The sequence below is a fragment of the Neoarius graeffei genome, chromosome 19 (assembly GCF_027579695.1).
Source record: "Neoarius graeffei isolate fNeoGra1 chromosome 19, fNeoGra1.pri, whole genome shotgun sequence".
In the NCBI taxonomy this organism is placed as follows: Eukaryota; Metazoa; Chordata; class Actinopteri; order Siluriformes; family Ariidae; genus Neoarius; species Neoarius graeffei.
In genome coordinates this window covers 53,794,023-53,916,323 of record NC_083587.1, presented here as the reverse complement: position 1 = coordinate 53,916,323, position 122,301 = coordinate 53,794,023, and the positions used below count along the sequence as shown (strand labels likewise).

At 42.6% G+C, this 122,301-nt stretch overlaps 2 protein-coding genes across 4 annotated transcripts; both read left to right on the top strand.

Annotated features, from left to right (window-relative positions):
- The first annotated feature begins 17,343 nt into the window (after positions 1 to 17,343).
- LOC132867409 (V-type proton ATPase subunit H-like) lies at positions 17,344 to 90,887 on the top strand. 2 transcript variants are annotated; one of them, XM_060900304.1, is made up of 12 exons: positions 17,344 to 17,447; positions 30,458 to 30,557; positions 30,785 to 30,874; positions 42,821 to 42,934; positions 53,472 to 53,576; positions 64,217 to 64,264; positions 67,083 to 67,180; positions 67,726 to 67,918; positions 73,809 to 73,987; positions 83,023 to 83,148; positions 86,824 to 86,925; positions 90,770 to 90,887. In XM_060900304.1, the coding sequence occupies exons 1-12, from the start codon at positions 17,344 to 17,346 to the stop codon at positions 90,885 to 90,887; spliced, it is 1,377 nt and encodes a 458-aa protein (XP_060756287.1). The 2 variants fall into 2 exon arrangements, with proteins under 2 accessions (XP_060756287.1, XP_060756288.1); XM_060900305.1 differs by lacking the exon at positions 64,217 to 64,264.
- Positions 90,888 to 108,155: 17,268 nt separating this feature from the next.
- Positions 108,156 to 115,366, top strand: LOC132867974 (BAG family molecular chaperone regulator 1-like). 2 transcript variants are annotated; one of them, XM_060900946.1, is made up of 7 exons: positions 108,156 to 108,220; positions 108,471 to 108,596; positions 109,766 to 109,848; positions 112,784 to 112,897; positions 112,992 to 113,099; positions 114,865 to 114,927; positions 115,030 to 115,366. In XM_060900946.1, the coding sequence occupies exons 1-7, from the start codon at positions 108,178 to 108,180 to the stop codon at positions 115,117 to 115,119; spliced, it is 627 nt and encodes a 208-aa protein (XP_060756929.1). In that variant the 5' UTR covers positions 108,156 to 108,177; the 3' UTR covers positions 115,120 to 115,366. The 2 variants fall into 2 exon arrangements, with proteins under 2 accessions (XP_060756929.1, XP_060756930.1); XM_060900947.1 differs by lacking the exon at positions 112,784 to 112,897.
- The last annotated feature ends 6,935 nt before the right edge of the window (positions 115,367 to 122,301 follow it).

Sequence of the window (122,301 nt, the reverse complement as noted above, 5' to 3'; positions counted from 1 at the left end):
GAGTAGTGGATCCAAAAACGTGTCGGAATAAGGCAGAATAAGTAAACTTAAGAACAATAGCGTGCTTGCTTTTGGCAAGCACACTAATAAGAGGAGAAGTGACAGCAGAAAAGCAAGCATCTTGGTCTGGACTGCCTGAAAACATTCAAACCGTAGCCCACACTGAGAAGAATCCAGCAAGAAGGATGGTGAGGATGATGTTTTAATATTTTTGATATAACTAGACTGCATTTCCGCATAGAAAATGCAAAGTGTGCTTGCTGAGCTGTAGCAGAACAGCTATCATGCCAACATGCGACAAGCTATCATGCCAACATGCTAACAGCTAGCATACTAGAGTGGAGGAGCTCCTTATGACATCACTCCAAAGTTCTACCCATTCATTTCAATGGCACGGAATTTTGCCGAAAAACGAGAATATCGAACAAACGACAAGGGGTAGTGCAACCATTTTAACATGCACGCCACTCCAGATCGGGCCCTACGTTTCAGCGTTGGAACGGTGTCTCTATCTCGAAAGCCCTAGGAGGCGTAGTGGATCCAAAAAAAATGGGTGAAACGGAATAATAAAAATAAAACTTAAGAAGAACAATTCTCAGTGTGCTTTTTGCAAGCACACTAATAACAGCCCATGTCAGCCCTGTGATGACCTGGCGACTTGTCCAGGGTGTACCCCGCCTCTCGCCCATAGTCAACTGGGATAGGCTCCAGCTTGCCTGCGACCCTGTAGAACAGGATAAGCACCTACAGATAATGGATGGATGGATGGATGGATGGATAACAGCCCATGCTTGGTGTGGGTGTGAGGGAGTATTAAAAGGTATATGGGGAAGCCTGAAGGCTGATTTTTCTTCGAAAGTCTCTGTTGGTCAGAGAGGAAAATGGTCATCTGTGTGTTTATATCCAGTTTGGGTAACTCCAGGAAAATACAGGCAATCTGCAATATTCCTTAATGCTGTGATAATGTATGCATCCACAGGTATTCAGGAGTTTCTTAATGTAGTTGTACTTGTATGCTTTAGCATGCATTGCAGAAGACAATGGAGACTACCAGCAGAGCACCTACACAGCAAGCACATTACAGTGCCATTAACATTAAATCTATGCACACAGCTGTATTGCACTATGGCGGTAATAGTCCACCAATACTTGTTACAAAAGAGCCTCACACTTGCTTTGGAAGCCTGCAGCAAAATAGGACTCTGATGGAGGGGCTCCATTCTTCAAATATCTGCACAGCATTCCATCTGGAGACCTCAGTAATGAGCAGGGAAAAAAAGCGGAGCTTAAAAGCTGGCTTTTTCTATTGGAAACCAGAAGAAGAGTGCATTATAAAATGAATAACACCATCTGTATACTAAGAATGTAAACTCCATCTGTTTGACTTTGTACAATGGAACTTTGACAGTTGTTGACAGCTTAAAAAACAACAGTGGAAGATAATAGAAAGAACAGCTTCCCAGCAGGGATGGAATTGGCCAGGTGATGAGTGGTACCTTGACGTAATGCTTGGCCTTTAGGGAAAAATCTTGGTTTCATCCAATTACAGAATCATGTTTCTTGTGACCTGAGAATCCTTTAATTGTCTTTTAGACAATGCATAGTAAGCCATTATGTGCCTTTTACCGAAGAGTGCCCCGGCCCAGCTTGCTAGGTAAGGTGGGTGTGTGGAGCACCCAGAAGGATTAAAACAAGACCTATCAAAGGGCGGATGAGCTCCTAGTGAGCCAAGGGCCACCCCTGCAGTCCTAGGCATGACAATAAATTGCCTTGCAGCAGCAGTGTGCCTCCACCGGGCTCCCGAACCTCATTCTTGCCCTGGAGTGTGGGACATGTTGCCAAGAGGATGACAGATAGTGCAACTGGCATCATCACCAAGCACACGCTTCCATGATGATAAACACCCATGAACTGAGACGCTTTCGCAGTGGACCGTAAGAAATGGCAAAGAGGGGTGCATGATGGAATTCTCCACTTTGAGACTCAGCGAGTGGCCCAAGAAACCGCTGCAAGAGAAAAAGGAAGGCGGCAACAAATAAGACAGCTGACATCACAGGAGACCATGTTTGTCCAAAGTGTGGCCATGTTTGCCGAGCTCGCATTGGCCTCCTTTCCCATCTGTGGACACATAAGAAGTAAAATCATCATGGTGCTTTACTCGAATCGAGTGGCAGCAACAGTGATGACCAAAGAATGGCTTGTGCCTGGCCACTTGACCATAGATGCCAGATTGGTAGAGAGCTGCAGAGATAGTTGTCCCTTGGGCAGGTTTTCGTCTGATAGAAGGTCTGGATGTCTTTTAAAGTGACCTCCCTGACTAAATTCCTTCCTCAGATTAGTAGAGTACTGCAGATATAGCTGTCCTTCTGGCAGGTTCTCCTCTGGCAGAACCTCTGGAGTTCATTCATAGTAACCTTTGGGTTCTTGGTCACCTCTCTGACTAAAGTCCTTGAAGCCAGATCTGGGAAGCAGGATCATTGGAAAAGGATCATCCTGAATGCACTGTGTATCAAGGTCACATGAGCCACAAATCTAAGATCTTTATAGAAATATGCAAGCTAGTAAACACTCATCCTTGTACTCATCCTGCAAGAGAGACCTTTGCCAGAATCATTGAATGAATGAATGTCATTATTCTAGATGCTAGTGCAAACTGAGAAAGAGGAGTCTTTGAATATCACTGACAAGCTTAGGTGTGTACACTTCTTCTTGAAAATAGCTTTCACAAAAGCTTTACACACTATTAGGTTTCACACCACCAAATTTATGAGGATCTGTGTGGGATGGTTTACTGCTGAGAATGGTTGCTTAAAAAAAAAAGTGCTCAATTAAATCATCCTGTTGTTGTTAAGAGAAATCTAATTGTGTGTTGGTATACAGTGTCTTGCAAAAGTATTCATCCCCCTTCATGTTTGTCCTGTTTTGTCGCATTACAAGCTAGAATTAAAATGGATTTTTTGGGGGGTTAGCACCATTTGATTTACACAACATGCCTATCACTTTAAAGGTGCAAATTGTTGTTTTATTGTGACACAAACAATAATTAAGATGTTTAGTGTCATTATCCTGGTGGAATGTGAACCTTCGTCCCAGTCTCAAACCTCTGGTTGACTCAAGCAGGTTTTCCTCCAGAATTACCCTGTATTTAGTGCTATCCATCTTTCCTTAAGTCCTGACCAGCTTTCCTATCCCTGCAGATGAAAAACATCCCCACAGCATGATGCTGCCACCACCATGCTTCACTGTAGGAATGGTGTTCACAGGGTGTTGGGTTTGCGCCACACATGGCATTTCCCAAGTAGTACTGGTCTTTTAAAATATACATTTAAAAGGAGACTTTACATCCCCTGTTATATTCCATGTGTTGGTTATTTGGACATGCACCTGCCATCAGGAGAATCCCAAATCAACCAGAAGCTGTGTGTGTATGTATGGAGAAATTGGTTATATTACTAGAAATGTACATGAATGTAAGATATATTAGTTATCTTAAAGTAAATGGAACAACTTTATTATCATGAAACTACTACTTGATCGTAACAATATAGTAATGAAAGAAAGAAAGCACAACTTTATTCATCACACACTTGTGAAATTTCCTCTCTGCATTTAACCCATCTGAAGCAGTGAACACACACATGAGCAATGAGCACACACACATACATACCCAGAGCAGTGGGCAGCCATGCTAACAGCGCCCGGGGAGCAGTTGGGAGTTAGGTGCCTCACTCAAGGGCACCTCAGCCCAAGGCCGTTCCATATTAACCTAACCGCATGCCTTTGGACTGTGGGGGAAACCAGAGCACCCAGAGGAAACCCACGCAGACACGAGGAGAACATGCAAACTCCACACAGAAAGGCCCTTGACGGCCGCTGGGTTCGAACCCAGAACCTTCTTGCTGTGAGGCGACCGTGCTAACCACTACACCACTGTGCCACCCAATGATATAAAGTGAAAGCACTGTTTCACTGCTGTCCACCAGGCTCCCAGCAGAGTCACACCATAATAAATGTCATGGTGTTGTCTCTGGTGCATGGCATGCAGTGTCAAAGAAAGAACTAAATATGTATTGTAACTGCAATGCGCATCTCATTATTGGTATCACTGTCACAAGACAATGCAGGAATTAACTGATGCAAAATACACTACACTACACAATTTGATGGTTCATATGCTATAATATTATTATTCTATTCAGGTTGATTTTGTGCCCTTGCAAATATTTTGCTCGTGTATATATATACACTGTATATATATAAACTAATTAAGCACTTAGGGTGGCACGGTGGTGTAGTGGTTAGCCCTGTCGCCTCACAGCAAGAAGGTTCTGGGTTGGAGCCCAGTGGCCGACAGGGCCCTTTCTGTGTGGAGTTTACATGTTCTCCCTGTGTCTGTTTGGGTTTCCTTCAGGTGCTCCGGTTTCCCCAACAGTCCAAAGACATGCAGTTAGGTGAATCGATGGCTCTAAATTGACCATAGGTGTGAATGTGAGTGTGAATGGTTGTTTGTCTCTATTGCCGCTTTTCCACTACAAACGCGGCTGAGTTGGGCTGAGCCGTGCCGTGCTGAGTCGAGCTGAGTGGGGCTGTTGGAGTTGCATTTCGACTACAACCGCGCTGAACCGTGCTGGCTGGAAGTGGGTGGACACACTGGGTGGAGTTAGCGAAAGTGGGTGGACGTCACGTGATGTCGTTAAGCAGTGCAAACAGTGACATCAGTGATCTTTTAAGCGGTAGTCTCACGACCCGAATAGTAAACAATAAACATGGAGGACATGGAGTCGTTAGTGTTGCTGGTCTTGGTGCTGTGGCTTGTTGTCACCGACAACGCCAACAGATACTGGCAAGAGCGTATAGATGAGGCGAGGCGCATAAGGCTTCAGAAATTCTCGTAATTCGTAATTCTTCTCCTTCCGGGTTTGCGGTGTTTACAGATCCCAGCGCGCTCGCGGGGCGTGTGTGGGCATGTGAGGACACTCCTCCTCACCAATCAGTGCACAGGGGAGTGTCTGCTCACGCCCCCAGACTCAGTCGGCTCGCTTTGGCTCGCTTCAGCCCCACTCCAAAACGGTGCGAGTTTTAGGGGCTAAGCAGGGCTGAAGCGAGCTGAGTTGTGCTGGTTTTTGGTAGTCGAAATGCGAGCCGTGTCGGGCTGAAGTGAGCTGAAAAAGGGTAGTGGAAAAGGGCCATATGTGTTAGCCCTGCGATGACCTGGTGACTTGTCCAGAGTGTACCCCACCTCTCGCCCATAGTCAGCTGGGATAGAATCCAGCTTGCCTGCAACCCTGCACAGGATAAATGGTTACGGATAATGGAAGAAATGATTAAGCATTTCCAAAGGATTATCTGCCTGTTAAGTAAAGTAATCTTTTCAACAATGTGGAAAAAATTTGTCATACCACAAAAAAAACCCCAACAACTAATTTCTCATAAATTGTTGATTTCCTTAGGGCTATTGTGTAATCTTCTGAAGTCCCTAACGAACAATCAAATTCTGGTCACTGAGTGCCTGAGCCCACTCAGTTAAACAAACAAGAGTTCAGACATCCACAAGTTACAGTAAGCTACCTCTTGCCTGTAAACAGCCAAGATATTCTGAACATATCCTAAAAGCTTACAAAATGCTAAATTTCAGTATACTTATAACTTTCATAATTCTTATAGTATAACTAAGTGACTTTCCATGACTTCTTAAGATAGCGAAATGCTGTTAAAAACAACGTTTAAGATGTCACTTAAAGTTACTAAATTTAACATTTAAATGTACTTAAGGTCACGACTACTTTTAAGAATACCAATAAAGGGTTTTAAATTTACTAGTATATTTAATTAATTTAAAAAGTTCAGTAAAGGTTCTTAAATTTACTTCTAAATGTAAGGGGTGGTCTTAAAGGTAACTTAAATACACTTCTAGATTAAATGCAATTAAATTCACATTTTCACCTATTAAATTACTTTGAAGCTAATCAAAGATACACCACAAGCACTTTCCTAGGGAAAAGATACATACTAAAGGTACAAAGTATGCATCCTGGATGGTGCAGCCCCAAAGGGAAGACAGACAGTCTGATACCTTTCACTTTAACAAAAAAAAAAAAAAATCAGCCAAAGAAGATTTGGTGAAGATATTAGGGGGGAGGATTTGTTTCCCTTCCTGAAATCTTTCAATGAGTTTCGACTTCCACTTGGGGGTGCCAGACCACCAATTTGCAAATATTGTTCTTGGATCTTGGGACTTTTTTACCCCCAACAAATATACTGAATGAAATTCATAAAAGTCTATCAACCTGGATTAGGATTTATATATTCAGTTCCTATAAACAAAAACACTCCATCTTTACAGTCACCTTCAACAGGAATAACAGCCACAGGCTGAGTGACATGTCAGGACTTTATTTTTTTTAAACTTACCTTATAATGACATACATCACCAGGCAGTTCCCACCAAGCTAACGACAAACACCACAGAGTAGACAGCTGTGATGACAGGCACGATGGGGGACAGGGTCTCGACCTCGCTCGGCCAACTTTCATTCCCTGAGGAATTCAGAGGCGCTTCCAAGTTTACTGAGCACTCCTCAGCACCATCACCAACAGACGGACACTGAACCCCTTTAAAAATCTGCATCACGCTGATATCCATCTCCTCTACACACACAATGGCAAAAAAGCTGCGTATGTCACACTGGGTTCATCCCCACAGAAAAATTGAACACATGTAATGTTGGAAATAGTCTTCTTTTGTCTCTGTAGTGAGAGTGTGTGTGTGTGTGTGTGTGTGTGTGTGTGTGTATATATATATATATATATATATATATATATATATATATATATATATAAATTGAGGTATTTCACCTGACGTCACAGGGTCACGTGACGCCCCGGTGTCCACCATTTTGGACGGCAAGCTAGCTAATGTCAACAACAGTAGCTGGTATGTTACTGTAGCAATATTTACGTTCAGTCATTTGGATGACTGTTAAAACCTTTCAGTCTCAAGTTTTTCCTTTACTGGATTTACTAGTTTACTGAGCTAGCGCGCGCTGGCTCCCGGCTTGGCCGGCGAGCGCGCGCTGGCTCCCGGCTTGGCCGGCGAGCGCGCGCTGGCTCCCGGCTTGGCCGGCGAGCGCGCGCTGGCTCCCGGCTTGGCCGGCGAGCGCGCGCTGGCTCCCGGCTTGGCCGGCGAGCGCGCGCTGGCTCCCGGCTTGGCCGGCGAGCGCGCGCTGGCTCCCGGCTTGGCCGGCGAGCGCGCGCTGGCTCCCGGCTTGGCCGGCGAGCGCGCGCTGGCTCCCGGCTTGGCCGGCGAGCGCGCGCTGGCTCCCGGCTTGGCCGGCGAGCGCGCGCTGGCTCCCGGCTTGGCCGGCGAGCGCGCGCTGGCTCCCGGCTTGGCCGGCGAGCGCGCGCTGGCTCCCGGCTTGGCCGGCGAGCGCGCGCTGGCTCCCGGCTTGGCCGGCGAGCGCGCGATGGCTCCCGGCTTGGCCGGCGAGCGCGCGATGGCTCCCGGCTTGGCCGGCGAGCGTGCTAGCTCAGTAAACTAGTAAATCCAGTAAAGGAAAAACTTGAGACTGAAAGGTTTTTAACAGTCATCCAAATGACTGAACGTAAACATTGCTACAGTAACATACCAGCTACGATGTTGTTGACATTAGCTAGTGCTAACAGCTAGTTGCTAATACACTGCTACAACTACACCGACCCTAATAATACAGTTCTTAGTCATTGCCTGGTAACAGAAAATTTATAACGGGCCATGTCTCAACAGACTAAGAAGTTATTTCAATGACATTTAATAACATTTTGTTTATCCTGAGGACCGAAAGTAAATGAAAATGTGAACAAACCTTAGCTGTAATCAGATGGCGACCACCGGCTCCAGGGACGACCCGCTGATGTAGGCATGTTACCCAGCCTGACACAAAATATTTGTAGGCATCCAAACTCTTATACGCTTTCAGATCAATACCTGTGTATGGCGGTGGGTTTTTAACGACATAGGTATACAGATCATGTGGGCCGAAGTCAGGTAAAGACGAGGGCTTCGTGTACTTCCGTACGTCAGTGAACAATCCTGGTGGAAGCAGGTAAACGTCGTTCTCTAAGCCTCATCTCATCTCATTATCTCTAGCCGCTTTATCCTTCTACAGGGTCGCAGGCAAGCTGGAGCCTATCCCAGCTGACTACGGGCGAAAGGCGGGGTACACCCTGGACAAGTCGCCAGGTCATCACAGGGCTGACACATAGACACAGACAACCATTCACACTCACATTCACACCTACAGTCAATTTAGAGTCACCAGTTAACCTAACCTGCATGTCTTTGGACTGTGGGGGAAACCGGAGCACCCGGAGGAAACCCACGCGGACACGGGGAGAACATGCAAACTCCACACAGAAAGGCCCTCGCCGGCCCCGGGGCTCGAACCCAGGACCTTCTTGCTGTGAGGCGACAGCGCTAACCACTACACCACCGTGCCACCCGTTCTCTAAGCCTGCTAACCTCAATTTTTGCAAATACCTCTCCCTCTGCTCGCCCTGTAAATGCCCTACGTCGCTGGATAGTGAAGGTGTTTTCTGCATCTCGCTCCTTTTTCTTTTATGTTTTTCGTTTGTCGCCTTCCTCGCATTCAAACTGATTCGAGCCGTGCCGTCCAAAATGGCAGCATCACATGACTTGGTCACGTGAGTGAAATACCTCAATAGTGTGGAGTTTGTATGTTCTCCCCATGTCCATGTGGGTTTGCTCCGGTTTCCCCCATAGTCCAAAGACATGCAGGTTAGGTTAACTGGTGACTCTAAATTGACCGTAGGTGTGAGTGTGAATGGTTGTCTGTGTATGTGGAAATGCTCTTAATTTCACTATTAAACATAGCAGTGAGTTCTGTTGTTAAATTTTTTATGACTCAACTTCACTAAGCATTTAAGTGATCTCTGATCATAGTCAGTCAAGATTTTTACCGACCATGCTTCTTCCAGGAAGTTGACAGTTCACCACTATCCTTCCAGGTTTTAACAATGTGCTGGACAGTTTTTAACCCAGTGCTAGTAATTTCAGCAATCTTTTGAGTTGTTTGCTCGATCCAGGCCAATAATTCGACCCTTCGGAAACACAGTAACATCTGTTCCCCAACCATGCAAACTCCACACAGAAAGGCCCCCGTCAGCCACTGGGCTCGAACCCAGAACCTTCTTGCTGTGAGGTAACAGTGCTAACTACTATACCACTGTGCTGCCTACATTACCTCGCCTGGGACGGAGTCCACCAGGGCCCTGTACTACGAAGCGGGTTTTCTGGCTTACCAGGGTAACTTCGAGAGTAACTTGATCACGTGCAGCGTAACTTCCCGATTAACCCATACTACGAAAGTTGGCTATGTTCAAACTGAGGTATGCTGCCATGGCAACTTGCGCTGCATCTCAAACCTGCTCATCTCAGGTTATGTTCTTGGTTAACCCGAGGTTTCCGATTAACCACACCCTTTTTAAACACCACCTCTCCACCGACATTTCCTCTAGAGACAATGCCAGCGTACCTGGATGACCCGTGCGATATCGGAGCGCAGATTAGAGATGGGATTTATGGCTCTTTGATGGGATCCGCATCTTTGTGATCCGTTCTTTGAAAAGAGCCGTTCAAAAGACTGGCTCATTTGGCTCTTTTTAAATATTTATTCAGTTTTAAGAAGACAGCGTCTAAAGAAGCCAGATCCCTCTGCTTAGACAGTGACAATATTTCTGGACATACCTTTTATATAAAGCAACCTAGACTTACATTATTGTAACCCCTAAACGCTCATAAATAACCATTAAAAAACAACGAGGGCTTCAATGAATGTCCATGCAGAACGGCTTTTCTGTAAAAAAAAAAAAGAACCCACTCAAGAACATAGTTATCAAGAACGCAAGAATATTTTATAGAAAAACACTTGTTTTACAAAAATATTTAAGTCTGAGATATAAAATAGATACAACTACAATAAATATAACACAAGAACATTTTAATAGAAAAAAACTTGTATTAAAAATATTGAAATTGTAACAAAAATAGATACAACTAAACAGTCAGATAGATAAAATAGATAAAGTTATAACAAGAACACAAGATTATTTTAATAGGAAAAAACAATTAATGCAAAAAAATTAGAAAAATAGATACAACTAGACAAACAGATAAATAAATAAAATACACAAAAATAGAACAAACAAAATGACGATAGAATAAATTAAATGAACGTCCGTGCAAAGTAGTTTTCCCACAATATTATAATTAATATCACACAACTACATTATAAACTATATACAAAACAATTTGAACTATTAGGTAAACAGATAAAACTTGAATAAATAAAAGGCAAATGCTGTTTAGCCTACTTCTTGTCCTTGGGCAAAAGCTTTTTCATCTGAAACACAGTACAGAAAAAGAACGACACACACACATGAATGATGTTTTTATATTTCATTTTCACCTGTTGCCAGGTGCGTTTGGCACTGCTGTTGCCTCTGAAATGTTCACAGGACATACACCAACTTAGTCAAAGGGACTGAACAGTCAGTCATCCTAATTCATGTGACTCTGTGCACATATCGGCTTAAGTAGGCTACTCCATGAATTTACCATACCAAATTTTATTCAGGATTTTTCGGACATTAAACAAGCTATATATGACTGGGGCCACGTCGAAGGACCATTTTCTGTGACTTGTGATTGATCATGAAGCTTTCTCTCATCCTATACTTCTGTTCTGGAACATGTAGAAGGGAGAATGTACTTACGCATTTACCCGATTGGCAATTCGTTGCCAACATGCTTGCCGCTCCTTATTGGCAGCCGCTGTGTTAGATTTTGCTCTTAATGTTGTTTTGAACTCCTCGTAGCTTTGCATTATGACAGCGCATTCTTCCTCCGTGAAGTACGGCGACCGTGCCATTGTGAACAGTGGGGATTTGCGCTGATAACCTCCCCTTTAACGTGAACGCGCATTAACCCTGATTAGGTTAAACCAGGTTCAACAAATCAACTTCATAACTGGCGTCGTAGTACCGTTTAACCCCAAACAAGATAACCAGGTTTTGTCAACCCCGGTTTAGCCTCCGTTCGTAGTACAGGGCCCAGGGCGAGGTATTGTGTTCGGTCTGGCCAATAGACCCCTTCGCATGTTTGTAAACAAACCGACCGTTGCCAGGATGCGTGCGCAGCCTGGACCCAGAAACAATGGCGCTGCCCACAGACCGGCATTATGAGCTGTCTCATCTCATCTCATTATCTCTAGCTGCTTTATCCTTCTACAGGGTCGCAGGCAAGCTGGAGCCTATCCCAGCTGACTACGGGCGAAAGGCGGGGTACACCCTGGACAAGTCGCCAGGTCATCACAGGGCCGACACTAAGGCCCAATCCCAATTCTAATTTCTACCCCTCCCCCTCGGCCCTTCCCCTTGAAACTGAGCTACAAGGGATAGGGCTTGAAATTCAACCCCTACGTATTGGGATAGCCCTTCAACGATCGCATACGTCATCGCGTACCTCCGTCAGCATTTACGTTAGCAAAACGCGACCAAATGCATCATTGGCTGCGACCAGCCGCTACAGTCAGAGCCAGAGGCAGAACCAGAAATCTCTGCTGAAATGCCGTCTGCTGCTGTTGTGATCACTGTGTCCTGGGCTATAGGCCTCTTTTTACGGTTGTCTGCAGCTAAACAGAGAAATGCCAGTAGACGAAGTAAACACTATGAAGAGCAAGCTAATGTAGGGTGTGATTTGTTAACTAACACCACTGAATGGGATATCTTTGGCGCTTCGTGCACCACATCCGACAGAATGTGGTGTCAGAACACTCATGTAAACAATAAAAGCGAGAATAACAGAACAAAACGTACGCAGTCAAGCAACCGAAAACAATACTCACTCCCAAAGCTTTTTAGCAGCAGCTTTGGATTTCAGAAATCGCTGCTCATTCTCAGCTCGAAAGCGAATCAAGCGGCGTGTTTCCTCTGGATTCCCTAGTTCAAGTACACAGGGATGGGAAGCTGGTTAACGTAACGACACAACAGAAAAGCAGATCCTCTGTTGTTTGTAATTACTTGAGCTAACTGCTAAATAACAACTTTGTTCACAATTTTCATTGCATCAACCGATCACACAACGTTAATGTTATAGTACGTTAACGTTAATAGGCTAGTTAACACTATTGACGTAATAGAACGGTTATAACAACTTACGTAAATAATGGAGAAAATACTTACATTTATGACAATCTTTCGCCGCGGGAACCGCCATCTTTCTGAAATCCGCATGAAATCTCGCTGAAATCCGCATGGCATTGTGGGAAATCACTCAAACCCCTTCATTCGGAGTCAGCTCCAGGAAAATCAACGTTTGGAGGGGTACAGAAGCCCTACCCCTCCGCGTTAACTGGGATTGGGATACCCCTACCCCTTCACGTGAACGCGCAAAATGGAGGGGAAGGGCCAAGGGGTAGGTCCAAGGGGTGAAATGGGATTCGGCCATAGACACAGACAACCATTCACACTCACATTCACACTTACGGTCAATTTAGGCTACGTTTACATTACGTCGAATCAGCGGATCATCAGATTAACGTTCTTAAAACGATTCGCGTTTACACTAAAACCGTTAGCCGTGCACACAGCAACGCCAATACGCGGATACGCTCGGCTCCGCAGGCATCCTGCGCTCCAAATCACTCCGCCCTGAACAGCGAGTGCCCTCTGGAGGGTGCGCACTCCGGCCCTGCGCAGCTCACACAGCGCGCGAGTGAAGTGCACAAGCCACGATTCGGGACTGAGCCGCTGTGTGCGAGATCCCAGCGCATATCACTTACTACTTGCAAGTGGAAGGATGGCAAGCCTAAAGACAATCATAACTACACAATGGGCAGTATTTGCATCAGTATTTGCAGTATTTTCATACTTTTATACTCTTTAATGAAAGGTGATACAAGGCAGAAGTCCGCGCCGTTTTTCAGCAGTCGCGTCACATGACCAACGCCAGCGAATCAGGAAGGTGGATGTCACAGTGACGTTGTCCAATGAGACGCCAGCTAGAGCTCAGCACAGCGTATCCGCGTATTTTGAATGTTTACACAGCACCGGAGCTGACACGATCTGGATTGAATACGTGGACGCTGGCGGATTCCCGTTTCCAGGCGATTTAATGTAAACGGACAGTGCATCCGCGAAGAAAACGATTTGCTATCATTCACACCTACGTACGGTCAATTTAGAGTCACCAGTTAACCTAACCTGCATGTCTTTGGACTGTGGGGGAAACCGGAGCACCCGGAGGAAACCCACGCGGACACGGGGAGAACATGCAAACTCCACACAGAAAGGCCCTCGCCGGCCCCGGGGCTCGAACCCAGGACCTTCTTGCTGTGAAGCGACAGCGCTAACCACTACACCACCGTGCCGCCATTATGAGCTGTCAGATTATGCAAAACAATTGTCGTTACAAGATCGGGAATGCTACATAAATAAGTTAACTCTAACAAGTGGACATCGCCTACCGGATCCGTATTTAATTAAAGAGTGGACGGACGATGTTAGTAAGTTCCCTGATATACAATGGCCAGATATATACTCGTACCTTATTGACAAGACTTCAGTGTACACCCACGAAAAACTTCGTGCCTACAAGTCTTTAGACGCATATGATTATGCTATGTGCGGGCATGTACAACTTGATTAACAATGGGACATTCATATTCATTTTGTTTTAATCAAATTATGCCAGTGATGTGATGGCAATGTGGCTTTAGCTACAACAGCAAATACCAACACTAAACAGCAATTTGCAGGAGGGAATGGCATGAAAGGAATGATAGTGTAAAGAGTGCAGCTAAGAGAAATCAGAGCTGCGTAAAAAGCGAGAGGCAGAGAGCAGAAATGAAACTGAACGGGGCGGGAGCTAGGTTAGAGCAGTCAACGCAAGTTGGCATTTAGAGTGAGGGCACACAATTTTACCTTTCCATCCTTGCTTTAAAATTGTGATTTTCGGCATACACAAATAATGATGGCACAAAATCTGGACTGCTTGAGTCAAGCGAGACCTCTCCTACAAACAAAATTGCATGCAAAGCTAAGTTAACATGCTAACAATATTCATTACATTGTGTAACTATGACCCAGCTAATCAGACAAACGTTACCAAATTATTTTGCTACATCAATAAACGAAGACTAGAAAGAATAAAAAAGAAAGATTTAATAAATAGCCTGATCTTACCTGTGATGAAGTGGGCGCTGCAAACCCGCGCGTTTTTGATGGTGCTTTCATCCCAGTCTACACGTTTGATGGCTTGTAGTCATAGACGTCGGCGATTTTTTTTGGAATGGGTGAAATCCTGCTGGAATTCTGAACATTTTAACCCCATCACTGCTACGATTCTGACACCCGACAACACAACAACTAGGCATTTCTGAGTCTTTTTTGGGTCCAGGCTGCGCGCGCAATTTCCGCTTACGTATGAATGACGTTTACTGCGAAGGGAAACATGGTTCTGATTCTGATTCTCATTCGCACACTGTACTGCTCTCAGCCAATCAGAACACACTGTACTGATTGGCTGAGAGCAGTACGGTGTGTTCTGATTGGCTAAGAGCAGTATGGTGTGCTAATGAGAATCAGAATCATGTTTACGGTGTGTTCTGATGTTCACACACAAAGTCGAAAGCAAGGTCAAGGTCATCAAAAAGGTTAAAATCGTTTTTTTTGCAATATCTTCTTTCATATTCATCATAAGTGCTACTGGGCGAGGTTTGTTTTGCTTGCCAACACTTATTATTATTATTATTATTAATGTAACTTTGTTACGATTTGAATACTAATCTGTTTTGATTAATTTGTTTTCATAATTTTTAATACATGTAAACACTAATATACATATGCTTTTATTGTTATAATTGATTATTTGCTCATATTATTTTTATTATTAGAGCATTGAAACTGTGAAATGCTTTGAAATTAATAATAATAATAATAATAATAATAATCTCATGAATTATTTATGACTTCTTCAGTTTGTCCATTCCAGGAGTTAATTTTGATTTCCTTGCACGTTACATAGAATTGTTGCTTTTTGACAACCAAGGCAGCAGGTAATTTAGGTTAGATTAAATTGAATAAAAATGGAACTGTTTATTTTTAAATTTTTTGTAAATCTTTTTTAATGATGTTGTATTATGGTGGTAATGCAGGTTGAGAGCACAGTAAAGGTTTACCCCGGTGACAGAGCCCGCTAACCGGGTGCTAACCAGCCGGCTAATTTAACTTGGTTAGCTGACTGACTTTGGGATAAAACTGACAGTGAGACTTTTCCATTCAGTAAATGTTAATGTTTTATGTTGACTTTATATTACAGTCAGCTAGCAAGATAGGAATTACTCCATAAACTGCGCCTTTATGTGTTTGCATATATAATAACAACTAACTGAGCTAGCATACACCTGGTAATGACATGTATTTGTACAGAGCTAGTCAGCATTAAAGCTAGACGCCCTTTCGATTTCATAAAATTGGCACACCGTACTGCTCTCAGTCAATCAGAACGCACCCAACTGATTAGCTGAGAGCAGTACGGTGTGTTCTGATTGGCTGAGAGCAGTATGGTGTACAAATGAGAATCAGAATCAGAACCATGTTTATTGGCACTGACCCAGTTACGTCATTTTGCCGTGAGACGAGGAGCTAATCATAACATTGGCATTGCAAGTTCAGTACTCAAATTGTGACAGAAAGTATAACCGATCCAATGGATCCTACACACCAAATGCTGGTTAGTAGGTTTCTCCCTATTGTAAATATTGTAATTAGTGAATAACATGCTGCAATTAACCCAAATATGCATCTTTTTGAGATGAACTTGTGCCTGGTCACTCATCTTGTTGAAGTCCGTTTTTCATTGAGCGTATTCTAGCCAATATTCATTAGTCATAATGAAAATTAAGTATTGATTTCACAATGTAAATATTATTCCTGTGCATTAGATAGTTTACATAGAAGGTCCTTTTTTATCATTGCGACAGTGAAGACTGCTGAGCGGAAATGTGTGTAATTAGACTATACACTTATATTGCACAACTTCTGGTGAACAACCTCTTGATTCACTATTATACTGTGCAGTTTATTTCGTTGAGCAAGACAGTATACGGTTCTTTTTCCACTGTGGCAGCGGGAGTGGTTTGTGAATGGAGAGGGAGGCGGAGGAAGGTGGTGTGTGGGTGTGAGAGAGAAGGAGCAGGGATTGAGCATCTCTTCCCCTGGCTGAAATCACATCAGTACAGTGGCACACAGTTTATTCTGAAACTGCTGAAAAGCGTGTTTTGTGTTAAGTGACAGTTACAAAATAAAAACGAAAGTGGCATTGATCCCATCTGCCTGTTACATTCATCTTTTTGATTTTTGTGTTTGCTCATGTTTTTGCCAAACGTAGTGATCAGAACTAATAGTTTTGGGAATACGAACCCTCCTCTGTCTTTGTAATGCCACTAATAGACTTTCCTAAACTTGACTTTAGTATAACCTCGTGAAGTTCCTGTATAACCCACCCATTTCAGACATGAGCCCACGGAGAGAAAAAAAAATCTTTAGAGTTTGATTGAAGGAGTGATAGGATATATACAGGGTGTCCTGGAAGTTAGGGGCAACTGTGTATGGTCTATTGATTTACAGATGCCCCCTAACTTCTGGGACACCCTGTGTATGCTGTATATCCGATCGCCAATATGTATTAGTTTGGTCCTGCATTTCCTTTCCTTTGCAATACAGGGCCTTTTCTTCTCACTTTCCGTTACTGTAGTCGGTCTTCCGCGTTTCAAGTGCACATTCACGTACACCATTGTTCGCTCATGTGGCAAATTTGTATCCCACAATGCGTTGCAAACTGGGAAAGACCACGTCATTCATGACGTAGTATCTTGGTTTAGGTCACGACGAGGCAAGAAAAAATGGCAGAGAATTTAGGGCCATGGGGCTCTAAATTAATTGATTGTTCTTTTAGGAAAAAAAGTAATAAAATCGGAAGTCGGTGATTCGGATTCAGTAGCTTTCGTCCTACTAAAAAAAATAATTGGGTGTTGGGGAAAATTCTTTTTATGGTCTAAATTTGAGAAATCTGAAAGGGAGTCTACCTTTAAACTAGAAGAGTGAGTTGAAGACTGTGGCCTGAGACTTTTCAGCTCTTAGTGGTTGTTGGTTACAGAGGTTTACTTATTTCCTAGATAAGGTGTTGTGCTGTCTCAATTTAGCTGAAGAAGTCACCCTGACTGTCTAGTCGTTCTTCTGTTTCTCTTCTTCAGATTTCAAGGTGAATATTAAGTACAGTATTTGGACATGGACATCCGAGGAGCAATGGACGCTACTGTCCCAACCAACTTCATTGCCGCCAAGGCGGCTGAGGTCCGAGCCAACAAGGTCAACTGGCAGTCCTACTTACAGTAAGTAACCTTCAGCCAAAAACACAACAAAGGTCTGAAAAGACAAGGCGCCGTCTTATCATTTCTCTGCATGTCTGTTGTTTTTCTGTTTATTTTTCTGCCTCTTACCGTATATTAGAGCACACCTTTGCCCAGGCTTGTGATACTTGAGTCCAGGACTCGGACTCGAGTCCAACTTGTGCCTTAATTTTAATGACTCATGACTTGACTTGGACTTGAGCACTGATCACTCGGACTTGGATTCAGACTCATGCGTTAACTGCATTCAGACTCGTAAATTGGAGACGAGGACTCTGATTTTTTTTTTGTAACATGCCATAATAATTTGGCATAAGATTTTTATATCTACATTGATTTTTATACTAATTTCATGTGACAGAATGCACATTCACCTGTTCATACGTCATGTTCAGGAACAAACTAACGTTAATGGCGCTAAAATGCCTGGAGAGAACGTCCCTAGGATTATCCGATTTGCTTATACAGATTTCTCATGCAGTGGGAAAAAATGCACTGCTATGTGTTCCATATGTAGAAGAACTATCGAGGAGATGACGGGGACAACCTCAAACTTCAATCGTCATTTGGTAAGACTCCACCCAGAGAAGGAAGTGACACACTGTGTTCATTGCCCTGCTGATAGCTGGGCTTGCTTGCTGACCGATGAACTAGCTAGTGTTAACCCTCTCTCATGTTATTTGCCCTGTTGATAGTGGGTGGGGCTTGCTGAGCGATGAACAAGCTTTTTATCTGTAGCCTATTCACTAAAATGGGGCAGTCAAGCAGTAACATTAGCCCAGCACAGTAGCAGAGATGCTTTCACATAAAGGCAGCAACAGCCACCATCAAATGGTGCTGTTGGAGTCTTGTTCTTGGATTTGACTTGAAATTTTCTTTAATGACTTGGACTTGAACACTGGGGACTTGAGACTGGACTCGAACTCGAGCTTTAGTGACTTGACCACAACACTGTCTTTGCCTCATGTGTTGTCTCAACCATGTTCAATTTATTAACATAGGAATATTTGTATTCACACTATAATAATTTTTTTTATGCGTTTAACATTTATAATCCTACTGTTTCTGCTTTATTAATATAGCTCTGACACTTCTACCGAATGTATTTCTTCATACTTCCCTTGGATTTTCCTCAAAAACAGGAACTAAATGGGTTTTTCTTAACTTATAAAGATGCTGTCATTGTCTTGTGACTCTTTCTGTGTGTGTGCATCACCATCACACGAGAGTTGAGACCATCACATCAGGCGAGAGTTGAGACCGTCAACTCTCGCCTGCTGTGCTTCTGTGCTCCACCCACATCAGGAACTGCTACAGTGGTGCCGAAACCTGAGAGCACAGAAGGGAACCATCCCATGGAGTCCTCCCCATTCGAAGAGCTCATCCTTGCCCTCGCTACCGCCCAGCAGAACCAGCATCAAGCGCTGATCGCCCTCCGAAAGGAACAAGAGCAACGCTTCGAAGCCTTGGTGCTGGCCCAGCAGGAAGATTGCCAGGCGTTCCGGCACCTGCTCGCGTCAGCAGGGGCATCGGTCATCACTGCAGCCAGCACCCTTACGAAGATGGGCCCGCAGGATGATCCAGAAGCGTTCCTCACCCTCTTCGAGCAAGCAGCTGAGGCGTAGGGGTGGCTGCTGGAGCAGCGTGCGGCGCGCCTCCTCCCGCTCCTGACTGGTGAGGCGCAGCTTGCAGTGCAGCAGCTCCCTGCTGACAGCCGACTGCTGTATGCTGACCTGAGGAAAGCCATCCTGCAGCGGGTTGGCCGCTCTCTGGAACAATATCGCCAGCGCTTCTGGATGCTGGCATTGGAGGAGGTCGGCCGGCCGTTTGCATTCAGCCAGCAACTCCAGGACGCCTGCCGGTGGTGGCTGAGGGTGGAAGACCGCGACGCCAACAAGATCATCGATCTGGTGGCACTGGAACAGTTTATCTCTCGACTTCCGGAGGAACGGCGGAATGGGTCCAGTGTCATCGCCCGGCGTCTGGAATGAGCCATCGAGCTGGCGGAGGACCATCTGGAGGCGGCTCCGATGGCAGGCAGATGAGGCATCTCCCCTCGCTTCTCTTCTCTCTCTTTCCCCCCCGTCTCTCGTTCCCCTCCCCACCCGTTCCCCTGCCGCGGAGGCAGTGGCCAGCTCCTCCCCAGCCGGCCCTTCGCACCCGTGTTGTCCTCCCATCTTCCTCTTCTGTTTCGGTGTTGTCTCCTCCTCAGGTGAGTGACACCCATAACGCCAGTGCAGAGGGAAAGCCTGGCCCGGTGTGCTGGTGCGGCGGGGAGTCGGAGCATCTCCAGAGTCGGAGCTCCACAAGAGAGGTGGGAGCTGTGATCTGGATCCCCGATGCACCAGAAACCGCCCCCGATCAGGCCGGAATGTATCGCATACCAGTAAGTGTTCAAGGGGATACATATCACGCTTTGATGGATTCTGGTTGTAATCAGACCTCAATTCATCAACACCTGGTGCAAGGTGAGGCATTGGGGAGAGCACAAGCAGTGAAGGTGTTGTGTGTGCATGGGGATGTTTACAATTATCCCTTAGTGTCTGTCCCTATTCTATTCCGGGGCCAAATGCATAGAGTAAAGGCAGCGGTTAGTCCTCATCTCACCCACTCGTTGATTTTGGGTACTGATTGGCCCGAGTTTAAAAAGCTGATGGAATATTTAACACGTAGTGGGTCCTGCACTAGTAGGTCATAGGAAGATCCCGGTTTGGCGTTGACTGCAGAAGCTGTCACAGAGCTGTCTACGTGAACACCACATCAAAGTGAGGTGCAGCCTGCTCCTCCTTCCTCTCTCGGGGATTCCCTTGGGGATTTCTCGTTAAAGCAATCGCGAGACGAGACTCTGCGGCATGCATTTGACCAAGTGAGAGTAATCGATGGTCAAACTCTTCAGCCAAGCGCGGCACCGACCTTCCCTTATTTTGCTATTATTAAAGATAGATTTTACCAAGTGACACAGGACACTCAAACTAGCAAACAAATAACCCAATTGTTAATCCTAAAGAGCTGTAGGGAACTCGTATTCCATGCGGCTCACTTTAATCCCATGGCTGGACACTTAAGGCAAGATAAAACACTAGCCCGAATAATGGCCCGGTTCTATTGGCCAGGGATTCGCAGGGATGTCCGTCGGTGGTGTGCGGCGTGCCGTGAACACCAATTAGTAAATCCTGCGGCCACTCCAAAAGCGCTGTTGCACCCTCTTCCTCTAATTGAGACCCCATTTGAGCGAACTGGGATGGATCTCATCGGCCCATTAGATCAGTCAGCATGGGGATTTCGCTTTATTTTAGTTCTGGTGGACTATGCAATGCGATTTCCGGAAGCAGTGCCGCTCCACAATATCTCAGCACGCAGTATTGCGGAAGCGCTCTTCTGCTTTATCTTCCAGGTCGGGATTCTGAAAGAAATCCTGACAAACCAAGGCACTTTGTTTATGTCACGCACACTGCGTGAACTGTATGAGTTATTGGGAATTAAGTCTATCTGCACCAGTGTCTATCACCCACAAACGGATGGCTGAGTAGAGCAATTTAACCAAACACTCAAGAATATAATCCGGAAATTTGTAAGTGAAGATGTACGTAATTGGGATAAGTGGCTCGAGCCCCTATTATTTGCAGTATGAGAGGTCCCACAAGCATCCATGGGGTTTTCTCCATTTGAATTATTATATGGGCATAAGCTGCATGGCATTCTGGACATGCTATGGGAAAATTGGGAGGAGGGACCTTCACCTAGCAAAAATGAAATCCAGTACGTTCTTGACCTGTGCACAAAACTCCACACCCTCACGCACCTAACCCAGAAGAATTTGCGGCAAGCACAAGAACGTCAAATCCGGCTGTATGACAGGGGCACGTGCCTTAGAGAGTTTATGTCAGGAGACAAAGTGCTCGTGTTATTTTTTTTTTTTTGGGCTTTTTTCACCTTTATTGGATAGGACAGTGTAGAGACAGGAAATGAGTGGGAGAGAGATGGGGAGAGATCGGGAAATGACCTCGGGTCGGAATCGAACCTGGGTCCCCGGATTTATGGTATGGCGCCTTATCCACCTGAGCCACGACGTCCCCAAGTGCTTGTATTATTGCCCACATCTAGTTCCAAATTAGTCGCCAAGTGGCAAGGGCCCTTCGAGGTCACACGGCAAGTCGGGGACGTCGACTATGAGGTGAGCTGAGTGGATAGGGGCAGGGCACTGCAAATCTACCACCTCAACTTTTTAAAACACTGGAATGAGGGGGTCCCCGTGGCATTGGTGTCCTTTACGACTACTCTGATAGTCCAGACTGGTCTCTCAAATCCATTTTCCTCTGCAAAGCCGAAAGCTTCTCCAAGATGTTGTCCATATTGCGGTTCAAGTTCTGAATAGCCACAGTCTGAGTGCCGACAGCTCTGCCCACTGCTTCAATCATGTCGGGCAGCTTTATGGGGCTTTGAACAGCTGTCACCGTTTTCTGATTTCCTCGATAAACCAGGGCAATGCCTAATCCAATCAGCAAAAGTCCTGTAATCATGGTTCCGAATAGGTAGATGTCTTCAATGTCCTCCACAGAAAGAACCGCCAGGCACACGACCCGCCACTTCTCCCACACGTCCATCATGTAGCCAGCTGCGAACGTTCTGGCAGGACAGGTTGGTTCCCCCAAACCCAGGCTTCTCATCGAGAAGATTGTGTCAATTGCATGAAGAGACCAGTTTATCAATTCCATGGTTTTTAGTTTGGAGAGCAGTACGGAGAGAGTCTCTCAAAAATATAGACACGACAGACGAGACAGCAGAAGCAGGAAAGATAAGGGAAGGGAGAGACAGAGGATGCGACCGCCTTCTGCGAGAGCAGGGAGAAGAAGCCCACCTGTGGAGACCACCTCTCACTGGCTCAACTCACAGAGGTGGCCAAGTTGCAAAAGGAATTTTCAGACGTGTTCTTGCCCCTTCCTGGTTGTACCCACCTCATAGAACACCACATCAAAATGCCTCCGGGGGTGGTACTGCGTAGCTGCCCTTACCACTTGCCCGAACACAAGAAAAAGGTTGTTCAGGACGAACTCAAGGCCATGCTCGAAATGGGCATGATCAAGGAGTCCCACAGTGACTGGAGCAGCCCAGTGGTCCTGGTTCCCAAGACCGACAGGTCGGTCCGGTTCTGTGTGGACTATAGAAAGGTCAACATGGTGTCTAAATTTGACTCATACCCAGTGCCTCGCATTGATGAGTTGCTTGATCGGTTAGGGGTCATCCATAATTTTCATCATTATCACGAGCGTACAAACCATACGCGGGGGGGAGGGGGTTAATGACCAGGCATACACTTTTTAAAAATGAAAAAATGATGATCCTTCAATGTGCGAATCGGCGGCCGCCATGTTAAAAATTTTGCGCCACATCGGTGTTGCCAGCTAGCTCTACACGCTTTCTTTCTTCAATACAACAACAATGGCTGACCCAGACTTTGACCGCATTTACAAATTTGTGAATAGCAGAAATACCGCCATTCACAAGACTCCTTCAAACGAGTATGAGCAGTTTTTAAACATTTATTGTTTCCTGCATTCATCTGAGAAGCGGCAGGAGGCAGTTAGGGCAGGACAGGCTGCTTGGAAAGAATCAAAAATGAACGTTTCAAAGCCAAAAGGCAACAGCTCCCCTTAAAAAGACAGTCCTTAATTTTCAAAAATCAGACCCTCCAGGATTTCGCGATGTTGCGATTTGCAACTTCAACGCAAATTCAGCCAATCCCCTCGAATTCTTCTTCTTCTTCTTCTGTCGATTTATTGGCGGTTAATAATCGATGTGTATTACTGCCATCTACCGGGCTGAGGTGTGATCTCAAGGGATATTAATCGTTGCAAATGCCTGCACGAGGATAAATCAAAACTGAGCCTGTAGTCAGACCTTGAGCAGGTCATGTCTTAATTATATCACTGTTCTAATGAATGTTCAGATGTATGTGTGTGAGTGAAACCTTGGCGATGGTATACAATAAGATGTTCTTATGATATGATAATGTGCAGACAGATATCAAAGGCCATTCCTTAGGTCAGAGATAGCAAAGGGCAAGATGTTCCTGATAGAATGCTCAAAAAGGTATCAATATTATGTCTCGAGCAATGTGTCATCACAACAGTACAGTACACAGTGAGACACAAGGTCACAGAAGAATTCTAGCCTTCTAGCTGAAATAGTAAAATAGAATGGAGTAGAATATTAACAATATTAAGAGATGTATGCTTGAGTTAATCCTTGCTCTTCTTGACGTGTATTGGTGCTCAGAGGGCGGGCATGCCCTATCAGCCCTCATCCCACCTCACCGGAGCTTAGATAAACTCTGGCCAAATTGTCTAGAATTTGTGTAGAATGCTAAACCACAGCGATTCATCCAATCCCGTGGGTTTTTCTCGGGGTCTGGGTACCTTAACACAATTTCCCCTCCCATTGGTGACACGAAAGGACAGTCTCAAGATTAATTATTCTGTGTTAACTCATACAGACGTGCACGCACTAATTCTTCCCGTGATGACCAGTCACGAGGATAAACAAATCGTCCTGTGAAACCCTTCACGAGGATAAACAAATCTTCCCATGAGGATAAACAAATCTTCCCATGAAACCATTCATGAGGATAAACAAATCTTCCCATGAAACCATTCATGAGGATAAACAAATCTTCCCATGAGGATAACCCCACGAATTCAGAGCGGTGTTGCAATTATATCCAATCACTGCAACTTTCCCGCAAATTTGACCAATCGTTGGCGTTGTCTTGAGGTGACGTCAACAAACTACCTTCTGCCTTACTTCCAGTGTTGCCAGATTGGGCGGTTTCCTGCCCAGTTGGGGGGTTTCAAGTGCATTTTGGCGGGTTTTGAACATATTTTGGGCTGGAAAACATCACCAGTATCTGGCAACACTGTTTACTTCTGTGTATACGTTCAAGAGAAGCAGCACGTGCGAGTCAGTGTTTATATAGGCTTAAATTCTGTTCCTGAAAGTGTGTTATGTTTACAGTGAAGGACTGTGTGCACTTTATTTTTTACTTAATACAAGAAATTAATAGATGCCAACATTTTTGCCAAAATGGTATTTTATTTTCCATTGTTTAGGCAGCTTCAGCATCATACTGTGAGATTCTGTTCAAATTTGTTTTTTTTTCTATGAAGCCTGAGCCATTTATTTTATTAGTTTATAATTATTGTTTAATTTAGTCTTCAGGAGAGACTGCCTGCACACAGTACTAGTATTAATAGTTTTTTTTTCTTACATGAAAGCTGAGGCATTTATATTATATTTTAAGGTAACTTCATGTTCATGCTGTGAGGTTCTATGCACTTTAACTTTTGAACCAACAGGTGCATTTGGATAAGTAAAGCCTATTTTTCTGCATTTTTGTAGTCCTGGTAATCTTTTATATTGGTAAAGTTGTTTATAGGACCATTTCTCAGTGTCTGTTTTTTTTTAATCAATAGTTTTTCAGTAATAACTTAATATTTAACATATCACTCAATTTTAGTCACAAAAAGAGAAAATCGCAACAATTTCTTGCAACTTTCACTTCCTCCCGCAATGTAATCGCAACTAAAACCTAAAAAACACCGCAACTTTCATCGCAATTTTTTGGAAAAACCCCGCAACATCAGACAATTTAGCCCGCAACAATCACAAAAAAAGCCCGTGGAATCCTGGGGGGACTGAAAAATGAATCGCCTGCTTTCTATGAAAACTTCTGGACCCGTCTTGTGTCTTCTTTTCTTCTCTTGTGAATCTTTGTATTGTCCTGTCATCCAATTTTGATAAAAAGTAATACAAGACATGGTTTTATTTTGAATTCCACGTAGATCCATCATTTTTTTGTCCGCTAATGTACACTTTTGGGGGGGGGTTGCTCAGAAGTCTACTCTTTGTAGACTCATGATAATGATGAAAATTATGGATGACCCCTTAGGCACTGCTTGCTTTTATTCGACACTGGATCTAACAAAGGGATATTGGCAGATCCCCTTGACTCCTCTATCCCGAGAGAAAACGGCCTTTTCCACACCGTTTGAATTATACCAATTTGTCACACTCCTTTTTGGGTTGTTTGGGGCGCCCGCTACGTTCTAGTGGCTTATGGACAGGGTCCTCCGCCCTCATGCTGCCTACATGGCCGCCTATCTGGACGATATAATAATCTACAGCCATGACCTGAGGGCCGTTCCAAAGTTGCTGAGGCGGGCAGGCCTCACAGCTAACCCAAAAAAGTGTGCAATTGGGCGGGTGGAAGTACGGTATCTGGGGTTCCACTTGGGTCATGGGCAGGTGCGTCCCCAAATTAACAAGACTGCAGCGATTGCGGCCCGCCCAAGACCAAAAAGGAGGTGAGACGGTTCCTGGGGCTGGCTGGCTATTATCATAGGTTTATACCTAATTATTTGGACTTCACCAGCCCGCTAACTGATCTCACTTAAAAGGGGGCTCCAGATCCGGTCCAGTGGATGGAGCAGGGCCAACAGGCCTTCTCTGAGGTAAAAGCTGCACTGTGTGGGGGGCCACTTTTACACTCCCCTGACTTCTCTCTCTCCCCTTTATTTTGCAGACTGATGCATCGGACAGAGGGCTGGGGGCCATTTTGTCCCAGGAGGTGGAGGGCGAGGAACGCCCCGTGCCGTACATCAGCCAGAAACTGTCAATGCATGAAAGCAAGTACAGCACAATTGAGAAGGAGTGTCTTGCCATCAAGTGGGCGGTCCTCACCCTCCGATACTACCTGCTGGGGCGCCCTTTCACTCTCTGTTCGGACCACAAACCCCTCCAGTGGCTCCACCGCATGAATAGAATAGAATCTTTATTGTCATTGCACATCAGGTATACAATGAAATTGCAGTGCTTCTCTGGCCGGTGCATAATATATAACAGTACAATATTAAACGAAAACAGTAAAACAGTAAAATAAGAATAAGAAAGGAGTAAAATAGAAATAAGAAAGGAATGCATATTTACATCATTTACACATTACACTAGCATACACTCTCTTATGAGTTCAGGGACCTGATGGCCCAGGGAAAGAAACTGTTTTTAAGTCTGTTTGTCCTGCTTTTGAGGCACCTGTATCTCCTGCCAGAGGGCATGAGGGTAAACAGGTGCTGTCCCGGGTGTGAGGGGTCAGCAGTGATTGCCCTCGCTCTCCTGAGACACTGTGTGCTAGCGATGTCTTCTAGCGAGGGTAGGGGACTGCCAGTGATGTGTTGTGCAGTTTTAATGACCCTCTGCAGGTTCTTTCTTTCTGCCACAGAGCAGTTGGCATACCAAGCTGTAATGCAGTATGTCAGGATGCTCTCGATGGTGCTGTGGTAAAAGGCCACTAACAGTTTCTCCTCCAGATGGTTCCTTCTGAGTATCCTTACGAAGTGGAGTTGCTGCCAGGCCATTTTTACCACCGTGGATGTGTTGGCAGTCCAGGAGAGGTCCTCGGCTATATGTGTCCCAAGGAACCTGAAGAAGGACACCCACTGGACACAGTCCCCGTTGATGCTCAGTGGGTCTGGATCCCCCCTGTGTTTCCTGAAGTCAATCACCATCTCCTTAGTTTTGCTGCTAATGCACGGATCACCCATTGGTATCTCGCCCTCCAGCCATTTAAGTTCGAGGCGATCCACAGGCCGGGGGCACAGATGGTGGTGGCAGACTTCCTGTCCCGTCGGGGGGGAGTCAGCTTCAGGCCGGATGGCTCCCCGGCCTGAGTCGGGCGGTGGGGGTATGTGGCAGCAGGGGCGTGGCCAAGCAGCAGTCTGTGAATGGAGAATGGTCGGGGAAGATAAGTGGCTAAGTCATTCCACCTGCTGTCAGTTAATGTGTGTGTGTTTGTTACAGGGACGGAGCATAAAATGAGGGAGAGAGCAGAGAAAAGGGGCTCTCTCCCAACCACAACGCATGTGTGTAGAGTGAGTGAGTGAAAGCTGAAAAGCTAAAATAAGTGAAATAAAGCATTTGTGTGTGACCATCAACTCTCGCCTGCTGTGCTTCTGTGCTCCACCCACATCAGGAACTGCTACAATCAGATATATTCCATTCAGCTGGCATGATACTGAACGACTCGAAGACGAGTAGCTGAATGGAATATGTCTGACATACCACGAAAAAAAACAGCCAAATAGTATTATTTTACATACACATTCCTTTTGGGTGTTCAACACATCTTTCTCTTTCAAAATTCTCTCAATCTTCCGGATTTAATCAAACAAATCTAGCGGCCATGTTTGTTTACAAATTGTCACAGTCACTGGCTATCGCAGAAGTTTTACGTCTCCAATGTGTGACGTCATGTTGTCTTGACAACCATACAATATCGTAAACCATATTCAACGCTCATTCTCCACTGGACAGAGTGGCGTACTATGCATAGGATAAATGGAATGCTAACAATATTGCATGCTATCGAACCAAATGAATGAAACCCGCTAGAAGGGAATAGAACATGTTTTTATTCCATCGAAAGTGTCCTGTATGTATAATAATTTTGTATATATGATATACTTAGGTTTGACAGTGTGCCAGCATTACAGTTAAAATGCCTTTTGATCATGTTTTATGAAAAAAAAACAACCTGGAAGCAGGAAGAGGAAATAAAATTACTGGGACATATCACTGTCAACATATAATCATTTATAAGTTACTGTGAATAACTTTCCTTATCTATCTGCTTGTTAAGTCTGATGTCAACCATTTCCATGTCCAAATGCTGTTTCAGTTTACGCTACGTTCACACTGCAAGGCTTAATGCTCAATTCCGATTTTTTTGTGAAATCCGATTTTTTTTGTGAGGTCGTTCACATTAACAAATATATGCGACTTGTATGTGATCCTCAGTATGAACGAAAAGCGACCTAAAAGTGTTCCGCATGCGCATTGCAGGATACGACGACGTCACATGCAGTGAGCATGGCCAGTGTTTACGGAAGTAAAACCGCCCGGTTGCGGTATGATCCATCTAATCTAGCTTGAATAGCTGTATCCCCCCAAATGGAAATCAGCTCCCTAACCTCTGCGTCCTTCCATTGAGAAGATTCAGAACCTTCACAGCCCGAAGCATCCCTCGCATTGATGTCATGCGCAGGGGCGCAGATACGTTTTTTGAACCGTGGGGGACAAAAAACGGGGGGGGGACAAAGCTGCCAGCAAACCAACCCCAACCCCGATATGCCTGTCAAACTTGTTGTTAGTAACCATAGCAACCAAGCTCGAGCTCGCAACCTGTGCAGTCTGCGCAGCTCAACCAACCGAATATCAGTCTTTGTTTTGTTTTATGTGAGTTGTTGCAACTATGTATACACTGCCGTGCACCTCAATAAACCGAATGGTAATTAGTCTTTTGATTTTTCCGTGAGGTTTGCCTTATGCAAAGAAAGACAGCATAGACGTTTTTTCCTCCCTATAAGTGGGGGGGACCGAACGAGGTGAATTTAAATCTGGGTGGGACGAGTCCCACCCTCTATCTGCGCCCGTGATTATGCGCCATGTTGTTGTAACTTTTTTTGAGAGACCCGCCGCCTACTTCAGCGCAGAATAGTGACGTTTGTGGCTTGTTGATGACGTGCAAGTTGGATGAATGCGACCTGGCGGTTCAGACTGAAGTCGCATATGAAAAGAGCGGATAGGAATCGGAATTAGGACCACATATCCAAACGGCCTGGGTCGGATTTGAAAAAAATCGGATCTGTGTCGTTCATATTGTCAATAAAAGATCGGATACAGGTCACATATGGGCGAAAAGATCGGATTTGAGTCACTTCAGCCTGCAGTGTGAACGTAGCCTTAGAGACTTTTGTCAGAAGACTTTTTGAGGACTTTTTAGACCCTTTTAGCAACTTCATAAAAGATCCTGCTGACAAATCTAGCAACATTTTCAGCACATGGGAGCGACTTTCTTGAACTCAGTATGGCTCTCCAGCTCATATCACAATCGCTGTTGTACGTGTTTAGAAATCAGGATCTCTCAACTCCCCATCAGTATGTAACACCTGACTTGTGCTTGTGACAATAACTGATCACCACCATTTCTTCCACTCTCTCGCCTCGTTGTTCTTCATTTTAAACTTTCCTTTTGGAGGTATGACATTTTATAAGTATTACAAGCGAGTAAATATTTTCCTTCATCGCTACTCACGGTCATTGCCTCTTTTTGTCTGTATTCTTGATAGAAAATTTAGTATCCTGCAAATAGGAGTTTTGTTCATAGTGTCATGACCAAAGATGACTTCTTTTCTCTAAGAAATAATTGATAATACATTTATTTACATATATTTTGACAAAACTCTATTCTGTTATCTTCTAAGTGAACCTCTTCCTTAGTCATGTATTCTTATTTGCAGTTTTATATGCCACTGATCATGATGGATTACTAGTATACAAGTCACATAGTGACTTTTTGAGCTTGTTTTAGCTGCTTTTCTCCTAGGTTATACTACCGTTCAAAAGTTTGGGGTCACCCAGACAATTTTGTGTTTGCCATGAAAAGTCACACTTTTATTTACCACCATAAGTTGTAAAACGAATAGAAAATATAGTCAAGACATTTTTCTGGCCATTTTGAGCATTTAATCGACCCCACAAATGTGATGCTCCAGAAACTCAATCTGCTCAAAGGAAGGTCAGTTTTATAGCTTCTCTAAAGAGCTCAACTGTTTTCAGCTGTGCTAACATGATTGTACAAGGGTTTTCTAATCATCCATTAGCCTTCTGAGGCAATGAGCAAACACATTATACCATTAGAACACTGGAGTGATAGTTGCTGGAAATGGGCCTCTATACACCTATGTAGATATTGCACCAAAAACCAGACATTTAGTAGAATTTAGCTAGAATAGTCATTTACCACATTAGAGTGTATTTCTGATTAGTTTAAAGTGATCTTCATTGAAAAGAACAGTGCTTTTCTTTCAAAAATAAGGAAATTTCAAAGTGACCCCAAACTTTTGAACGGTAGTGTATATAATCGGTCTCGTTATGTTTAGGGGCCAGATGATCTCAGGAGAAGACTGTGAGTTCATCAAGAAGTTTGAGGTCGCTCATTCTGAGCAGAAGCAGGCAATTCTGACAAATGAAGGACAGCAGGTAGGTTATGATTATATGCTCACTGCCTTTGTTTCCCATATTCTGATGTAATGATTCAATCTTTAGTAAGTAAAAATGTTGACGGTTAATACGTTTCTAACGCATGTTAATGATTTTTAGCAGGTCAAAGATGAATGCTTTGTTTAATTGTTTACAAAAAAGTCATTTATGTCTTCTGGAAATGAATGTTCACGTTTACTGTTTTTAAAAGTAGTGTTTGATTGCAGTGTGCAAAGACCTTTCTCAACCTAATGGCTCACATATCAAAGGAGCAGACGGTTCAGTACATCTTAACAATGATCGATGACACTTTGGAGGTATAATACACCTACACACATTTGTATGTGTAGTAAATTTGAACGTTATGATAGGTGTTGACCTTTACTTCCTTTAGGATAAGTTTAACGTTGTAATTCTAAGTGCTCGTTCTTTTAGAGGTCACCATGTTGTTTTTAGCTGCTCAGATACACTTACTGAGCATATGTTAAAGCAGATACGCAGAACCTTTATTTTTAAATACATTTCTGAGTGGATAGTATCTCCGTCCTTGACTCTTGTATGCTGCATAAATGGGAATTTAAAAAATATATTTTTGAGAGTTAAAATTGAGCCAGCCAGCCCTGAGTGCGTGACATCACAGCAGTAACCGGTTTTAAGGCCGAGGCCTTTTACAGCTCTAGACCAAAGTCATATAAATAAAAATTTCTGGTGAAAGTAAGAAATCCCGTTACCGACTTGCTCAACTAAGACTAATTTGACTTCACTGATTGTGGGTTGACTCTCATTAAAACAGGATGGGTGTTATAACTTATGCAACATACATGTACATGCATGCATTTTCACTGATAAAATGTAAAAGACTAATTAAATAATCAGATGAACTGAGACAATCACATTCTGAAGCAAATTAAATAATCTTATACCGTTAACTTAAACACACAATACAAGTTACATGTATTAATCTAAATGCAGGTAAACAACGTGTTTTTGTTGTTTTGTATCCAAATGAGAGTCGGAGCTTACCTGTCTGTTCTCGCTTCTTGAAGGCCGACCTTGTGGCCGATTGTTTTAAAACAATCTGACTTTCAGTTGTTCGTTCAGTTCTCCGTTAATTCACTTCTTCCACGTAAGGGCGAGCTGGCAGCAATATCCAGTTTAGAAATAAGACGGCTGCTCCACTCATTCTCTATTTTGTCCATACTGAGTGCTCAGGCAATTACTAAAACCCGGGATGAAACGGAACTTCGACGGTTTTAGCAACAACCGTGGGGAGGTCACTGCCTGAGCGATATGTCCCGTCCCGGGTTTTACCAACAACCCTCGGCTCACACTCCGGAAGATCTGGTGCAACTGAACTTACTTTCCTTTTAAAAAAAATAAATACTTTCCTTTTCTTGTAGTTTTATTTAATTGTTGATACTGCACCCTCTTTCAATACGGGCTTATAGCCAACACTCCTCAACAGATCAGAGGTTTCGTACGAGTCTTCAGTAAAATGTGCAGAGCAGAGGAGAGACCACTTCATAGATGCCCAATGTGCCCGTGAACTTCTCACAAAATGCGTCTAAATCTTTGCAGTTTGAACATTCTTGAGCCATGAATGCAACATAAATCCACCTTCTGTCGTGTTGCTGCACCTGCCAGCAACACATCTACGTGGCATGGCGATAAATTGGCTCAAAATGGAGGATCGGAGTTGCAGTCATCTCTGTGTTTTAGTATAGCGGAAATGGCGATGAGACCGATAGACTTCCTGCTGTGACGTTACGCTCAGACCGCTACCTTATATGAATCACTTTAATTGTAAAAATGACTATATTAGATTCATTGTTAACGCTTAAAACTATTCCTGTGCCATTCTTGAGGTCTCAAGGCATTTATAAACGAAAGTGAGGCCATGGTTCTGCATATATGCTTTAATAAGAATGTCTGTATACCCCATTCATGCAGTTACCCAATCAGCCAGTGATGTGGCAGCAGCACAATGCATAAAATCATGCAGATACAGGCCAAGAACTCCCGTTAATATTCACATCAAACACCAGAATGGGGAAAAGTGATGATCTCTGTGATCCTGGTATCATGGTTGGTAGCAAGTGAACTGGTTTGAGCAGTAGTGAACTGTTACTATTAAAGCTGGGACTTCAGCTCAGCCAAAACTTAGCCAGACACACCAAAAAAGCAACAGCGCAAAGGATTTTGCAAGGGATTAGCGGCAGGCTGCCAGGTAGCTTTGTTGTGTGTAGTTGTCGATGCTGATTTTAAAAGTAACTCAGTAAACTCAGTAACTCCGTTAGGTTAATATGGGACGGCCTTGGGCTGAGGTGCCCTTGAGCGAGGCACCTAACTCCCAACTGCTCCCCGGGCGCTGTTAGCATGGCTGCCCACTGCTCTGGGTACGTGTGTGTGCATGCATGTTTTCACTGCTTCAGATGGGTTAAATGCAGAGACGAAATTTCACAAGTGTGTGGTGAATAAAGTTGTGCTGTGCTTTCTTAAATTCCATAGGAAAATGCATACTTAAGTCCGAGTGAAAAATACTGGGGCGAGTGCGTCAGTTATTCTAATAATAACTAAAAGTCTGTGTGGCTAATCGATGATGCAGAGGAGGTGAAGAGTTGATCTGTCAGCATTTATTCTGGAAAACAATGAATGACGGTGTTAACTATGTATTTCCGGTTTTGGTACTTTGATTTTGGTTCGTACCGGATGTGGTAATTGGGGGAACTACTGTTGTTGTTGTACGAGTGAACATGGCGGTGACGGTACATTAAACGGAGTTAAGGAAACACGGTGTTTTCATGGAGTTAACATTGGTAGCAGAGGATGGTTGCCAAAAGTTATAAAGTTCTGCCAAACTTCAAGGAAGGGAAGTCATACGAAAGTTGGAAGAATGAAGTGGAAATGTGGACAAGAGTTACGGATCTTTGCAAGAAGAAGCAAGCCCTCGCGGTTGCTCTGGGGCTCACTGGTCGAGCGCGAGAAACGGCTTAGGAGTTACCCATCGATGATCTAAACAAAGATATTGGTATGACCACTCTTTTAAATGCTCTGGACAAACTTTTTTTGAAAGAAGAAAAAGACATTACTTATGAAGCATACTCGAATTTCAACCAGATAAAGAGAGATAGTAACGTGACAATGACTACATCATTGAATTTGAGCAGTGTTACTCAAGGATGCAAAAGTACAAGATGGAATTGCCCGATGCTGTGTTAGCTTTTAAGTTGCTTGACACTGCATGCATAGACGTGAAAGACAGACAGTTGGCGCTGACGGCATGTACGGATTTAACATTTGCTTCAATGAAGTTGGCGCTAAAACGGATATTTGGAGAGAAGACGTCTACCCAAGTGATGGGAATAAACCAAGACGTTGCATATGTCACAGCTGAACAAAAATGCCAGAGGGGCAAGTCGTGGTCAAAAGGTGAACAGTCAAAAACACCCCTGCCAGGCACTAAACCTTTGGACAAGTACGGGCGTAGATCAAAATGTGCCATTTGCCAAAGTACATTCCACTGGGCTAAGGACTGTCCACACAAGGGTGAGCAAGTGAAATTAACCCAAGACCTTGAAGCTAATGACATTGATGAGTGTAACATCACTCTCTTTACTAAAGAGACACCCACTGATGCAGAAATATTTCTGACAGAATGTTTGGTTCTGCAATAATAGACACTGCATGCACACGCACTATGTGTGGAGAAGAATGGCTTGATAGCTATATCACAGGACTAAGTAAAAGTGAATCGGAAAATATGAGAAAAACAGAGCAATACAGTAGGAGACCATTCAAGTTTAGGGATGGAAAAGTGGTCCACTCAATCAGAAAACTGAAAATTCCTGCTAAGATTGGCCAAACAAAGTGCAACATAGAGACTGAAGTTGTCCCAGCAAAGATCCCACTGCTTTTAAGCAAGTCATCCATGAAAAAAGCAAGGACTGTTCTCAACATGGAAAATGACAGTGCAGTGATGTGATGTTCAATCAGCCAGTCAAACTGGTCTTTACAAGCTCTAGGCATTATTGTGTGAACATTATGGACACTGAAGGCAAACCTACTCAAAGTGATGACTCTGTCCTTGTGGCCACTGGAGGTGGCTCTTTGAATGAAAGCAGCGACGAGGAAATACTGGCTGTCACAGAAAACATGAACAAAGCTAAAAAACAAAAAATGCTACTGAAACTTCACAGACAGTTTGGTCATTCCTCTGCCGAGCGACTGCTGAGACTTCTGTCTAGTTCAGGCACAAAAGATGCAGAATGTGCCATCATACTGGAGAAAATCGTAAGTGAATGTGAGACATGTCAAAAATATAGTAAGATGAAACCTAGGCCTGCTGTTGGTCTTCCGCTGGCATCTCAGCACAATGAAACCATGGCAATGGACCTTCATGAACTGAAACCAGGTCTGTGGTATCTTCACATTATTGATCAATTTACACGATTTAGTACAGGAAGTATTCTAACCACAAAGTCAGGACCTGAAATTGTTAAACACTTCATTCATGACTGGATAAGCGTGCATGGCCCACCGCAGAAGCTGTTCAGCGACAATGGAGGAGAGTTTCACAATGATGAGGTTAGAGATATGGCAGAAAGCTTTAACATAGAAGTAAAAACAACAGCTGCATACAGCCCTTGGAGTAATGGACTTTGTGAGCGTCACAATCACACATTGACAGAGATCATAAAGAAACTGAGAAATAGCAACAACTGGGACTGGGACATTGCATTGGACTGGGCGCTTATGGCAAAGAATACCATGCAAAATGTTCATGGCTACAGTCCTCATCAGTTGGTGTATGGACAGAACCCTAACTTGCCTTCGGTATTGACTGACAGGCCACCAGCCTTGGAGGGCAGCACAAAAAGTGAGTGGGTAGCAAAACACATCTCTGCCTTGCATGCAGCAAGAAGGGCATTTACTGAGGCAGAGTGTTCCGAGAGAATCAGAAGAGCACTGCGTAAACAGCTACGCAGTACTAATGAGAGATATAACATGGGTGACAAGGTGTACTACAAGAGAGCAGAAAGGACCGGGCCAAGATGGAGCAGTGGTATTTGTCAGGCATGGTGGTACCTGTATTAGGGTACACTACCTGAGACTTATGAAAGAAAGAGATATAGCTGATGAACAACAAGCTGTGAATGACAGTTCAGAAAGTACCACAAACTTTGAACAGACACAAAACTTGACAGATGCTGCTGATAATGTGGATCATGATGCTGCTGCTGCAGAGAAAAACACTTCTGACAGTGACATGGATGACACAGGAAGAGGAGTATCAACAGGGGTGGAGACTGAAACACATCAAGTAGATGATCACACAGGGATGCAAAATGACATGAGAGCTGACGCTTGTCTGAAAACAGGACAAATTCTGAATTACAGAGACAACCATAGTGGGACTGTACACAGAGCAGAAGTTCTTGGTCGAGCAGGTAAAGCTACAGAATACAAAAGCTGGTACAATTTACGATATATTGAACCACGCTGGAGGGAGTATGTCTCTCGGCTGGCCTGGGAACGCCTCGGTGTTCTTCCCGAGGAGCTGGCCGAGGTGTCTGGGGAAAGGGAAGTTTGGGCTTCCATGCTCAGACTGCTGCCTCTGCGACCCAGCCCCGGATAAAGCGGATGAAGACGAGACGAGATGAACCAAGCAATGTTGTGGGCAAGGCTGATTCAGTTGATATATCAAAGTTGAACGACCTTCAGATAGAGCCCCCTGTTATATCCACGGATAACAATGAGGATGTGCTAATAACAAAAGATGTGTCATTTGACATAGCTAAACAAGAAGAAATAAAAAATTGGAGTGATAATGTGTTTGAAGTTGTTCAGGATAAAGGACAAAGGAGCATTACCACTCGATGGGTATGCACTCTGAGCCCATGTTTACATTAGACCGTATCAGTGGATCATCAGATTAACGTTTTTAAAACGATTAGTGTGCACACAGCAACACCAATACATGATTTGCGTGCACACAGCAACACCAATACACGGATACGCTCGGCTCCGCAGGCATCCTGCGCTCCAAATCACTCCGCCCTGAGCAGCGAGTGCCCTCTGGAGGGTGCGCACTCCGGCCTTGCGCAGCTCACAGAGCACACGAGTGAAGTGCACAAGCTGTGATTCGGGACTGAGCTGCTGTGTGTGTGACCCCAGTGCATATCACTTACCACTTGCAAGTGGAAGGATGGCAAGCCTAAAGACAATCATAACTACACAATGGGCAGTATTTGCATCAGTATTTGCAGTATTTTCATACTTTTATACTCTTTAATGAAAGGTGATACAAGGCGGAAGTCCGCGCCGTTTTTCAGTAGTCGCGTCACATGACCAACGCCAGCGAATCAGGAAGGTGGATGTCACAGTGACGTTGTCCAATGAGACGCCAGCTAGAGCTCAGCACAGCGTATCCGCGTATCTCAATGTTTACACAGCACCGGAGTTGACACGATCTGGATTGAATACGTGGACGCTGGCGGATTCCCGTTTCCCGGCGTTTCCAGGCGGTTTAATGTAAACGGACAGTGCATCCGCGAAGAAAATGAGACAGATACGGTCTAATGTAAACGTAGCCTGAAAGAGACATCTGCTGGGATAGTACCAAAAGCAAGGTTAGTGGCAAGAGGTTTTGAAGAGCTGAAAGTGTCAGAGCTACAGAAAGATTTGCCGACATGTGCCACAGAATCCCTTCGACTACTTTTGGCTGTTATCTGTCAAAGACAATGGACACTACATTCCATGGACATAAAAGCTGCATTCCTACAGCATGTTCTCCCCGTGTCTGCGTGGGTTTCTTCTGGGCGCTCCAGTTTCCCCCACAGTTCAAAGACATGCAGGTTAGGTTAACATGGGGCGGCTTTGGGCTGATGTGCCCTTGAGCAAGGCACTTAACCCCTAACTGCTCCCCGGGTGCTGTAGTATAACATGCCTATAGGTCTAGGTACAGTGTGTGTGTGTGTGTGTGTGTGTGTGTGTGTGTGCTCATTGCTCACTTGTGTGTGCATGCGTGTGTTCTCTGCTTCAGATGGGTTAACCCTCTGGGGTCGAGAGCTTCGCTGTTGAAGCTCGGCAAGTTTAGAATGAGTAGATCATGTATTTGGATAAATATCTTTTGAGCTTTTTATCATGCAAGAATGCTGAACATATTGACAGAAACTTTATAATTTACACTTTCCAATGTGCCCACTGCCAAATAATGTTATAGCTTTTAAATTACCTAAATTAAATGAAACCTAAAACTTGTCGCCTTACTCAGTCACACCGGAGTCGGAGCACTGAGCGTGCACTTACACATTCATAAAAGATTATTCACATGGTAACAGCATAATAATCATTTTCACTCTTTTGGTTTCGATTGGTTTCTCTTTCGCGGCGGGAATGCCCACTGTAAATAGAATAAAATCTGTCAGCCATAGTTTAGGCTATTTGGAGGTAAAACTTGTTGCAAGAGGGCACATGGATTTTATGCACTTCGGGTGATTAAGGACAGCGATTCAATTCAATCTTGAGAACTGCGACACTGATGATGAGCGGTGCCTTTTTTTTTAAAACTTAGACTCAATCCAGCTGAAGATCAACTTGAGTAAGTGTAAATATTTCTTCTGTTTATTATGAGCAGATCGGTTGCTGTGTGTGCTCTGAAGTGCACGCACAGGAAAAATGACTGAGCAGGTTTTCCAGAGTTAAAAGTATTTACCTCAAAAATAGTTAATTTTGCTCTACTTTGAGTTTAGAGAGTAAAATTTGGAGTTGGAGTCAGAGCAAAATGACAGGGTAATTGTGTAACAGAGTAGGTTGTGGCTCTGAACTGAGTAAAATGGTACAAGAGCTAATTTCAAGACACACTGAATAGAGTCAAATACCAAAATAAAGTCAAATACCAGATAAATGAAGATGTTGTAAAAAGCAGTTTTAGAATGGTTTTGGAATGTGTGAAAAAACATGACCTTACCCATTGTGACTTGACCTGATGGTATTAAGAGTTGGCAGTGGGAGGGGTTTTCACTCTTCTCATTGAATGAATGGAATTTTTTACTCTTCTCATTGAATACCCCTCCCACTGCCAACCCTTTATCCCAAAACAATAGGACATACATTCTTTGATGGCCAGTTAATTGTCCAAATCATTGGAGCAGATTTTAGTTTTTGTGCTTGATCCATTCCTTACAAGGGCGGCATGGTGGTGTAGTGGTTAGCGCTGTTGCCTCACAGCAAGAAGGTCCGGGTCGAGCCCCGTGGCCAGCGAGGGCCTTTCTGTGCGGAGTTTGCATATTCTCCCTGTGTCCATATGGGTTTGCTCCGGTTTCCCCCACAGTCCAAAGACATGCAGGTTAGGTTAACTGGTGACTCTAAATTGACCGTAGGTGTGAATGTGAGTGTGAATGGTTGTCTGTGTCTATGTGTCAGCCCTGTGATGGCCTGGCGACTTGTCCAGGGTGTACCCCACCTTTCGCCCGTAGTCAGCTGGGATAGGCTCCAGCTTGCCTGCGACCCTGTAGAACAGGATAAAGCGGCTAGAGATAATGAGATGAGATCCATTCCTAACACTGAACAGAATTACCTCAAGTGACCAAAATGGTTCGACACAATGAGTAAGGTCATGTTTTTTTTTGCACATTCCAAAACTGTTCTAAAACTGCTTTTTACAACATCTTCATTTATGTTTTTTTAAAAAGTACAATCATGACATACATACTACAGAGAGATTATTGTAGCTGAACTTGTGCTGAATACAAAAAAGTCATATGACTTTGAAAATACTGCTTAGATTTGTTGAAATTGACAGCAAAAATCATTAGAGTGCCAGAAAATACCCTCAGACCCCAGAGGGTTAAATACAAAGCACGACTTTCACTGTGCTTGAGTGTGCATGTGACAAACACTTCTTCTTCACTTCTACTAGCCAAGAACTGAGCTACAGTGAACATGGAATCAGAGGCGATTCTAGAGTCTGTTGTGGCCCCAAGCAAAAATTTCCAGGGGGCCCTTCTGACCAGTGTTCATCACCAATATGTTATAAATAATCTGACACCAACGAAAAATGTATGAAACCAAAGTTTTTCAAATTCCAAATATGAAAATACAATGGTAAAGAACAATAAAAAACAAAATAAATAAGCCCTCGGGCCCTGACTCTCAGGGGCCCCTGGGCCAGGGGGCCCCAAGCAGTTGCCTGCCTTGCCTGTTCACAAGCTGCACGTCTGCATGGAATCTGGCATGATCTTCTACTGTTGTAACCCATCTGCCTCAAAGCTTGACACGCCATGCATTCTGAAAAGCTTTTCTGCTCTTCGCGGTCGTAAAGAGTGGTTATTCGAGTTACTGTAGCCTGTGACCATGAACTTAAGCTTTTGACCTGTATGTGTGTGATTTTATGCATTGTGTTTCCCACATGATTGGCTGATTGCTTGAATAAGTGTACAAGTGTTCGGGTTAAAATTACACTCATAGGGCACTTTATCATTTAAATCCTAACAAGATCTAGTTATTACCTTATTTCATGTAAAGTTTGTGCGAGAGTACATTTTTGCATATACATAAATATAATACTTTTTGATAATGAGACATTCATACACCTAGTGGTTAAAAATCTAGCACAACACTTAACCGTTGAGGTCTTTTTCTATGTCAGCCGTAAAACTGGAAATTAATGTTTTGATCTAACCGGCTATGTATTTGCCACTGTGGGTTACAAGTTGAGTATTTCAACAGTGTCATTTAGTGCTTTAGAAATTGTTCTACTTTGCATCAGCATTCAGATTGTGTTGTTTTCTCCATCATTAAACATTTGCTGTCTTCAACTATGGGTCATTATGGCTGCTAATTGCTGTTATAATGGGGTATGTCCTTTGGCTTTTGTATATTTATTATTATTATTTATACCCCCGCTCCGAAGGAGGGGTGGTATATTGGTTTACCTCTGTCCGTCCGTCCATATCTCCGTCCATCTGAAACACTTTTTTTTTTCTCAGCAGCCACAAATCATAGCCTCTTGGTACCATACTTCAGCTTGGGGTTCTACAACCCCGATTCCAAAAAAGTTGGGACAAAGTACAAATTGTAAATAAAAACGGAATGCAATAATTTACAAATCTCAAAAACTGATATTGTATTCACAATAGAACAGAGAAAACATATCAAATGTCGAAAGTGAGACATTTTGAAATTTCATGCCAAATATTGGCTCATTTGAAATTTCATGACAGCAACACATCTCAAAAAAGTTGGGACAGGGGCAATAAGAGGCTGGAAAAGTTAAAGGTACAAAAAAGGAACAGCTGGAGGACCAAATTGCAACTCATTAGGTCAATTGGCAATAGGTCATTAACATGACTGGGTATAAAAAGAGCATCTTGGAGTGGCAGCAGCTCTCAGAAGTAAAGATGGGAAGAGGATCACCAATCCCCCTAATTCTGCGCCGACAAATAGTGGAGCAATATCACAAAGGAGTTCGACAGTGTAAAATTGCAAAGAGTTTGAACATATCATTATCTACAGTGCATAATATCAAAAGATTCAGAGAATCTGGAAGAATCTCTGTGCGTAAGGGTCAAGGCCGGAAAACCATACTGGGTGCCTGTTACGTTCCCCGCGGCAAATAGGGGATGGGGGGGAAGCAACAGAGATAAATCAAAAAAGACCTGGGAGGAAGAAGAGGACAAGGAGGCGGACTCGGGGCCGAAATGGAAGCCGTTTTTATTCACAAAATAGTAGAAAAAACAACTAAAAGCACTGGTCTCCAAACAAAGGAAAAAAACAAACACAAGAGCCAGGTTCTCACCAAAACTACAATAAACAAACCACAACCAAACAGTTCCGGGATTACGCACGCTCCTTTTCCCTTAATGGAGCAGCACACACTCGCTAGCCGCAGCTCACAACTCTCTCTCTCTCTCTCTCCTAACTGTCACCGCCACAGCCCACCGGCTCACACACCTCTCGAAAGGTGTCTCCCTCTCACTTTTAAACATCTCACCTCATATACATGGTATATGGTACCAACATCTATACCTTATATACATGGTATAGAATTCCAAGTTGAAGCTCGGTACCAAATATCAAGCAGTTGTGATTTGTAGTTGCTGAGAAAAGTGTTATGAAAATTTTGTAAATCCACGCTATACGTTTTGTAAATACATTCAGTCGGTAAACAGGAAGTTGATGTTTGACAGACCTGAAAGCGGTATACATGGTATAGAACCCCAAGCTGAAGCTCGGTACCAAATATCAAGCAGTTGTGATTTGTAGTTGCTGAGAAAAGTGTTATGAAAATTTTGTAAATCCACGCTATACGTTTTGTAAATACATTCAGTTGGTAAACAGGAAGTTGATGTTTGACAGACCTGAAAGCGGTATACATGGTATAGAACTCCCTACCATGTATACCGCTTTCAGGTCTGTCAAACATCAACTTCCTGTTTACCAACTGAATGTATTTACAAAACGTATAGCGTGGATTTACAAAATTTTCATAACACTTTTCTCAGCAACTACAAATCACAACTGCTTGATATTTGGTACCGAGCTTCAACTTGGAATTCTATACCATGTATACCGTTTTCAGGTCTGTCGCACATCGACTTCCTGTTTACTGACAATGTATTTACAAAACATATTTAGTGTGGATTTACAAAATTTTTCTAACACTTAGCAACTACAAATCACAACTACTTGATATTTAGTACCGAGCTTCAACTTGGGGTTCTATACCATGGATACCGTTTTCAGGTTTGTTGCACATAAACTTCCTGTTTACTGACTGAATGTATTTACAAAACATACTATATAGTGTGGATTTACAAAATTTTCCTAACACACTTTTCTCAGCAACTACAAATCACAACTGCTTGATATTTGGTACCAAGCTTCAACTTGGGGTTCTATACCATGTGTACTGCGTTCGGGTCTGTCGCACATCAACTTCCTGTTTACTGACTGAATGAATTTACAAAACATATAGGGTGGATTTTGACACTATTTCAAGAAGTAAAATGCTATTTCAAAATGACAGTTTACTAGAATGCTATTTGAAATCCCTGGGGAGAGACACTGCTCTTTACTTACTTGTTTCAGGGTTAATTATTTGTTGAAGTCAACATTCAAGTGTCCTATTCTTTCGATTGCTTGCATCCTGATATAAGCGAGAGCGAGGGGATACGTAAGTGAGCAGTAGCTCACAGTTGATCTTGTTAAATCAGTTATCTATGTGTGTCCTAAAGAAACATATTTATTTCCCTCAAACCTAGGAAAATCATCTGGGAGTCAACATTTTCTCTGATTATGCCAAGAAGACAAAAAACACAGCATGGTCATATTTCCTACCGATGCTAAACCGCCAGGACCTTTTCACCGTTCACATGGTAAGTTGTTATTAAAACAAACACCACTGCAATTACATGCTCAAAATACCTTTTATTTAACTGCTGCCAGAAACTCTGGTGTCACTCAATTGTGTCTACTTTAATTACTCACTGAGATTGTCTTCTGTTATTGAGTCGATGCTAAAGACCTGTGTTGTAATTATGATTACCAAGACATGAAATTTTATAATGTGCTATCTGATGAGATTAGACAAACCTGCATTTATTTTTAATGCAAATGACTGTTGCTGTCACTCATGATCCTGCCTGTGAGAGAGTACTGAGATTTCAAGAGTGTGTGTGTGTGTGTGCGCGCGCTATTGGTGGCCTAAAGTTCTTGCATGATATGTTCATGAATAGGAAAATAGATATGCCTCCATCAGGAGAAAGGATCCAGGTGTGATCACTGACTCATTTTTTTAGGCCATGGGGCATTAAAGTGCATATTCTGGACCAATTTCTTTTTTTTTTTAAATGAAAGTATGTCCCTTTACACACTCATCCAGAAGGGTAATTTTCCACAAGGCCATCTGTCTACAGCAGAAAAAAATAAAATAACAAAATGCGTCTGGAAAAATCCCAAGGGAGTCTGGAGCCAGATTCGTGACGTTACCTGCGGAAGCGCCAGCAGGCTGCGAGAGCTTTGCACGGTTTCAGTGCACAGCCTGTGTAGACCAAGCCCTCCCATTTCTCTCTCATTGTCCGGTCTTTTGGAAAACGATGAGTGCTAATCCCATCAAGATTGGTGTTGCTACACCCTCCTACGATACATCTGTTAATCATTTTAATCATTACGTGATAACGTTGAAGAAATTTGCAGAAAACCACCAGGTCGTTTTCTCATAAACAAACCAGCGCTGACGTAGGATTCAGAAGGAGGCGTCCTGCACGCGACGTCACGAAAATCAATGTTTCTCGGGAAATCCAAATGCCAAGTTTTTTCAGAGGCGGACCAATTCGCCTCAAATGGCTTGATTTCAACTGAATTTTTCTGGTATTGCGCAAGGTAAAAAAATTGCACAAAATGCAAAATATGACAGATATTTGACCAAAGTTTAATATAAAATAGGAGAATTACATTGATCTTGCTCCTGAATTTACCCGTGATATGCATTTTAATGAGGCTAATGATATTTGATGACGGAAATATGAAAAAACAAAATAAACTGGAGGGGCAAATTATTTTTGAAAATAACAGTGTCAAATGGAAATGGAAAAAGGCCTCTCAACACAGAAAGGATGTTTTGGACCAAGGTCCCCCCCCCACAGGGTTAAATTTCCAAATTAAACGAAGGGTTGTGTCAGTGATCTGCTTACCATGCTGCAGTATGACGATTGTTTCTCATCCCTGAGGGGGGGAAAAGAAACCCTGACTTTATTTGACTTATCTTTAAAGGTCAAGAGTAAATAAGATTAGAATCCTGGGAAATGGCTTGGGTTCGTTTCTTCACCCTTGAGTCTATAGAATCAGATTCTGTATTTTGATTTATTCTTTATAACTCTCTCTCTGGGCGGCACGGTGGTGTAGTGGTTAGCGCTGTCGCCTCACAGCAAGAAGGTCCGGGTTCGAGCCCCGTGGCTGGCGAGGGCCTTTCTGTGCGGAGTTTGCATGTTCTCCCCATGTCCGCATGGGTTTCCTCCGGGTGCTCCGGTTTCCCCCACAGTCCAAAGACATGCAGGTTAGGTTAACTGGTGGCTTTAAATTGACCGTAGGTGTGAATGTGAGTGTGAATGGTTGTCTGTGTCTATGTGTCAGCCCTGTGATGACCTGGCGACTTGTCCAGGGTGTACCCCGCCTTTCGCCCGTAGTCAGCTGGGATAGGCTCCAGCTTGCCTGCGACCCTGTAGAACAGGATAAAGCGGTTAGAGATAATGAGATGAGATGAGATGAGAACTCTCTCTCTCTCTAAGTTGGGGATTCTCAGTATATTTTGAACAAAATTTGAATAAAGGAAAAAAAAAGGACAAATATTCCGGTTTTTGGTTTCTGAATCATAAATATATACATGTGTATTTTGTTCTTATAAAACTAAATAAGTCATCAGTAAAGAAATTGCTCCAAACAGAGGGTTAAGATTGTAAACAAAATGTGCTACAGGTTCACAATATGTTAATTTTTTGATTGGAGCTCAAACACTGTTTATTCAGTCGGATTAAAAAAGCCAATAAAAATTGGAGGTATGGTTATTTTATTTTATTTTTTACCTTGCTGTTTTGTTCCATGCATGCTACATGCAAATTCTCCATCCTGATATTTCACGGCCATGAAATAGTCACTGGGGAGTCATGACGACAAAAAGATTGTGGCATGGTGAGCCGTAAGAACCTGACTCCCAGTACAAAAAAAAAGGACAACCTTTTATAGTCATAAGTGTGGATTTCAATTACAGTATATTGGTTTTATTTTGTTACCAAGCAACAGATGTTATTTTAATTTTTTTAATGCAGTTCAGTCACGGCTTGCTTTTTAACTTGACAAGACTAGCAGCAGTTTGGGGAAATGCCTGTTCTCTCTGCTAGAGAAATTTTTTTTCTCCACCTTTACAGTTGTGTATATAGGGGTTCGTGCATTCCACAGAATGATACTGCTGTAAATAACTTCTTGTGCATAATTTGTGGAAGGACAGTTATTAGATATGACAGTCAGCGCTGAGGTGAACTGTATCCAGCACACCTTTTTCACTGGTCCACAAGTCAAGTTCTCACCATTTGACTCCCCACTGTAAATGACTGACTGAGCGTGAAGTATTGCACTGAAGTACTGTACATTACTGTACAGTAATGTACAGAGGAATGTAGAGAGGAATTTCACAAGCGTGTGATGAATAAAGTTGTTCTTCTTCTGGGCGGCACGGTGGTGTAAGTCGCGTCACGGTCGCCTCACAGCAAGAAGGTTCTGGGTTCAAGCCCAGTGCCCGGCAGGGGCCTTTCTGTGTGGAGTTTGCATGTTGTCTGCGTGGGGGTGCTCTGGTTTCCCCCACAGGTTAATCGGTTAATAAAACCTAACTCCCAACTGCTCCTCAGGCGCTCTTAGCATGGCTGCCTACTGCTCTGAGTGTGTATGCTCATTGCTCACGTATGTGTTTTCACTGTTTCAGACAGTTGTTGTTCTTCTACTGTTTCGTCCGGAAAAAATTAGCCTGCTAGCTATTATTATCCTTACATTCACATGGATCACATGCTGTAAGGATAGTCTGATCATCTAACTATGAATCATTGGTGGGGAAAATGACATTGCTGCGGCTTCAACATTTCAGTGCAACACAACATGCTACAAGAAAAGATGAATATGAGCAGGAGAAATGGATTTTTCTTAATTGTATGCAAAAAAAGGGGTGGAATATGGTTGTTGTTTTGTTTCTATAGAACAACAACTATTTGGCTTTTTTTGCATAATAAAACTACAGGGTGTGTGTGTGTGTGTATATATATATATATATATATATATATATATATATATATATATATATATATATATATATTAATGTTTTCTAATAATTGAAGCATCACATTGTGCTACTTTTGTCTTCCCAAAAAGATGAATGAACAAAATGAATGAACAGCACACTCTGTAAATACAACTTAAATTAGCTTCCATCCACATTACTCATTATTTACATAATTTCACTCATTACTTACTTACTACAGTTACGCTGCAAGCTGTAGCTCAGTGATATGTTTTGTAGCTTAACGTTACTGAGGATACGTCTGAATGTAATTTAGGGATGCGTTAAGTCCAGTGGGCTGAACCATTGAACACTGATTGACGATAAAGCCATTATGGATGGTCATCAGAGTGCTCTGTGTTTTACCATTTTCATATTCTTCAACACTTAAAAATAATATTGAAATACTTTAGTGAGCTTCAGAACATGATTTATTCAGAACGTGCCACCTAATTTATTATTTCCTTGTATACCAGTTTTCTTGCACTTCAGTTGTACTCAATTCCCGCTTTCAGTCCTCCTGGAAGGGCGAGTGGTAATACGCATTTCCTCTGAGGCATCCAAAGCCAGCCGCTTCTTCTTATTTAATTGCTACAGTGGTGCTTGAAAGTTTGTGAACCCTTTAGAATTTTCTATATTTCTGCATAAATATGACCTAAAACATCATCAGATTTTCACACAAGTCCTAAAAGTAGATAAAGAGAACCCAGTTAAACAAATGAGACAGAAATATTATACTTGGTCATTTATTTATTGAGGAAAATGATCCAATATTACATATCTGTGAGTGGCAAAAGTATGTGAACCTCTAGGATTAGCAGTTAATTTGAAGGTAAAATTAGTCAGGTGTTTTCCATCAATGGGATGACAATCAGGTGTGAGTGGGCACCCTGTTTTATTTAAAGAACAGGGATCTATCAAAGTCTGATCTTCACAACACATGTTTGTGGAAGTGTATCATGGCACGAACAAAGGAGATTTCTGAGGACCGCAGAAAAAGCATTGTTGATTCTCATCAGGCTGGAAAAGGTTACAAAACCTATGCAGAAATATAGAAAATTCTAAAGGGTTCACAAACTTTCAAGCATCACTGTATAAGGCAGCAGAACACATTTGGTGGAGAGTGCTACCTGGCCTCGACTAGACTCCTGTGCTACATAGACACGAGAGCAGTGATCTTTTTTAATATGGGGCAGGGGCCTAGCCTCAACACCAGGCACACCTATGGTCAGCTTTTTTAAGCACACAAAATGATTTCTGAGCGAGTACATTACCCAAAAACAAGACTTATTAACCAGCATTCTTGCCTCCCCTGTGATCATCATTTTGTTTATTTCCATAAACGTAGAATAAGTAGGGGGTGGCACGGTAGTGTAGTGATTAGCACTGTCACCTCACAGCAAGAAGGTCCTGGGTCACGTCCATAGACTGTATAAAATCAAGTTCAGTGATTTCTCCGCAGCATTATTTAACACGATCAGTTGATGGCAAAATGGAAGGAGGCGGTTCTTCTGGAGAATGCACGCACTCATGGCTTTACCTAGAACCCACGTTTCAGTTTTCTGAAAGGATTAAAGATTCGTTTCGTTTTAAATGTTTGCTTTGTTTGCCGAAAACTAACTACATCACGGCCTACAAAAACTCGCGATCCAACCTGTGGAAGCATATTGAGGTATATAAATGTTTTATTCCAAGAGAACGCTTGCAACGAAGTTGTCTGTGCTTTTAGAGCTAGCGATAACATTGCAATAGCTATGCAGTCTGGTTAGTCAAATTACTTTCTATGGATTTGCCCACCAAGTTACCATCGCCTTGTCCGCAGCTAACGTTAACACATAGCTAGTTAACTTGGACACTGTTAATTAGCATGTAAAAACAGAGTTATGCTAACATGAATAACGTTAACTTATCTGAAGTCCTTTCAGAAATATGTTTTCGCATAATCTTGCCAAATAAACAGAATGTAGAAATGTTTATTTTCTAGTAGCATTAGCTACCCAATATGATTTTGAGTTTGAAAAGAATTTGCTAGCATGTCAGGTGGAGTTTCACTGACTAGCTAGCTTAACATTAAATCACCATGACGGCACAGGATGCGTTCATTTTGTGAATTCACATTTCTGTCTTTGGTAACGGCATTAGGTTTTGTAAGCGTTGTGGCAATAATACAACAATGCGTTGACAGAAAATGTACTTTTAATACTTAAGCGTTTTTAAAAGCAAGGACTTCAGTACTTTAACTTAAGTTAAAATGTGACTGGTTGACTTTCACTTGTATCAGAGTAACATTTGACCAGTGGGATCTGTACTTTGACTTAAGTAATGTAGTTGGGTACTTTGTCCACCTCTGGTTGGGAGTAAACACAGACGTGACTATTTGTAACCCCCTTTTTTTTTTTTTTTACATCGGATAACTATCGTAGCGGAGTCGGACATACTTGGGTCAATAAATCGATTTCCCTCCAGTGCATGTATACTGGGACAAGGAGAGTAGTTCAATTAAATGGCTTAGTCAAGCTATAACCGTAGCTTGACTTAACTGCATGTAAACATACTTAATGTGTGTGTGTGTGTGAAATGTTATTAAAATGAAATGTTATTGTGTGCAATAAAATAATTGTCTATAATTTTCTGTCATGGAATATTTTTTTTTTTTTAGCGTTTCACTGTTAAAAGAAAAAGCAGGCTCCACTAGTTGCAGTCTCTTAGGTGGTGTTTACATTAGACCGTATCAGCGGATCATCAGATTAACGTTTTTAAAACGATTCGCGTGCACACAGCAACACCAATACACGATTCGCTTGCACACAGCAACGCCAATACACGGATACGCTCGGCTCCGCAGGCATCCTGCGCTCCAAATCACTCCGCCCTGAACAGCGAGTGCCCTCTGGAGGGTGCGCACTCCGGCCCTGCGCAGCTCACAGAGCGCGCGAGTGAAGCGCACGAGCAGTGATTCGGGACAAATAGCAGGAAGTGAAGTTTGCGCCGTTTTTCAGCAGTCGCGTCACATGACCAACGTGGCATGACCAACGCCAGCGAGTCAGGAAGGTGGATGTCACAGTGACGTTGTCCAATGACGACGTCAGCTAGAGCTCAGCACTGCGTATCCTCGTTCCTCAATGTTTACACAGCACCGGATCAGATACGTACTGGGTTGAATACGTGGGCCCTGGCGGATTCAAACTGTTCCGCCTGTGGAGTTGTTTCCCGGCGTTTTAATGTGCACGGACAGTGCATCCGCGACGAAAACGATACGGATACGGTCTAATGTAAACACCACCTTAGTATTTTGATTTGCAGACATGGTTCAGTTTTTGTCTCAATGATTGCCATTATTAGTACTAAAATGAATATAAATCATTGAATATAAAAAGGATTAATTGGGGGCGTCGTGGCTCAGGTGGTTAAGGCGCCATACCATGAATGCGGGCGACCCGGGTTCGATTCCGACCCGAGGTCATTTCCCGATCCCTTCCCGTCTCTCTCTCTCCCGCTCATTTCCTGTCTCTACACTGTCCTATCCAATAAAGGTGCAAAAAGCCCAAAAAAATATCTTTAAAAAAAAAAAAAAAAAAAAAAAAAAAAAAAAGGATTAATTAAAATTGGTGGAAAGTAAACGTTAGTGCTTTTTCATTCACAGTTTCCATGTCTACTTGTATTTGTTTACAGGGTGGACTTACCACTCTCAATATGGCGGACACGCTGACGTATCGTGTCAATAGACCAACATCGCCAATGCGGTGTCTACGTATGTCTATGTTTTTTTTTTTTTTTCTGATTTGTAACGGCGATTCTGATTGGCTTGCTTCAGGCGCGCGTGTGTGTGTGTGTTCTCAAAATGGTGCATATAGTGTTTACCATCCCCCTATCAAGTAGCATTTGTGAGTGGGGATTCTCAGCAGTCAAAATAATCAAAAGTGACTGGACATCACAGAGAGAGAGAGAGAGGTACGTTTGTGGGTAATTATATGGATCTGTGATGCCTGCTGGAAGACGGAAGGATTGGGAATCGAGCGGCAGTCGTTTGTTTACACCATATACCGTACCAAAACTTGTACCGTCCTAGCAACCTTCACAATGACGCGGACAAAAAGCCCAGAAATTCCTATTTACCCAGGCAAAAACGATACAGGATTTATCTTGTAGTGTCCTGATCCCCAGATCTTTAACCCAGCCACATATAAAAAGTTGTTCTCCTCCATGCTCTTCCAGGTTTTCATCTGTGTCCCCATGTAGAACGATGTCTGTAGCACCAGGTAGTTTGAGATGTCGAGGAACTCAATGGATGGATAATTTCTCATCTCATCTCATCTCATTATCTGTAGCCGCTTTATCCTGTTCTACAGGGTCGCAGGCAAGCTGGAGCCTATCCCAGCTGACTACGGGCGAAAGGCGGGGTACACCCTGGACAAGTCGCCAGGTCATCACAGGGCTGACACATAGACACAGACAACCATTCACACTCACATTCACACCTACGCTCAATTTAGAGCCACCAGTTAACCTAACCTGCATGTCTTTGGACTGTGGGGGAAACCGGAGCACCCGGAGGAAACCCATGCGGACACAGGGAGAACATGCAAACTCCGCACAGAAAGGCCCTCGCCGGCCACGGGGCTCGAACCCGGACCCTCTTGCTGTGAGGCGACAGCGCTAACCACTACACCATCGTGCCACTCTGGATAATTTTCCAACTCATAATAAATGAATGACTTCATTTAAACACAATAAGTTGATCAGCAGGGGCGGCACGGTGGTGTAGTGGTTAGCGCTGTCGCCTCACAGCAAGAAGGTCCTGGGTTCGAGCCCCGGGGCCGGCGAGGGCCTTTCTGTGTGGTTTGCATGTTCTCCCCGTGTCCGCGTGGGTTTCCTCCGGGTGCTCCGGTTTCCCCCACAGTCCAAAGACATGCAGGTTAGGTTAACTGGTGGCTCTAAATTGACCGTAGGTGTGAATGTGAGTGTGAATGGTTGTCTGTGTCTATGTGTCAGCCCTGTGATGACCTGGCGACTTGTCCAGGGTGTACCCCGCCTTTCGCCCGTAGTCAGCTGGGATAGGCTCCAGCTTGCCTGCGACCCTGTAGAAGGATAAAGCGGCTTGAGGAGATGAGATGAGAAGTTGATCAGCAGAGCTGGTGGGGTCGTGCATGTACAGATACAAATAATTAGAAATACAAAAGACTAAACATATGCCCAATCTTTTTTGAAAAAAAAAACAACTAAAAATATGTTAATTATCTTCACATTAAGTTAGTAATTATGCATGCTATTAATTGTCTTTTTGTATTTAGTTACGGCTACAATATGATCAAATTTTATTCTACTAATGTCAAATTTAGGTGGTAAATTTTTTCTTTCATAGGAAAAATCCTTTGTTAGTGTGTAAGAATCTAATCCCATTGAGTGGTTTCTATATCCACTTCTTTTGAGTGTACTTCTTGGTTTTAATAACACTGCAAAAAATATCTTAGCAAGTGAAAATATCTTGAAAATGGTTGAAACGATCTAGCATTTTCTATTAGAAGGATACAAGACACCAATTCTGAGATTATTAAACCTAGTTCTAGATTGCAACCAATTTATTCTAAGATGTCTTATCAAGTAAAAAATATCTGTCCGTGCAGCAAGATCATTTTACTAGTATTAAGTAATTTTCTCCTTAGATTCAGTTTTCAATTTTTTGCAGTGAACCTGCTTGTTTGCTGAAAACAAACATGGCAAGAAGTTCCTGTGTTAATCGACCAGACTCCCCTTTTGGATCATTAATTTCATTAGGATTAAATTTTCTTGTGTTTTCCATGTTTGTAACCTACTTTCATTGTAATCTGTCACATACAGAACGCTAAAAGTGAAAAGCATTGAACACTGCTTACCCAATAAAGTCCACCCATCCATCCATTATCTGTAGCTGCTTATCCTGTCCTACAGGGTCGCAGGCAAGCTGGAGCCTATCCCAGCTGACTATGGGCGAGAGGCGGGGTACACCCTGGACAAGTCGCCAGGCTGACACAGAGACAAACAACCATTCACGCTCCCATTCACACCTACGGTCAATTTAGAGTCACCAGTTAACCTAACCTGCATGTCTTTGGACTGTGGGGGAAACCGGAGCACCCGGAGGAAACCCACGCGGACACGGGGAGAACATGCAAACTCCACACAGAAAGGTCCTCGCCGGCCACTGGGCTCGAACCCAGAACCTTCTTGCTGTGAGGCGACGGTGCTAACCACTACACCACCATCCCAATAAAGTCAAAACCTTCATTAGTTAGCTAAATGCATGTATTTCTGTTCACTTTATTTCCTGATTTGGGGGTATCTAATGAGGTAAATTCACCATGCCAGATGCCAAGAAAATGCATCTTTCAGCCCTTGAAAATGCAAAATTTTATCAGCTCGATCCCCCTCTTGAACTCTCCCCCCACCGGTCCCTTTGGGCCTGATAGTAACCTTTCCTCTTTTTTTGGTCAGCTGCTGTTCTCACCTCTGAGAATAGTGCCAATTTTATGAATCCACCCCACAAAATATGGCCTATCTCTCCCTGAAATTATTATGTCTATGGGCTTAAAAAGGCACAATTTCAGCATTAAATGTCAAAATTTTCTTGGGTGGCTTACAGCCCCCCGCCCCCAAACCCCTGGCTGGTGGGGACTCGCTCCGCTCATAAATCTGTCCCATTGTGTTCAGTGATTTTTATTTTATCTTTTTTTAAACAACACTCACTCCTGTAATTGACAGGGGGAGAGAAAGAAGAGCTGTTCTCTCCTCTTCGGTAAACAGCGCCAGTTATGCTCTCTTGGGTTATGGATGACTGTAGTGTCTGAACTCTCAATTTCCAAAAGATAGCGCAAACTCTTAAACAGATGTGCCACTTGAAAGTTGATACAATTTTATATAACATGATATAAAATTAATATACTATGTAAGTATATGTGGCCAGCCATTTTATTTTTTTTACCTTTTTCTTTTCTCAGTACTTTCAGTCTAGCACAATTGACTGTCTCTTTGGGCTTGGACCATATTAGTGCTCATAGAGCATTTATCAGTGTTACCACAGATGTACATGTTAAGTATTTTTCTTTTTCTCTTAGGCTGCCCGGATCATTGCCAAGCTGGCGGTCTGGGGCCGGGATCTGATGGAAGGGCGTGATCTGAACTACTACTTCAACTGGATCAAGGTTCAGCTTAGTTTCCGGGTAGAAAAGCATACATACTTCTATTCTGTAATATGAATAGGATAACAATTTTTAATAGTTCATAAACTCACCTTTTTGTATGTGTGATCAGTTTCCCAAATTTCACATTGCATAATGGGATTAATCCCCACTTAAAGGGGAACTGAAGTCATTTTTAAACTTGCTTTATTTCTTAATTAACGTGTTGTTCAATTACGTTTTCAGTTTTAGTAACCTTATATCGTGACTCGTATTGGCATATTATATTACACTTATCAGCCTTTTTGGTTTTTAGCCATGTTGAATGTAGTTCGTATGGTCCATGGCAGGCGTCGCTTATCCACGCGATCTTCACGAGACTTGTGCGAGACTTCAAACATGAAGCGTTGGTGCCGCCATTTTGAAAACTGTTTACACAGCGGCCAGATTGCCATATTCCAATTTAGATTAATTTTGAGATTTGCCAGCTTCATCAGTGATGGAGTGTCAGTCCTGCGCGATGTGGCATGTGGAGGCCAAGTGGACTCCAGCACGTGTGCCGTGAACAAGGTGCACCTGAGCTCAATTAAGGAACTGTGTGTTTGCCTATTTAAGGACTGTGCTGATGCATTTGCATCGCAAAGTATTACGATACGCATGTACGCATTACCGAGTCTTTCTGCCCGTTGTCTTGATTTCCTGTTTCATGATCCTTGTGCCCGTTTCTCGTTCTTGTCCTCGCTTAGCCTTTGATGTACTGTTTGCGCCTCGACCGACCCTTTTGCCTGTATTCTCGTTTTTGATCTAGCCTGCCGTTTTGGATCGTTTGCCTGTGTATATATTGTCTCACTGTATATATATTCTGCACTTTATTAAACTGTATACTTCTGCACATACTTCCGCCTCCATCGCGTACGTGACATGGAGATTATTCCATGAGCCATTCCACCGAATCGGTGCCATTTCCGTCCCTAGAAAATTATATGTATAAATGCACATAAAAATGTACTTTAAAATACATTTCCTTATTACGCTGAATGTCCTGCACATTGATCCGATTTCAAATTTAAGATATATAATTGTAAAACACTAAAAAATAGCATGTGTTACCTGTCCCCGCACTCTAACTTTATACTTAACTATGAAATATTATGATTAAAATCCTTCAGAAACAGTATTTCTTTTGCACTGTTGTGTGACTCCATATCCTATCCATTGTTTAAATATATTTTTTTCATAAGAAATCCACAATATCTTAGTTAAAATACACATTTTAGTCGTGTCCGTGGGTTTTCACTCAGTCCTGTTACCCAAACATATTACCCCATCTGACAAATTTGGAACATTCCATAAATCACATGCTCAACAGGAAGTTACATCAGTTGTGTCTTCTGAAGGCCATGGGAAAACCAAAAGTTAGTTCTCTCATTTACTTTTCTGTATATCGTCGCTGTCAGTTCAAAACCTGCTATGTGACAATTTAGGTCAAATTGGGTTCTCTATGCTGATTGGTCAATTTTGACCTCGTGCTTCCATTTATGCTAATTAGAAAAGCTAATAATAGAACAAGTAGACTTTTACTGGCTTCTCAGCTTATTTCAGAGTTTTATTCAGTTTTTTACGTCTCCTGTAAAAAAGGAAAAATGTCACACAGCAGGTTTTGACCTGACAGCGACGATATTTTATTATTTTTTAACTTTGACTGATAAGGTCAATGTCAACATACTGTCCTGTTACTTAAATCATTTCTTAGATGATATTTGTTTATTTTAAAAATACAGATTTTTGGTAAATCACTAGAATGTGCCAAGTGTGGTCATGCTATTAGCGATGATGCCATGTGGCTTAATTCCATGTATTAGCTAATCCTAGGCTAAAACCTCAGTCCTGTTACTTTCAGTCCTGTTACTCATATAAAGAGTATGCAGTCATCTTTGACTTCCAAACCTTGTAAAAAAAAAAAAATAATAATAACGTAGCCTGGGGTTGACCAATACACATTTTGAATAGTTAAATGTGTGTGTTATTATAATCAGTGTTGAAAAGATATAACAAATTAAGTTTAATTTGGGAGTGGTACAACAAGCAAATGGCACCCATTCGGTGGAATGTCCCCCATACGACTTTGAACCAACGTGGAATAGAGAAGAGTTGGAAAGACGACAGGATAAGGATGAGTCCATCGCGCTGGTATTTACGTCATTACTGTCGCACAATTAAAACGTGCCAGATCAGGCGGCTGGTGGGTTTTCAAAATAATAAATACATGCATGTATTTTTGTGATAAATACATATATACTGGGCGGCATGGTGGTGTAGTGGTTAGTGCTGTCGCCTCACAGCAAGAAGGTCCAGGTTCGAGCCCCGTGGCCGGTGAGGGCCTTTCTGTGTGGAGTTTGCATGTTCTCCCTGTGTCCGCGTGGGTTTCTTCCGGGTGCTCCGGTTTCCTCCACAGTCCAAAGACATGCAGGTTAGGTTAACTGGTGACTCTAAATTGACCGTAGGTGTGAATGTGAGTGTGAATGGTTGTCTGTGTCTATGTGTCAGCCCTGTGATGACCTGGCGACTTGTCCAGGGTGTACCCCGCCTTTCGCCCGTAGTCAGCTGGGATAGGCTCCAGCTTGCCTGTGACCCTGTAGAAGGATAAAGCGGCTAGAGATAATGAGATGAGATGAGATGTTGCTTTTAGTAGCAGGTGGTAGTAAAACGATATCATAAGCAGGCTTGTAGTACTCGAGTCCAGGACTCAGACTGGAGTCAGACTCATCTCATCTCATTATCTCTAGCTGCTTTATCCTGTTGTACAGGGTCGCAGGCAAGCTGGAGCCTATCCCAGCTGACTACGGGCAAAAGGTGGGGTACACCCTGGACAAGTCACCAGGTCATCAGAGGGCTGACACATAGACAACCATTCACACTCACACCTACGGTCAATTTAGAGTCACCAGTTGACCTAACCTGCATGTCTTTGGGCTGTGGGGGAAACCGGAGCACCCGGAGGAAACCCACGCGGACAACATGCAAACTCTGCACAGAAAGGCCCTCACCGGCCACGGGGCTCGAACCCGGACCTTCTTGCTGTGAGGCGACAGCGCTAACCACTACACCACCGTGCCACCCGGAGTCAGGCTCATGTCTTAAATTCATTAATTGTTTTATTAAAGAAAAAGAAACCTAATAAAATTGGAAGTTTGTGATTCGTATTCGGTAGCTTTTGGTCCACTAAACAAAAATAATTGGGTGTCAGGGAAAATTTGAAAAGCAGTCTACCTTTAAAGGCCGAGAGAAATGTGCGGGTTTGGTTTTTTTTGTGCTAAAACAGAATAGTAGTTAAATTCAGCAAGGTTTATTGAGTCCCTGGACAGAGACAACTATTCTCTAAACCACATGGTCTCATCTCATCTCATTATCTCTAGCCGCTTTATCCTTCTACAGGGTCACAGGCAAGCTGGAGCCTATCCCAGCTGACTACGGGCGAAAGGCGGGGTACACCCTGGACAAGTCGCCAGGTCATCACAGGGCTGACACATAGACACAGACAACCATTCACACTCACATTCACACCTACGGTCAATTTAGAGTCACCAGTTAACCTAACCTGCATGTCTTTGGACTGTGGGGGAAACCGGAGCACCCGGAGGAAACCCACGCGGACACAGGGAGAACATGCAAAGTCCGCACAGAAAGGCCCTCAGCGGCCACGGGGCTCGAACCTGGACCTTCTTGCTGTGAGGTGACAGCGCTAACCACTACACCACCGTGCCACCCTAAACCACATGGTAGTGGATATATTCGCACACAAAAGCAGAGCAAATTTAGCCCTTTTAGAACCAAGCAAGAAGCCAAGCAACCGGAAGTAGCAGACAGGAGCCATGTAATGTCAAGAGTGTATGTCGGCCACGAACAACAACATGAGCGACTAAAGCGAGCAGGAATTTAGTGAGGGTGAAAATTCAAGTTTTAGTAGTGTTTTTGTTGGTTCAAGTTGATGACGAGGTACTGACAGAGGAAGAAGTGGCCAGCGACAGGGAAGAAGAGAGAGGTATCGAACCGTACCGATTCAAGCCAGAATTGTCCGATGAGAGCAGGGTCACTGACCATGACAATGATGAACCTTAAGTTTTGATTTGATCCACAGCTTCAGCCAGTCTTTAAACGCTCATAACTCGGCCACCGGAGGTCCCAGCGAAGCCAAATTTTGCAGGCACCTCCCTCTACAAGATGCCCTACGAACCAGCATGGGCATGGCCTGGTAGGACCGCGCATCGGGACGTTATTCACCCTGGCGAGAGCCCCGGCTACTCCACGCCTTGAGTTTCTATATGATTCATGGCTACAGCTGGACTTTAAAAATTCATAACTCGGCGAGGGATGCTTGAAGCGAAGTGAAATTTCGCAGGCACGTACCTCTCCCCATGCCCTCAGAAACCAGCACAGGCACGGCCCGCTATGACCACACCTTGGGACATTATTTGCCCTGGCGCAAGCTCCACTCCTTGCCGTGCGCTTTAATATGAACCACAGCTCCAGGCGGATTTTAAAAATTCATAACTCTGCCAGGGAAGCTTGCAGCGAGGCAAAATTTTCCTCTCCCTGTGCCCTCGCGAACCGGCACAGGCCGCTAGGACCGCGCCTCAGGACGTTATTTGCCCTAGCGCGACCTCACCTCCACACCTTAAGGGATTTGGATGACTGGAAGTTGAAGATGAATTCCTCAAGTTAGTAGTATTACAGTATGTTGGAAACAAAATGCTTTGCAATTCATTGTAGCAAAGTCTTGACTAATTAGTGATTATCTTTCGGGAAAAGGAACAGGGCCACTCCCTCCACTGCATTTGTGTTGCTGCACCCGGCACCGATACCTGGGTGCTTTCCCTTTTTTCTCTCCCCCTTCTTCTCCATAACAGTCATAAATTGTAGTTTAATGACTGGTCTCTCTTTCTACGTCGTGTTCTGTCGCAAGTTTCCGTCAAAATGAATGTGATGTAGCAGAGAGTCGGACAGAAGCTACACCGTGTGGACGTCAGTGGAAAAAACACAGGTAAAACCACTCGAACTCGTGACAACACTTGAAGGCCAGCTAATAATAGCGACATTGGTACTAGGATTCCCTTGGCGGGAAATTTAAGCTTGACAAATTCTGAATGTTTACGACGTGGGTTTCAATGATAAGTTTTCATTGTCGGGACTTGTACTATTATTATCCGAGGGAGAAAGGGGTACATTTCTCTCAGCCTTTAAGTAAAGATTTAAAAGTGGATAAATTATCAGCATCTTTAATGAACTTTGGCGACATATTCCAAACTTTGGAATCCAAAGATTTGGAGGTGCTGATGCAAACGCCCTATCGCCGAACGTCTTTTAAGTGAAATATGGTAATGGTCTTGATAAAAGCTCATTATTAGATCTTAAACTATACTTGGACACCTCTTTGATCTCAATTAAACTAGATATGTAATTGGGGCAGTGCCCTTAATGGCTTTAAAAGTAATGACTAAAATTTTATTTCATGGCAAATCTAATATTAATTATTGGACTGAGCCATAATGTTGGTACTCTCCTCCTCTTTGCACCACACTAATGCACTTGATTATTATGCATGCTGAACTTTTGATTTAAAAAACCTGATGAAAATAACACTTACAATTCACGTACAACACAATCACAGTAGCACTTTAATGAAAGTACCTTTAATTAAGCGAGAAATGTGGCTTTTGTGGCTCTGCTTCTCAAATTTTATTATATTGACGACAAGAAGCACTTACATTTTCAGTTATGCTCATAAATCACCTCACTGCAAAAGAGCAAAATTAACATACTGGATAGAAAAACACCATTAATTTTGGTTGGGGAAAAAAAGCTACATGACCATTTCTCTGCAGCTTGTAAGGCTCTTAGACTACCATGAATTTCTTCATCCTTGTTTTTTACTCTCCAGTTGTATACAGAGGTGGACAAATCATGACAAATCATGAAGCTAGCAGACCAGAAGTTCAATTAACAAGGCTAAAAATCAGCAATTAATATAATTCAAAAGTCTAGCAAAAGTTAAAAAAAAAAAACTGAACTGGGGTGTTCTTTTGTCGCATTCAAAGATGCTATTTGAGACTAACTAGAATCATTTTTGCTCACTGAGTTACTTAAATGTGGATATTTACTTAAATACTGCATATTATGTGATCATTAGAAATATAGGGGGGGCTGCAAACGTAGGTATACAGTAAGGATTATTCCAGTATTACCAGTATGATAATAGTGGTGGGGGTGGCACGGTGGTTAGCACTGTCGCCTCACAGCAAGAAGGTTCTGGGTTCGAGCCCAGTGGCTGACGGGGGCCTTTCTGTGTGGAGTTTGCATGTTGTCTGCATGGGTTTCCTCCAGGTGCTCCGGTTTCCCCTACAGTCCAAAGACATGCAGGTTAGGCTAATCAGTGGTTCTAAATTGACCGTAGATGTGAATAGTTGTCTGTCTCTATGTGTCATTTTTCCAATAGCCTTCTAGCTTTTCCACGTGATCTCTACCAAACTGCAGATGAGCAGCAATGTTCTTTTTGGAGAGCAGTGGCTTTCTCCTTGCAACCCTGCCATGCACACCATTGTTGTTCAGTGTTCTCCTGATAGTGGACTCATGAACATTAGCCAATGTGAGAGAGGCCTTCAGTTGCTTAGAAGTTACCCTGGGGTCCTTTGTGGCCTCACTGACTATTACACGCCTTGCTCTTGGAGTGATCTTTGTTGGTCGACCACTCCTGGGGAGGGTAACAATGGTCTTGAATTTCCTCCATTTGTACACAATCTGTCTGACTGTGGATTGGTGGAGTCCAAACTCTTCAGACATGGTTTTCTAGCCTTTTCCAGCCTGATGAGCATCATCAGTGCTTTTTCTGAGGTCCTCAGAAATCTCCTTTGTCCGTGCCATGATACACTTCCACAAACATGTGTTGTGAAGATCAGACTTTGATAGATCCCTGTTCTTTAAATAAAACAGGGTGCCCACTCACACTTGATTGTCATCCCGATTTAAAACACCTGACTCTTATTTCACCTTCAAATTAACTGCTAAACCTAGAGGTTCACATACTTTTGCCATTCACAGATATGTGATATTGGATCATTTTCCTCAATAAATAAATGACCAAGTATAATATTTTTGTCTCATTTGTTTAACTGGGTTCTCTTTATCTACTTTTAGGACTTGTGTGAAAATCTGATGATGTTTTAGGTCCAATTCCACAACTGTAGTAATCCATATTGTCAAGAACCGCTCAACTAAGTAAAGAGAAACGACATCCATCATTACTTTAAGACATGAAGTGAATTTTAATTAATAAATATAAAGAAAAACCACTGAATGAGAAGGTGTGTCCAAACTTTTGGCTGGTGCTGTAGGATAACCATCCATTATCTGTAGCTGCTTATCCTATCCTACAGGGTCGCAGACAAGCTGGATCCTATCCCAGCTGACTATGGGTGAGAGGCAGGGTACACCCTGGACAAGTCACCAGGTCATCGCAGGGCTGACACCTAGACACAGACAACCATTCATGCTCACACCTACGGTCAATTTAGAGCCACCAATTAGCCTAACCTGCATGCCTTTGGGGGGAAAACCGGAGCACCCGGAGGAAATCCACACAGAAAGGCCTTTGCCGGCCGCTGGGTTTGAACCCAGGACCTTCTTGCTGTGAGGCGACAGTGCTAACCACTACACCACCGTGCCACCCTCTGTAGGATAACTTACTGTTTTATTAAATAACCATATGTGATGATTCAGTTCATTCTGAACACCCATTGCTTTTAAAGTATGCATGTGGTAGTTTAGATAAATCATCTTCTTTTGGCTGCTCCCGATTAGGGGTCGCCACAGCAGATTTTTCGTCTCCGTTGCTCCCTGTCTTCCGCATCCTACTCTACCACACCTGCCACTTTCATGTCCTCTCTCACCACATCCATGTATCTCCTCTTTGGCCTTCCTCGTTTTCGTGTGCTTGGCAGCTCCATCCTCAACATTCTCCTTCCAACATGCTCTGCATCTCTTCTCAGGATGTGCCCATACCATCTCAGTCTCATCTCTCTTAGCTTAATCCCCAAGCTCTCCATATGTGCTGTCCCTCTGATGTGCTCACTCCTTATCCTGTTCAACCTCCCATCGCAAACCTTAACATCCTCAACTCCGCCACCTCCAACTTTGCCTCCTGTCTCTTCGTTAAGGGGACGGTCTCCAATCCATACATCACAGCTGGTCTCACTACTGTCTTATACATCTTACCTTTCACTTTTGCTGGGACTTTCCGATCACAAATGACTCCCGAAATCCTTCTCCAACTGCTCCACCCTGCCTGCACTCTCTTTCTCACCTCACTATCGCAGCTCCCATTTTCCTGCACAGTTGACCCCAGGTAGTTTAGATAAATAATGTTACAACTAGGGCGGCACGGTGGTGTAGTGGTTAGCGCTGTCGCCTCACAGCAAGAAGGTCCGGGTTCAAGCCCCGTGGCCGGCGAGGGCCTTTCTGTGTGGAGTTTGCATGTTCTCCCTGTGTCCACGTGGGTTTCCTCTGGGTGCTCTGGTTTCCCCCACAGTCCAAAGACATGCAGGTTAGGATAACTGATGACTCTAAATTGACCGTGAGTGTGAATGGTTGTCTGTCTCTGTGTGTCGGCCCTGCGATGATCTGGCGACTTGTCCAGGGTGTACCCCGCCTTTTGCCCGTAGTCAGCTGGGATAGGCTCCAGCTTGCCTGCGACCCTGTAGAACAGGATAAAGCGGCTAGAGATAATGAGATGAGATGAGATGTTACAAATAACATTTGTTATATGGACATAGTGTATATAGTACATTTATTCTATCCACATTCACTGGATATGAGCAATAGCACGCTCTGATTGGCTACTGTACTACTAGGCTATCAGCTCATATACCGTGAGTAGAGCAAAACAAAATGGCAGAGCGTGTTGCTGAACCATCCATCCACCCATTATCCGTAGCAGCTTATCCTGTCCTACAGGGTCGCAGGCAAGCTGGAGCCTATCCCAGCTGACTACGAGCGAAAAGCGGGGTACACCCTGGACAAGTCGCCAGGTAATCGCAGGGCTGACACATAGACAACCATTCATGCTCACATTCACACCTATAGTCAGTTTAGAGCCACCAATTAGCCTAACCTGCATGTCTTTGGGGGAAACCGGAGCACCCAGAGGAAACCCACGCAGATACGGGGAAAGCATGCAAACGCCACACAGAAGGGCCTTCGCTGGCCGCTGGGCTCGAACCCAGGACCTTCTTGCTGTGACGCGACAGTGCTAACCACTACACCACCGTACCACCCTGTTGCTGAATCAACTGAGGACAAAAAAAAAAAAATCAACCTCAAAAACAAAACCCCAAAAAAATAAATAAAAAAAAGGCAACAAAATATGGAATGAAAGAAATTGATGTTCCGAACATATCTTTTATTTTTCAAGAGTTACTATGATGGCATTTTTCACAAATTGCGCCTGTCATTTTGCCAGCTTGTTTACATTCTACGCGGAAATTATTTTGTCAGATGTTTTGTATAAAGTTTTTATTTATCATCTCATCTCATTATCTCTAGCCGCTTTATCCTGTTATACAGGGTCGCAGGCAAGCTGGAGCCTATCCCAGCTGACTACGGGTGAAAGGTGGGGTACACCCTGGACAAGTCACCAGGTCATCACAGGGCTGACACACAGACACAGACAACCATTCACACTCACATTCACACCTACGGTCAATTTAGAGTCACCAGTTAACCTAACCTGCATGTCTTTGGACTGTGGGGGAAACCGGAGCACCCGGAGGAAACCCACGCGGACACAAGGAGAAAATGCAAAATCCGCACAGAAAGGCCCTCGCTGGCCATGGGGCTCGAACCTGGACCCTCTTGTTGTGAGGCGACAGCGCTAACCACTACACCACCGTGCCACAAATTTTATTTGTCAAATTTGCAAAAAATAAAAATGCTCCATTTCTCAAAATCCCGTGAATGTGGATAGAATAAAACGGTTATTACACTCAATCTCGTCCTACATGGCTTGTAGCCAACTTGGTGCTATGCACCTCATCGGCTATCATCTCATGTACAACTCGAGTTCATGGAATAATAACTGTTAAATGAATGCTACACCATATAGATTTTTCTTCCATATTGGATTCCTATACTTGTGTAGCTTTCCAGCGTCCAGTCTTACAGCCAAAGTTCTGTCAACAAATCAACATCTAAGTCGGTATCTCAGCACACATGCTTTTCTTTCTTTTCTTTTGTTATATCTTTTGTTAGGGCGGCACGGTGGTGTAGTGGTTAGCGCTGTCGCCTCACAGCAAGAAGGTCCGGGTTCGAGCCCCGTGGCCGGCGAGGGCCTTTCTGTGCGGAGTTTGCATGTTCTCCCCGTGTGGGTTTCCTTCGGGTGCTCCGGTTTCCCCCACAGTCCAAAGACATGCAGGTTAGGTTAACTGGTGACTCTAAATTGACCGTAGGTGTGAATGTGAGTGTGAATGGTTGTCTGTGTCTATGTGTCAGCCCTGTGATGACCTGGCGACTTGTCCAGGGTGTACCCCGCCTTTTGCCCGTAGTCAGCTGGGATAGGCTCCAGCTTGCCTGCGACCCTGTAGAACAGGATAAAGCGGCTAGATATAATGAGATGAGATGAGATCTTTTGTTAGAAACTACATGGTTCACGTGCAGGAACAGGAACCATCTCTCCCAGTGAAGTGTGTATGTCACATAGAGGTTTTGGTCAGCTTTCAGAAGGGCATCTGTGCTCAGTGTGGCATTAACTGACCTCTGCTGCATATCTGTTTCATTCACCTGTACTCAATTTCCTCTTTACCACTACAACTATGCTTCTTTGCTCCACTCCCTCTCGGCTTTATTCATCTGAGACCAACCAATGCTTTTGTAGGCTCATCTCATCTCATTATCTCTAGCCGCTTTATCCTGTTCTACAGGGTCGCAGGCAAGCTGGAGCCTATCCCAGCTGACTACGGGCGAAAGGCGGGGTACACCCTGGGCAAGTCGCCAGGTCATCACAGGGCTGACACATAGACACAGACAACCATTCACACTCACACCTACGGTCAATTTAGAGTCATCAGTTAACCTAACCTGCATGTCTTTGGACTGTGGGGGAAACCGGAGCACCCGGAGGAAACCCACGCAGACACGGGGAGAACATGCAAACTCCGCACAGAAAGGCCCTCATCAGCCACGGGGCTCGAACCCGGACCTTCTTGCTGTGAGGCGACAGCGCTAACCACTACACCACCGTGCCTCCGCTTTTGTAGGCTGTATACAGTATTTTACATTTGTTTCTGGTCAAATGAATACTATTTTCAACTGATTTTTTTTTTCCATCTGACACCGTCTCTGTAAGTACGTTAAAGGAACGTGGGAAGATTGGGTTCACAATCTTCCACTGATTAACTCAGGATTAGTAGTTCTAATATGTGCAGATATTTTTGTCATGCCATTCTTTAATCTGCTGGTGCGATGCCAGCTTGTACTTCCCTAATTAAATTTTCTATCAGCACTCCTGAAATCTCAGCCCACTAATTTGCTGCTTTTCACAATATCTCGGCATTTCTTTTAACGAGCACTCAGCTTTTATGCATAGTTCCTTCATGCTGGTCTGCAACATCATTCTCTCTCTCTCTCTCTCTCTGTTCTCTCAGTGATTAATTGAATCTTGTTTCTTCTCTCAGCCACTCTGCTAACCTCTCTCTATCCAGGTTGCAGACGCCACTGTCTTGTTTCTACTGCATTGTGGGACTGTGTGTCTCTTTAAAATTGCATGTTCAAGATTCTCCCTAGGTCTTGCACATGCATAAACAAATGCAAAAGGATTGTCACTTAAAGCATGTACGCAGAGCCATGGTCTCACTTTTGTTTATAAATGCCTTGAGACCTCAAGAATGGCACAGGAATAGTTTTAAGCGTTAACAATAAAGCTAATATAGTAATTTTTACGATTAAAGTGATTTATATAGGTAGCGGTCTGAGTGAATGGCCTTGACATCCGTAATGTCACAGCAGGAAGTCTATCGGTCTCATCGCCATTTCCGCTATACTAAAACACAGAGCTGACTGCAACTCTGATCCTCCATTTTGAGCTAATTTATCGCCATGCCACGTAGATTTGTTGCTGCACCCACCAGCAACACGACAGAAGGTGGATTTACATTGCATTCATGGCCCAAGAATGTTCAAACTACAAAGATTTGGATGCGTTTTGCGAGAAGTTCACGGGCACGTTGGGCGCCTATGAAGTGGTCTCTCCTCTGCTCTGCACATTTTACTGAAGACTCGTACAAGACCTCTGATCTGTTGAGGAACATTGGCTATAAGCCCATATTGCAAGAAGGTGCAGTACCAACAATTAAAGAAAACTACAAGAAAAGGAAAGTGTTTATTTTATTTATTTATTTATTTATTTATTTATTTAAAAAGCAAAGTTCAGTTGCACCAGTCCTCCTGGAGTGAGCTGAGTGTTGTTCCTAAAAGCCGGGATGGAACGGGACGGGACATATCGCTCAGGCAGTGACCTCCCCGTGGTTGTTGCTAAAACCGGTGACGTCCCATTTCGTCCTAGGTTTTAGCAATTGCCTGAGCCGAGCAGTAATGGCGGAGTACTCAGTATGGACAAAATAGAGAATGAGTGGAGCAGCCGTCTTATTTCTAAACTGGATATTGCTGCCATCTCGCCCTTACATGGGAGAAGCGAATGAACGGAGAACTGAACGAACAACTGAAAGTCAGATTGTTTCAAAACAATCGGCTACAAGGTCGGCCTCCAAGAAGCGAGAACAGACGGGTAAGCTCCGACTCTCATTTGGATATAAAACAACAAAAACACTTTGTTTACCTGCATTTAGATTAATACATGTAAGTTGTATTGTGTGTTTAAGTTAGCAGTGTAAGATTATTTAATTTGCTTCAGAATGTGATTGTCTCAGTTCATCTTATTATTTAATTAGCCTTTTACGTTTTATCAGTGAAAATGCGTGCATGTACATGTATGTTGCATAAGTTATAACACCTATCCTGTTTTAATGAGAGTCAACCCACAATCAATGAAGCCAAATCAGTCTTAGTTGAGCAAGTCGGTAACGGTATTTCTTACTTTCACCATAAATTTTTATTTATATGACTTTGGTTTATAGCTGTCAAAGGCCTCGGCTTTAAAACCGGTTACCGCTGTGACGTCACGCTCTCAGGGCTGGCTGGCTCAGTGCGGCAGCTCAAATGACAACTTCGCGGTCGATTTTAACTCTCAAAAATATATATTTTTTTATTCCCATTTATGCAGCATACAAGAGTCAAGGATGGCAATACTGTCCACTTAGAAATTGATTTATAAATGAAGGTTCTGCGTATCTGCTTTAAGGTGGTCTTGTTTCATTGTGTTCTCTTTGCTAACTCCTACACAGGATGGCTTTATCCTATACACCCTTTCCCTTGCTTCTGTGGATTGTTAATATTGCACATCTTCTGACTGTGTTGCCCTGTCTGTCTGTTTGTGTCCCCGCACAGAGCTCTCAGTACGTTCAGTGTGTCGCTTGTTGCCTGCAGATGATGCTGAAGGTGAATGAGTATAGATTTGCCTGGGTCGAAGCTGATGGAGTGAACTGGTAAGACTCAATACATCAAATGTAAATACTTGTTTTCTTATTTAACTGTTTAGTAGCATTAGGAAAAATCAACTGCATTAATTAGAGCAGTGTTTCCCAATCCTTCTCCTGGCGTTCCCCTGTCCTGCATATCTTTGCTGTATTCTTGCACCTGATTAAATTAGATGCTCTTGGTTAAATCAGGTGTGCTCAGCTGATGAGTTCAGTCGGGTAGGTGGAGCAGGGAAAGATGGAAATCATGCAGAACAGGACTGAGAATCAGTGAATTAGAACATTAATTACCAGACTTTGATAACCATTGGAGGAGCACAAATGAGACCACAGAGGTATTAAATGCATTTTGTTTTGACGGAGGAAATGAGCAGTCATGCGAATAATGCAAACTTCCCCACAATATTGGTTTCTGTTTACAGCCCCGTTGTTTTAACAGTTTGAACGCTATACACACTCCTCTATCTGCACCTTTTCAGACTATAATCCATGCGACCGTGTTGATGTCTACAGACAGATTTGCAAAAAATGTGTGTGTGCTGTGCTTCTTCTAGCATCATGGCAGTGCTGAGTAACAAGTGTGACTTCCAGTTGCAATACCACATGATCTTCTGCATATGGCTTCTAGCCTTCAGCCCTCAGCTGTGTGAACAATTGCACCGCTACAACGTGGTGCCCGCCCTCTCTGACATTCTGCAGGAGTCCATCAGAGTGAAGGTCACCCGCACCATCCTCGCTGCTTTCAGGGTACGCACATCTCGACCAGCTGATTCACCGTCAACTGGGATATAAAGTCTTTATAGGCTATTGGGGAACTAGCTGGATTATTCTAAAAAAGTGACCGGGTATAGTACAGAGAAGGGACAAATACATAGGAGAGTAGTGTACTAAAGAGTAAAGCACTGACAGAGGGTCCGAGTGTGCTAATTTTGAGTGTGCTCTTACCAGTCCAAGCTAGTATCAGCTAACTAACTTGCCTAACTTTGTACCGAGATGAAGTTTAAAGGGGAACTGAAGTCATTTTTAAACTTACTTTATTTCTTAATTAACATGTTATTCAGTTACGTTTTCGGTTTTAGTAACCTTGTATCGTGTCTCGTATTGGCACCTAATTGCAATTAAATATTATACTTATCGGCCTATTCGGTTTTTAGCCATGTTGAATTTAGTTCATTTGGTCCTCGGCAGGCGTCGCTTATCCGCGTGATCTTCACGAGACTTGTGCGAGACTTTGAAACGTGAAGTGTCAGCCAGGTGTCAGTGCCGCCATTTGGAAAACTGTTTTCCAAACGAAGTATTGCACAAAAATGAGTTTAAATGACGATTACTGCCTTTTTTTTTTCAAACTTGCTATCAAATGATTGCTATCAAAACAAACAAAACTTCTGGCTTGATTACATCAGCATTCGAAAGAGGGCGCGCGTCTTTTGACTACCCCGTGTCCGAAATTGCTCCCTACTCACTCTATAGGGCACTATATAGTGCAGACACCATTTTGTAATGCTGTCTGAAACAATAGTGAGGATTATTTACACCCTATATAGTGCACTCAAAGTATCCCACAATGCATCACGAAAAGTAGTGTACAACCGATGGTCACTAACCAAAGCAATATATCCCATCATGCAAATGGTCGCGCTGAAAGAAATCAAATTAAAAGTCTCAAATTTGATTTAATAAAAGGCAGCGGCAAAGAAGAAAGTATTCAGCCTTGATTTAAAAAAAAATTTGAAAGATACAGGTACTTTGTATTGAATGAATGAATGAACCCTTTATTATCACTGTACCAGTGAAATTGACCATCAACCTGTCCTTACATACATACATACACATAATTAACAGAGGGGGAGTAGACAGGACAGGAAGACAGGAAAAAAAAAGAAATTGCAGAGAACATGAGGAAAGGAGAGGAGAAAAAAGCAACCCCCACTCTATGCTCCTGCGAGGAGTACAGTGTGGGAGCATTAAAAAAAAAACCTCAGCACATAAGCACAAAAAACACAAGTACACTTTACAACATGAAAACACGGGACTTGAGGGGGGGAAGGGGGAAAAGGGGGGCAATCAGGGGTGGGGGGAAGGGGGGGAGGTAGAGATAACCCAGCGCAAGCAAGCAGCCGTCCGCTCCTGCAGCCATGAGGGCGCTGGTCATGCACCCGCTTGTCACACTGGGGGTGAAAGCAGTGACCGCGGGAAGTGGGGGAAGGAATGCGAGGAGTGCAAGAGCATCTCACAGCAGTGACCTTCAGGGGGAGATGTCCCAGCAACGGCCTTGGCCAAGGCCGGTGCTGTCTCAGGGAGCCGAAAGTAGATAAGATTGGGATTGTTTGGTCTTGCAAGCAGACGCATTCTTTGCACGTCCACTCCGCTCGACCATATCTGTCCATTTCGTCCATTTTGTTCAATTTGGTCTCTGAAATATTTATTCTTTGCAAAGCCGAAAGCTTCTCCAAGATGACAACCATGTTGTGGTTCAAGTTCTGAATAGCCACCGTCTGAGTTCCGACAGCTCTGCCCACCGCTTCAATCATGTCGGGCAGCTTTGTGGGGCTTTGAACAGCTGTCACCGTTGTCTGATTTCCTCGATATACCAGGGCAATGCCTAATCCAATCAGCAAAAGTCCTGTAATCATGGTTCCGAATAGGTAGATATCTTCAGTGTCCTCCACAGAAAGAATTGCCAGGCACACGACCCGCCACCGCTCCCACGCATCCATCGTGTAACCAGCCGCGAACGTTCTGGCAGGACAGGCGGGTTCCCCCGAACCCAGGCTTCTCGTCGAGAAAACTGTGTCAATTTCGTTAGGAGACCAGTTTATCAATTCCATGCTTTTTTTTAGTTTAGAGAGCAATGCGGAGAGAGTCTCTCAGAAGTATAGACAGACGAGACGAGACAAAGAAGCACAAACAGGGAAAAAAAGGAGGGAGAGGGAGAGCAGAGAAAAATGCGACCGCCTTCCGTGGAAGCACGGAGAGAAAAATTTATTTAATGTAGGAAATACGCCCAGTATAATATGGATTTATCACAAAAATACATGCGTGTATTTATTATTTTGAAAACCCACCAGCCGACTGATCTGGCACGTTTTAATTGTGCGACAGTAATGACGTAAATACCAGCGCGACGGACTAGTGTCCGAAAGCGTTTTTTTTTTTTTTTCTCCATTTTACCAATGAGCTCATTATATAGTAATTCCCTATATAGGGAGTAGTGAATGAGTGAGTGATTTCAGACACGGGGAACGCTGGCAGATGTCGGTCACTTTGATTTCTGCTGTACATTTTACTTCCGTCCTACGATGTCTCGCACAGGTCTCAACGAATCTCGTTTACCGCCATTGCTTTGACATATGGACTGATATATTACATAGCATATTTCAAACACTCCTAACTTGCTATAGCAGCAACAAAATAGCTATCAAAAATACATTCCTATATTTAATAAAATGGGATAAATAGAATTTTGATGATAATAAATTTGCCTTCAGTTCTCCTTTAATATAAGTGGTAATAAAGACTGCTTTGACTATGACCATGAAGAAGTTATTTGCTTTTGCTGTAGCTTTGGAGTCAGAAAAACAAGAGAAGTGGTGCTACCGTACTTGCTTTACTTGATTGTATGCGGCCACGGTTCAAGTGGGACTGTCATATCACGGACCTTTTCTGAAAGCCTTTTTCAATATTGGAAAGGTTCCACTGTGACCCAAAAAAGCAGGAGGGAGCACTTTTTAAAATCAGCCACAATCTCTTCATCTTGTGGCTTCTTCTCATAAGATAAAATATGTGCTGGAGGTTGAGGAAATGAATGGTGACTGTAAAAGCAGTTCAGTGTGTTGTATCATATCGTTCGATACAAGGCCCCCAATTCAATCCATAGATATTATGTAGTCCGGGCTAAAGAAATCACCATGGCGATTGTGAAGTTCATATCCGGTAGTGGAGAACACATGATTTATTTATTTCATAGCTGCATCATGGCAACATGACATTTTGAAGAAACAGACAATTTTATTGTGGCTACTGCCTCATATAGAGGCAGTAGCCACTGTGTCATCATGCTGTAAGAGTGTAACAATCGTGCACTGTGCATGTGCATACAGGTGTTCCGATTAAAATGACCGGTGAGTGTATACCATTCAAAATAAATGGACTAAAGAAATCGCTTTCAGACGTGTTTATGCTTATTACCAAAGGGAAGTGCATTCCTGTTTTAAAATATACTCCAGGTTGTCCCCATTTGCTCGCCTTCTTCGGCCAGTGGTCCCATGTGTAATGTAGATGTGACGCACTTCCGAGTTATGGGAAGTTGTCGAAAATAGTATTGAGACCACTGAGCTCTAGTGCTGGGCCCTTTCCGGGAAATAAGAGTTTGGGTCATGGTGACAGCGTGTGTATGTCAGCCTCGGTTCGGAGGTTTCAGTTTCGAAAACTGTAAGCGGTAAGAGTAGAATAATATAAAATACAGACACTTGGTATATTTTACTTCTGTGATTTTTTAAAAAAGATTTTTTCATTTTTGGATTGCGCTTCATTTTTGTGCCTACTGCCTTATAGAGTATATATATATATATATATATATATATATATATCTCATCTCATTATCTCTAGCCGCTTTATCCTGTTCTACAGGGTCGCAGGCAAGCTGGAGCCTATCCCAGCTGACTACAGGTGAAAGGTGGGGTACACCCTGGACAAGTCACCAGGTCATCACAGGGCTGACACATAGACAACCATTCACACTCACGGTCAATTTAGAGTCACCAGTTAACCTAACCTGCATGTCTTTGGGGGAAACCGGAGCACCCGGAGGAAACCCACACGGACAACATGCAAACTCCACACAGAAAGGCCCTCGCTGGCCACAGGGCTCGAACCCGGACCTTCTTGCTGTGAGGCGACAGCGCTAACCACTACACCACCGTGCCGCCCCTTGTGTACATCTTGATTTGGGAAATTTATTCCACTCTTCCTTGCAAAAATGTTCCAGATCTATCAAATTATGATGGGATCTTCTATGCACAGCCCTCTTAAAGTTGTTCCACAGGTTTTCTGTAGACTTTAGATCCGGGCTGTGACTGGGCCATTTCTGAAATGTTGATCTTTTATCTGAAGCCATTTTTTGTTGGCTTTGATTTGGGTTTCATGTCACCATCATTCGGGAAGGTGAAAATTTTCTTCACCTTCAGCTGTCTAACAGAGGCTTGCAGATTTTGTGCTGAAGTAGATTGGTATTTGGAGCCATCCATGATTCCCTTTATCTTTAGTAAAGCCAGTCCAAGGTGAAGAGAAGTGGCTTCATAACATTAATGCTACCAACACCATGCTTCACTGTGGGTATCACTATTGTTTTTGCATAAAAAAAAACAACAAAAACTTTTATGCCCCAAAAATTCCACTTTTCTCTCATCAGACCATAATACATTGTGCTACACGGTTTGGAAAAATTTAGGCAGACTGAGATGGGCCCCCTCTTTTTTTTTTTTTTTTGAGAAGGGCTCCCATCTAACTACCTGTCTAAAGTACAAGAGATCTCTAAATCTTCTGCTTTTAATGAAGGAAACCTGGCGGCCACGTTTGTTTACAAATTGTCAGTCACTTGCTAGTGCAGAAGTTTTACATCTCTGATGTGTCTCTTTTCCAGTTTTTCAATATCCTTTGGTGTGTTTTTCTCTTGTAGATATGTATGAAGACTATATAATGAAGTTCTGGTAGCTTTTCAGGTGTTCAGCACATCTTTAGTTTCAGTTTTTAGTGTATTTATTTAGCGCTTAATTATCTCATCTCATCTCATTATCTGTAGCTGCTTTATCCTATTCTACAGGGTCGCAGGCAAGCTGGAGCCTATCCCAGCTGACTACGGGCGAAAGGTGGGGTACACCCTGGATAAGTCACCAGGTCATCACAGGGCTGAGCGCTTAATTATAGCATAGCTAATTCTAGCAGTAGTACTGTATTACCCTTGTCTTTTCTCTTTCCCAGCAGACAAAGAAACAGTTCTGTGCATATGCGGCAGAAAAGTTTTGTCATTGGATATTCACATGAGCCCCAACGTGTGATGATGTTGTCTTGACAACGTGCAATATTGTAACAGTGTTGCACACTCATTCTCCATTGGGGAGAGTGGCATAATACACATAGGATAAGCAATATGCTAACAACATTGCATGGTATCAAACCAAATGAATAAACCCACTAGAAGGGAATAGAATACATGATTTTATTCCATCGAAAAAGTGTCCTTTGTCCTGATGTCACTCCTAGTGTTTTCCTGTTGACTAGACGGACATTGTCAAAATGGCAAACCAGTTCAAAATTAAAATTCTTTTGATTAACTTGTGTATTTTTTTGTGTGGATATGTCTATATAATATAAAGAACATTACATGGTGGCAAGATGATGATAAACTTCATATCTTCAAGCCAGTGTGTGATTTTCTTTTTATAATATCGACACATTCACAAACAAAGTACCGAAATTTTTCAAAACAATTCATCGATCAATCTCACGAGTGACATATAGAGATTTATGTCACACGTTTGGGTCTCCATGTCCCGGATGTAGCTCATATGAAAAATACGAGTGGCATATTTCCCAGTAAAACACTCATGTCCACATAATATATTCTTATATGTAACAGAACCTGCTGGAGAAGTCTGCAGAGAGGGAGACTCATCAGGAGTATGCTTTGGCCATGATTCAGTGCAAGGTTCTGAAACAACTGGAGAATCTGGACCAGCAGAAATATGATGATGAGGACATTGCTGATGACCTCAAGTTCCTTCTGAAGAGACTGGGGAAAAGTGTCCAAGACCTCAGGTACCATTCCTTGACTTTAAATCTATATTTTAATATATGCTTTGTGGCTCAAAAATGTACACTTGTATATCTGCATTCACTGAACTTTTTAATCAGATAAAACTTTATAGGTCACTTTGGAAGTAAGCAATTACCACCAAGGTGACTTCTGTAGCCCATTTGTTACTATTTAGTTTGTCAGCTCCATTTTACTCGGCCATTAATGGAAAGAGACAGGCTTGTAGTACTCGAGTCCAGGACTTAGCCCATGTTTACATTAGACCGTATCAGCGGATCATCAGATTAACGTTTTTTAAACGATTAGTGTGCACACAGCAACACCAATACACGATTTGCGTGCACACAACAATACCAATACACGGATACGCTCGGCTCCGCAGGCATCCTGCGCTCCAAATCACTCCGCCCTGAACAGCGAGTGCCCTCTGGAGGGTGCGCACTCCGGCCCTGCGCAGCTCACAGAGCGCGCGAGTGAAGCACACTAGCAGTGTTTTCGGGACTGAGCCGCTGTGTGTGTGATCCCAGCGCATATCACTTACCACTTGCAAGTGGAAGGATGGCAAGCCTAAAGACAATCATAACTACACAATGGGCAGTATTTGCATCAGTATTTGCAGTATTTTCATACTTTTATACGCTTTAATGAAAGGTGATACAAGGCGGAAGTCCGCGCCGTTTTTCAGCAGTCGCGTCACATGACCAACGCCAGCGAATCAGGAAGGTGGATGTCACAGTGACGTTGTCCAGTGAGACGCCAGCTAGAGCTCAGCACAGCGTATCCATGTATTCTGAATGTTTACACAGCACCGGAGCTGACACGATCTGGATTGAATACGTGGACGCTGGCGGATTCCCGTTTCCCGGCGTTTCCAGGCAGTTTAATGTAAACGGACAGTGCATCCGCGAAGAAAACGAGACAGATACGGTCTAATGTAAACGTAGCCTTAGACTCAAGTCTGACTCATGCCCTAATTTTAAGGACTCGTGACTCGACTTGGACTTGAGCACTGATGACTCAGACTCGTGCATTAGCTGCATTAGGACTTGGCAGTTGGAGACGAGGACTCTGATTTTTTTTTCTTTCTTTTTTTTGTAACATATAATAATTTGGCATAAGATATTTATATCTACATTCATTTTTGTACTAATTTCATGCAAGAGTGTCACACCTGCACGCCTTAGCGCGTGCATCAGATAGACTCTCGGGCGTGGTCTGAGCAGGGGTTCTCGCGCACGCTGTAAACAACTCGCATCTGCACAGGATTAAGGCACAATCAGCGCACCTATATAAACACTGTGAAAAGACACTTACTTTGCGAAGTATTGAGTTGCGTTGCTGACACATTACCGAGCCTTATTTCCTTGTTTGGTTTCCTGATCCCTGATTTCCTATTTCTCGTCTTTGTTCCTGCCAAGTCTACGATAGCCTGTTTGTGCCTTGCTCAACCTATCGCCTGTTTCACTGTTTTACAATTTCACCTGCCGTTCTGGGGTAGGTTTCCCAATAACGTTGCCCTTTAGGGCTAAAGAGAGAGTTGAGAGACTTTCTTCAGCAACGAACGTTGTCTCTGTGGTTTTCTCAGACTCACTTGTCAGAAGGAGTCTGAAGAGCAACATTACGAGGAGCATCTTTGCAATACGCGTCCCCGATACAGGCGTTCGTTTTTTTTTTAACAAAAAAAAACCGAAATATAAAGTGTTTAAAATGTTAAAATATTGTATTGTCATTAAGCATTACATATACACACACAGTGCTCAGCATAAATAAGTACACCCCATTTGAAAAGTAACATTTTAAACAATATCTCAATGAACACAAACAATTTCCAAAATGTTGAAAAGACAAAGTTTAATATAACATCTGTTTAACTTATAACGTGAAAGTAAGGTTAATAATATAACTTAGATTACACATTTTTCAGTTTTACTCAAATTAGGGTGGTGCAAAAATGAGTACACCCTACAACAAAAACTACTACATCTAGTGCTTTGTATGGCCTCCATGATTTTTAATGACAGCACCAAGTCTTCTAGGCATGGAATGAACAAGTTGGCGACATTTTGCAACATCAATCTTTTTCCATTCTTCAACAATGACCTCTTTTAGTGGCTGGATGGAGAGTGATGCTCAACTTGTCTCTTCAGAATTCCCCATAGGTGTTCGATTGGGTTCAGATCAGGAGACATACTTGGCCACTGAATCACTTTCACCCTGTTCTTCTTCACAAATCCAACAGTGGCCTTAGATGTGTGTTTAGTCATGTTGGAAAAGTGCACGACGACCAAGGGCATGGAGTGATGGTAGCATCTTCTCTTTCAGTATAGAGCAATACATCTGTGAATTCATGATGCCATCAATGAAATACAGCTCCCCGACACCAGCAGCACTCATGCAGCCCCACATAAGGACACTGCCACCACCATGTTTCACTGTAGGCACCATGCATTTTTCTTTGTATTCCTCACCTTTGCGACGCCATACAGTTTTGAAGCCATCAGTTCCAAAAATATTTATCTTGGTCTCATCACTCCAGAGTATAGAGTCCCAGTGGTTTTCATCTTTGTCAGCATGGGCCCTGGCAAACTCTAGGCGGGCTTTTTTGTGCCTGGGCTTTAGGAGAGGCTTCTTTCGCAGACGGCATCCATGCATGCCATTCCTCTGCAGTGTACGCCGTATTGTGTGACGGGAAATAGTCACCCCAGTTTGGCTTTCTACTTCTTTAGATAACTCCAGTGAACTTGCATGCCGATTTTCTTCAACCTTCTCATCAGAAGACGCTCCTGTCGAGGTGTTAACTTCCATGGATGACCTGGACGTCTCTGTGAGATGGTTGCAATTCCATCTTTCTTAAATTTTTGTACCACTTTAGCTACAGTATTCTGACTGATAAGTAAAAATTTGCTGATCTTCTTGTATCCTTCACCTTTGTGGTGTAAAGAAATTATTTTCTTTGGGGAATTCTGAAGAGACAAGTTGAGCATCACTCTCCATCCAGCATCCAGCCACTAAAAGAGGTCATTGTTGAAGAATGGAAAAAGATTGATGTTGCAAAATGTCACCAACTTGTTCATTCCATGCCTAGAAGACTTGGTGCTGTCATTAAAAATCATGGAGGCCATACAAAGCACTAGATGTAGTAGTTTTTGTTGTAGGGTGTACTCATTTTTGCACCACCCTAATTTGAGTAAAACTGAAAAATGTGTAATCTAAGTTATATTATTAACCTTACTTTCACGTTATAAGTTAAACAGATGTTATATTAAACTTTATCTTTTCAACATTTTAGAAATTGTTTGTGTTCATTGAGATATTGTTTAAAATGTTACTTTTCAAAGGGGGTGTACTTATTTATGCTGAGCACTGTATAATGTAATTAGGGCCCGAGCACCGTTCGGTGCGAGACCCTATTGTTTTTCGAAGGATTATTATTAGGGCCCGAGCACCGAACGGTGTGAAGACCCTATTGTTTTTCGAAGGATTATTATTATTATTATTATTATTATTATTCTGCCGCGTTTGGCCTTATTTGAGGCATTTCAAATGCACGAAAACTCATGAAATTCGATACACACATCAGTCATTGTCATCGCTACTCAGTCACAGACTTTTGGCCCCAGGCATGGCCCAGGGACTTCATAGCGCCCCTTTTCCATTTCCCATTGAAATTAATGGGTAGAACTTTGGAATGATGATGTCATAAGGCCATTTGGAGTGAAATTACACATGGTCATTTCTAATGTACTCCTCCTAGACGGTTCATCAAATTCATGTCAAACTTGGCAAACATGATGCCAAGATATTGCTGAAGTTGAATTGCTAAGGGATTTTTGATATCTTGTAATATGTTGAAATATTATAACATATAATATGCCAAGATATTGCTGAATGTTGAACTTGATGTCTTGTAATATGATTCTGATACTCTTTAGCCATTATGGGCCTGTCTGGTATAGCGCCACCAACTGACCAAGGAAAGAATAGGGTTTTGAATATGTGTGTTTTGACACATGATGAATTTTAACATGCTCCTCCTAGACGGTTCATGAGATTCATGTGAAATTTGTTATATGTGATGCCAATATGTCGCTGATATTAAATTGCAAAGGGATTTTTGATATCTTGTAATATGTTGAAATGGCCTTATGATTTTAATATCTTGCCACATAAACAGGAAACGTGTCAGAAAGCCACAGTGCATTGACTGTATGGTCGGACATTTCTTACTTCAATAGATATTATGATTATTATGATAACCTGAGGGCGGCACGGTGGTGTAGTGGTTAGCGCTGTCGCCTCACAGCAAGAAGGTCCTGGGTTCGAGCCCCGGGGCCGGCGAGGGCCTTTCTGTGTGGAGTTTGCATGTTCTCCCCGTGTCCGCGTGGGTTTCCTCCGGGTGCTCCGGTTTCCCCCACAGTCCAAAGACATGCAGGTTAGGTTAACTGGTGACTCTAAATTGACCGTAGGTGTGAATGTGAGTGTGAATGGTTGTATGTGTCAGCCCTGTGATGACCTGGCGACTTGTCCAGGGTGTACCCCGCCTTTCGCCCGTAGTCAGCTGGGATAGGCTCCAGCTTGCCTGCGACCCTGTAGAAGGATTAAGCGGCTAGAGATAATGAGATGAGATGAGATGATAACCTGACACCCAATGGGCCTGCCTATTATAGCACCACCACCTGGCCAAGCAGGAAATGTGCCAGAAATTGGCAATGCCTTAACTGATTGATCTGACACTTTACAAAATATTGTGCATTATGATTGTGATGATATTCTCATGTGTAATTCAGATGCCTAGCACAGCGCCACCATCTGGCCAAGCAGGAAATAGGCAAAAATATTCAGTTCATTGGTGGATTGATCTGAAACTTTACAAAATATTGGATATCATGAGTCTGATGATATAACATGTACAATTTTGTGCACACTCATACACAGTCATATGCATATTTATGCATACACACACTCAAGTATGCACTCACATGCACATGCAACATCTATGAGCACACTCTCACACACGCACTTTCTCTCTCTCTCTCTCTCCCTCTGACAAACAGACACACACAATAATAGTGGAGCTCCAGCGGAGCACCATACCTAAGAAAAATTAGTAAACCCATTGAGTCGATTTTTTGTGGTTTGTCCGTGTACGTGTACCACCAGTCATACACACCGCCTAGTGGTCAGTGTTAGTAATTACCAGTCATACACACCGCCTAGTGGCCAGTGTTAGTAATTACCAGTCAAACACACCGCCTAGTGGCCAGTGTTAGTAATTACCAGTCACACACACCGCCTAGTGGCCAGTGTTCGTAATTACCAGTCACACACACCGCCTAGTGGCCAGTGTTAGTAATTACCAGTCACACACACCGCCTAGTGGCCAGTGTTAGTAATTACCAGTCACACACACCGCCTAGTGGCCAGTGTTAGTAATTACCAGTCACACACACCGCCTAGTGGCCAGTGTTAAGTAATTACCAGTCACATACCGCCTAGTGGCCAGTGTTAGTAATTACCAGTCACACACACCGCCTAGTGGCCAGTGTTAGTAATTACCAGTCACACACACCGCCTAGCGGCCAGTGTTAGTAATTACCAGTCACACACCGCCTAGCGGCCAGTGTTAGTAATTACCAGTGTCACACACCGCCTAGCGGCCAGTGTTAGTAATTACCAGTCACACACACCGCCTAGCGGCCAGTGTTAGTAATTACCAGTCACACACACCGCCTAGTGGCCAGTGTTAGTAATTACCAGTCACACACACCGCCTAGTGGCCAGTGTTAGTAATTACCAGTCACACACACCGCCTAGTGGCCAGTGTTAGTAATTACCAGTCACACACCGCCTAGTGGCCAGTGTTAGTAATTACCAGTCACACACACCGCCTAGTGGCCAGTGTTAGTAATTACCAGTCACACACACCGCCTAGTGGCCAGTGTTAGTAATTACCAGTCACACACACCGCCTAGTGGCCAGTGTTAGTAATTACCAGTCACACACACCGCCTAGTGGCCAGTGTTAGTAATTACCAGTCACACACACCGCCTAGTGGCCAGTGTTAGTAATTACCAGTCACACACTGGCCTAGTGGCCAGTGTTAGTAATTACCAGTCACACATACCGCCTAGTGGCCAGTGTTAGTAATTACCAGTCACACACCGCCTAGTGGCCAGTGTTAGTAATTACCAGTCATACACACCGCCTAGTGGCCAGTGTTAGTAATTACCAGTCATACACACCGCCTAGTGGCCAGTGCTAGCCAGTAAAGAAATAAAACAAAAGAGACTGGCTAGGATATAAGAAAATTCTACAACCCAGAAACAGATGGGAGCTCCACTTTTAGGCAGTGCCTAAATCTATATATTAGTGACCTGCTATCATTGTGCATTTTGTTGCAGACATATGAAAACTCTGCATGTACACACACACACACACACACACTGCAGACACAGGAAAGCTAAGATGACTTAAGATTACAGCGTGAGATAGAGATCAGGAGGAGACACATGTATAGTTTTGTACATATATAAATTTACATTTTCACACCACACACACACACTTACAGTCTTTGTCTATCTCTCATCCGTCAAGCAGTCATGGCATTTGCAACATGCACATCACCTTTGAACATTTGATGAATATATGACATGTGACTGTTTTGTTGGGTGGTGGGATGTCCTGGGTTGCAGAACCACATGTGCGAGGGCCCATCAAGGCCGCTAGCGGCTTTAATTGTTATTGTTATTCTTATCTTATTATTATTCCGCCGCGTTTGGCCTTATTTGAGGCATTTCCCGTGCACGAAAACTCATGAAATTTGATACACACATCAGTCATTGTTATCGCTACTCTGCCACAGACTTTTGGCCCCGGGCATGGCCCAGGGACTTCATAGTGCCCCTTTTTCCATTTCCCATTGAAATGAATGGGTAGAACTTTGGAATGATGTCATAAGGCCATTTGGAGTGAAATTACACATGGTCATTTCTAACGTACTCCTCCTAGATGGTTCATCAAATTCATGTCAAACTTGGCAAACATGATGCCAAGATATTGCTGAAGTTGAATTACTGAGGGATTTTTGATATGTTGTAATATGTTGAAATAATATAACATAATATGCCAAGATATTACTGAATGTTGAATTTGATATCTGTAGGATATTGCTGAATGTTGAACTCAATATCTTGTAATATGACTCTGATTCTGATACTCTTTAGCCGTTATGGGCCTGTCTGATGAACATTTGATGAATATATGACATGTGACTGTTTTGTTACACCACAGAAACACACACACACACACACACACACACACACACTTACAATCTTTGTCTGACTATCTCTCATTTGTCAAGCAGTCATGGCATTTGCAACATGCACATCACCTTTGAACATTTGATGAATATATGACATGTGACTGTTTTGTTGGGTGGTGGGATGTCCTGGGTTGCGGAATCACACGTGCGAGGGCCCATCAAGGCCGCTAGCAGCTTTAATTAATAATTGAAACTGTTTTAGATTTTTGGGTAATTTTTTTTTATTCCAAGTGTGTTGGGTGTTTTTTTTAATTAAATGAATAAACATTTGCATGAAAGAATGAGCAAATGATAAAGTAAATAACTAAGTAAAGGTGTTCTCCGTACCCGCTCATTTCACTGTTACCCAAACATGCAGTCAGGATTATTTCAACTGTTCTCCACAATGCCAAGCTGGCAATGTTCTCCCTTATATGTGTGCGTGCACACACACACAGAGAGAGGTGTACACACAGATTAAAACCTGTATTTAAAGGAGGTCAGTCAAATGGTGCAGTTGGAGTGTTGGACTCCACTTGGACTTGACTCAAAATTTTTTTTTTTTAATGACTTGGACTTGACTCAGACTTGAACACTGGGGACTCAAGACTAGACTTGGACTTGAGGTTTAGTGACTTGACTACAACACTGGAAAGAGAACACCGTTGACCATAAGCTGTTTGGGGGGGGGGCTGTTTGTCAGGGTTGAGAGAGGCAGACAAATTGTACAGATGGGATACAGAAGAGTTTAGGTTAAGCTTTACTTTGCCAACTCATTTCTCTCATCACTATATTCTTCATGGTCAGTACTGGCTTCTTTTTAAGACGCTTGTAATTTGTTTTTAAGCTAAGCTGTTCCTGTAAGACACAGCACTAACACTAAAACAGCATGCTGCGGCCCAAAACTGACACTGAAGAAGTACGAGAAAACAAGAACATTTGTAAAACAGGTTGGCCAGCCAGTGTTGGTATGCTAGTGCACTTACTCTACCATGCCAATGTGGTAATCGTGTGGGGGCCCTGTGCTGGTTTGGTTCCTTTATAAAAAGTGACACGGTAGATGAAGAGTGACATTGTGCAACAAATGGGTTGCAGTCAGTAATTGTTTACCTATAAAATCACTGATATTATGAGTGTAGCTGCACAGTGATGAAATGGCAGCTGACTGCATGCTGTAATGCAAAAACATCTATGACAAGTGTTGTCAGGCAAAACAAACCTTATCCGGTAGCACTTATGATTAATAATGAAGGAAGATATTGCGAAAAAAACAAAAACAATTTTGACCTTGTGTGTGAACATACTTGGCCAATAAACATGGTTCTGGTTCTCTGCTGCTGTCAGCCAATCAGAACACACGGTATTGCACAATTGTTGCACTCTTACAGCACGATGACATAGTGGCTACCGCCTCTATATGAAGCAGTAGCCACAAAAACCTTGACCTTGACCGGATGACCCCTAAAATGTTGGAGGTTCTATTTGAGACCAATGCCCACCTATCCTGAAAGTTTCATGAAGGTTGGTCCAGCTGTTTTCCCGTAACATCATTAACAAACAAACAAAGAAACCCCACCGAAAACAATACCTCGCCCCCTGGTGGACTCCGTCCTGGGCGAGGTAAAAATGAATGATTACAGTGCATTTGGCCAAGCACAAAGAACAATTTCTTAAATTACCATACTATTTCAGTCTGCATAGTTCATGGCATTCTTTTATCTTTCTGTCTGTGTTCAGCTCCTTTGACGAGTACAGTTCTGAGCTAAAGTCTGGCCGACTTGAGTGGAGTCCAGTGCACAAGTCAGAGAAGTTTTGGAAAGAGAATGCCGTCTGTCTGAATGAGAAAAACTACAAACTGCTCAAGTGGGTGGCTAATGTAACATGATCAAATTGAATGAACACTGGTGTTGACATTGTTTCACTTGTTAAAGAGTGGGAGTATGACTCTAATATTACATTTGGTGTTGTGATGCAGCTAATATGCATTGGTTTATTGTCCTGGATTTTACAACAGAAAATGAGTGGGAGATAAGTATGTATAATGCAAAATAAACATTTCTTTCTCTCTCCCCCCACCTATCTATTGATTTTAATCTTTCTCTGTACACACACTGGCCACAGCAACAGCCCAATATGGTAACTCAAATGACCATACTTTACAACCGTGGTGAACAGAAAAGTGTCTCGGAACACACCAGACGTCAAACTCTGAGACAGATGGTCTCCAACAACAGAAGACCACAGTGGGTTCCAGTCATGTCTATCATAAACAGGGGGTTAATTGGACACAAATTCAGCAAAACTGGACAGCTGAACACTGGAAAAAGACCAGGTAATGGTTTTCCAATCTTCAACTGTCCAGTTTTTGTGCCCCTGAACCCATTGTAGCCTCGGATCCCTCTCAGATCCACCTCAAGGTCTGATGCTTTGTGAGTTCTGATTTTCTGCTCACTGTAGTTAGTTATTGTTTAGTTCAGTTATTGTAGCCTGCCAGCTCAAACCAGTCTGAACTCTTTCAACAAGAGGGCCATTCGCTGGAAATGGATAGAATTTATTTTTCAACCTATATTCAATTGGAGACAATACAAAGACGAGCTCTTTAATGTTCAAACTGATGACCTTTTATTGTTTTTTTGTAAACATACACTCCTGAGATTGATGCCTGCAAGACCTTCCAACAAAGTTTGGACAGGGGCATGGTTACCGCTGCGTTACATCACCTTTTCTTTTAACAACACTTGGTAAGCTTTGGGAACTAAGGATGTTCAACTAATTGTTGAAGTTTTGAACATGAATTTCTTTCCCATTCTTATCTGATGTACATTTTCAATTGCTCAACAATTCAGTCTCCATTGTTGTATTTTGCGCTTTACAACGCACCATACATTTTCAGTGGGAGGCAGACAGGCCAGTTTAGCACCCACGCTCTTTTACTATGAAGCCACGCTGTTGCAACATGTGCAGAATGTGGCTTGGCTTTGTCTTGTTAAAATAAGCAGGAACGTCCATGAAAAAGATGTCTAGATGGCAGCGTATGTTGCTCCAAAACCTGTATGTACCTTTGAGCATTAATGTTGCCTTTAAGATTTGCAAGTTACCCATGTCATGGGCACTAACACACTCCCATACCATCACAGATGCTAGCTTTTGAAGTTTGTGCTGCTAATAATCTGGATGGTCCTTTTCCTCTTTAGTCCGGAGGACACAATGTCCATGATTTTCAAAAACAATTTGAAATGTGGACTCGGACCACAGCACACTTTTCCACATTGTGTCAGTTCATCTCCAACGAGCTCAGACCCAGAGGATTTGGTCGTGTTTCTGGATGATGTTGTTATATGACTTTGGTAGATGCAGTGATGAACTGTGTTTACAGACAGCAGTTTTCCCAAGTCCATGTAGTAATGTCCTTTATACAATCATATCAGTTTTTAATCCACCTGAAGAATCGAAGGTCACAGGCGTTCAGTGTTGGTTTTCAGCTTTGCCCTTTACATGCAGAGAGTTGGTGATATGGACTGTCTGATGATGAAATCCCCAAATTCCTTGCAACTATAAGTTGAGAAACATTGTTCTTAACCTGTTGAACTATTTGGCCATTTAGGTTTTAACAAATTGTTGAACCCCTCTCCATCTTTGCTTGTGAAAGACTGAGCCTTTCCAATTACCAGTTAACCTGTTTACCTGGTGAATGTTCCAAACAGGTATTTTTTGAGCATTCCACAACTTTCCCATTATATTGTTGCCCCTGTCCCAACTTTTTTGGAATGTGTTTCAGGCATCAAATTCAGAATGAGTGTATATTTACAAAAAGCAATAAAGTTGATCCATTTGAACATTTAAATAAGTTTGCACACCATTACAGTCTGTATTTGTTTACATTTTTACACAGCGTCCTTAACTTTTTTTTAATGCATATTACACAGTGCCCTCCATGATTATTGGCGTCCCTTGGACAGAATAGTAAAAAGGGTGAGGAAAAAAATCCACCTTTTGGTGAAGTAGCTTCGTCTCGCACTGAAAAAATGAGAAAAATCCAACCTTTAACTGAGAAATTTATTCAGAGGAAAAACAAAACCATCAATAAATAATTATTTTCAACAAAAACACACATGCCCCTATTATTGGCACCCCTACATTTAATACTTTGTACAACCTCCCTTTGCCAGTAAAACAGCACTGAGTCTTCTGTAACATTTTTTGAGGTTGGAGATACAGAGCAGAGCATCTGAGACCATTCCTCCTTTACCGTACGTAATCTCTCCACATCATCCAAGGTCCGAGGCCCTCTCTTGTGCTCTCTCCTCTTCAGCTCACCCCACAGGTTTTCAGTGGGGTTCAGGTCACGGGTTAGGGAACCCTAACAAGGTTTCCAGGTCCTTTGGAGGAAAGACAACCCCAAAACATCACAGACCTTCCCCCATATTTCACAGTTGGGATTGGGTTCTTTTCATTATAGCATCCTTTTTTTTAAAAAATAATTATGCCAAACCCACCTATTAGTGTTGTATTGCCAAAATAAATTTTTGTTACATCAGACCATAGAACACGGTTCCAGTTAAAGTTGTAGTAGCATTTGGCAAACTTCAGGAACTTACATTTATGGTTAACTGAGAGAAAAGGCTTTTTTTCTGGCAGACCTTCCAAATAATCTGTTGGCATGGAGGTGGCGTCTGATGGTGGTTTTGGAGACTTGGAAATCCCAAGATTCCATCCATTATCTGTAGCCGCTTATCCTGTTCTACAGGGTCATGGGCAAGCTGGAGCCTATCCCAGCTGACTATGGGCGAGAGGCGGGGTACACCTTGGACAAGTTGCCAGATCATCACAGGGCTGACACATAGAGACAAACAACCATTCACACTCACGTTCACACCTACAGTCAATTTAGAGCCACTAGTTAACCTAACCTGCATGTCTTTGGACTGTGGGGGAAACCGGAGCACCCGGAGGGAACCCACGTGGACATGGGGAGAACATGCAAACTCCGCACAGAAAGGCCCTCGTTGGCCACTGGGCTCAAACCTAGGACCTTCTTGCTGTGAGGCGACAGCGCTAGCCACTACACCACCGTGCCGCCCGTACCCCAAGATTATTACATAAAATACACTTTGAAGAATTGGCATTCATGTTGTCGTCTTTAACCCTTGCCATGACTCCTCTTCTTCATGTTTTTGAAGTCATTTTTGTCGGTGTAACATTTGCTACGAGTATACCAAGAGTTTGTTGGAAAACTGTGAACCCAGATCGAGCTGATTGATGTCGTAAATAGGACCTAGACCTGTAATTAAAAAAATTACTATTATTGTAGTATCTTCATCATATATGCTGATATTATGCATTATTACGCAGTCTATTATCAAATTCTGACAATATTTTATTAGGATCATCTCATACAGTGTGGCAAGTGGTAATCTCAAAAGGCCCCTGAAATCAGTCTGAAACCGACATCAGTGTTTATAATCCCCAAGATACCGGAGTTTCAGTTTTGATTGTACAGATATGAAATAATTGTATATTTGTTCTGCTGTGTGCCAGGATTCTGATCAGGCTGCTAGAGAAGTCTAATGACCCTCAGGTTATTGCTGTGGCTGCTCATGATGTGGGAGAGTATGTAAGACATTACCCTCATGGCAAAAGGTAAGACCCTTCCACAAACAAGCCAGTGTGAAGATTTCTTTCTAATTTGCTTTCTCAAGCTTCTGTTCATCTTTCAGTCTTTGTGACAGTGCCAGGTTTGTAGTACTCGAGTCCAGGACTTAGACTTGAGTCCGACATGTGCCCTAATTTTAAAAACTCATGACTCGACTTGGACTTGAGTACTGATGACTCGGACTTGGACTTGTGCATTAACTGCATTCGGACTCATAAATTGGAGATGAGGACTCTGATTTTTTTTCTTTATTTTTTTTGTAACGTGCCATAATAATTTGGCATAAGATATTTATATCTACATTCATTTTTGTACTAATTTCGTGCAAGAGTGTCACACCTGACACTCTTGCAAGCAGACTCTCGTGCACGCGCCATAAACAACCCACACCTGCACAGGATTAAGGTGCAATCAGCGCGCCTGTATAAAAACTGTGAAAACACACTTCCTTTGCGAAGTATTGAGTTGTGTTGCTGATACATTACCAAGCCTTATTTCCTTGCTTGGTTTCCTGATCCCTGATTTCCTGTTTTTCGTCTTTGATTCTGCTGAGTCTACGATAGCCTGTTTGTGCCTCGCTCGACCTATTGCCTGTTTCACTGTTTTTGCCCGCCGTTCTGGATTGTTTACCGTCTTCACTTGTATTAATAAACACACCTTCTGCAATTACATCCGTCTCCCAACCATATCTGACAGAATACTTCACACTCCCTGACAAAGAAAAGCACATTCGCCTGTTCATACATCATGTTCAGGAACAAACTAATGTTACCGTAATGGCGCTAAAACAGCCACCGTCAAATGGTGCAGTTGGAGTCTTGTTCTCGGACTCGACTTGAAATTTTTTTTTAATGACTTGGACTTGGGCGGCACGGTGGTGTAGTGGTTAGCGCTGTCGCCTCACAGCAAGAAGGTCTGGGTTCGAGCCCTGTGGCCGGCGAGGGTCTTTCTGTGTGGAGTTTGCATGTTTCCTCCGGGTGCTCCGGTTTCCCCCACAGTCCAAAGACATGCAGGTTAGGTTAACTGGTGACTCTAAATTGACCGTAGGTGTGAATGTGAGTGTGAATGGTTGTCTGTGTCTATGTGTCAGCCCTGTGATGACCTGGCGACTTGTCCAGGGTGTACCCCGCCTTTCGCCTGTAATCAGCTGGGATAGGCTCCAGCTTGCCTGCGACCCTGTAGAACAGGATAAAGCGGCTAGAGATAATGAGATGAGATGAGACTTGGACTTGACTCGGACTTGATTACTGGGGACTTGAGGTTTAGTGACTCGACTACAACACTGGACAGTGCAAAGATATATATGCTTTGCTCTATATAATATGTGTTGTGACATTTACATACGGACTGCTTGAAACAGGGATGAGCCATAGTGGCAAAGCCTTTGTGCTGTTATTGGAAAATAATGCACTTCGAGGTGGTAACATTCTCACACCATCCTGTAGATGAATTGTTTCCATTCCGACAGTAGGTGATTTAGCGAGAAGTACAAAGAGACCCTCCTGGTGATTTATTTCCTATGGGTGACCACCATGAGTGTACACATTTCCTCTACTCATAACAATGCCCTCGTCTTTGCAGGAAGTTAAATGCTATCCGTAGGTGCTGATTGTTGTGAATCATCTCACGCAATTTAATCTCACGGATCTGCACTACTACTGGAGATGAGAAATGATCCAGGATAATTACTCCTAATTCCTTATATCTTGTTTCCCCCTAATTATTACAGTTGTTTCATTTCCATTAGATTTTAAAAAGTGAAAATGATATTTGTTTATTCTTGAATCAGCTTCATGCTTTTTTTTTTTTTTTTTTTTGGGTGCGTGTCTTTTTGTTTTCAAGTTCAAATTCAAATTGTTTATTGTCATATGCACGGTAAGGAACATGTCCTTTTGCTCAATGAAATTCTTAGTTTGCCGTCCACAATGAATGCCAATTACAACAGTAAATAGGTGGAAGAAATAATACAAAGTAAAGGGAATATAGTGTAAAATAAAAGCAAAAAAATACAAAATAAAGGTAATGTAGTGCAAAATATGCAGTATAATGCAAAAATAAGACAATGATCGAACGTAACAGCGAAAAGAGCAGTAATGTGCAAACGGATGTAAACAGTCAAGGACCGTTTACAGGGAGGTAGTTCATGGTTATAGACTCCTGTCAGCTGTTCAGGAGTCTGATGGCGGTGGGAAAGAAAGAGTTCTTTAGTCTGACAGTCCTGCATTTCACACTTCTGTACCTCCGGACTGAGGTTAGAAGTGTGAACAGTCCGTGCTGGGGGTGGGTGGGGTCTTTGAGGATGGAGGCAGCTCTCCTGTGGACTCTGCGGTCATAGATGCTCTGCAGAGAGGGCAGTGGAGTTCTGGTGATCCTCTCAGCAGTCTTCACCACCCTTTGCAGGCGTTTGCAGTCCATAGCTGTAGTGCTACCGTACCACACAGTGATGCAGTTGGTCAGGATGCTCTCAATCACGGAGCTGTCGAAGTTGCTCAGGATGTTGGGCGACATACCAAACTTCCTCAGCCTCCTCAGAAAGTACAGTCGCTGTTGAGCCTTCCTAACCAGCTGTGTGGTGTTCGGTGTCCACATGAGGTCCTCACTAGTGTGAACACCCAGGTATTTGACGCTGCTCACCCTCTCCAACTCAAGCTCCCAGATGAACAGTGGCCGATGAGGTCTCCTCTCTTTCCTCATGTCTACTATCATCTCCTTCGTCTTGTCCGTGTTGAGGGTGAGGTTGTTGTCCTCACACCATGACACCAGACTGGCCACCTCCCTCCTGTAGGCCATTTCGTCTCCGCCAGTGATGCATAGACGAAACGGATTCAAACAGTTTTCTACTGTTTGCCGTTTTCCCAATGAGCTTGAATAGTTATTTCAGAAAAACGTATGTTGCATTACCCTGTGATTAAAGTGACTGATCCCCAGGAGTGCAATTTCCTGACACGGTAGTGCTTCTTGCACTATATGAGCAAATGAGGCAAAGTGTAAAATTAACATATTGCCTTTGTACTCAGCTGAATGACTCTTAACATCTGAAAACTGCTCATTTTTTCATCTCATCTCATTATCTCTAGCCGCTTTATCCTTCTACAGGGTCGCAGGCAAGCTGGAGCCTATCCCAGCTGACTACGGGCGAAAGGCGGGGTACACCCTGGACAAGTCGCCAGGTCATCACAGGGCTGACACATAGACACAGACAACCATTCACACTCACATTCACACCTACGGTCAATTTAGAGTCACCAGTTAACCTAACCTGCATGTCTTTGGACTGTGGGGGAAACCGGAGCACCCGGAGGAAACCCACACGGACACGGGGAGAACATGTAAACTCCGCACAGAAAGGCCCTCGCCGGCCACGGGGCTCGAACCCGGACCTTCTTGCTGTGAGACGACAGCGCTAACCACTACACCACCGTGCCGCCCTGCTCATTTTTGGTAACGTGAAATGACCTTGAAAAACCAGTATAATCATTTTCATAACAGAAATGTCTGGACATTTTTGTTTCGTATAGACTAGAATATGCCGCTATGACTGAGCATGACTGATGGCGACTTCTCAGAAACACAATCTTAGCATGAGTGTAGCTGTCACTGAATCGCTTCATTTTGTTGATTAACTTTGCCAGAGTACAGATGTTACATTTATATTGTGTCCCTTCACTGCTTTGAATGGCTATGGCTTTGTCTCTCATTTTATATGCTCTGTTAATCCTAATAAACTGCTCTGTTACTGCTCTGTAATTGATTTGATTTGTCTCCGCACTGCACTCATCTTATTTTACTTTTCTATGCTTTCTCTCTGTCTCATTCTCTTTCCCCCATCAGGGTGATCGAAGAGCTGGGTGGAAAGCAGCTGCTGATGAGCCACATGTACCACAAGGACCAACTGGTGCGCTACAATGCCCTACTCGCCGTTCAGAAGCTCCTGGTGCATAACTGGTAAGTTTCACTTTTCTCAACAGTCCAGGTAATTTAAAAGGTCAGACCCACTATTTTAAAAAGTCAGGCACACCGTTTAGAAACTGGTGCAATAGAAACCCAAGGAAACCATGGTCAGGGTTTTGCTATTGGTGTAAGAGACTGAAATAATGCAGTCAGTAGTTACAGTGGTGCTTGAAAGTTTGTGAACCCTTTAGAATTTTCTATATTTCTGCATAAATATGACCCAAAACATCATCAGATTTTCACACAAGTCCTAAAAGTAGATAAAGAGAACCCAGTTAAACAAATGAGACAAAAATATTATACTTGGTCATTTATTTATTGAGGAAAATGATCCAATATTACACATCTGTGAGTGGCAAAAGTATGTGAATCTTTGTTTCAGTATCTGGTGTGACCGGCGACACGGTGGTGTAGTGGTTAGCGCTGTCGCCTCACAGCAAGAAGGTCCGGGTTTGAGCCCCGTGGCCGGTGAGGGTAGAGCCTGTAATATTTGCCCGAGCCCGACGGGGCCCGATGTGACGCGCCGGGTTCGGGCTGGTTGCGCATATTATTTATGATTTATAGTCGGGCTCGGGTCGGGCTCGGGCTTAACCTTACTCGCGCGGGAAAATCGCCATCACGTGAGCATTTTGACCGGTACGCGATAGATTCAAAATGGACATTGCAGAAGTGAAAAGGAGATTAGCCAGTGGCGATTATGTGTTGGTTCAGCAAGCAAAAAATGCAAGGTCAGAAGTGTGGAGAAACTTTGACCATGTGCACAATGAAAATAATGATGCAGTGGGGTATGTTAAATGCAAGAAGTGCGACGCGTTGTTGAAGTATGACAGCAAGACAACCGGGAATTCGTCCCTCATCAGGCATGTTGATCGTAGCTGTAAAGGTAACATTGATCAAACACAAACCTCAATCTCTTCCTTTGTTACGGCACCAAAACCCATACCTGCGAAGTTGAAAGAAACGGTGACCGAGAAGTGTGTCAGCCTCTGCTGTAAAGACATTAGACCTTTTAATGTCGTAAATGGAGAGGGATTTGCAGAGTTGGCTCAAGAGCTAATTAATGTTGGGGCTGCGTACGGGAGGGTTCCCGCAGACTCCGTTATCCCCACCCCCAAGACGATTGCGAGCCGGTGCATTGACATGGCAGAGGAGAAGAGGGATGCTTTAGTGAAGACACTTAATGATGTGCTGAACGACTCTACCGTAGCAATGACTACGGATATGTGGACAGATGATTACCGTAAAGTTAGCTACTTGACAATCACCTGCCATTTCATAACCACTGACATGGAACTGGTCAACAGAACCCTGACGACTGCGATGTTCCCGTTGGATGAGGCAAAAACGGGAGAGAACATCAGACGGGAGATACTGCGACTGCTGGTGATGAAGTTTGGCCTTAACGCCTCCGCTCTCAACAAAATTGTGTGGGTGACTGATGAGGGGGCGAATATTAAACTAGCTCTGCGGCCATATCAGAGATTGGACTGCATTGATCATGTCCTCAACACAGTACTTCGCCATGGTCTAGATATCACAGAGCTGTCAAAACCAGACGGCGCTCCAGACATAGCAGACACAATTTGTGCTGCTAAAGCATTAGTGAAGTACGTGAAACAGTCAGGCTTGGCTGCACACCTGTCCACGACGTTGCGGCAAATGGTAGACACGCGATTCAGTTCGGTGTACCTAACATTGACATCCATTCAGTCCGTTTTTCAGGAGCTCTACGAGAAGCTGGCTGAACGCGGGGAGAGCGCTCGCATTGACAACGTAGCACCTGACACATTGAGCTTTCTGATAGACTTTTTGAAGCCATTCTGTGAAGCTCAACGGGAGCTTGAGGGAGACAAATACCCGATACTTCATCGTGTGTGCCTCTGGGTTGAGAAACTTAAACGCCACTGTCAGCCCAATGCCCTCGACACCCCACAGCAAGCTGTCCTACGTAAGTGACACGGAGACTGGCTCATACGGAAAGTGTGCATACATGACATGCATAAGATCGCATTGTTCCTCTGGCCAAAATTCAATCAACTGAGAATGATGTCATCATCAGACAGAAACGCCGTGTATGCCCATGTCCGCACCCTTCTGCATTCTGCAGCTGAAGGCCCAGATGTGGAACACCCCCAGATTGAAGCCCCTCTTCCAGCGAAAAGAGCGCTTTTTGCTGAATGGGAAAATGAACCGCAAGCTGGCTGGGAAGATGACGAGGTCACGCGCTACACTGAAATGGCTGTCATGGATAACGAAGTGGAAATTCTCGACTGGTGGAAGATCAACAAAACATCATTCCCCAAACTTGCAAAGTTAGCGAGATCAGTGCTCTGCATCCCTGCCAGTAGCAGCAGCAGCGAAAGGGTTTTCAGCGCTGCTGGACGCACCATCAGTCAGCGCAGAACTGCGCTGAAGCCGTCTACCGTGGATGCAATCATCTTCCTCCACAAAAGCATGTGATCTTGGTGAGTAAATATTTTTGAAATCCAATGCTTAATTATAGTGAGCGGTCATTGTGTTGTGCAAAATGCCTGCTCGTGGGCTAATGCTATTCTTTTATTAATTTTCAGCTGCTGAACAACGTGGAGGGTTGAGGAGAGACTTCAGTTAAACAGTTTTCATTTTTCAACGAGCCGCCGCTGATTGCATCATTTTCAAATATATAAAGACATGGATAGCGTTTTTTTTTCTCCATATTTTCTCCATAAAAGACACATTCTGTTTTTTTAATGGCTAGGCCTATATTTTCTTTTATGTGCGCATTTGTGTTTGTTATGCGCCCCTCTTCGATTCTGAGTAAGGTGGACATCTTAGCTATTTTGTTAAAAGTTACGATGCATTCGTTTGACCTATGAATGTTTTGAGGTAGCCTAAAAAAAGTTGACATTAAGAAAATAATAAAATAAATGAATGGATAAAAATGTGTTCTTTATTTCCGCCTGGTTTCCCTGAAAGAAACAATCGGGCTGCAACGGGTACGGGCTCTACAAAGCTGTCAATCACAACGGGCCGGGCTGGGCTCGGGTCGAGTTCTGTCGGGCCCCGGCCGGTTCGGGTCTGACTTTTCAGGCCCGTTTCATGCTATAGGTGAGGGCCTTTCTGTGTAGAGTTTGCATGTTCTCCCCATGTCCGCGTGGGTTTCCTCCGGGTGCTCCGGTTTCCCCCACAGTCCAAAGACATGCAGGTTAGGTTAACTGGTGACTCTAAATTGAGCGTAGGTATGAATGTGAGTGTGAATGGTTGTCTGTGTCTATGTGTCAGCCCTGTGATGACCTGGCGACTTGTCCAGGGTGTACCCCGCCTTTCGCCTGTAGTCAGCTGGGATAGGCTCCAGCTTACCTGCGACCCTGTAGAACAGGATAAAGCGGCTACAGATAATGAGATGAGATGAGATCTGGTGTGACCCCCTTGTGCAGCAATAACTGCAGCTAAATGTTTCCGGTAACTGTTGATCAGTCCTGCACACCGGCTTGGAGGAATTTTAGCCCATTCCTCTGTACAGAACAGCTTCAACTCTGGGATGTTGGTGAGTTTCCTCACATGAACTGCTCACTTCAGGTCCTTCCACAACATTTCGATTGGATTAAGGTCAGGACTTTGACTTGGCCATTCCAAAACATTCACTTTATTCTTCTTTAACCATTCTTTGGTAGAACAACTTGTGTGCTTAGGGCCGTTGTCTTGCTGCATGACCCACCTTCTCTTGAGATTCAGTTCATGGACAGATGTCCTGACATTTTCCTTTAGAATTCGCTGATATAATTCAGAATTCATTGTTCCATCAATGATGGCAAGCCGTCCTGGCCCAGATGCAGCAAAACAGGCCCAAACCATGATACTACCACCACCATGTTTCACAGATGGGATAAGGTTCTTATGCTGGGATGCAGTGTTTTCCTTTCTCCAAACATAACGCTTCTCATTTAAACCAAAAAATTCTTTTTTGGTCTCATCCATCCACAAAACATTTTTCCAATAGCCTTCTGGCTTGTCCATGTGATCTTTAGCAAACTGCAGACGAGCAGCAATGTTCTTTCTGGAGAGCAGGGGCTTTCTCCTTGTAATCCTGCCATGCACACCATTGTTGTTCAGTGTTCTCCTGGTGGTGGATTCATGGACATTAACATTAGCCAATGCAAGAGAGGCCTTCAGTTGCTTAGAAGTTACCCTGGGGTCCTTTGTGACCTCGCCGACTATTACATGCCTTGCTCTTGGAGTGATCTTTGTTGGTCGACCACTCCTGGGGAGGGTAACAATGGTCTTGAATTCCCTCCATTTGTTCACAATCTGTCTGAATGTGGATTAGTGGAGTCCAAACACTTTAGAGATGGTTTTGTAACCTTTTCCAGCCTGATGAGCATCAACAATGCTTTTTCTGAGGTCCTCAGAAATCTCCTTTGTTCGTGCCATGATACACTTCCACAAAAGAAAGAAAGAAAGAAAGAAAGAAAGAAAGAAAGAACAACTTTATTCATCACACACTTGTGAAATTCCTGAAGCAATGAACACACACATGCACACACACACATACATACCCAGAGCAGTGGGCAGCCATGCTAACGGTGCCCAGAGAGCAGTTGGGAGTTAGGTGCCTCGCTCAAGGGCACCTCAGCCCAAGGCCGTCCCATATTAGGGTAGATATTTGATAGATCTTTGATAGATCCTTGTTCTTTAAATAAAACAGGGTGCCCACTCACACCTGATTGTCATCCCATTGATTGAAAACACCTGACTCTAATTTCACCTTCAAATTAGAATAGAATGCCTTTATTGTCACTGCACAAATGTGCAACGAAATTTAGTTCATCACAGGAGAGCAAAGCCGCTGCATACGTCCGCGCCGCCACTCTTGGGTACTTCAGCCCAAGGCTGTCCTATGTTAACCTAACTGCATGTCTTTGAACTGTGGGGGAAACCGGAGCACCCGTAGGAAACCCACGCAGACACAGGGAGAACATGCAAATTCCACACAGAAAGGCCCTCGTCGGCCGCTGGGCTCGAACCCAGAACCTTCTTGCTGTGAGGCGACAGTGCTAACCACTACACCACCGTGCCGCCTTTATAAAATTGAATAATTTTATTCAAATTAACTGCTAATCCTAGAGGTTTACATACTTTTGCCACTCACAGATATGTAATATGTTTGGCAGATGCTTTGTGCAGTCTAAGGCTAATAACACATTTAAAAATATGCTGTTATTTGACGAATAAACAATAAATAATCACTGATGAATTATGGAGAGGTTTATTAAATATTTCTGTAAGGAGTTCCCGGGTGTCAATGCTTTATAAGTCAGTAAGTTTTACACCACGAGAGTCTTAAAGACAAAAGAATGAACACTTTCTGGTTTCTCTCTAACATGACAAAGCAATATTTTTTTATTCAAGAAAGAAAAGAGAGAGGCCGATGAAGGAATGATTAGCTGTTCATGTGCTTGACAACAGGAAATGTATCTATAAATAATAAAAGTGTAATTGGGGCAAATTGCTTTGGTATAAGAGGAATAAAACACTCTGGGACACTATGGTTATTGGAAAATAATCGGGATCAGAAGCACCCTGCCTTTGATTATGTACCTATAACAGCACGTCCTGTCATGTTTATATTAGGGCTGTGGAAGTTAACACGATAACGCGTTAAAGCAAATTCCCTTTAACGCCACTCATTTTTTGGACACGTGATTAATGCATGCACATTCTGTGCCCCTCCACTTCCTGTTTGGGAAATCAAGAAGTGATGTAGCGTGAGTGAGCGATGTAGTGAGTCGGTATACAACTCCGATTCCAAAAAAGTTGGGACAAAGTACAAATTGTAAATAAAAACGGAATGCAATAATTTACAAATCTCAAAAACTGATATTGTATTCACAATAGAACATAGACAACATATCAAATGTCGAAAGTGAGACATTTTGAAATTTCATGCCAAATATTGGCTCATTTGAAATTTCATGACAGCAACACATCTCAAAAAAGTTGGGACAGGGGCAATAAGAGGCTGGAAAAGTTAAAGGTACAAAAAAGGAACAGCTGGAGGACCAAATTGCAACTCATTAGGTCAATTGGCAATAGGTCATTAACATGACTGGGTATAAAAAGAGCATCTTGGAGTGGCAGCGGCTCTCAGAAGTAAAGATGGGAAGAGGATCACCAATCCCCCTAATTCTGCGCCGGCAAATAGTGGAGCAATATCAGAAAGGAGTTCGACAGTGTAAAATTGCAAAGAGTTTGAACATATCATCTACAGTGCATAATATTATCTAAAGATTCAGAGGATCTGGAAGAATCTCTGTGTGTAAGGGTCAAGGCCGGAAAACCATACTGGGTGCCCGTGATCTTCGGGCCCTTAGACGGCACTGCATCACATACAGGCATGCTTCTGTATTGGAAATCACAAAATGGGCTCAGGAATATTTCCAGACAACATTATCTGTGAACACAATTCACCGTGCCATCCGCCGTCGCCAGCTAAAACTCTATAGTTCAAAGAAGAAGCCGTATCTAAACATGATCCAGAAGCGCAGACGTCTTCTCTGGGCCAAGGCTCATTTAAAATGGACTGTGGCAAAGTGGAAAACTGTTCTGTGGTCAGACGAATCAAAATTTGAAGTTCTTTATGGAAATCAGGGACGCCGTGTCATTCGGACTAAAGAGGAGAAGGACGACCCAAGTTGTTATCGGCGCTCAGTTCAGAAGCCTGCATCTCTGATGGTATGGGGTTGCATTAGTGCGTGTGGCATGGGCAGCTTACACATCTGGAAAGACTCCATCAATGCTGAAAGGTATATCCAGGTTCCAGAGCAACATATGCTCCCATCCAGACGACGTCTCTTTCAGGGAAGACCTTGCATTTTCCAACATGACAATGCCAAACCACATACTGCATCAATTACAGCATCATGGCTGCGTAGAAGAAGGGTCCGGGTACTGAACTGGCCAGCCTGCAGTCCAGATCTTTCACCCAAAGAAAACATTTAGTGCATTATAAAACGGAAGATATGACAAAAAAGACCTAAGACAGTTGAGCAACTAGAATCCTACATTAGACAAGAATGGGTTAACATTCCTATCCCTAAACTTGAGCAACTTGTCTCCTCAGTCCCCAGACGTTTACAGACTGTTGTAAAGAGAAAAGGGGATGTCTCACAGTGGTAAACATGGCCTTGTCCCAACTTTTTTGAGATGTGGTGTTGTCATGAAATTTAAAATCACCTAATTTTTCTCTTTAAATGATACATTTTCTCAGTTTAAACATTTGATATGTCATCTATGTTCTATTCTGAATAAAATATGGAATTTTGAAACTTCCACATCATTGCATTCCGTTTTTATTAGGGCCCGAGCACCGAACGGTGTGAAGACCCTATTGTTTTTCGAAGGATTATTCTTATTCTTATTATTTTTCTGTTGCGTTTGGCCTTATTTGAGGCATTTCCCATGCACAAAAACTCATGAAATTTGATATACACATCAATCATTGTCATCGCTACTCAGCCACAGACTTTTGGCCCCAGGCATGGCCCAGGGACTTCATAGCGCCCCTTTTCCATTTCCCATTGAAATGAATGGGTAGAACTTTGGAATGATGATGTCATAAGGCCATTTGGAGTGAAATTACACATGGTCATTTCTAATGTACTCCTCCTAGACGGTTCATCAAATTCATGTCAAACTTGGCAAACATGATGCCAAGATATTGCTGAAGTTGAATTGCTAAGAGATTTTTTATATGTTGTAATATGGTGAAATATTATAACATATGCCAAGATATTGCTGAATGTTGAACTTGATGTCTTGTAATATGATTCTGATACTCTTTAGCCATTATGGGCCTGTCTGGTATAGCGCCACCAACTGGCCAAGGAAAGAATAGGGGTTTGAATATGTGTGTTTTGACACATGATGAATTTTAACATGCTCCTCCTAGACGGTTCATGAGATTCATGTGAAATTTGTTATATGTGATGCCAATATGTCGCTGATATTAAATTGCAAAGGGATTTTTGATATCTTGTAATATGTTGAAATGGCCTTATGATTTTAATATCTTGCCACATAAACAGGAAACGTGTCAGAAAGCCACAGTGCATTGACTGTATGGTCAGACACTTCTTACTTCAATAGATTTTATGATTATTATGATAACCTGACACCCAATGGGCCTGCCTGTTATAGCACCACCACCTGGCCAAGCAGGAAATGTGCCAGAAATTGGCAATGCCTTAACTGATTGATCTGACACTTTACAAAATATTGTGTATTATGATTGTGATGATATTCACATGTGTAATTCAGATGCCTAGCACAGCGCCACTATCTGGCCAAGCAGGAAATGGGGAAAAATGTTCAATTCATTGATGGATTGATCTGAAACTTTACAAAATATTGGATGTCATGAGTCTGATGATATAACACATACAATTCTGTGCACACTCATACACAGTCATATGCATATTTATGCATACACACACACTCTCACAAGTATGCACTCACGTGCACACGCAACATCTATGAGCACACTCTCTCTTTCACACATACACTTTTTCTCTCTCGCTCTCTCTCTCTCCCTCTGACAAACAAACACACACGCACACACAATAATAGTGTATGATAATACCTAAGAAAAAGTGGTAAACCCATCTAGTCAATTTTTTGTGATTTGTCCGAGTATGTGTACCACCAGTCATGCACACCGCCTAGTGGTCAGTGTTAGTAATTACCAGTCATACACACCGCCTAGTGGCCAGTGTTAGTAATTACCAGTCACACACACCGCCTAGTGGCCAGTGCTAGTCAGTAAAGAAATAAAACAAAAGAGACTGGCTAGGATATAAGAAAATTCTACAACCCAGAAACAGATGGGAGCTCTGCTTTTAGGCAGTGCCTAAATCTATATGTTAGTGACCTGCCATCATTGTGCATTTTGTTGCAGACATATGAAAACTCTGCATGTACACACACTGCAGACACAGGAAAGCTAAGATGACTTAAGATTACAGAATGAGATAGAGATCAGGAGGAGACACGTATAGTTTTGTACATATATAAATGTACATTTTCACACCACAGAAACACACACACTTACAGTCTTTGTCTGTCTATCTCTCATCCGTCAAGCAGTCATGGCATTTGCAGCATGCACATCACCTTTGAACATTTGATGAATATATGACATGTGACTGTTTTGTTGGGTGGCAGGATGTCCTGGGTTGCGGAACCACACGTGCGAGGGCCCGTCAAGGCCGCTAACAGCTTTAATTTACAATTTGTACTTTGTCCCAACTTTTTTGGAATTGGGGTTGTACTCAGGCTGCCAGTCAGTGTGTGACACCCCCCCCCCCTTTGAAAAATCCTAGCTATGCCCTTGTCCAGTAGATGTTTGATGGGTCATCTCTTCAGAGAAACCTGTATTTTAGTTCATGATTTAATAATAACGCATTGATCTAAGATCTTACTTACGGAAATCTTACTGACCATTCCAAAGTTCTGACAGTCGAGACTCCTTCCATAAATTCCATAAATGTTACTTCGATTTGTTATTTAGCAAAGATTATATGAAATGTCTGTCATACAAGTCCCTGTCAATGAGGTCTTAATATAGAAATAATAGCATATTAGTATAAGCACACTAATATACACCTGGACTACCATCCGATCTGCTGTTATAGAAAATGAATCAATATCTTGTGATCCGATTTGAGAATTCAACAGAGCTGTAGGATAAAATTAAAATGTATAATCACTGTTTGTTTGTTTTTTTTAAGTTCCTGTCTGGATCAGTGTATCAGCGTTCGTTTGTAGTGCAGGACACACTTCACATTTATTCATTTTTTTATTAAATGCTGCATGAAAACATTTAATACAAATGTATTTAATTGTTATGGAATCATTTGCTTAGTGACAGACAAAATGAACTGGAAGGCAAGGATATTTTGTATTTTAAGATGGTAGGCTTTTATGGCTTTCAAACAGGAAGCCGTTTCACACAGTAAGAAATCCGAACGGTATTGTGTCCTGCTTACAAAAGTGGCCTTTTTTCAGCCTGGATTCTTTCCTGGAACAAAACATTTCGATGTGAATAAAGGATTATTCAGAAATGTGAGTCGGATATAGATGCAGTGTGTAGTGTGTTCAGCTATATGCAGGTCACAATGAACTGCTTTTGAAAGTAAAAGTATAATTAGCATCCCTTTGTCAGTGTACAAATGACCTTCTTCTTTTTCTTCTTCTCTTCTTCTTTCCCCTTCGCAACTTCTTAAAGAGTAAGTGGCTGAAAAGCTTGCTGTGCCACCTGACTATATACCTGCAGCCGAATCAAGGAATCCATAAAACTGGAAGCTACAGGGAATGGTGTGAAAGGGTTCTAATGATTGTCTTGTTTTGCAGGGAGCATCTGGGCAAATAGCTGCAGTCCACAGAGAAGCCCACACCGGCTGTGGCCGCCCGCAGCTGACCTCTCAGCACTTGTATTTGCATCAGTGAATGTTGTGCCTGCCATTGCCAGAAGTGGACAAAGTACCCAACTTCACTGGTCAAATGTTACTCCTATACAAGTGAAAGCTGTCCAGTCAAATTTTTACTTAAGTTAAAGTACTGAAATACTTGCTTTTAAAAATATTTAAGTATTAAAAGTACATTTTCTGTCAACGCATGGTTGTATTATTGCCACAACACTTACAATACCTAACGCCTCTGAAGCAACCGACTGGATTTACTGACTTGCTTGTAGAACCTGTAGAATAAACACCTAGTCGAATGTTACAAAATGAAACACAACTAAACTGAAAAAGAACCACTGTCTTTTTCTTTTTTTTATTGTAACACTCCTCCCCACCTCCACAAAGCAGCATGGTCGTGTTCTGACCCAGCTCTGGCAGTGTGTGCACACATGTATGTCTATGTTAATCAGGAAGACCGTGGAATAGCTGTAAATGCATTTTGCTCAGAAAATAAAAATGACAATCCAACCTGATTAAAACCCAGGTCCACACCTCCAGCTTAATAACTGCCCAGCAGCAACACTGCTTTAAGCAAGACAAAAAAAATGCAAGACCATCATCTGACATCAAAACAAAAAATGCCAATAATTTGTTGTGACTGACTAGTACAATACTGTCCATCTCACAGGTCTTGTGTGTGAGCGTACGCATGGGTTATGTACGCATTAGTGTATGTATTCATGTGCACATGAATCTGCCTGTGCCATCATAGTGGTTTAATGTTAAGCTAGCTAGTCAGTGAAACTCCACCTGACATGCTAGCAAAATCTTTTCAAACTCAGAATCATATTGGGTAGCTAACGCTACTAGAAAAGAGACATTTCTACATTCTGTTTATTTGGCGGCGGCACGGTGGTGTAGTGGTTAGCGCTGTCGCCTCACAGCAAGAAGGTCCTGGGTTTGAGCCCCGGGGCTGGCGAGGGCCTTTCTGTGTGGAATTTGCATGTTCTCCCCGTGTCCGCGTGGGTTTCCTCCGGGTGCTCCGGTTTCCCCCACAGTCCAAAGACATGCAGGTTAGGTTAACTGGTGACTCTAAATTGACCGTAGATGTGAGTGTGAATGGTTGTCTGTCTCTATGTGTCAGCCCTGTGATGACCTGGCGACTTGTCCAGGGTGTACCCCGCCTTTCGCCCGTAGTCAGCTGGGATAGGCTCCAGCTTGCCTGCGACCCTGTAGAAGGATAAAGCGGCTAGAGATGATGGGATGGGATGTTTATTTGGCAAGATTATGCTAAAACATATTTCTGAAAGCACTTCAGATAAGTTAACATTATTCATGTTAGCGTAACTCCATTTTTACATGCTAACTAACAGTGTCCAAGTTAACTAGCTATGCGTTAACGTTAGCCGTGGACAAGGCGATGGCAACTTGGCGGGCAAATCCATAGAGAGTCATTTGACTAACCAGATTGCATAGCTATTGCAACGTTATCGCTAGCTCGAAAAGCACAGACAACTTCATTGCAAGCTTTCTCTTGGAATAAAACGTTTATACCTCAATATGCTTCCGCAGGTCAGACGGCAAGTTTTTGTAGGCCGTGATGTGCTCCGTTTTAGGCAAACAAAGCAAACATTTAAAACAAAACGACTCTTTATTCCTTTCAGAAAACTGCAACATGGGTTCTAGGTAAAGCCATGAGTGCGTGCATTCTCCAGAAGAACCGCCTCCTTCCATTCTGCCATCATCTGATCGTGTTAAATAATGCTGCGGAGAAATCACTGAACTTGATTTTATACAGTCTATGGACGTGATGTGACCCTAGTGATTATTGATCGGCTGTCTCAGTGTCACCACCTTGATAGAAATGTAGTGGAGGGAAAAGTACGATATTTGTCTTTCAAGTGTAGTGAAGTTAAAGTCAAAAGTTGCCAAAAAATCATACTCAGGTAAAGTACAGATACTCAAAAAGTATACTTAAGTACAGTACTCAAGTAAATGTACTTCGTTACTGTCCACCTCTGGTCATTGCTACATTGTGGGCAAAAAATAAAAAGCCTCGATTGTCTGTGTTGATGTAGTGTGTTTATGTTCATAAGAGCACTTTGAGCTACCAGAGAGCATGAATAATGTATATATGCTGTACGTTACAGGAAGTCTGTACACTTGCAGTCCTCTTTTAGTCACAGGATCAATCTTCCATGTGTAGCCATTGCTTACCTACAGGGGCTTTACTTTGTGTTGAATTGTGCATCTTCATGCTTATTGTGAAATGATTAAACAGTTTCCAAATTGACTGATATTCAGTGTTATTTTGTATTTATGTCTTGTGCGTAATACAAATATGCATTCCAATAAAGATTTAACTTAATAAATCCATTTTACGTGGTCCGTTTTGCATTTCTCTGCTGCTGTGTAAAGTGTAGAAGTATAACACAATGTTACTATCTGTATGCTCCAAGTATTTGTATTTAAACTAGATATGGGGTGTGGTCTGTACAGGAAGGTTTTTGTTTGTTTGTTTGTTTTCTTCCTCCCTTTAATGTGGACGACCAGAAACTTTTTGGAAAACATTTTCAGTCATTTTTCATTCACAGAATATACCAGTTTATAACCGGGGCTTAAAGGTTAGAGAAACAGCTTTGGGACCAAAAGGTCGCTGGTTTGATTCCCTGGACCACCAGGAATGGCTGAAGTGCCCTTGAGCAAGGCACCTAACCCCCAACTGCCTCTCAGGCTGCTCTGGGTATGTTGTACATCACTCTGGATAAGAGCGTCTGTTAAATGCCTGTCATGTAATTTGCTGAACAGCTTTATTGAATTCCTGAACCAGACGTGTGTGGAATTTTCTGGCAAGCTTGCTTTCTTCTATCTAATGTGCTCGAGTAAGAAAGTCTATTATGTTTCAAAACAAGTGTCATTCCCAAATCAGCAAACTGTTAATCCTTGACTTGCAAGTGACGTCAAAGTAAAATAGAAACCCGGATGTCGGCCATGTTGGTGGATATACAAATGCGGAGTCAAGCGACATTCCATACAAATCCTAGTCATGCGTGTGCAACTCTCTTTGTTTTTCCACTGCTTTAAGTGTTCTTTTAGCTCTGCCGTATCTTTGTGCTGTGTATGATTGTGGTCACAACAGTACTCGTGACCTTAGCACGTTCCTATTTTTTAGGATTCCGCCCGTGATTCGGAAAGAGGGCGAGGAAACTCTGAGGCTTAGTACGGAGAGGAGACGAGCATGGCTGAACAACACCAGCAGGGCTGATCTAACAGAGGCTAAAACCAAAATAGCTCATGTTTGCAGTGATCATTCTATCTCTGGTGATATTCAAAAGCTTTCTCAGTAATATCATGGAAGAATTTTATTTCATGCTGCTAGAATTTTGCTATAAAATGAGCATTCTCTTGTCGTGGTTCACTCAGTCGTTATAATTTTAACACGTTTATTACCATTTCGCTTTGAGGAGCGCCAGCAAAATTATACAATCGAAACAATCCAGACTGGGCACCCACTCAGAAAATGGGCTATGTTTCGTCTAAGGTCAGACTTGATTCTTCGGCAGCCAAACTAGATAGAACGTGATGTCTGGGTACTCGATGGTCGGTAGAAGCGTCTTATCTTCAGAAAAGTCTGACTTTTTTAAATAATATGGCTCAGAACCACACATCTTCTCTTTGTATCGAATCTTTGCTCGACTGTTCAAATCGTGGTAATACTGAGAAAATTCAGCATTGCTTACAGACACGCTTTCAGAGGATGCCATCCTAGCTGCTTTGTATATCCACCATCATGGCGGACGCTCATGACGTAGCACATTTTGATCACATGGTTGCAACTCATCTATATTTGATAACCCTAACTGATATTTTATACATTCCAGAAAGATCAGTAACGCTCACTGGACATGCAGAATGTCTATTATGTTTCAAAACAAGTGTCGTTCCCAAATCAGCAAACTGTTAATCCTTGACTTGCAAGTGACGTCAAAGTAAAATAGAAACCCAGATGTCGGCCATGTTGGTGGATATACAAATGCGGAGTCAAGCGACATTCCATACAAATCCTAATCATGCGTGTGCAACTCTTTGTTTTTCCACTGCTTTAAGTGTTCTTTTAGCTCTGCCGTATCTTTGTGCTGTGTATGGTTGTGGTCACAACAGTACTCGTGACCTTAGCACGTTCCTATTTTTTAGAATTCCGCCCGTGATTCGGAAAGAGGGCAAGGAAACTCTGAGGCTTAGTATGGAGAGGAGACGAGCACGGCTGAACAACACCAGCAGGGCTGATCTAACAGAGGCTAAAACCAAAATAGCTCATGTTTGCAGTGATCATTCTATCTCCGGTGATATTCAAAAGCTTTCTCAGTAATATCATGGAAGAATTTAGCTGCTTTGTATATCCACCATCATGGCGGACGCTCATGACGTAGCACATTTTGATCACATGGTTGCAACTCATCTACATTTGATAACCCTAACTGATATTTTATACATTCCAGAAAGATCAGTAACGCTCACTGGACATGCTGTCAGGATCCATTATTATGAATATAGAAACGGGTTCCATCTGCACGTTTTCGTTTCTGGGCCATATCTTTAAAACTGCTGATGATATCTTTATGAAACTTTGTATACATATCAAGCAACATGTGAACTGGTGCATTTTGCTATTTTGGATTTTGGAAAAAAAATATTTTTCAAAATTTTACATAAAAAAAATAGATTTTGACTTAATTTCTAAGAGCAATGTTCGTTTTCGCAGCATATATCCAAAACTATTCATGATATGGATTTGAAACTTGGTATACATGTTAACAAGGTGATGTAGATGTGCCTTTTCATACTAAGAAATTAGAGAAATTTAAATTTTTCTTTTTTCCATGGAAACAATTTCAGACTTAGTCTCTCAGGTTAGTCTTAGGGGTAGGTGTTTTTTTTCCGAAGCAGAACTTGAAAACTGAGTGGTATGGTCTTGGAAAGTTGGTATATGTGTTGATTAAGTAATGTATATGTGCCTTTTGATACTAAGAAATGTGAGATTTTAATTTTTAACTCACCTGGACCATTATGCTATGAGCTGCTGAGAAAAAGATATGCTAGTAAAGCATACATACAGTGGTGCTTGAAAGTTTGTGAACCCTTTAGAATTTCCTCTATTCCTGCATAAATATGACCCAAAACATCATCAGATTTTCACACAAGTCCTAAAAGTAGATAAAGAGAACCCAGTTAAACAAATGAGACAAAAATGTTATACTTGGTCATTTATTTATTGAGGAAAATGATCCAATATTACATATCTGTGAGTGGCAAAAGTATGTGAACCTCTAGGATTAGCAGTTAATTTGAAGGTGAAATTAGAGTCAGGTGTTTTCAATCAATGGGATGACAATCAGGTGTGAGTGGGCACCCTGTTTTATTTAAAGAACAGGGATCTATCAAAGTCTGATTTTCACAACACATGTTTGTGGAAGTGCATCATGGCAAGAACAAAGGAGATTTCTGAGGACCGCAGAAAAAGTGCTGTTGATGCTCATCAGGCTGGAAAAGGTTACAAAACCATCTCTAAAGAGTTTGGACTCCACCAATCCACAGTCAGACAGATTGTGTACAAATGGAGGAAATTCAAGACCATTGTTACCCTCCCCAGGCGTGGTCGACCAACAAAGATCACTCCAAGAGCAAGGCGTGTAATAGTCGGCGAAGTCACAAAGGACCCCAGGGTAACTTCTAAGCAACTGAAGGCCTCTCTCACATTGGCTAATGTTAATGTTCATGAGTCCACCATCAGGAAAACAGTGAACAACAATGGTGTGCATGGCAGGGTTGCAAGGAGAAAGACACTGCTCTCCAGAAAGAACATTGCTGCTCGTCTGCAGTTTGCTAAAGATCATGTGGACAAACCAGAAGGCTATTGGAAAAATGTTTTGTGGACAGATGAGACCAAAATAGAACTTTTTGGTTTAAATGAGAAGCGTTATGTTTGGAGAAAGGAAAACACTGCATTCTAGCATAAGAACCTTATCCCATCTGTGAAACATGGTGGTGGTAGTATCATGGTTTGGGCCTGTTTTGCTGCATCTGGGCCAGGATGGCTTGCCATCATTGATGGAACAATGAATTCTGAATTATACCAGCGAATTCTAAAAGGTGTTGACATTTTCCGTCCACGAACTGAATCTCAAGAGAAGTGGGTCATGCACCAAGACAACAACCCTAAGCAGACAAGTCGTTCTACCAAAGGATGGTTAAAGAAGAATAAAGTGAATGTTTTGGAATGGCCAAGTCAAAGTCCTGACCTTAATCCAATGGAAATGTTGTGGAAGGACCTGAAGTGAGCAGTTCATGTGAGGAAACCCACCAACATCCCAGAGTTGAAGCTGTTCTGTACGGAGGAACGGGCTAAAATTCCTCCAAGCCGGTGTGCAGGACTGATCAACAGTTACCAGAAACGTTTAGTTGCAGTTATTGCTGCACAAGGGGGTCACACCAGATACTGAAAGCAAAGGTTCACATACTTTTGCCACTCACAGATATGTAATATTGGATCATTTTCCTCAATAAATAAATGACCAAGTATAATATTTTTGTCTCATTTGTTTAACTGGGTTCTCTTTATCTACTTTTAGGACTTGTGTGAAAATCTGATGATGTTTTAGGTCATATTTATTCAGGAATAGAGGAAATTCTAAAGGGTTCACAAACTTTCAAGCACCACTGTTGAGTTCAGTGAAGGAGTTTTTATATCAGAGTTGTCCACTGGGTGGCAGTGTGGGACAAACGATGACAAGCAGTGCTTGCTGGCCACGTCACATCCGGCGTCTTTGCCGGTTTGTTGCTATTGGTGTTATGGAGATGGCGGAAAGTTCAATTACAGTGATGGTTACTCATGGTAAACACTTTGTCTTTTTATGTTTCACTTAAAGACAGTTTTTTTTTTTTAAATCTCTCCACTGATTTACTCGTTAGCCGAAAAACAGAAGTTAGCTAATTAGTATGAAACCTCTTTCTTAACTAGCAACGAGTTTGTTTTGTGCTTATGTTTGTGCTCACTGAGTGTTTTCATCATAGAGACTGTTTGCATTTAATTCTGAGATGAAGATGCAGTATAACCATGGCATGCATGTTTGTTTGTTTGTCAGCAAGCTCCAAACACAACATCACACTAACAGGACAGGATGGAAATGAACCTACACTTAAAGACCTGTCAGAAACTCTGGCACAAGCCACTGGGGTACCACAAGCTTCTCAGAAAATAATATTTAAAGGTAATAAGAATAATTAATAACAGAAATAAATCTACAGTCAGTCAGTGGGTAAGTTTAACAGACTAAGTCAAGTCAACTTTGTCAAATATGCTATACATGCCTGACATACAGCACAGATGAAATATCAGTCCTCTCTGACCCACGGTGCAAACAGGCAATGCAATAAATAAAAATAGAATAATTGAAAAAAACAAACAATATAAACAGTATAAACACTCTAGATAGGAACTAGACATAGACTAAACACTCAGACAATATAAACAGTATAAACACTAGATAAGAACAAGACATAGACTAAACACTCAGACAATATAAAGTGTAAACACTAGATAAGAACTACACACAGACTAAACACTCAAACAATATAAATAGTATAAACACTAGATAAGAACTACACACAGACTAAACACTCAGACAGTATAAACACTAGATAAGAACAAGACATAGACTAAACACTCAGACAATATAAAGTGTAAACACTAGATAAGAACTACACACAGACTAAACACTCAGACAATATAAACACTAGATAAGAACAAGACATAGACTAAACACTCAGACAATATAAACAGTGTAAACACTAGATAAGAACTACACACAGACTAAACACTCAGACAATATAAACAGTATAAACATTCTAGATAGGAACTAGACATAGACTAAACACTCAGACAATATAAACAGTATAAACACTAGATAAGAACAAGACAGACTAAACACTCAGACAATATAAACAGTATAAACACTAGATAAGAACTACACAGACTAAACACTCAAACAGACAATATAAACAGTATAAACACTAGATAGGAACTAGACATAGACTAAAGACTCAAACAATATAAACAGTGTAAACACTAGATAAGAACTACACACAGACTAAACACTCAGACAGTATAAACAGTATAAACACTCTAGATATGAACTAGACGTAGACTAAACACTCATATATATATATACACACACACACATAAATTGGTTCAAATAACCAAACAGTCAAGGGCACTTGAGGTAAACATGAAATAAGCAGTATTATTATAATTATTATATTATTTATTATTATAATTATTACTGTAATTAATATTACAGTATTATTATAATTATTATTTATACAAAGACATCTTAAAGACTAAATGTGATTTCTTGCTTCATGCTTTCTTTTACTGCAGGAAAGTCCTTGAAGGAAATGAAGGCAAGTCTGTCCAGCCTTGGAATAAAGCAAGGATGTAAACTTATGATGATTGGGAACAGGGTAATCTGAATCCGAATGCTCTTTATTGTCGTTGCATGGTAAATTTGCTGGAAAAAGATAAAACTGGACCCCATTCACATCCACATACGTTAAAAGAACCTACCGGCTGAATGAGTAATAACTGTAAAAATAGAATATAAAATAATTTAAAGTAACTTATGCAGTTAGTGTACACTAGGAGTCCATTTCTGTCTCCCAAGGTACAATGCTCATTATTGGACCTTATTTTCTTAGAACTATGTGTAGCTTTCTAGGGCCAAAAAGGTGCATGCATGTTCCCGAGCAGTCTATACAGGGTACAAATTTGTACCTTAGATGGTACCGCCTCAGTGGCAAGCCATTGTACAATAATGTACTTTATTTTCTGAGAGTGTACTATGATTGTACTTGAGGTAAAATTGTTGTGGCGGCAGTATGAGTGCAGTTCACGGTTGGGTAGAAGCTGTTCCTGAGTCTGGAAGTGCAGGCTTTTAAAGCTCTGTAGTGTCTTCCACATGGCAGTAGTGAGAACAGGTGATGAAAGGGCTGTGTATTGTCCTTAAAGCATATACGCAGAACCATGTCCTCACTTTCATTTATAAATGCCTTGAGACCTCAAGAATGGCACAGGAATAGTTTTAAGCGTTAACAATAAATCTAATATAGTCATTTTTACGATTAAAGTGATTTATATAGGTAGCGGTCTGAGTGAATGACCTTGACATTGTGACGTCGCAGCAGGAAGTCTATCGGTCTCATCGCCATTTCCGCTATACTAAAACACAGCTGACTGCAACTCCGATCCTCCATTTTGAGCTAATTTATCACCATGCCACATAAATGTGTTGCTGGCAGGTGCAGCAACATGACAGAAGGTGGATTTACGTTGCATTCATGGCCCAAGAATGTTCAAACTGCAAAGGTTTGAACGTGTTTTGCGAGAAGTTCACGGGCACGTTGGGCGCCTATGAAGTGGTCTCTCCTCTGCTCTGCACATTTTACTGAAGACTCGTATGAGACCTCTGATCTGTTGAGGAGCGTTGGCTATAAGCCCATATTGAAAGAAGGTGCAGTACCAACAATTAAAGGAAAAGAAAACTACAAGAAAAGGAAGGTAAGTTCAGTTGAACCAGTTCTCCTGGAGTGTGAGCCGAGGGTTGTTGCTAAAACCCGGGACAGGACGTGACATTATTGCTCAGGCAGTGACCTCCCCGCGGTTGTTGCTAAAACCGGTGACGTCCCGCCCCGAGTATTAGTAATTGCCTGAGCCGAGCAGTAATGGGGAGTACTCAGTATGGAGAATGAGTGGACTAGCCGTCTGATTTCTCCACTGGATATGCTTGCCTCGGCAGCAATAATCTCGCCTTTACATGGCAGAAGTGAATGAACGGAGAACTGAGTGAACAACTGAAAGTCAGATTGTTTCAAAACAATCAGCCACAAAATCGGCCTTCAAGAAGCGAGAACACAGACAGGTAAGCTCCGACTCTCATTTGGATACAAAACAACAACACTCGTTGTTTACCTGCATTTAGATTAATACATGTAACTTGTATTGCTTGTATGTAAGTTAGCGGTATAAGATTATTTAATTTGCTTCAGAATGTGATTTTCTCAGTTCATCTGATTATTTAATTAGCCTTTTACGTTTTATCAGTGAAAATGCGTGCATGTACATGTATGTTGCATAAGTTATAACACCTATCCTGTTTTAATGAGAGTCAACCCACAACCAATGAAGTCAAATCAGTCTTAGTTGAGCAAGTCGGTAACGGGATTTCTTACTTTCACCAGAAATTTTTATTGATATGACTTTGGTCTATAGCTGTAAAAGGCCTCGGCCTTAAAACTGGTTACCGCTGTGACGTCACACACTCAGGGCTGGCTGGCTCAGCGGGGCAACTCGAATGACAACTTTGCGGTCAATTTTAACTCTCCAAAATTTTTTTTTTTTTAATTCCCATTTATGCAGCATACAAGAGTCAAGGATGGAGATACTATCCACTCAGAAATTTATTTAAAAATAAAGGTTCTGCGTATCTGCTTTAATGATGTTGCAGGCTCTGCTGAGGCAGCGAGATCTGTAGATGTCTGCCAGGGGGGGACAGGGAGAGTCTGATTTTTTTTTTTGTGACATATTAATAACCCTCTGAAGAGCTGCTCTGTCTGTTGCTGAGCAGTTTCCATACCAGGCCGTTATGTAGTATGTCAGTATGCTCTTGACCGAGCAGTGGTAGAATGACTCCAGCAGCTTTGCAGAGAGGTTGGTCTTCCCCAGAGTCCTTCAGAAGTAGAGTCTCTGTTGCGCCTTTTTGACTAGAGTTAACCATCCACTTGAGGTTCTCACTGATGTGGGTACCCAAGAACTTAAAATTGGAGACCCTCGTCACCGCCTCTCCCCTTATTTCCAGTGGCAGGGGCTCCTCCTGATGCCGTCTGAAGTTTATAAGAAATTCCTTTGTCTTTTTGATGTTTTGGTGACCGTTTATCTACACAAAAGGGTAAAATATAAATGTAACTTTTAAGTAATCTGCTTTACAGTGGTGTAGTGGTTAGCACAATCGCCTCACAGCAAGAAGGTTCTGGGTTCGAGCCCAGTGGCTGACAGGGGCCTTTCTGTGTGGAGTTTGTATGTTCTCCCTGTGTGTGCATGGGTTCCCCCACAGTCCAAAGACAGGTTAGGTTAACATGGGGTAGCCTTAGGCTGAGGTACCCTTGAGCAAGGCACCTAACCCCCAACTGCTCCTCAGGCACTGTTAGCATGGCTGCCTGCTGCTCTGGGAGTGTGCGTGCGTTCACTGCTTCAGATGGGTTAAATGCAGAGAGGAATTTCACAAGTGCATGTGTGATGAATAAAGTTGTTGTTGTTGTTCTAATCTGCTTTAGAATGAGGTGTTCTTTGAAAGGTTTATTGATGTAAATAGAGATGTGTATGTTTTACATTTTCACTTGCTAGAATAGTCTAGAGGAGGAGGCTGAACTGAAAAAGCTGAAAGACCTCGAGAAGCGTATGGAGAAAACAGCCAAGAAGTTGGAGAAAGTCCATGATGAACTGACCAGATTAAAAAATGCATGTATTTGTTCTCTCAGTGCTTTTTGTTTTGAGATGGCTGTGGGTTCTGTGTGTATTCATTTTGCTTTGCTGCTTATTTTTTCTTTTTTAGGGCTTTTTAGTAAAGGATCTACAGGCTGAAGCTCTTGATAAACTGGACAACCGAGTAACCGCGGCTGCTGAACAGTTTATAAAGATCCTCGAGGAGATTAATGCCATGGTAATTATTTTTATTTGGCTTACTTATTTTTGTTTAATTTACTAGACCAGGGGTTCTCAACCCTTTCTGCTTCGAGGCCCACCTTTTCATACTTGTAACAAGTTGGAGCCCATTAAAAAAGATCCCCAATTATTTTGGCTCATCTGTTCTTAGAATCTAATAATTTAGTGTAAAATGTATTAATGGAATGCAATATCACTCTGTGTTACAGAAGGGAGCCCAGGAATTAAATAAATACACTAAAAACAAACTGGTTTTAATTGTAGGTATTGTATTTCAGTGATCCACTCGGTGATGTGGACTCTGGACAAGAGTCATAGTGATCTTTAAATAAAGAAAATAAGAAATACAAAACCCAAATACATACATTTGTTGAGCCACACAGCTCATGGAGATGGCTTACAGTAAAAAGCAAAAACTCACTGGGAAATCTACAGAACATTCATGAGCAAAAACTGCATTGAAATACTTTTATATGACTCGGAATAAAACAAATTCTCTCACTCCAGTGTGCAGCCTGCATGCTTATATACACACACACACACCTGGACCTTAACATGTCTTCTTTTCTCCCCTCTGGATCATCCATCCATCCATTATCTGTAGCCACTTATCCTGTGCAGGGTCGCAGGCAAGCTGGAGCCTATCCCAGCTGACTATGGGCGAGAGGCGGGGTACACCCTGGACAAGTCGCCAGGTCATCACAGGGCTGTTACATAGAGACAACCAACCATTCACACTCACGGTCAATTTAGAGCCACCAGTTAACCTAACCTGCATGTCTTTGGACTGTGGGGGAAACCGGAGCACCCGGAGGAAACCCATGCAGACACGGGGCGAACATGCAAACTCCACACAGAAAGGCCTTTGTCGGCCGCTGGGCTCAAACCCGGAACCTTCTTGCTGTGACATGACAGTGCTAACCACTACACCACCGTGCTGCTCCCCTCTGGACCATCAAAAGCATATAAAAACACACACGCTATCTAAACAGTCAGAATGCAGTAATATAAATTGATTCTGTACATAAGTGCACTTTATCACGACTTACGCCAACCAGCTATTCGCTACATTGCTCACTCGCACGAAGTCACTTCCTGATTTCCCAAACTACAGGGAAGGGGCACAGAACATGCATGCATTAATTACGTAAAAAAAAAAAAATTAGTGGCGTTAAAAAGGAATTTGTGTTAACGCGTTATTATCATGTTAGCTTCCACAGACCTAATGTAAACAGAGCTAGATGTAATCTCATCTCATTATCTCTAGCTGCTTTATCCTGTTCTACAGGGTCGCAGGCAAGCTGGAGCCTATCCCAGCTGACTACGGGCGAAAGGCGGGGTACACCCTGGACAAGTCGCCAGGTCATCACAGGGCTGACACATAGACACAGACAACCATTCACACTCACATTCACACCTACGGTCAATTTAGAGTCACCAGTTAACCTAACCTGCATGTCTTTGGACTGTGGGGGAAACCGGAGCACCCGGAGGAAACCCACGCGGACACGGGGAGAACATGCAAACTCCGCACAGAAAGGCCCTCGCCGGCCACGGGGCTCGAACCCAGACCTTCTTGCTGTGAGGCGACAGCGCTAACCACTACACCACCGTGCCGCAGCAGTAATGAACATCCAAAACAAAATAGAGTTTACGTCCAATACTTCCAGGCAGTTAACATGAACACAACTTCAGATAGTTAATGTGTACACACCACAGCTAGTTAACAATTCTAATACTAGTTTCTGATTTTATATTTGCAGACTGTGCCTGAGAATTTTAGCGACTGTAGGATGAAGAAAAAAGGACTTGTCAAAACTGTACAGGTACAGATGTTTTATATACATTTTAAACTACATCACATATTATCATTAATCAAGTGATGATAGTGTTATATGTAGGTTTTTTGTTGTTTTTTTTCCTCACAGGGGTTCCTTGCTCAGTGCAACAAGCTTGAAGCCGGCATATCGGCTCATCGGGCAAAGATTCAGAACAAAAATCTCGCCCTGACTGAGTAGCGGGAAGCCGTTAACATCAGCGATTAGGTTATTTGCTCTGTGAGCGACTGAGCTTCAGTACTGGAGCAGGTTCAACGATGTTTCTTTATGTATACGTCTTTTAAAGGGCAGCTTACAACTTGTCACAGTGATCTGGAGGTTAAAATGGAAAAATGCAAATGTTTTCAGCAGCAGCGAATTAATTTTTGCTGAAGAAAATGAATTAATATTTCATATCATATACTACTTACATAAACACGTTGAAAACATGGGAAATGTATTTGATTTATTTTCTTAAGAATATTTAAAAAGAATATAGCAAAATGTTATATTCGGGCTGTTAAGGTGAGAAATTGTTCACTTTGTGATAGCAGTTGAGATATAATATATCAACTTGAGCTAGTGTACCAAATTTCATGCTTCTTTCACAAAACAAACAATTCCATGTCTTTTAATTAACTTGCATATCTTTTGTGGATGTGTCCATATAATATAAAGAACATTACATGGTGGAGCGAAGATATGATGTTTATCTTCTTGCGTTGAAAATATTTTCACTTGTTCCTTTCATAAGTGAAGTTTGCAAATAAAATCAGAAACTAGTATTAGAATTGTTAACTAGCTGTGATGTGTACACGTTAACTATCTGAAGTTGTGTTCATGTTAACTGCCTGGAAGTATTGGACGTAAACTCTCCATTTTGTTTTGGATGTTCCTCGGGATGCAGCAATTTTCTGGTAAATGTCAGTACCAATAGATAGTTTTCACATGACGTCACAGAGTCGGGGATTCCCTAGTGGCGGCCATCTTGCGGGTCAAGCTTACCGTACGGGTCACGGAGCACACATTGTAACGCGCGAGTACAAAGTCTTCAAAAGAACCCAAGCAGGCTATTTAAAGCTAGCAATGGTGCACACCTGTTGTATTCACGGCTGTCGTAATAGGTCAGATGATGACGTCAAGTGGAGCTTTTATGGAATTCCTACTGTACAGGAGCACGAAGGCGAGCAAACAAAGAAACTCAGCATACAAAGGAGAAATCTATGGCTTGCAAGAATCAATCGCAAGGATTATCAGCCTTCCAAACACAGCAAAGTCTGCTCCAATCATTTTATAAGTGGTAAGTTGTTTATTTAAACAAATCAATTGTGTTTAAGTTTGTTTTTGGAAACCAAAACATCGTGTAAACAATCTCTGGAGAATGCCTAACTGGAACCACTGAGTGTACGTTTACATTGTAATTTACACTTAATATCACTCGTTTGTCACGTTTCTATTTGACACTTGTCACTTCACTCACGCAAGGGTCATTTTTGAAAAACATTTTAGGTCTATTCTGTATGCAGGGATGCAAACAGCGCGCCTCTTGGCGGATGCCGCTTTTTTCACGGCTGAATCGCGTAGATCCGATTTTTTTTTTTTTTAGGGGGGGGCGTTGGAGTGTCTGATTATAATTTCAAAGTAAATTCTGTATTAAAATTACTAAATAAGCAAATCCGTTACAGTCCATGAAACATAGGAAGTATAAGGATGAGAAAAAAACAGTGAATCGGAAAGCTGCGCAAATGTGCGCAGCTTTGCGATGCAAAGTAATCTCATCTCATTATCTCCAGCCGCTTTATCCCTCTACAGGGTCGCAGGCAAGTTGGAGCCCATCCCAGCTGACTATGGGCGAAAGGCGGGGTACACCCTGGACAAGTCGCCAGGTCATCACAGGGCTATGCAAAGTAATATTGCACAGTATTCATAATAGTCTTAAATCAACTTGATATTATACACACACATATATATATTTATATGCAGTGTTGAGAGCTCTAAAATTCCAATGTTTACATACCTTGGCTGTAATTAGGACACGACTGTCACTTGTTTTTATATGGTGGACTTCACGGACCCAGCCACAGACAAAATAATTGTATGACTCCAGCGACTTGTATGCTTTGAGGTCGTCAAGTGTGTAGGCACTTTTACTATTCACGAAATAGTTCACAATATCAGGGTACGATATGGATGGCAGCCCTGCATAGTCACTTGAAAATGCATCTTTGTCCACTTCGTAGGGGTCAATTCCCCCAATCAAGGCCAGTTTGGCTGCATACCATTGTCGTGAGATGTCGTCCAATGTATCCATATACTTCCGTTTGCTTGATTTTGCCGACATTGATCTTTATTTTAGAAAACTGACTATATAACTTTATAAATTCGTCCGAGATAACGTAGCCGGTAATGGCGATGGTCCTTTGTTTGCCCTACAATATGGTGGCTGGAGGGCGTTCCCCGGAATGCCGTGACGTCAGTGAAAACTATCTATACTAAATAGGCTTCTTACTTAAAACATAAGTAACCTTCTTAGTATTAAGCAAGCAATGGAACATTACATCTAGCTCTGTTTATATTAGATCTGTGGAAGTTAACGTGTTAATCCAATTTCCTTTTAACGCCACAATTTTTTTTTAATGTAATTAATGCATGCATGTTCTGTGCCCCTTCCCTGTAGTTTGAGAACTCAGGAAGTGACTTTGTGCAAGTGAGCAATGTAGCAAATAGCTGGTTGGCATAAGTCGTGATAAAGTGCACTTATGTACAGAATCAATTTATATTGCTGCATTCTGACTGTTTAGATAGCGTGTGTATTTTTATATGCTTTTGATGGTCCAGAGGGGAGCAGCACGGTGGTGTAGTGGTTATCACTGTCACGTCACAGCAAGAAGGTTCTGGGTTCGAGCCCAGCGGCCGACGAAGGCCTTTCTGTGTGGAGTTTGCATCTTCTCCCTGTGTCTGCGTGGGTTTCCTCCGGGTGCTCCGGTTTCCCCCACAGTCCAAAGACATGCAGGTTAGGTTAACTGGTGTATCTAAATTGACCGTAGGTGTGAATGTGAGTGTGAATGGTTGTTTGTCTCTATGTGTCAGCCCTGTGATGACCTGGTGACTTGTCCAGCGTGTACCCCGCCTCTCGCCCGTAGTCAGCTGGGATAGGCTCCAGCTATAATGGATAATGGATGGATGATCCAGAGGGGAGAAAAGAAGACATGTTAAGGTCCAGGTGTGTGTGTGTGGAAGCACGCAGGCTGCATACTGGAGTGAGAGAATTTGTTTTATTCCGAGTCGTATAAAAGTATTTCAATGCAGTTTTTGCTCATGAATGTTCTGTAGATTTCCCAGTGAGTTTTTGCTTTTTACTGTAAGCCATCTCCATGAGCTGTATGGCTCAACAAATGTATGTATTTGAGTTTTGTATTTTTTAAAAATTTCTTTATTTAAAGATCACCATGACTCTTGTCCAGAGTCCACATCATCGAGTTAGTTTAGTTTATTCTATTGTATAGTTTGAGGCTGGAAGTTAAGGACCGAACTAGAGGAAAATACGATATTATTTTGTTCACACTGAATTGTGTGAAACCCTCAAAACTATAACGTGAGCGCTGCTTTATTTTTTAATGCAGTAGGGGAATAAAATGCGCACAAAAATAATTTTTGCTGTGTCCAGCCTTATCCTTCCTGACCTGGCCACATACGTTTGCATAAAGCAAGTATATTTGTCCACTCCCACTTCACAAAAACTTGAAAAATATCCCTTTAAGGTACATTTAGAACAGATTAAAAAATGTACGATTATTCGTGAGTGGACAATAATGCAATTAATCGCGATGAAATATTTTAATCGATTGACAACCCGAGTTTATATTGGTTGCTGCCGCGTGCTGCAAGAAATAAAGTCCTCAGGCTGCGTTTTATCAGGTTGCTTGGAGTGTCAAAAGATAAGCTCTTTTCTCAGTGCAAAGTAAGTCATAGTGAAAGACAATCAGACCACGGTCATTTAGTGTCGTCTGTCATTTGTGCGACAACATGTACTAAGCTTGCATCACATGGTATCAGAGCTTTTTTTTCATATCTATGTATGAGTATGTGTGAGCATGTACTCCCTCGCTGTGACAAATAAACAGTACATCATATGCATTTTAAAAAAAACCTGTAGATCCCTACACACAATGAGTGTATTAATGACACACACATACACACTTCCTCCTGTTCCTTTCTTCTATCTATGGTATCTGTGGTTTAAGCAATTATTTTAAAAGTCTGTCACTTACCTGAATGATTACAGTGGTTCCCCAATTTCTCTACAGTTAGTTCTAATAACATTATCGCCAAAGTCATTAAGTGGGTGCAGGATGATTGTGAATTGTGATTGGTTGACACACATTTAATTTTCATGTTTAACAATGTCTACTAATTTCTTTTCACCGAAACCCAAGCTATTGAAGTGTGTCCCTGTATCATCTTATCGCACCAGCTTTGATTCCTCTGCTTGTAAAATTAGACTTCACTGTATACTTTTTTTTTTAACTAGGATAACCAGGATGACTCCAAATTCAAAACTAAACAGTCACTATATCATATCATTAGCAGCAAATAAAGAATTGGATAAGGCTGACTAATTGATTAAATTTAATACAAAGTTTGTCATAAAGATAAAATTAAAATGGGAGGGGTCAACTTTATGATGACAAACTCAGCAGCATAGTTCTCTTCCAAACCTTCCCTTTGTCTAAACCAGTTTCTCAACCACTGGGCCGCGACCCAGAAGCGCCATTTAGTGGGCTGTGACTCCCACCCCCCCACCCCCCCCAAGTTGAAGTTAATTTTTTATTCCTAGTAGGGTTAGGGTTAGAATAGCCAATCAGAGTGTGTGATTGCTCATATCCAGAGAGAATAAAACTGATTATGGGCAGATGTCTTGTCATATCCTATGATGTGTGTAATGTACAACAGGCTGGACTGAACCAGTCTCCATTTTGTCTTGTAAATACGTGTATTTGCTGCAGGTGTACAGACCGTCAATCGAGCTGTATTTATTTTTATATGAACCGAGTGACGTGCTGTTGTTTAGCCACTGATGTGAGATGTTGTAATGATGCCTTGGTGCCAGTCCCACTCCAAATCCCCTTTATTAATCTAATCCCAGTTCCACAGTGATGAGATTTTACCAGTGTCAGTACTGTTCTCAGCAGTTTGATGTGAAGTGTCACTGGTAGCCATGTTGGTTCTCTGCATTTTCTAGTACTCCTTTATTTAGCCCTTTCTTTACCCATCCTGCACCACTGGAAAGAATGTACAGTATTTCTCTATGTGAACATTGTCAATAATGGTATGAACTGAAATATTTGATAGTTTTTCTTTTGTATAAATAACCTAATTATGCAGGTGGGGTTTTTCTTCTTCATTTTGCTACATAGCCTGCACACAAGATGTTTATTTACCTTAAAGCCATTGACTTTCTTAGTTGACTTTCTCAAATGCACAACTGGACTTCAACGTATAATTTACACTTTATTTAATCCGTATTTAATACTTGCACAAATTCCCAAATGCCTCATACAGGAGACACGGAAACTAGAGCCTCAGTTTGGAGCGACAGTGATTCTCTAAATCAGGAGTTCTCTAATAAGCACAGCACATTTGCACTCACTGGCCACTTTAATAGGAATTCATTCTTGGTTGCAGGACTGGAACCCAATGTGTTGTTCTGCTGTTACATGCTGAGATGCTTTTCTGCTCACCATGGTTGTAAAGAGTTGCTATGAGTTACTATATCCTTCCTGGCAGCTCGAACCAATCTTATCAACAAGGCGTTTATTTCTACCTACAGAACTGTCGCTCACTCACTCAGTGGTTTTTGTTTTTCGCACCATTCTGTCTGTGTAAACTCTAGAGACTGTTGTGTGTGAAAACCCCAGGAGATCAGCAGTTTCTGAAATACTCAAATCAACACCCATGCCACAGTGAAAGGAAGTCACACTTTGAGATCACAATTTTTCCCATTCTGATGTTTGAAGTGAACATTAACTGAAGCTCTTGATTTGTATCTGCATGATTTGATGCATTGTGCTGCTGTCAAGGGACCGGCTGATTAGAGAACTGCATCAAACAGCAGGTGTTCTTAATGAAGTGGCCAGTGAGTGTATATTAAAATATCCTTGCAGATGATTTGCCAAATAAACGCGTGCATTCTAAAAGGCGAAAATGTAATTAAAATGAACTGTGGTTTCTCAAATTGAACATCATAAAGATAACAACAAAAACTCTTTTGTACCTCAACTAATACCTTCTTTATTGAGTCTGAATCATTTGACGGATTTACCGTTTGTCTTATCGCGTTATTCTTATACAGTGGGGCAAAAAAAGTATTTAGTCAGCCACCAATTGTGCAAGTTCTCCCACTTAAAAAGATGAGAGAGGCCTGTAATTTTCATCATAGGTACACTTCAACTATGAGAGACAGAATGGGGGGAAAGAATCCAGGGAATCACATTGTAGGATTTTTAATGAATTAATTGGTAAATTCCTCTGTAAAATAAGTATTCGGTCACCTACAAACAAGCAAGATTTCTGGCTCTCACAGACCTGTAACTTCTTCTTTAAGAGGCTCCTCTGTCCTCCACTCGTTGTTATCAGTATAAAAGACACCTGTCCACAACCTCAAACAGTCACCTTTTGAACTTTTGTTATTGACCAAATACTTAATTTCCACCATAACTTGCAAATAAGTTATTTAAAAATCAGACAATGTGATTTTCTGGATTTTTTTTTCTCATTTTGTCTCTCATAGTTGAAGTGTACCTATGATGAAAATTACAGGCCTCTCTCATCTTTTTAAGTGGGAGAACTTGCACAATTGGTGGTTGACTAAATACTTTTTTGCCCCACTGTAAAAATGAATTCCCAATGTAATACATTAACATTACAAGTTATATTTTCTGCATTATTTGACAATACTACATACAGTTTAGTAATCCATAGAATGTTATGGCAATCTTTTAGGCCTTTTGAAGTATACAATCTCATATCAAATTATTTTTTATTGTATTTTATATTCATGAAGTAGTATGTTATGTAGTTGTTCATTTACGTTTACGGCGTTTGGCAGACGCCCTTATTCAGCGTGACTTACAGAAGTGCTTTGAGGTCTTTACCAATACATACATCCTGATACTGGTTCACTAGGTTACAAACTAAGAGTACTAACAGTCTCAAAGCTCTACTGGGGCGGTAATATAGGAAGAAAAGCACACAGACAATGACATTTTTTTTTCCCAGTCGGTGATATAAGAACGTCATCGATGCCTGGTTGCTTATTTGAGATTTTTTTTTTTCCAAAGAAATGTTCCTGTATTTTATCACCTTATAATTATTGCCTTTCTC

What these genes read in the sequence shown, in the direction of transcription:
- LOC132867409 (XM_060900304.1), top strand. Translation starts at nt 17,344, where the DNA reads ATGGACATCCGAGGAGCAATGGACGCTACTGTCCCAACCAACTTCATT. An exon ending in ACCTTTTCACCGTTCACATG is followed by an intron (nt 42,935 to 53,471) that starts GTAAGTTGTTAT and finishes TTTTTCTCTTAG; the next exon opens with GCTGCCCGGATCATTGCCAA. An exon ending in AAAAGTGTCCAAGACCTCAG is followed by an intron (nt 73,988 to 83,022) that starts GTACCATTCCTT and finishes GTCTGTGTTCAG; the next exon opens with CTCCTTTGACGAGTACAGTT.
- LOC132867974 (XM_060900946.1), top strand. Translation starts at nt 108,178, where the DNA reads ATGGAGATGGCGGAAAGTTCAATTACAGTGATGGTTACTCATG. An exon ending in TTATGATGATTGGGAACAGG is followed by an intron (nt 109,849 to 112,783) that starts GTAATCTGAATC and finishes TTCACTTGCTAG; the next exon opens with AATAGTCTAGAGGAGGAGGC. An exon ending in AACTGACCAGATTAAAAAAT is followed by an intron (nt 112,898 to 112,991) that starts GCATGTATTTGT and finishes TTTCTTTTTTAG; the next exon opens with GGCTTTTTAGTAAAGGATCT.